Below are 144,179 nucleotides of genomic sequence, written 5' to 3'. Positions count from 1 at the left end.
ATATTCCCAGCCCCTAGTGTAGCTGTTAAATAATTTCTGCATCCTTCCCCTTCTGTCCACACATCAATTGCAGTCTCCACGCAGGTGCCATGCTGACATTCTTCCGTGTGACCTTGAGAAAACAAGTTCTGTGACTGTCACTTGGGAAACACGGGTGTTTACATAAGGCTTTCTACAGTATTCACAACCAGCATGCACAAACTACTTTCTTCATCTAGAAATAGAGTGTGTTTGGTTCAAAGAAAATGGACTGACTAGAGACCCTTTCCACCATGACAGCGGTGTTTTTCATTCTGGTGGCCTGGCCTCTGTTATCCTCTATTCCCAGTTCTTTATAGATTCTTTGAACAAAGTATCTCAAGTATCTTAGCCTATGTCATGTGCCTGCCCCCGAAGTCAGCCAGACTTGCTTAGAATCTCTTTGAGGAAACTAATCTCTAAAATTTTGACTACAGTGAATGAGGGAGGTTGGGAGCATAACTGGGCAGCTTTTGTTAAGATGTCCTCAGTCTCTGCAAAGGAGGGGAAGAAGAGCAGGAGGATGGAAGGAAGGAGGGAGGGAGGAAGCAAGGAAAGCCATGCTCAGACCAAAAGCACTGGTGAGCTCCTTAAAGATCCAAAGTCTTACAACCTAGCTTTCCCAAACCATGGCAACTATAAAGGGAATATAATTATTCTTAACAGAAGCCACCTTCATTTTGAAGTCGCCCTAAATTTAAAGTTTCTGGGAGACTTAATTAAATTTAATGAAAATCATGGCTGCTGAACAAAGATACATTGCAGCTCCCCCTTAGTCCTGAAGAAATTAAGTAGTATTCATGAAGATAGACTCACCTTAAAATTTGCATTAAAAGCTCTGGATGCTAATGCTCAAAATCTATAAATAAGACAATGCTCTCTTCTCTTCATTACCTATTAGTAGTATCAAAGTGCTCATCTATTCTTGCAGGAAGAAAAACACAGCTACAAGGAAAGAAAAGTGGGGGTAGTTATATTATCTTAACCAACCTAACCCCGAGCCTTCAACCCATCCATCCCATCTCCACTGGCATTTATTTTGTTTGTGAGAGAATTACACGTCATTTGCCATGAAGCTTAAGTGCCTAGTCAATTCAGATCCGATTCTGTGTGTAAATTCCAGTATCTGAATATGAGGCTCCTTCACCTAGATCTTGGCCTAGATCACATGTAGTTACAAGGACAGTCTTCTTGATTGATTTTAACAAGCAGACCAGGAAACAGTGAGAGCTGCCAGAAATTCTTCTCTCTGACTCACAATGGGGGAAGGGGAAATGCAGCCTGACCTTCCTGCTCAGGGGACAAAGGAGCAGTCAAGACCCTGTGCTCCATCACTGGCCATCGCCACAGGGCCCCAGAGAGCTTATTAAAACGAGGCTGGCCAGTCCTTGCCGGCCCAGCTTCTGAGTTAGTAGTTAGTTCTTGAGTGGGGGCACATACCTGGCCTTTCTAACAAGATCCCAGGAGAGCTGATATTGAGGTGCTGGAACCTGAATTTGAGAACCGGAGGGCTAATAAGACACAGTGTCTCTAAAGTGTACAAACTGATGTATATTCTTTAGAACATTATTTGGTACTAGGTGAATCCCATACACAAAGCAGAAGACAGCGCCGAGCAAACTAAGCCACTAGTGATAGGAAATTGGTGCGTAATGGTTCAGTGGCAGACATCTGTCCTGCGAGGTTTTTCAAGGAAGTTTCACCTGTGGGCATACTTCTTGAGCGTGGGGCAGTCACGTGGCCAGGTCACCTGGCAGCTGCTAACCTAGACAGTGGGTCCCTGTGGGTACCCCTGGCAAGCCCTACCCAAAACACAAGTAACCTTCAGGACTTTCTTTTGCCAGATAGGTCTTCTCGTCCTTTCTGTCTTGATCCATTCATAAAGAGTTCCAAGAGTTTTCCATTTCAAACAAAGCAGAAAGAGCAGATAGATAGCTTCTAAGTCCGAAGCTTGTCACCCAACTTTAAAAGGAGACGTGTTGGGAGAGGAGCTTGTCTTCTTTTCCAGTTTACTTCCTGGTTTTAACTTCTGAGTCTGGAATAATGTCATTTCCCTGGTCTTCTCAGCTATTCTGCTTCATTTTCCTCCTAAACCATTTGGGTCTCTTTTCATCTTAAAAAAGTTCAGAGGGTCAACAGCCCATCTTCTACAGCTGTTTTATGCTGAAAGTGAATTGTTGGGCCTGCCTAGAAAAAGGAGCCCAAAAGTCATTTCTTTATCTAATTTAAGAAGGGACTCAAGAAATACAGTCATCAAGATGCAATCATCAGGAGCAGAAGATGACCCGGGTCTTAACAATTCTTATGTGATGAGGTGTCTAGATGACTTGGCTCTACATTCACCTCCTATGTGGAGAGCACTGTCTGCACTCGTACTAGGAAACTGTAAGGTGTTACTGAGATATCTCCATATCCAGTCTCATCGGACTCAAAACCCCATGAGAAGGGCCAAAAGAACAACCAGGAGGAGAGATCCGTAGGTACCACCACGGTAGCGTATTTGCCCTCTGTAAAATAATCTTTAACCAACTCTACAAAGCTTTCTTCTCTCCTGCCTCATTAAGCAAAAATCAAAGTGAACAGATCATTCCAGGACACACATTCCAGCCCTGCCCTGAATTTCCTACTATGGCGCTGCTGCTTTCCAAAGACAGCCCCTCCCTGCCCGGGAGAGCCAGCTTGAGAGAGGCAGCAGACCCTGCGGGCCTCGTGAAGAACGGAGTCCAGGTGCTCACTGGGTAGACCCAACTCACCCTATTCAATGTAAATTCTCTCCATTATGTCTGGTAGGCTTCTTATTAAAAAGTCAGGCTCTAAATTTCTGATCAACCTTTCCTGCAGTTTCTGAGTTTCTATGGACACCATAATTTTAAAAAAACAAACAAAAAATGGAGACTTGGTATTCTAGTTGCAGCAATTAACAATGCATTTTTTTCATATTTGCCAGTTCCTTTCCCATTAGTCAGTTTGTGGTTTCTTATCATGGGTTTGGAATCACAAAATTAGAATAATACTAATACCTCATAACCTAAAATATATTTCTTGTCCATTTAATACCTTTACTATAGAAAAATGTTTCTTTAAGCCAATCCTTCTTTTCTGTTTTCCTAATCTTCAAAATGTAAGTCCATTAGCCATCAATTGCCTGGTGTTAATCATAAAAGCTTAAAAATTTTAATGGAACCATTATAAATGCTGCACATTAAACTAACTAAAAAGTCTAGCTACATTAATCTTTTCAGTGCAGAGCCTACCCAACAGGCATGCCTTTATTGTTCCTTGGGTGAGCTGGAGTTACCTCCTCCACCTCTGCATCCCAACATCCTCCACTCTGGGAAAAGCTTTGTATCTACAATTGCACATGCTTCACAGGAATGAAATGTTATAATATACACAGGGCAGCGGCAGGATGGACCCAACAGTAACCAGGCACAAAGACGACCTATTGTTCCCAAACCTGCCACTCGACAGCAACGTGGTCTTGAGCAAGTCATTTAACCTCTTGAACCTGATAATGATCATTACAATAGGAGTCTTTGGGTAATAATCCTTGGTGTCGTGATAACTAATCTGTCACACCTGTCATCCCAGCTGCTCAGGAGGCTGAGATCTAAGGATCAAGGTTCAAAGCCAGCCTGGGCAGGAAAGGCTGTGAGAGTCTCATCTCCAATTAACTACCTAAAAGCTGGAAGTAGAGCAGTGGTTCAAGTGGTAGAGCACTAGCCTTGAGCAAAAAAGCTCTGGGACAGTGCTCAGGCCCCGAGTTCAAGCCCCAGGACCTGCACCAAAAAAAAAAAAAAAAGTCCTTCACACAGAGAAATGCCTCTGGTAGACAACTTAGGAACATTTTCCTTTTCTGGCTACCTCCCCATCTTTTCTCTAACTTATCTCTATTACTTTGTCCTGAATATACTCAGAAAAAGAAATCCTTGTTTAGGCATACACATTGAAACTCTTGTTAACTTTGAAGACACTCTGGTGTCCATCTGAGAAACAGAGCTCTTCAGTAAAATGAAGTGGGAGGCACAGGGGCGTGGCCAAGGCCATGGTGAGCCAGGAGTCCTTCTCAGTGTAACACGAAAATAAAGGTTTGCTCATGTCCTGGCGTTGAATGCGTGTGAGATTCAAGGGACCACAGCAATGCAAATGTTTCACATTCAGACTCAAGGCAATGACCAAAGAATGAAGCAGAATGAAGTGAGGCCTTGGAATTCAACGAGATCAGAAGATCATACAAAAAATGACTGGAAAGTCATTGAACATTTTCCTCCTCCCAGGAACACTTGAACTGTTGTAGAACAGTGGTTTCCTCCTTGTGAGCAGGAAAGGGTGCTCTGGGCATGTGGCTACCCTAGGTGCCTGCCTGTGTTTAGTTGAAACTTTCTCATCCATTTCATCAATGGACAGTGCCTTATTTCAGCTGTTAATAATCTATATAGTTTCATTATTACATACATTTACAATGAAAAACTCCCCTTATGATAAAATATCATGGTGAAATTCATTCTTTGAAACCTAAGTGAAGTTAGGATGGTCATTATCAGAACTTGTAAAAAATGTGGTTACTTTGTGTCTAGCTGAACCACATTTCCACTCCTGATTTTTTGAGGGTTCATTGGAGATGAGAGTCCCATGGACTTTTCTGCCTAGGCTGGCTTTGAACTGCAATCCTCAGAGCTCAGCCTCCTGATTAGTTTAGGATGACAGGTGTGAGCCACCAGTGCCTGGAATTGGGGGATTATTTGGTAGCTGGAAATGCTATTGATTTCTTTCACATATTAGCCATTATTGATCTCATGTGCACATTTTATATATATATATATATATATATATATATATATATTCAAGCATATATACATGTTATATGTGTGTGTAGATATATAAACAATTTTTATATTGACTGTATCCTACTACTTTTTATCATTTCTAAGTATGGAATGATACCATCTACAATCTGGGAAACCTCTGACTTTGTATGCTTCTTTCTTGCCTAATTGCCCTGGCTAAAACTTCTAGTAGTATGTCAAATAAGAACAGTCAAGAACGCACACCTTTATGTTGTTCCACTTTTAGAGGAAATGCTTTCTGATTTTCTCCAGCATGATGTCATAATGATCGCATTGCTCTCTTTGTCCTTTCTTGCATTGTATGATGAGTTTCCCAAGTCTAATTTGTTCTGGAATTTTATCATGTAGTGATCCTGAATTTTATCAGTTGCCTTTCTCTATTCAAATACTGTACAACTTTTTATCCTTCATTCTGTTTATGAGGTATATTTGTTTTCCTGTATTGAGCAGCTTGCCATCCATGTGATAACTTAACCAGGGTGGGTGACCTATTTGTTGAATTCTGTTGCTAGTAATTTTTTCTTCTTTTTTTTTTTTGCCCATGGGTTTGTGTGCTCTTTTTGTTATTGTTAGTTGTACCGAGAGGCTTCAGTTATTTTGTGAGACTTTTTCCATTTACTTCTATCAGGGGTGTTACTGCACAGTTGTCTTCTTTGTGGAGTCCTTGTCAGGTTTTAATAATGACACGGCTGGCCTTGTAAAATGAGCTTGGAAATGTTCTTATCCTTTGAATCCTATAGAATAGTCACGACGCTTCATTAAAAGTCTAGTAAAATTCAGCAGTGAAGCCATGATGGTCCTGGGATTTTCTTTGGTAGCTTATTATTAATCTTGTTATACATCTGTGTGGGTTTTTTTTAATGTCATCACAGTTAATTTTGGAAGGTTATATGTGCCTAGAAATCTGAAAATGTTAAGTCATTTCTCCTGTATTTTAGTTTCGATCGCTTCTGCAAAGCAACCCAGTGCGAACAGTGCGTAATAGCTACAGAGAAATTCATGCTGAAACCAATGTCAGTGAGTTAAAGAAACAGCAAAGGTATCAAAGCAGCTTTTATTGACTTTTCCTTTTAATTTACAATTGCTAGTACAGGTTCTAAAGAAACTGGACTTGGAAGAATTTCTTATTATGAAGATACAGATCTAATAGCAGAATTATGTGCTAGATTGCAGTTTCTTGTAAAAATAATATCTGAAAAATTAGTAGAAAATGAAAACCTGGAAAGTCATCTGAAATTTGAAAACCTTAAGCAATTTCCCCTGTAGTTGAGTTTCCACCACTTCTGCAAGGATAACGAGGCCAGACCGCTCTGTCCTGCCATGGTGCTCGTTGTGCGGGCCCGAGTCTCACAGCTTAGCGTAGTCTTTGAGAATCATCTGAAGCTTCTGGCTCAGCATGATGTTCCCCTTGGCCTTCAGCCGGCCACTGAAGAAGGCCTGCGAAGGAGATCAGAAAGAGAGCCAGCAGTGAGCACAGCACACTGTATTTCTTGTTAAAGACAGTGATACAGAGTGAATGCAACTGAGGGACAACAGGGCAACTCTTAAACAATGACAGTTTCATGATAATAGTCACATTTTTAGATGCCTGAGAAAAATAAGACTCCTGCGTGTGTATTAGAAAAGCAGAGAATCATTTATCTGCACTGACATGTCTGGGAGTTCTGTTTCCACCTGTGCTCTCTTTACTCTGTTAGACACATGAGTTTAGGACTAGGTAGATAAAAAGCCATATTGTATTCCTAATGACAAATTCAGAACTGTAAAAACAGATACACCATGTTAACTGCACCTTCTTCCCACAGAACACTGGGAAATGACGAAGTATAAAGTGTAGCTCTATGGTAAACAACAGTGGCAGTTGTTCCAGAATACAATCTGGCACCAGTCTAACTAAGGATAGCATCAGTCTTTCTTTGTGTGACTTGTTTCACGTCTGAAGTTCTCTAGTTCCATTCCGCTGCAAATGATAGGATCAAATCCTTGATGGCTGAATGCTCCTAGTTTATACAGGTCACATTTTCTTTGTCCACTCTCGGCTGACATGCATCTAGGCTTATTCTGTATCTTAGCTTCTATAAACAGTGCCGTGATAAACATACATAACTCCTTTCTATGCCGGCACCATTTACTTTGGAGCTACAGGGGCGTAGTGTTAACTGGGTCATGTAGAGGTTCTGTTTTAGTCTGAGGAACCTGTATGCCGACTTCCAAAGTGATTGCACATTCTCACCAGTGGTATACAAGGGTTTCTTTTTCTCTACTAGTATGTTATTTTTGCTTGATTTGTAATAGTCAGTCTAACTAGGCTGAGATGCTATTTCATTGTAGTTTTGGTTTTGTGTCCATGGTGGGGCTTGAACTTAGGGCTAGAGCTCATGGCTGACACTACCACTTAAGCCACCTCTCCACTCGTTGCCTGCTAGGTGTTTGCTGGTTCACTGGAGATAAATGTGGAAGTTTTGTCTGCCTAAGGTGGCTCCAGGCCTCAGATCCAGCTCTCCTGGGTGGCTAGGATTATGGGTGTGAACCACTCAGCTTCATTTTTAGTTTGACTTGCATTTCCCTGTTGGCTAATTTATTAAGCTCTTCATATATTATTGGCCATCTGTATTTCTTCTAAGAGGCGTCTTTTCATATAGTTGGCCTGTTTGTAAACGGATTACTTTTTTGTACTAAGTTTTTAGAGATCTGTTCACACCCTGACTGTAAACTCAGGGTCACATGATTAGCTGAGCAAAATCCTCTCCCATTCAGTGGGCTGTTTCTTCACACTGTGAACTATATCCTTTGTTGTGCATAAGCTTTTCCATTGAGGATACTCTGTTATTTAACTTCAGCTTTTGTTTCCTGTGTTTTTGGAGGCCTATCTAGAGAATCGTCCCTGCACCAACACCAGAGTGGGTGATTTCCCTCTGCTTTCCTCTAGAGTCCTCTAGGATCCTCTAGGATGTCCCCTAGGTGAGTCAGCCCATTTTGAGTTGGCTTTTGTAAAATCGAGAGATGGAGTCAGGTTGAAGTCTTCACATGTGGACAGCCACTTCTTCTAGCATGACTGTTGGAAGAGGCTGTCCTTTCTCCAATGTATGCTTTAAGCGCCTCTGCTGGACTCGCGTGGCTGGAGATGTGGGAGTTTGAGTCCTTTATTCCTTTGGCTCTAATGACTTGCAACCAGGAACTTGGAAGCTTCCAGCTGTACTGTCTGTTTAGGACTACTTTGGCTATTCAGATTCCATTGTGGCTCCACATGTGTCTCATTCACTGAAGAATTTCTTGGTATTTTAATGGGGATTTAATTGTGTCGAATGGATATTTTAACAATTTCTTCCAATCCAAGAACATAGGAGCGCTTTCAGCTTTTCCTCTCACATGTTGGCTGCAGGTGTGTCACAGTCTTTCTGCTCTGCAGTAGGAGTCCTCTGTGCCTCATTTCTCAAGTGCAGTTTATATGTCACCTGTGTTCAGAAATCTGTCCATTGCCTTCCTCTAAGATTTCTAATTTGTTAGCATAGGTTTTGAAAATAACACTAAAATGAACATTTTAAGTCTCCCTTTCCATCTCTAGTGTTTTATTTTGGTTCTATATACAGCCAACTGTTTGACCTTTATTTCTTCAAAGATCTTGCTTGGCTGACGTTCTCTTAGCCTCTATTTCACTTAGTTCTGCACTGACCTCTGTGCAGGGACGCAACAGCAGTGCTTCAAATTCAGACGCCAGGTGCCTTCGCAAGGTAGGGCCTGGCTAGAGTAAAGCAGGAGCCTCTCCCAAACCAGGCTGCCGTGCCGAGCTCAAGTTATTATCTACGCAAGCTGCAGTCCTGCGATGGCAGCCAGAACTGCCAGAATCTACACCGACTGCATTTGCTAGGACTCCTTCCTTCACGTTTCCCATATGGGAGAGAGAGCTGGGGCAACAGGTGCTGGGAAATGGTGTTTCTCTAGCTGTTGGCACAGGACTATGCCTTTTCCAAGGTTTCTGTTTTTCTGGTGTTGAACTCCAGTGTCTTCCTGTGATCACCAGTTACTTCAGCTCTTTGTGAAGGAGCCACAAGTGCTCGTAAGCAGTGCTGCTCTCCTCGCACCACCATTTCCTTTAATCCTCAGGTTTATAGAAATCTTTTAAGCAGTCTGCCAAACAAGAGTTCTAATTTCTACTCACCTGCACTTCTGCTATGGAGTTTATGTTCAGTCTACTTAAGTATTACCTTGGTGTCTGCAGTGTACTGGACAGTATTCTGTGCTAAGGCTAGACATCGATCCCTCTTATCACGCAGTTAATCAAGTTGAGGAGTACAGAAGGGTAATCAAATGGTTAAAACCTTTATAGATGCTATGAGGGAATAAACAGGACACCATTTGAGTACAGTGGGAAGGAACTCCTTTTGTTGAAATGAGCCCAGCCATGAAGACAGCTAGGGAAGGATTCCAGAAGAGAGGCATGCGCCAACAGTGAAGCAGCGAAGGTTATGGTGAAGAACTGAGAGGAAGGGCAAAGTGGTGTCATTAGCATGATGGGTGAGTGGTGTGGGAGAAGGCTGGAAAGGCAAGCCAGGGCACACAGGACATCTTATAAGACGGCGTTTGTGAAAGCGTTCATCAGGAGGAATGGCCTTGCCGGGCCACCTCCGTAAAGGCACCCGTGACTCATGTGGGGCAGCAGGCTGGACAGCGAAGGCAACACGAAGAAGGCAGGTGAGTCGAGGGCCACACCACTCTGACCTCCCCCGAAAGCATTCCATGCACTTGGCACAGAGGTTATGATAACAGGACTTGACCACACATAAACCACTGTGACTTGCATGGAGCTCTGTCAGTGAAGTGAGGGCTGCAGAAGCGGACGAGGGATAAAGAGCACGGCAGAGGCGCTCGGCCGCACGGCCATGGAGCACATTCTCGGTATAACATATGCAGCGGGTTGTACAGCTCATCAGCATTTTTATACTGATTACATATTGAAATTATAGTATTTGTAGGAGTTAGGGCAGATCTTTTTTGAAATGCACCTTTGTAGCACCTTTGTAACACCTTTGTAACATTCTTTACTATGGCTACTAAAACTTTTAATTTGTTATGTCTGTTGGGTACTGTTGGTGTAAAAAGAAGCTGACATATGCGTATCCGCCATGCTGGATGAGGGTGGTAGAGGGGAGAGAGGGCTTGAAATCGGGGCGTCACATTGCCTGAAGCCGCTGGGAGCTATGCAGTAGAAGGGGTACTGATATTTCTGATCCCAAGCTTTTGGAATGAGTGCTAAATGTGCACATTAAGAATAAGTGTCTCGCTCTCTTTTTTTGTGCCCTCGTCTCCTCTTCAGCCCTCACTTTCTCTCTGCTCTCTACCCCTCTCCTCTTTCTGCACTCGCTTTCGCCTCACCTCTGTGTTTAGATCCTCTTCTCTCTCTCCTTGTTCTCCCTCTCCTCTCATCTCTCACTCTTCCCTCTCCTTTCCATCTCTCCTGTTACTCTCCTCTGCACTTAGCTCTCCTTCCTCCTCCTCTTCTCTGTGCTCTAGCGTTGTCCTCACTCTTCTCCTCGGCTCCTCTCTCTAATCTCTTCTCTCCCCCTCCCTCCTCTCTGGTCTATTCTCCAGATCCTGTCAATGCTGTGTTCTACTGTTCTCTAATCTCTTGCTCTCGCCTCTCTCTAGATCCTCTCCTCTCTGTTCTACCCTCAGTCTTCCCTCTACCCTCTCTATCCTCTCCCTAATCTCTTCTTGATCACCCCCCCACTTTCTCTCTAGATCTTGTTCTCTCTGTCCTGGAGCGCTCCTCTGCTATCTCCTCCTCTCCCCACTCCTAGCCCTGTCCTTTCTCCATTCCTCTCTCCCTACTCACCCTCTAGACTTTCTCCTCTCATTTCCCTCTCATCTACACTCTGCCCTCTCCTCCCTTCTTTAATCACCTGTCTCACTCTGCTCTGTCTACTCCTCCCTCATCTCCTCTCACTCTCTCCTTTCCCCTCATCTTTCCTCTCCTTCCTCCTCTGCACTTGCCTCTCTCTCCTCTGTTCCACTCTAATCTCCTCTCTCCTTCCGCTCCTCTTTCTACTCTCTAGATCCTGTCCTGTCTTCCTGCTCTCCACTCTACTGAGCTCTCTTGCCCCTCCCCATGCTCAGATCCTCTCCTCTCTCCTGGCTCTGTCCTCCCTGCTTTATTCCTCGCCCTCTTTTCCACTCCCTCTCTTTTGTACTGCATCCTCACTCAGAACTTCTCCTCTCCCCTTCCCTCTCCTTCCTCTTCTCTTCTTTCTTATCCTACTCCCCTGGCTCGGCTCCTCTCCGATCCCCTTCTCCCTCTTCTCCAGGTCCTCTCTTTCCCCTCCCTCTCTCCATTTCCCCCTCCACTCTCTCTTTCCTCCCCTAATCTCCCCTTGCTCTCCTTTCACCTCTCTCTCTCTCCTCTCCCCTCCTTTGCTCTCTGTCCCACTCTGCTCTCCTCTGTCTCTCCAGATCCCCTCCTCTCTTATTTTCTCTGCTCCTCCCTCGTGTCCTCTCACTCCTCTCTCCTTTACCTCTATCTTTCCTCCGTCCCTCTCTCCCTCCTTGCCTCTCTGTCCTCTAGATCCCCTCCTCTACCCCTCCTCTTTCTGCTGTTTTCTCTTTCTCCTCACTTTCTAGGATCCTCTTCTTTCCTCTCACCTTGCTCTGCCTCTCTTCTCTAGCCCTCCCTGCTCTCTAATCTCTTCTAGCTCTTTCCTTTCTGCAGTAGATTCTGTCCTCCTGCTCTCCTCTCTGATCCCTCTCCTCCCACAGGGCTCTCTAGAGCCTCTTCCCTCTCCTCATCCTCTCAGATCCTTTCCTATTCTCACCTCTCTACTCTAGATCCTCTTCTCTCTCCTAGCCCTGTCCTCCTTGCTCACTCCATGCCACACCCTCTCTCCTCTCCTGTTAATATCCTCTGCTCTCTCCCTCCAGGTTCCTCTAATCTCCTCCCCTTACTCTCCAGCTCCTGTCCTCTCTACGGTCTAGATCCTCTCCTCCCTCTGCTATCTCTCACTCACTCCTTCTCATCTCTGTTCTCTCATTTATTTCTTGCTCTCTCCTTCCTTCCACCCATATCCTGCCTCCTTTGTTTCCCTGTCTCTTCACTTTCTTGCTTTCTCCCTTCTCTTTCATCTAGCTCTATTGTTTCTCCTCCTTCCCTCTCCCCCTCCCATCTGTCCTCTCTCCACTCTCTTCTTTCTCTCCTTTCTCATCTCTTCTGTGGATGAGCAGAGCTCTCTCCCCTTTATTCTCTCCTCTCTCCATGTCTCTCTCTAGCTTCTCACTCTCTTCCTGCCTCTCTCCACCATCTTTTCCATTCTACTACCTTCTTCCTAGTCTATCTTCTCTGCTTTCCTCTTAAAACCTCCTAAATCATGCGCCCAAATCCACCTTTCTTCTTTATTTACACATATTTTCTCATAGCAATGAAGAGCTGTCACATGACAAACCTCTGCCTCAAAGGAAAAAGAAAATACCAGTCATTAATTGGCACATGAGAGCACTTACCGACTCATCTTTGATGGAACAGTGATGCTTCAGAGATTTTTATTCTCTTGTAGGGATCTATGCAGTTTTTACAATTTTTCTATGACTTAAATTCAAATAAAAGCATCAATTTAAAAAAAAAGAGTGTTTTGGTATCTTGGTGGGCACTAGTGGCTCGTGCCACTACTCAGAAGGCTGAGATCTAAGGACTACAGTTCCAAAGCAGCCCAGGACAGGAAGGAAAGTCCTTAAGGTTTTTTTTGTTGTTGTTGTTGTTTGACCAGTCCTGGGCCTAGAACTCAGGGCCTGAGCACTGTCTCTGGCTTCTTTTTGCTCAGGGCTAGCACTCTGCCACTTGAGCCACAGTGCCACTTCTGGCCATTTTCTATATATGTGGTGCTGAGGAATAGAACCCAGGGCTTCATGTGTACAAGGCAAGCACTCTACCACTAGGCCATATTCCCAGCCCTCCTTAAGATTCTTATCTCCAAGTAGCTACCAAAATAAGCCAGGACTGAAGCTATGGCTCAGGTGGTAGAGCACGATCATTGAGCAGCAAAGCTCAGGAACAATGCCCAGGCCCTGAGTTCAAGCCCCAGGATTGGCACCAAAAAAAGCCTTATTATATGTAGTATCCACTAATTCATATAGGGTTTTTGAACTAATGACAAGAAGTCCTTAAGACATTAAGAAGCCTTTGTATTGTTGCTAACATACGGTGAAGAAGAACTTCACCCAAAAATCAATGTTAGCTGAAAATAAGAATCGGTATGTTAATCAGAGCCAGCTGTGTCTCCTTCAGGGTTTTAGAGAATCATATTAACCCAAAGTTGGAAGTCAGATCAACATCTGCCATTATCAAGCAGGCAGAGTGGTAGCAGAATGGAATTTAAGGGAGCATTACCTTCTGAGGGTCAAGCCTGCCTAAGACCACCTCCATGAAGTCTTCATCTGAAATGATGATGGTGACATCAGCAGAGCCTTTTGCAGGGCCTGGATACACGTTTCCAGCCTCGCTCTTCAAGTCGATGGCTGGAAAAGCAGGAAGAGACCAGCATGAGTCACCTTCCCCCACAGCCTGAGAGTACCTCAGACTAACCAGCAGAGAGTTAACTGGGTGCTTGTTCTACATTATTTCTACCTATGTAGGTTACACATTATCTGTCATTTACAAAAATCTGCTAGATGCCTTTTTTAATGTAAAAAGAAAATTCTTCAAAACAGAGAAATCAGCAACTTTTCCTAAATGAAGTTGATATAACAGGTGCTATGAATACTATAAGGAAGTGAAGTTCTGGAATGTGTAATTAAAGCCATTAAGTTCAAAGACCACGGTCAACACAGAAGGAAAGTGGAGATCAATAATTCCATGTTCAAACACCTGAATGCATCCAACATTCTACCATATGAACAGCAAGATAATAAAAACAGACTGAAAATGCTCTACTATATGTGATGCATACTCCAAACATTTAATGCTACAAACACCGTGAATAATTTTTATTAGCTCTAAGTGTTTCTCCAAAAAGCTTTGTTAGCAGAAGGATTAATTTCCAGAACCACACAAAATTTATAAAGCTTTAGCTGAAGCTACACTTTCTAAAGTCTGAGTTTGGCTAGAGGTAAGGGATAGAATACTTGCTTGGGGTGTTGTTGGGTTTGAGTTTTTTTTTTGTCTGTTGTGGGGCTTGAACTTGGTTTGAGAGCTGTCCCTGAGCCTCTTGGTGCTCAAGGCTAGCACTCTATCACTTGAGCCACAGCGCTACTTCCTAGAATTCTTGCATAGCAAGTGTGAGGTAGTAAGTTCAAAACCCATTACTGACAAAATTTTTTAAAAAGTTTGAGCTGTCCATGCATGAAAACCCAGGACCAGCTAGCTCTATATGTGGCTCAAGTGCGGGAGTACTCTACGGAAAAAACCATTCAGGATTGCTATACTCGGTTCACACCAGACGGCAGTTAAATAAAGATGAACCTCACACAAGTTCAGCTCAGGTTTTGCTAGCACTGAAAAAAAACCCAACAACTTCATTTTCAGAGCTTTGGGAATTTGTTTCAGGTCAGAGCGAATGTTTTAATTTTCAGAAGCAAATGATTCTGCAGTCCATGCAAAGCCTCAGTTTCCATTCTCCTTGCTTTCTGTTGTTTTTTTTCATTTCCTTCAGATTTTTACTGTTGCAGAGAACAACTTCTGACTGGTTTTAGAAATCAGTAATACATACTATAACAGCTGTTGGTAAAACTGTTTTATCTGAATGGTATATAACATTATCATACATTGTACCCAGATATATGAGTGTTCACTGACATTTATCTTAATAGAGGGTAAAAAGCCATCTAGTTCATCTGAACTAAGCTTTCTACATTGCTTTTAGCACCTATTCCCCACATACAGGGTCAGGCAAATAAATAGCACAGTAGAGCTGGGAAAGGACAACTAAGCTGGCAGATAAGCCCCAGGAGAGATATGCCAATATAAATAACCACACTACACTAAGTGACAAGCAAACAGACTTTGCTAAAGGGAATTTAGAAGCTTATTTATCAAAGAATCCCTACAAAAGTAAACCTTTAGTCCAAAGAGTAAAAAGCAATACTTAAGGAAATAGGATATTGGGAAAAAGTATTTGAATATGTCCAGGCATTCAATTCCACTCTAGTAAGAATGCAGAGGGCAAAATAGCCATGTTCTTGCTATTGTAATAGCTATTCATCCTGACCCTAGTCACTTAGGATAGCACCATCACCACCCATGGATAAGATGGCTTTTATTAGTCTATTATAAAGCTATCCTTCTTAGAATCAGAAATAAGCTATAATTGAAGGCATGGCTTCTTTCCCAAAATGAACTTTTTGAAGCCCTCTCTGCCTTCATTTCCGTGGCTCCCTTTTGGCCCACAGGAAGGACAAAGGGCTTTGGAGTAGCTCAGCAAGGCAGAGGCCATGCTGCTACTCCTCCTATGAAACAATGTCAATGGGCGGAAGCCCAAGATAGCCACAACCACCTCCTCCAGTCAAAACCTAGAGTGTCCACGCTGACCATGCCATGCCCATGGGATCTGGTTGAAAAGCTGCTCCCTCCACACACATCCTGCCAGGAAACTGTTGTTCCTACAGGCAGAATGGGGGACGAAAGGAAAAAACAAAACAAAACAGAAGGATGGGGAGAAATGGGATGAATAAGCAAGAATGGGAAAGAGCTGAGGGAAGAGTAGAGGAGGAGAGATGGAGAAGAATGCTCAGAAATGGGGAGGAATGGAACAAACGGGGAAAGGACAAAGAAGGTTAGAGGGGAGGAATGAGGAGGAATGCGGGAGGATGGGAGACAGGGAAGGATGCGAAGGAATTGGAAAGGAATCGAGGATAATCTGGAGTAATCTTGCAAGAGAGGGGGAGGAGTGGGGAGGATGAGGAGAAATGAAAAAGGAATAGGAAAGAATAGGGGGAGCTGGAAGGAACGGTGAAGGATGAAGGGCAAAACAGAAGGAATAGTGAAGAATGGGGGAGGAGGGGGAGGGAAATGGAGGAATACAAGAGGGGTAGGGACGAATGGAGAATAAGGGGGAAGCGGGTCAAATGGAAAACAAAGGCAATGGAGAGGAGAAAAAGGAGGAATTGAGGAGAATGGATAGAATGGGGAAATCAAAGAGGAATAGGGGAAAATAGAGGAGAAACAGACAAATAGGAGAAAATGGTGAAGAATGGAAAAGAGGGAAGGATGAACAAATGCAGGCCATCATTATAGCCAATGTACCTTATGTAAAAAATGAGCTACAGGAAGGGAGAAATGGAGAACAATGGAACAGGTGATACTGTTCAAGGTACATGTTACTCACAGCTCAACTTATGGGATTGTAACCCCTTTGTACAATGTAATAGAAGAATTGGGGAGGAAGTGGGGGAGAATTGAAAAGGAATGGGCAAGACTGAGAATCAGGAAGGAATGGAATAAGAATAGGAAAGAAGTAGAGGAAATGGTGAGGAAAGAGGAACAAGGAAAGGAGAGGGATGGTCAGGAAAGAAGGGGAATGGGGGGAAATCTGAAGAATTGGGGGAATTTGGGGGAGGCGTGGAGAGGAATGAAGAAGCATGATGGAGAGAGTAGAATGGAAAAGAATGGAGAAATGTGGAATGGGACGGAGTCTGGGAAGGATAGTGGGGAATTGGGAAGGATGAAGTGGTTAGAGGGGATGGGGGAAATGGGGAGTTATAGGGAAGAATGAGGGGAGTGGGACAGGAATGGGGTAGAATGAAGAATAGGAAATAATTGGGGAGGAGCAGCGAATGGTCAAGAATAACAGGGAGGCATGGGATGAATGAGGGAGGAAAATGGGGAAGTTGGGGGAGAATGGTGAAGATCTGAAAAGAATTAGGGAGGAATAGAGAAGAATGGCTCAAGCCAGCTGAGTGAACATGGGCCCTGAGTTCAAACTCCAGCACCCCCGGGTATTATACATTGCTTTTCCCATTTATGAGAAAACTGACTAACAGTGAACAAATTCTGTTCCTGGGGACTTCCAGGTTTTAAAAAAATGAGAAGTCAAAAGATTTCAGTGGAGAAGTATTTTTTCCCTGTATCTTCTAATTATAATGCTCTTCCTTCGTACCATGGTAGACTTTGGAATTTTTACATCAGTGAAAAGAACATGACCACTGTCTTTCATCAGCAGGTTGGGCTATGACTAGATGCCTAGCCAGCTTTTTACACAACACCAGGACAGATAACGTCCCTGGATAGATATGTATGTCAATAAGATATTTATGAACCCATAGTGATAATAACTGAGACAGTTCAAACTATTGCTTTGGGACACAAAATACAATCTTAGAATTGTCAAATATGATCCACAACTATTCTTTTTTCGGCCAGAGTTAAAGCAGCCAAGCTAAGCTGTTTCAAAGTACAGCAGTCTCCATTCCAGTGATATCCGCATAGATATCACTCTGAGAGCACTCATGTTCCTTATGCGATGTGCATGGAACCCACACACAAGCCACCGGATAGCTTGTAACGCCCAGTGCAATGTAAACACCGAGTTGTTTAGAGAACAGTGGCAAGAAAAACATAGAACCAACTGCGCTTTCCATCTGTGGCTGACTAAATCCACAGGTGTGAAACCCATGCATACGGAGTGCCAGCTGTATTAACTTTACAATGAAATCTTTAAACACCATTTTCATTGTGTTTCCCCTATATATTTAAGAAAAACTACATGGGTTTGAGGGCTCCAAAAACCTAGAAGAAGCGTACCTAAGAAGGTCAAGGACAGTGTCCTTAATTCTCTGCCCACTGAGTTTTATTACAACATTATTGTTTTATTATAACAGAGTCCACTTACTCCACTTGGCCGCGGTATTTCCACCTTGAGTGATGTGCCACTCAAACACAGCACCGACTTTCTTCACCACTTCACGCCCAACAGCCTTCATGCGCCGGCCTATCTCTTCAAAAACAAGGGCACTCTGGAGCTCGCCCTTCTGCCAGGAAGAGAAAGTGTTCATTTTAATACTACTATAATAATCCAAGGGGAAAGATGATTGTGAGCATATGCTATTAAAGTGGGACTTTCCTAGAATTCTAGGCTCTTTAATCACTGAATTTCAGGTTTCACAAATAGTCTTAGGACAGGCAATTTGGGTGACAAACGTTTTGTAGAAGGCACTTCTTGTACATAAGAAACAATTACATGTCCCCTTTTTTCTGTAAATAACTGTTGGCTGGGGTAACAAACATTGTCACAGATACCAAAACTTAAAGCTGCAGATCACAACATTTATATTTACTAAAAGCCATAAAAAAATGCATCTCTTCTTTACTGGATATCTTTAAAAAGTTTAAACATTAAGGCTGTGATGATCCTAAAACATGAAACATGAAAACCTAAATTGAGGCTTTATGCTTGCTCTGAAACCTACATTCATAGGCAACTATGACCAAAGCCAGTTTCTCCCCTGGGTACCGTTTGTCAGGCAGGACAAGGCCATGTTATCCAGCCATTCTCAAGTCCTGTGCACTAGGTGGACGGGTAGGCTAACAGCAACAGCATCTACTTGCTTTAACAAATCATTGGTTTCTTCTTACACTTTGTTTTGGATCAGAGCGTTTCCTTACTCAAGGTGAGCAGTAGATGGGAGGAAAGGCCTCTGCAAAACAGTGCTCTGCTCTCCTCTGCTCTCTTGCCTGGTCAAGCTTAGGGGTGCCAAGTGTTGAGACTGGGCTGGGGCCAAGGATGTCCTTTTCTCTTCCTACTTAGTCCTTTTCAACAGCAAGAGGGACAAACTTGTGTGCAGCCTGTGGGACACACCATAGAAGCTTCCCCAGGGCTGCATGTGAACATCTGGGAGCATCTTGGAAGCTTTCCCGGGCCTCAGCTGAACATCTGGGGAGCAGAGAGGAGGAACTCAGGCCCAAGGCCCTGGTTAACTGGAGATAGTCTTGTCATGTTCCTGTCCTGGCTTTGAATCATGTACCTCAGATCTCAGCCTCCCGAGTAGCTAGGGTTACAGGCGTGAGCCACCAGTGCTTTCTTAATAAGAGGATTCTTCTTTCATCACAATTGAAAAATATTTTCACAGGAAACTTGGAATGGGTAACCAATGTCCTAAACTGACCTTAGAACAAGTTACTCATGTTCTAAGGTCTGAAAAACTTAGGACTAAGTTACATGAAGCCTGAATTTCTCTGTAGCAGTAAAATTTCATAGGTCTTCAATCTCAGATAATTTTTAAGAGATTTCAATTTCAGTGATTTTGTGATAACATAGTTTATGACAGAAAAAGATCACCCAGTGTGAAAATCACAATGACGAGTTATTTTAGAGACAGAATGTATATATATCAAGAGCCTCAGCATGTTAATAGAGAATGCAAATATTTCAATAAATATACCACTGTTTTCATATCTGCACAAAGATCTTTATATGTGTATCTTTAACTCAAGCAAAAGATTACTTAGCTTTTTTACCTATTTTTATCCAAAATATTGTTCAATATGTCTCATTAAATAACTGATTTACTCAAACACTAGAGAATGTTTTCTCTTCAAGGATCCCAGATCACGTAAGTTTGTTAAAACTTTTTACACTGTCAAATATGCCTTTTCTCCCAATTGGTTTTGAATCAGTGTCCACATGAAGAATTGTCAGTTTTTTCACAGGTCTTGATCGAAAAAAGTGTAGTTTGGGCCTTCTTTCTTAAAATGCTGTCAGGTTCAATTCATAAATAATAAAGAACTTGGAGCAGTTTTGAACCTACCACAGAGGATGTCTCAACAGAAGCAGCCAAGGTTGGCACAAGATCCACATACGCATTTGAAATGACAATGGTGCCTGTTTCCTGAACCTAAGAGTAGAAGAGGGCAGGGGATAAAAACAGTTCACTCTGATGGTTTCAGTGCAAACACATGTTCACTGTAGATAACCACAGTCATATAAAAGATGTTTTTATGAAAGAGGAAACAAAATGTTAATAATGTAGATAAGAGGATAAACATGAAGTCTTTATGATATAATACAAATAACGTTAACTATGGCTACAGAATCAACTAAAGCCCTTTAAGTCTTAGACCAGGTCTCATCCCCTAAAATAATACCAAATGGATATGGAATAAGCTTTGGGCAGTGGTGTTCAGGGAATTTTTCTTTCCCAAACTTAAGTGGATTAATGAGGGGCCAAGATTTGAGAAGTGCTGAATTGTTAGGAATAAACAGTACCACATCATGTGGTGCTATTTGTTCTTCTTATTACAGAAGGAAAGTGGTAAGAACAGACCACAGTTCAGTTTTCAGAGTAATTCTAGTTTCATATTCTATAGTGAAAAGCATAGAAAGACTTCCCAAATGCATGTCAGCAAATTCCTTTCTTGTAATCAATTCAACATACTGTTTTGAAACATGTTTAATTATTTCTTAAAACACAGCGGAAGGAAGATAGGAGTGAAGAAAGGACTCTTCTGCATCACTAAAAGAAATGTGCACTTCCAATTATGGGGAAAACAACAAATGCACTGAAAGATAAGAGAGCTCTCTCTTAAATGGTCTGTCTTTAAATGGTAGAAATGCATTCTATTTAGGCATTATTCCCTAGGCCTCCAAGTTTGTTTTCATATAGATGATTTGTAGAATTCTGTGAAAATAAAAACCTAAAATACAGTCATGGTCCTCAAAACTTCTCAGTGCTTTGCCACATACCCAGTCCCATTTGCACATACTTTATTTTTCAAATAAGATATGAATTCTAGGTGGGAAGCTCAGTGGCAGAGTACTTGCCTTGCATGGACAGCACCGTGGACTCCACTGCCTCAGCACTGGGCCCTCTCCTTTCCCCAACAAACCATTCGTAACCATTGCAACAAGGTTCAGAGAAAGCATACATTCATACCTTGGTTTGAAAATGAATTCTGTTTCCTTCCTTCCACATTTCAGTTTGCAGAGTTTGTCCTGGATACACTGGTTTTGCAAAACGAGCCTTTAAAAAAAATTAGGGGTTAAAAGGTTTTAAAATGCAATTTCTACTTGTGAGGGAAATTTGGGGAGGCCAATGAGTATATCAAAGGAAAACAGACAATGTATTTAGATTCAAAAATATCTAAAACCGCGAAAGCATTAACAGAGAGAACTGCATGGTACATTGTCTTTCAAAGTACAAAGTCAGCAAGCACTGTTTTATCAAGGGACAAAACCGTTATCATATTTAAGTACAGTCACACATGAAGTGTTGGAAGTGGTACTAAGTCAGTTTGGGAAGAGGCCTGCAGAAGAACACAAGGCAAAACTGTAATTCCGTTTTGGCTCATGCTTTTCTGTTAAAGCACACGTGATTGGATAATAAAAATAGTTGAGATAAAATAAAAAACATAAGACTAATGAGTTCTATCAAAGGCTAAAAACCAGTACAACTTTTTGGAGCCATTTGATGGTATGTAAACAACATACATATTTTTTTTATCTTGTAAACTGTACATATATACACTTTTTTTTCTCTCTTGGGTTTTTTTGAAGCAGGGTCTTACTATGAGACCAGGCTGTGTTTGAAAATGCACCTCAGCTTGTCCTGTGCCAAGATTAATGGTATGTATCTCATGCTCGGATAATTGTATATCTCTCACTTATGCAGAAATACTGTAGGTACAGATTAAAACCTAGGAATAATCTTGAATCTACTTCAGTACTAAACTAAAACTAATGTAGCCATCAGAATGCTACAGATGCATGTTTTATTTACTAGAGTCCAAATGCAGCCCCTTCACATTTTCAGTTAAATTGGGGCAGATTATGAAACAGAAAAAAGCAGATCTTATGTTTTTAAAGCTTATTTGCCAACATATGTATGTATGTATATTCACATACATACATATATATAAGATCGATTCATAAAAGATCCAACTAGACTGTTACAACTGCACCTATAATACAGTGCATGAGAAACAGAGCTATTTACAACTACTTAAAACAAAAGGAGCTAAATGCCAATTCAATAACAGGAATGTTTACTGCTTCAGTGCAGTACTATTTTAAATTAAGTGACAAACTGTTTCCTTAATGAGAGATAGAGACCATTCAAATTATGTAACATATATACCTTAATTGCCTTGAATCTCAGCACATCATTATCTGCAAATTGCCGTAAAACATGCCTTGCAGAAAATCCAAAGGTACATAATCCATGTAATATGGGCTTCTCAAAACCTAGGAACAGAAAACTGAGATGGACATAGGTACCTCAAATGTCTTTGAATGAATTATACCATTCATTTTAATATACATGTAAAGTATTTTGCAAATAATACTTCCTAGAAGAAAATGATGGAAGAAAGAAACAGGAAGTAAATGTGAGAGATCAGGGAACACAAGGAATTATTTCATTTCACTCCTTGTGACAGTGAACTTGCCCACAGTGATTTCCTTCAGTGTCTATGAGGGAGATGATTCCTGTCCTTTCAGTTCTGGCTCTCTTCCAATGACCACGCCCTCCTGAGTCACATGACATCCCTCCCCACAGTCCTAGGCCTTGTGATAATGGTCTACCCCTAGACCTTGCACTGGAAGCTTTGCTCTGCCATAATCTGAACTTCAAGCACAAAATTTCCTGAAAACCACTTCCTGTCTTTCTACGCCTCTGTATAAATGGAGTGAGCGAACTATTCTTTAAAGGTTAGTCAGCCGGCCAGACATAAGCAGCACTGTCTTCAAGTACATGATTTAGATAACAGAGCCCTATTATTCCCAATTGTTAACTCACCTGCAATGCTAGCAAAGTTAGGATCAATGTGTAAAGGATTCCAGTCTCCACTGAGGCGGTACAAAGCAGCCTGTGGAGAAACAATTATAAATATCACTAGGACTTGGTGTTTTGTGAAAATACATTAGATGAGGAACAGGAAATATGACTGGCTATCCTTGTATGAATCTGCCATAATTTACCTAATCCATGTTCCAATTTAAAAACAAAAACAAATTCTAACTAGAAAAGAATACCTGAAAATTAAATGATTTTCTCTTAACACCTAACACCACAATCAGTGGTAAAAAAAAACAAAAAAAAAAAAAAACAGCTGTCCAACAATGAGAGGAAGCCAAAGAAGGATTAACTACATATTACACATCACCACCTAAGGAGAAATTCACAGAAGAGAATCCATTTTCCATTTGTCTTCTCATTAAAACACAGTGAAGACAAGGAAAGTGTTCATAGTGTTTTTTTCTATGCCAGTCCTGGGGCTTGAACTCACAGCCTGGCACTAATCCTGAGTGACTTTGCCCAAGGCTGATGCTCTACCACTAGAGCTACAACTCCACTTCTGGCTTGTTTGCTGGTTAAAAGGAGATAAAGGTCTCATGAACCTTCCTGCCCAGGCTGGCTTCAAACCATGATCCTCAGATCTCAGGCCCCTGAATAACTAGGATTAGAGGCATGAGCCACAAATGCCTGGCTACAGTCTCTTCTAACCAAGCAAAATTCATGCCAACTTTCTTAATGGGATGTTCTAAACTAAAACCTTTAACAAAATTCTAGCCATAACAAAGGCCAAAGGCATCTCTCAAACTTGTTAGCACACTAAACCCAGGATATCAGCTCTCCTGCAAGAATAACATCCTGACAGCTTACTATAAGGTTAAAGTTCTACCTAGTCCAAACTTTCATATTACTAATTAAGTAGGATTAAGGTGTAAGAAACTGGTAAAGTCACATTACTCCTAGCATTCACATTGTCCATTTTCAAGTAACAGAAATTACGTAACAGAATTGAAGGTGAGAAATTCAAAAAGCAGCCAATAGGAGGTATTTAATGACTACATAATGAGTCAACCCTTCAGTGTCTGCCTCCAAACTTCCTCCCTTGCCAAATGCACTATTAAGATGTTATAGAATGTTGAGCCATGTCAGCACAGCTGGCTTTTTAAATTTCTGATGGCTTTTCCTTCCTTCCTTCCTTTTTTTTTTTTTTGGCCAGTTCTAGGGCTTGAACTCAGGGCCTGGGCATTGTCCCTGAGCTTCTTTTGCTCAAGGCTAGTGCTTTACCACTCGAGCCACAGCACCATTTTTGGCTTTTTTCTGTTTATATGGTACTGAGGAATTGAACCCAGAATGTCATGCATGGTAGGCAAGAACTCTACCACTAAGCCACATTCCCAGCCCTTGTTTGGCAAGTTTGACTTGCCGCAAATGTTTTCTATAATTCATAAGAAAACTGTATTTGCTTTTTTTATTCACCAAGAGCAGCACTTGGGGACTATAAGAGCTAAGAGCCCTGACAAGAAGGTTGAGATACTCAAGACTAAGATGGAAGACAAAAATGGGCCATGGTGGAAATCACAAAAAGTAAAATGGGGACCTTGCAAGTAAGAGTTAAAAATAAGCTTTGTGCCACAGAAGACAAGCATGAGACAAAGGACAGCAGAAAAATTTAAAGCCACACAGAATGTAGAAGAATGAGGAAATGGAGCACCACGCACACAGTGACAAAGTGCCTGGAATGGTCTTAAGTCTTCTATTGTAGACAACTGTAAGATGGGAGAGAGGGAGTGCGGGAGGGAAAAGAGGAAAGGAGAAAGGAAAAGAAAGGCAAAGGTAAGGGGGAAGGAAGGCCGTGTGGCAATCAGCTAATGGGAGGCATAGGCGAGTCTCAGGCATACTAAGCCTATCTAAAAATAAAAAAATTTAAAAAAAGGAAAAGCCTAGGGGTGTTTCAAGTGCAGAGCCCCTCACTATCAAGTTCAAGACACTGAGTTCAAATGCCAGTACAGTATTGTCAAAACAGTAAAAAAAAAAAAAAAAAAAAAAAAAACCACTAATAAAAACTAATCAAAAGATAGAAGTGTCCTTTCCATCATTTGATTACTTGAAAAAAGACCATTTCTGAAATTCAAACTTCAGCTAGGAAGCCTAAGTCCTCTGATCAAACACATCACAAATGACACTAATAAATGAGTGAATAATTGTTTCATGCTGGCTAACTGCAATGGCCTAAGAACTCTGTCCGTACAATAGCCTTCCAGATACCCTCAAGCAGAAGCCTGAGGTCTCCACCTGTCCTTGTGGCTACCTGCTATTTCCCACGGACAAGGCATTTTATCTCCTCTATCAGAAAACAAATGCATGAGCCACCTCCTCACTGTGCCTGAGATGCTCTGTGTTGGCCTGAACTCACTGGGGCACAGGTCTTCTTTCTGAAGTGTGAGGATGATCAACACCCTTGCTTGATTACCCTGTTACCTAGAATTTTTCACTAGTAAAGTAGCTGCCAGTCTCTTTAAGGCAAGCACACCACTGCCAACAAAGTTCAATGCTTTTGAATCGACTAATGGAAAAACCATTCAGTGAAGAAAAAAATAACAAGCAAAAATTGAGAAAGAAGGAACGTCATCCACAAGAAACATGTCTTTATTATGTTGAAGACACCTAGGTGGACAACAAAAGAAGTCCCATCAACCAGAGATACAATCTTACCTGATTTAGTGAGGTGGTATCTGTAAGTACAGCATCAGGGGGCCTGTTAGGTATGGCCACAGGTGCCTGAAATTAAAAAAAAAAAATTACATGTCATCTCTTACTATAAATGCTGGATTCTCTTCACCTACATGGACAGTCATGTTTCAGTAGAATAAAACTGGGAGAAAAGGGGTTGTGTTTTAAATGCCTTATTATGCGAGGCAAGCATTCTACCACTAGGTCATATTCCCAGCCCCCAAATGCCTTATTAGGTTGAGGATAATGAAATTTTAAACAAAATTCCTAGTTTCAAGTGAATTACAATTTTCCTAGTTCTCGCTAATGGAAGGAATTATATATAATCAGATCCAGTCTTCAGATCACAAAGGAGAGAAAGCATACTTTTTTCCTGTGAGTAGAATGATGATAACACTAAGAATTAGATATACAATCCAAATTGAGTCAGTCTTTAAAACTGGTCTTTTACCATCCTTATGTGTTAATTACCATCTAAAGAAAATGAAATATTTCAATTCAGTCACCAAAAAATCCTGAATTATCATGATCTCTTAATACCAATAAGTAAAAAGACTAATGAAAACAGGAACATGTCAAAAAGTAGCAATCTGAGTAAATTTGCAATTGATTTATGCCAAAGTTTACTAATGAAAATATCCTTACTGGTTGAATTATACTCAAATAGCTAATATCTACTTTGCAGCATTTTATAATAGAAACCAAATTGTTTTGTCTATATTTCATAAATTTTCTTCTATAAAGCCAGCTTTTTTTACTGCAAGCATTAAAGAATTAAACAGTAATTTTTTACTATTAATGCCAAGCTTAGATATTTTACCAAATTTATACTTGACAACTCCTCCCTCCAAAAACAAAAACATGGTAATAAAAGATCTTGGGGAAGACGCTCCTTCTAAAGCAGACACAAGGCTTCCATTTTTCAAGTTTCACAGGAAAAGCACTCCTGTGTTTCAGCTACATGCAGTACCATCTGCAGGGCTTGTTTTTTGCTCTGTAACTACAGATTCTCCAAGGCCTGGAGCAGTGATAGTTGGGAACTAGATGTCACTCTACTCTTACAGGTGAGTGGTCTTGAAGAATGTTGTGTTTATAGTACCCTTTACTGCACAAGGCCAATTAGTCACAGCCACAGAGATATGTCGCAGTAAGTTTCACTGACAACAGCACATGGCATCACTATCAAATGCAATCCACATGCACAATAGAATATTCTATTTTTTTAAATGAAATCTTGTCATTTGTAGTGATGTGGATCAAACAGAAGGCCATTATGTTAACTGAAATAAGACAAACACTAATTATTACTTTCCAGAAAGTACTAAGTCCATCTTTGTGTCAGAATGAAGTGGAACAAAGTTCATTAGAAATGGGAAAGGGCAGGGGGAAGCGCAGATGGAAGTTCAGTAAGAGCCACCAAAACAGCTGGAGAGGACTTCTGGTTCTTTAGCACAGTAGAATAGTAGGTTAAGACCACTTATGATAGTAACAAATGAGTAGAAAAACACCACAGATTCCACACATAAAAATGACAAATGTTTGAACAGATAATAACATGATTGCGTACATAGTATTGAATCACTATAAAGATGTACAAATAGTAGGTACATTAAAAGCCAAGCTTTACCTTGGCTTTTTCTGATGTCTGTTTACCACCAAAGCCTCCAGAGCCAACAACGAAGACAGTGAACTGATTATAGCAGATAAGTTCCTTCTCCACATAGGAATAGACTACAAATAGAGAGGGGAAAAGAAATGATTAAAACCCAAACTAACCATACCTTTACAAGTTTAAAAAACAAATCACTTACTGAAAGTGTCTACAAATTACAAAGAACCCAACACACTCATCTCAATGCACTAATCATTGGTATCCACATGGCAGAAAGAATTTCACAAATCCTTTCTTCACGAGGAAACTGCAGTTTCTCTCATTTCTTAAACCACCCCAACTGTCATATATTTATAAATTTTTTTCTGCCATAAACACCTCAGAACTTTGCACTAGAAGATGCAATGGATCACACTCAAAACTTCCTAATACTGTGCACCAAAGCACTGAATGAGAGCAAAGAAGGTAGAAGAAAGCGGGATGGAATAAAGGAGAGGCCACCTAGGGGATCATCACCAATCCAGTCTCAGAAACTAGAATGTTGTACAAACAAGCACCTGAATTAACTAATAAGTCAGTAATAAATGAGCAAGCAAGTCAGCCAATGAGCAGAGGATAAGATGACCAAGCTGTCCCTCTAATCTACTAGTGTTTAAGTACTGTCTGCTTTATATCTAGTTCAAAACACTTCAAATGTGATTCTGAATTGCACACTGGAGACTAAAGAGACTAAAAGGCAATCGTTATTAAAATAAGGATTTTACCATCGAGACAGAGAAAAGTGCAGTGACTGCCAATGGTAGTAGGCCTTGAGGGGAAGTTCAGCAGGCAGAACTGAGGACTTCTCATGGTGCACTGAAATTATTCTGAGTCATAATCTACTGATGGATCTATTTCAAGTACTCTTCAAGAATCAAGAGTGAGCCCCTGATAGGCTAACCATGAGTGCTAATTCTGTGTCAGCCAAGCCACTTTTCCAGGATATTAAGGCAGAGAAGTTACCTGTGCTAAGGGCAAGAGAGAACTCCCTGTATTTTCTGTTCAATATTGTGGTTAATCTAAAACTACCCTTTTAAAAAAATTGGTTAATTAAAAAGAAAAACTAATTGGAAACCAGCATTGTTTTGTTGAAAGTCAATAAAAATAAAGTAAGGTTCTATCTAAAGATAATATTCCTGTTTTCATCTCAACTGTAATTCCTATTTGATGTCCTTGGCTGCCGGTGACCAGGTTATAACTGAGTGAAGTCAAGTAGCTCAAAGAGAAGGAAGGGTGCAGCCAGTTGTCATTTGGTAAAAAGGGAGTGACTAAGAGACAAATGGAGAATTTTGGCCAAACGTCAGCCAATCTCTAGAATGACAAGTAGGAAAACAAACTCTAAGAGGGAGAAAAAGAGAAAAAAGAAAATAAATAAAGGGAGGAGAGGAGAAAAAGGAAATCATACCTAAAATTTAAGCACTGAGAAGGATTTTTAATACATTCTTAGGTTAAAATAAGACAAATTCCTTACAGTACACCATGCTTCATGTTTACACACTCTGAAACAACTGCACTTGAAACTGCACTTTGATTTTTCCTGAGCTGCAGCATGCACTGACAGTGTTGTGTAAGGCTGGGCAGGCAGGCGCACCCACAATCCCCAGGGCAAACTACTGACACTATGGCATAGCTAAGTCGAGACATTCCGCAGGTTTTCACTTAAATATTTTCAAATTATGTATCGACATATAGCCCCAGTCAACCCAAGTCAAGTCAGGTGGTCTGTAAGATCTGCATTTACAACAGAAATTACTGGTCTATACGCCACATATTGAGCAATGTCAAACTTCCTGCTGTTCTTCCAAGCTTTCACTATTTCTTTTTCTCTTAAACTTTAAAAGAAATAAATTATTAGCAAAGTATCTGTAACTTATGTTTAACTACTAAAGTTACTAGCTTAGTTAAACTTACTAGCTAAACTGCTAGTAAAACTTACATTTAACTATATATTGACTAAAATATCTTATTTTCCTACTGCAGATAAAGTGTGGACATGGTATACAAACTATAACTCTAAGTTTAAATGTACAAGTTTAAAAACTGAACTAGCATTAAGAATAATGTTCAGTGGTCAAATGTTTTCCAGTTTTACAACAGCTAACACAGAAAAGAAGATCAATGATACAGCCTACCAACTGATAGCTATTCAATATTCCTTCTGCTGAGAAAACATACTCCAGCAAACATAATTCTCTGATTTGTATTCAAGCCACCTGGGGCTGGAAATGTGGTTTAGCACTACTGTACTTGCTCTGCATGCATGAAGCCCTGGGTTCAAATACTCATCACCACACAAACAGCAAAGGCTGGAGGTGGTGCTGTGGCTCAAGAGGTAGAGTGCTAGCCTTGAGCAAAAAGAAGCCAGTGACAGTGCTCAGGCCCTGAGTTCAAACCCCAGGACTGGCAAAAAAAAAAAAAATTGTATTCAAGCCACCTTCCTCAGCTTGGTTCTTTCATTGTGTTGTTTTAATCCACTGAAATGCTACACCTTCTCCAGCCCATCTACTTTATTCTCCCTCTCCCTCCCTCCTTCCTGAAGAACAGACGAGGCCAGCTGACACTGGCAGCTCACACCAATAATCCTAACTTTTCAGGGGGCTCAGATTTGGGAATGGTGGTTCAAAGCCAGGTCAGGCAGAAAAGTCCCAGAGGCTCTTATCTCCAATAAACTACTGAAAAAAGCTGCAAGTGGAGCTGTGGCTCAAGTGGTAGAGTGCTAGCCTTAAGCAGAAAAGCTCAGGAATGAAGCCCACATGGAGTCAAGTTCCAGGAATACACACACACACACACAAATAAATAAATAAAAGTGTATAGCCCAGGCACCAGTGGCTAACAGCTGTAATCCTAGCTATTCAGAAGGTGGCTGAGATCTGAGGGTCAGTTTGAAGTCAGCTCTGTTCGACAAATCCCAGAGACTCTTATCTCCAACAGTCAAAAAAAGGCAGACTGTGGATGCACTGGTAGAATACCAGCTTTGAGGTGAAAGGCCAACCAAGCAAGAGCACAGAGGCCTCAAGTCAAGCCCTAATACTCTGCAAAAAGAAAAAAAAAAAAAGCATCAAGTTTTCAAATGCTTCCTTTATTACAAATTAGAACATAAAAATGAATGTACTGATTTCTGTGAAGTACTACATTACATATAAAACCTATTAGTCTAATAACTCTAGTTTAAGAACTGTAGTTACCATCCAAAAGAATCACAAGGCCGGATCCTTTATCTAGGATATCAGCAATAACCGCTTCACATCTTAATTTCCCTAAAATGAAAAATAACACAAATTACTGCATTAAGACACAAAAGAATTCTTAGTTATTTTCACTGTCATTTCAACAAATTAGTTTGAAATAATTTTCTTGAACCCACTAGACAAAACTTAGTTCAGAATACTGAATCCTGTAATTTGAAGTATTAGAGCTTTTGATAAGTAGGATTTTTAAGCATAACCATTTTTAATGTCAGTGATTCCCCTGAGTATCTCTGAACTGTCATCAATTCAACCAGTCACTAAGCACCAGTTCCTCATCAAATCTCCACTGGCTTCTTTCTAATGTTTCTGTCTTTTTAGGGACTTGGTCTCCTCTTTTAACTGAGATATCACAACAGATAAGCTTTATTCAAGGGTACGTTCACCATCTTCCTCTGGAAACATGCTTTTCCTTGTTTGTTCTATCTATGAATGAATGCTAACCACCTATCTGCCCCGTCACAGACTGGAGCATCATGCTTCAGAGAATATAAGAGTGTGGCAACACTGAGTATTGCACAGATTGGTAAAAGGTCGTACGACCACTTAACTTTACCCTGAAGACTATGGAAGGCCATTTGAGGCTTTACAATGACAAATGCAAACACAACTGCATGTCATAAGAAACGAGTAGGCCTGGGAAAACAAGAATTGAGGAAGAGAGAACAGTGAAAGAAAGAAGTGAAGGGGACATACTCAGAAAAACTCTAGATGTAAATAATTTAGTAAGTATCCAGAGATAAGAGAGAGCAAGGCAAGCCTTACGTAGATGGGCTGGCGTGCTGCTTCCCCAAATCTTGATCTGTTCCCAAAGCTCTCTCCCTGTTTAGACTTGTGGCTATTTATTTCTTAATCTGTCTTTTAAGGACTTTCAAGACTCTTCTTCATTCTCCCTACTCTATCTTGTTGTCCAACCCAACTAAGCTGTAAGGAAGCCTGAACTTCTTTCTTTCCCCAACAGCCATATTTCATGCTCACTTCTAAACTTTTCAGGAAGGTTTCAACACATTTCCAGTCTCCTCTCTACAGAGGTACATCCTGGATAGCCTTCAGATCTCAGCAGTGGCAAGTCTGGCTCCAGGCTGGAGGCCGCCCTGTGTGTGCCTGTGCTCAGCCATACTTCTCCCATCTCTTGTACTACACAATGCTGACCACTGCCTCCATCTCCTACACAGACTCTATGCCCTGACTAAGCAAGAATAATGTCTGTTTCATGATTAGATTACCAACCCTTATGATGCAGTCCTGGCATACAGCACATTAACATATGAATGATTACAAGCATTTATTTTTCATCTATTTTTATTTTCTGCATTTTCTGTAATGAGCATGTTATGATTTTGGAAAACTAGCTACATGAGTACTTAGGGGAAAAAGGTTAAATCCACATTAGCAATAAAATTAGAGTTCAATGATAGTCTATGTTGGAAATTTGGCATAATAATATTTGCAAAATGTTCAAAATCACTGCTACATATATTAATATTTGGTGATCACATATTCTCCGTAAGAAACTCAAAGTTGGTAACTTTATACTACCTTACTTCCCAGATGAAATAATATGTTCTTCTACACTGATACTTTGTCCAAAAAGTCTACAGAGAATGACATCATAGAGAAACATTACAAAGAATAAACTCAAACTCAGAAAATCCAGAGACTGGTGTATTCTAGAATAGAATGTGTTCTGGTTCGTGGATGGGAAATACAGTACTGCTGTCAGGTTTCTTTCTCTCCAGCTTGTTCTATTCCATGGTGCCCTGTGGCTGCCAAGGAGCCATCAAGACATGCTAGCATCAGTCCCATCAATGATGTATGTGTATGCTTTGTACACAGAAGATAATCGGCAGTCATTTGGTTTTGTGTTTTTTTTCTACAATCTAAAAAAAGGTTCCAAACCATAGGGTTCTCAGATTTTGAACATTCATATTTACTAGAGATTAAACTTTAAAACTACATAATGAAAATGTACAGACACTGTTAGAGCAAAATAAGTCATAAGAAGCTAACGTGTGGCTGAGAAGGAAGAAGAAATTAGGAGTATCCTGGCCTTCCTATTCCTGTCACTGTGGTTATCACCTCTCTCTTCATATTTTAAGATTCCTCAGAGCATAAGCCAGTGCACTCTTCCTTTCCTTACAGCAGTGTTTCCCAGAGCACCCAGGGGCCAGCTGCACTGAGACAGTGAGCCCCTGACCTGAGGACATAGACAAGCACAGCCACGCAGCACCCAGGGCCCAAGTCCAGAATCCACACTTCATTAATGAGTCAGCTGACTATGATACGTAGCCAAGGTAAAAAACAACAACAACAAAAAAAAACTGTCTGATACTCAATACTATGCTTTGCAAATAGTATCTAGAACACAGGTGATGCATGCACAATCTCCACTGTGTCAGAGAAAACAGTTTGAAAATGTGTGCTTGAATATACTGAAATAGTAAAATAAATCCCATAATATTATTAGTTAAATATAAAGGCTTAAGAACAAATTAGATTCGAGCTACTTGCTGACCTCAACATAACATGAAATGGTAACTGAATACTCCTTTCTGTATGTGACCACTTTACATGGCCAAAGAAAGAAACAAGTCAAAAATATCAAATTACAGTGAAAGAATAAGAAGAAAAAAGTTTTTAAGGGGGCTGGGGATATGGCCTAGTGGCAAGAGTGCCTGCCTCATATACATGAGGCCCTGGGTTCGATTCCCCAGCACCACATATACAGAAAATGGCCAGAAGTGGCGCTGTGGCTCAAGTGGCAGAGTGCTAGCCTTGAGCAAAAAGAAGCCAGGGACAGTGCTCAGGCCCTGAGTCCAAGCCCCAGGACTGGCAAAAAGAAAAGTTTTTAAGGAAGGCTGGGTCTTAATGTCTCCAAAAGAAAAAAATGGAGAAAACGTAATTAAAGGTGGCTTCAACACTGCCTGCTTTATGAAATCCATATCAAGACTAAAGAACGAAGGACACATAGAAACGGATCTATCCCACTGTTAATAACACATATCAACACAGATGTCATCTTACAGGATGACATCCTGTTACTTTATTGTAAGATTACTAGTGGGTAAAACTTATAGAACCAAAACAAGTACTTACTAGCTAACATCAATCTCTAGAGTAACCAAAGTAGCTAATCTCAATTTTGACTCGTTTCTCTGATACGTCATGCTAGGTTACTCTGTACCAGTTTAATAAAATGGCATTTTGAAAGATTATCAGAAAATAAAATTATGGTATATGGAATACTGTGTAATAACTCACCTTCTCTAGGAAGTGGTTTATATAACTCCAAGTACTGCTCTCCATGAAGAACCTGTGTTAGTAAAAGAAAAATTTAATTCCGTGAGGATATTCCTCATCCCCAATGGCATGTTACTGTGGGCTCACATATACACGCCTTCAGATTGGCTTCCACTATTGTGTGATACAAATTATCAGTCCTCCTTCTAAAGACAACCAGCTCTTTTAGACTGAAGATGTCTCTGTGGTCTTTGCTGGCATTCAGATCCCTTGCTGGCCAGTAATGATGGTCTGCACTGGAGACTAACCCTATCTGTATTCCAAGTGCTTCCAGCAAGGCCTACAATGTGGCAGACCTCCAGTAAGTTCATTGTGAACAGAAAGAAATAAACAGGCCAGTTGTGACAATTTCAGGTAATACCTGCCAAGCTGAAATGACTCAACAAAGACAAGCCTTAAAATCACATTCAAAGCACACACTGCCCACAGTCCTTTATATATCAAAATTTATCTACAAAGGGTAGTAAAATTGAGGTTCAAACTTCAAGTTGGCTGTCACTCATGGCCACAAAATATGGGCACCATTTATGATTTCCAACTCTGATGGAGTTTTTGAATATTTGCTTACCTGTTTTGCTCTTATATTATCCAAACAGAAGAACAGGAGTGTCATAAGGGAGAGTAAACAGTGAACTGTCCAGCATATAATTATGGCCTTCCTCCCAATCGTTAGATATCCTACTAAGTTCCTGTCTTCTCAAATGGGACAAACATTATTGCTGGTCTTGAAAACTGAAGTAAAATATACCCTATCTTACAATTATGCCTTCCTTTCAGGTGCTTCTGGCTTACACCTGTAATCCTGGATACTCGGGAAGCTGAGATCTGAGGATTAAGGTTAAAAAATATATATCCATGAAACTCTTCCTCCAATTAACCAGCAAAAAGCTGGGAGTGGAGGCCTGGCTCAAGTGGAAGAACACATCCTGTGAGCAAAAAGGGTGAACCAGAGTACATGCCCTAAGTTCAAGGCCCAGTACCAGAACAAATCAATAAATAAACTCATTGCTTCCGAATTGAAGTATTTTATTCATTTGGCTTGTCAAACTCCACACTCCTGGGACATCTTTCACATTTCTTGGGCCATACTTCTAAATCTCTTGGTAACTCTTGTCCAACTCTTCAACCTTAGAACATGGCAGAACCCCTGAATTCAGGCCTCCGCTCTCCTAGTGTGTGTGTGTGGTCAGCTCTCTTTCTCCTTGTCCTCGAAGATTAGATGAGGACACACAACAAAGGTGTGTGTATGTGTGTGACTAGATCCACGTAATCTCAGTGGTCCTCCCTAACTTTTCACATCTAGCAGTTATACTTGGGTCATCGTAAAAGACTCCAGAGTGGCTTCTCAGCTTCTAGGCTTGGCTCCCACAACACAGAGGCCAGACTGGACCTGCAGGTGGACATGGTTGATTCACGCCAAGGCTGAACTACAGTGACAGTGGCTGGTTGACCACTCCTTGACTAAAAAGGGTTAGAGGTGGCTTCCCATGTTATTCATTGCTTAAGATGGAACTCTCTTCTGTCACCCAGGAACAGTCACCCTTCCCTTCTCTACAACTCTACTTGGCCTCTTGCTATTTCAGAAGAAGGCCAGGAAGCTCTGCCCCAGGGGCATTTATACCCTTCTTCTCTCCTCCCCCACTCTCACCAGTACCACATGGTAAAGGTGTCACATGCTTCTTACAGATAAGGAGACGGAAGCCTAGAGAAGTTACTGACCTTGGCAAAATAGCAGTAAACAGCAGAGAAAGGGTTAGCAATGTTTTGTCTGGCTTGTGGAACTACTCGTAATTATTGGGTTTTGGCTGGCATCTTAAAAGTAAAAATCACATGATAGGCTTGATCTCTATTCCAGAACCAGCCACTGCAAACTATAATTGTATACATGTAGAAGTATACACACATATGAGGTGTGACATTTATCAACATCTAAAGAAATAGAAGAAAGTCAAATAACCGTTGTTGACTAGGCATACCTTCGTAAGATTGACTGAAAGCCCAGGAACCTCTGCCAATGCTCCATCCATCAAAGTCTTTTGTGCTAAAATAACTCCAAAGGTAGGCAGGCAGGAGAAGTCGGAGTTTCCCTCATAAACAAATCTCAAATCTTTTGGGTCTTTGACTGATGCTCCTACTCCAAGAGCATACATAATGGTGTCCAGTTGGGTATAAGCAGTGGAAAAGGAAGGAAGTTTATAGCCAATAGCGCTATCCTGTAAGAAGTCATAAATTATTTTCTCATTGATATTTTTGTCAAATCTTTGAAATCTTTTCAAAAATATTAACTGTTTTACATAGCTTTGCTATTAATTATATGTTGGCAGAGAGACAATAGGGGAAAAGCAAAGGAAGAGGTGACACTGTCCAAAAAAAACAAAAAAAGAGAGAAAGAAATGTACACATTACCTATATTATGAAGTGGTAACCCTTCTGTGCAACTCCTTAATAGTAACAATAAAACTGTATGTTTTTTAAAAAAATGTGATTAGAAAGTCAGTGATAGAACATAATTTTTGGTGTTTTTTTTAAACAGAAACCAATTAGATGGTAGAAAGTCCTGTTAACACAGCAACTACTAGCTACCCAAAATTCAAAATATAGCTAAGCTTTAGAAACAGTACATTGCTATACAAAACTCACTAACAACAGATTAGCAAACCAGTGCTCTCAAATGCTTGTCAACTAGATTCTCCTGACCTGAGCTTCCTTCCTCGGAGAGGCCTTTGTGTAACTAGATAATAGATTTCTTTCAATTGAGTCATGATATGCCTAGTTATTGTAATAAAGCCCACCTTAGGTTCCTCAAGAATGATAACCAATGTTTTAATCACTTTTATCACAAAGCCCTGGTCAGAAAAGAAGGGGGTAGAAGAAGGCATTTTACATTTTTTAAAGATGGTTTAAAAAAGAGAAATAGTAGGAGAGTATGAGTTTGTGCTTAGCATTTAAAGGTTCACTTCCCAGCACCAAAAAGAAACCAGCAAGATGACATAACAACACAGTGATAGCCCCGAAAGTGTTTCCTACACAACCCCTCACCAAACAGTCACTGACCCCAATTATAAAGTAAAATCCCAATCAAACTGAGATAAAATATTAGATTCCCAATTTTCTTTCTCATTGATTCCCTTGGGTCACAAAATACCAGAACCTAAGTTAAGCAAATGATTCACTTCTTGGTATTTATCTGTGTATTTTTCATTAGACACAGGTGAGAAACAATAAGCCAATACATTTCACATAGCTGGAACTATAATTCTATTAGTATTTCTGACATAACAGAAGCTTCTTATTTGCAATCATGTTGGGAATTTCTAAAATATAGTAAGTTGAAGCTTTCCAATGAAAGAAGTCAAAGAAAAGAGAATAAAACATCTCTAAAATCAATGTCCTTTTCTAAAAAGTTAGAAAAAAAAGTGATCAATACATGCTGAAGGAAAGAAAACAAGTTATATTCAGTATCTGCATAAGGATCATTCATTCTATATTCAAAAATATACAATGTTTATGTTCATTTATTTATCAATAAACAGCTTAAGATAATTTTTACAAAAAAAGGGTTTTCAAATGTGTGGATTTCTAACTTTTTACTGACACAAAAAGGTGGGTGAAGGAGTAAATGTAATAGAAGGATTTTGTAAAAGTAGGAAAGGGTAAAGTGGGTCAAGAGGAAAAAGAGGTGAGGAGGTAAAGCTAGATGAAGAGAAAACAACCACCACAGTAATAGGAAGTACGACCTCCTTGAGCAGAATTACATCGTCGTCCTTCCACAAGTCCACAAAACTCAAATCTGCTCAGAGCCAAGTTAAAGGTATCCTTGAAGAGACAGAGAGGTATTTATGGACAGAATAACTGCATAAGGATGGGACAAATAAGCATGCATAGATACCAAGAACAGATAAGAGTTTTGCCTCAAGTCTTTTTTTATGAACCTCTTCTCTTCCATTCAGTATATTCCTGAGTTGATATCCAAGCACTCATAGGGGAGGCGAGGTGATAGCTAAAGCAACTAACTGGATCCACCATTCCCCAAAGAGAGACTATCGAGTAAAGAGTATCCTTCAGAAAAGTACAGAGAAGCTTACAGTCACCTCCTTCCAATCACCCAGAAAACCAAAGGCAATATCTGAGGACACGTTCCATTTTCTTACCCCTACTCAGATACCAGGAGGAACCTCGGAACCTCCTACCCAATTGTCCTCATCTCCTTTCTAGATAGCCCTTCATCATTCTAAAGAAAGCCTAGTAGAATCAGGAGAAATCTAAGGACAGAAAAAAGAATAAAGTCTAGATATCTTCAGAATTCACTCACGTTACCTACCTCCTCATGTGCCTCCACTGTTTTAAACCTCAGAATCAGCTCATTCTAAAGTCAGTTATAACTGATTTCTGAATAAACCATCTATTTAAATTTCTGTGCCACTACTTCCTTCATAGACAAATCAGGGAATGATAGAGTGATTGTATCCAAAAGTGAAGAGAGGAAGGAGGGAGGGAGGCTAAGTCTCCAGAGAAGACAAAAGCATTCTGTTTCTTCACACTTACAATTCCAGATGTGGCTGCAGATGGTGCTGCATGACTGGTATGATTTGTTGAAACTCCTCCTCCCGAGTCTACTTTATGTAAAACTTCAATAATGCCGCTTGTTGATTCTACAGTTAAGGGAAATTTAAAAAACAACAACAACAAAAACCAGAGCTTTAAGATGTGATTAAAGGAAGCTACCATATGCTACACAATAGCTGCTATACACATCCAACATGGCTCCTAAACTGAATGTGAAATACTTGAGAGCAGATTAAAAAAAAAAAACTAGATCTCTTCTATGGAAAATGAGATACTGTCTAACACTCTTCCCCAAAAATCTGGTTCCAAAAGGACTCAGCTTTTCAAGACCTCTGAGCTATTTTACACCTCTATAAAGTGGGACACTTTTGTAAGAATATGCAATTTCTGTCTGGTAGAGAGGCTACTTCTTTCCTTTCTCCAATATCACCCTTACCCTGGGATGGAAGAATGCCAACACCACCCCATGGCAGTAAGAAGTAATAATTGTGAAGACAATATTACAATGCTTCCAGAGACCAAAAGGATGTTCAAGAACATTGGAAGCTTCATTCTACATTCTAAAAAGAGGCTTGTAGACTGCACACGTGTTGTAAGATACTCTGCAGGCTCTGGAACTCACTACCAACCTCAGAGATAGGGGCCCACTTCTGATCACACCGAAGACTATATAACCAGTCACAGAGTCCGAAATGACCAAACATCTGCCACTCCAGGTAACAAGGGTGCCCACAACCCCCACCCCCAACTCCTATCAGGCTACTGAAAAGTAAGTACCTTCTGACAAGCCAAAAGCTTAAACTCAGGGATACACAGATAAGTTAATGATTGGCTCAAAAGCTGGCTAGTTTTGATTTTCTGGGATTTAGTTCCATCATCAGTAAAATGGAAACATTAGAATAAGTGCTCCGGAAAGTCAAAACTATAGAAAATAGGATTTTTTTTTAACTATGCTTCAAATACTAGATGTATCTGTTACTCTGTAAGCCACCAATGTCTGGCTTCTACAATGTTTTAAATGTTAAATTACTTTGTATAAAATGACCCTGATTCCTGGTCTCTCTCAAAAAATTTAAATTTTGCAAACTGAGTGATATTAGGAAAACATACTCTGAATTTTATTTGGTATCTACTCCCGTAGGTATGTCTGAGGCAGTTACATAATCCTCCAGCACCACGCAGATACCAACACACAAGAATTATACAAGGCCGGACATGCCTCATTGGGAGAGCACTTGCCTAGCATACCTAAGACCATGGGTTCCCATCCCCCACAAGAAAAGAAACAAAACATACAAGGCAGGCAGTGTCTGTGGGAGAATATATTCATTTAGCACCCAGGAATAGTCACTATGTGCCACCACCACCACCACCACCCCCCCGTCCCCCTCCCCCCGCAACACATAACCAAAAACAAAAGACTATCAAAAACCAGAAAAAAAAACTGGCAGTGGGCATACTATAAATGCCTTGAGTATGGCAAGTTCTAAAACCAACTACATTTGACTGCAGAGTCTGAGTCACCACCACTAAGATGGGGGCTAAGGGAGGTGGGAGGGCTGTGGGGGGATGATGACCTTGTATGTTCTGAGGCTTGCTGGCATCACTGAAGTCACAGATCTTCTTCCAGTTGGCCTTCACTGCCTCAGGGGTCATGGGCTGGTTCTTCTGTCTTACGATGGCTCCAAGGGTCCGCTCCCAGCGCACTAATTATAGAAACAGAGCCGGGACACTAAGCAGCAGGCTAAGAGGGAGAACGAAGACACACGAAGATACAGAAGAGCCCATTAACTGTTCAACCACAAGAAAAAGGAAATGCAGAAAAGGATTCCAACCTAGAAGGGGTTTTACCACAAACTTTAAAAGACATTTTTCCTAAAATAAAAATTATGAGGAGAGTATCCATTTTTTCTTTATTTTTGTTGATCATGGGGCTTGATCTCAGGTCCTGGGCTGTCCTGAACTTTTTCATTCAAGGCTAGCACTTTACCACATTGAGCCACAGCGCCACTTCCAGTTTTCTGGTAATCAACTGGAAATAAGTATTAGACTTTCCTGCCCAGGCTAGCTTCAAACCACGATCCTCAGATCTCAGCCTCCTGAGTAAATAGGATAACAGGCTTGAGCCACTGGCATATGGCTGAATGCTCATTTTTTTTAAAGAAAACTGTTTGAAGCTAACAGGAAATCTTCTCTTCTGACTATGCTAGGTGATACTAAAGGCAGAACATTATGCTGAGTCTGAAAGGTTGAATTGGTTTAATAATCATCAAAAGGCTTAATCTCATGACCGCAGGTCACTGAGGCAAAGGTTCAAACTGAGGAAAGATTCTAGTCAACAAGACATGAGTGTATTAAGTAACACAGTAGTGCCACCTTCCCCTTCCTTTGTTCTTCTGCCTGTTCAGAAGATGACCACACTGCAGAGTCACAAAAAAAAAAAAATCACTACTGATTCTTAGTTTCATTAAGAAAGTTTTTAATATTTTCTTTTCTTAAACCCATAGCAGTAAGTAATCTCTAGTAACCTTATTTTAAACGTTATGGCCAGATGGGAGTTGGACAATAATGCCTCCTTCTACATCTTTCCTACAATAGGACCAGATACAGCTTTTACTGCAACACCTACATTTTTTAAACAACTGATGGTGTGATTAACTTTGATGACCAACAGCCGACTGAAAACAAGCTGGAATACTGGAACCTTTCATAAGCTTTTAAATGCTTCAAAGCAGCTATGTGTGGGGCTGGCAGGGTTTGGGAGATGGCAACAGTCTTGCAGTTGAGTGTATGGCTATGGAGAGAAGGGTGAATCTCCCTTCATTAACTGCATGTCTGTCCCAGCAAGCTGTCCAGCCTGCTTCCTCACTCTCTGCTGCTGGCTTGTGAGCTACAAAGTGGACACCTGGCCTGCTCTGCTGTCTAGAGTTAGGTCCTTTCTTCTTTTCAAAAACAGCTCTTGCTCTTACTCACTTCTCCAGGCAAATGGCAAAAAAAATGCACGTGGCACCCCAGAGACATTGGAAGGTAAATATCAACATAAAGAGAAGCTCTAGAAGGCCTGTTCGGAATAGGAATAGGTACTGGACAGAAACTTCCTGCAGGAGGAAGAGAGGTTATTAAAAAGCAATGGCCATGTGTTAGAAAACCTGTTGCTCTAACAGTGTTCAAGGGTGTGTGTACGTGTGCGTGTGCATGTGTGCATGTGTGTGTGTGTGTGCTCTGCATCCAGTGACCAGGCATTGACAGGACCACTATTATCCAGTAATAAACACAGAAATAACCTATGGCAAACCAAAACCCCAATGGAGACTTACATTTTCCGATCCATCCTGCTCCAACCTAGTGAAAAGAGGAGAGAAAATGTATTACCTAGTAAGTCACCAAGAGAATTTCTAAAGTTTAAGAACTAGACAGCCATAACAGCCATCCTGCTGGGATTGTGAGAATGTAGAGAACAGGTAGGAAGAAGCCCATGGGCTGAGCCCAAGACTCTGCATGCCCCGCAGTCAGAGCAGAGGCCTGGGCCTGCACAACACAGTAGGGAAGAGCAACACCTAGGCCAAGTTCTACAGAGCAGGTGTACAACACCAGGAGTCACATGAGCTCCCTAAATCCACACTTCCACATGTATAAAGTAATAAACATACATATATGCATGCTGCATATGGACAATGTGAAGGTAACCCATAACAACAGTATATATTATAGGCTTGATAGAAAACAGTAGCTATCCCAGTGGCTCTAGGCCCAAAAGTGTTGACTTCTCATTTCTTTTTGCCTTTATATTAATGTATCCAAACCTTTTAAAGTACACACAATCAATCTCAACACAAGTATGTAGAAATCCACACAGTGGCTGTAAAAGTCTTAAAAAGACTTTGTACAGTGAACAATGGATCTCACTGGATGATGTGAGTATTTGTGGATCTTGGTGTTTTTTTTTGGGGGGGGGGTGTTTTTGTGGGTCATGGGGCTTAGGCGCTGTCCCTGAGCTCTTCAGCTCAAGGCTAGCACTCTACCACACTTGAGCCACAGTGCCACTTCTGGTTTTCTGGTTGTTAATTGGAGATAAAAGTCTCATGGATTTTCCTGCCCGGGCTGGCTATGAACCTTGATCCTCAGATCTCAGTCTCCTGGGTACGGCCTTGGATCTTGTTTTTATAACAAAACTTTAAGGCTTCATAAATGATAAAACAGTAATGTGTATTTTTTTAAAGTTTAATGTTAAAACAAATATAAATAGTAAGTGTTATCTACTAATCTGCCACACCCAGACTGAATCCCTGCTACACTGGGAACTGCAATGGGGAGGAGCAGACTACTGTGTACCGGGCTCTATGCTCAGGACTGACATGGGGAGGCTGCTGTGTACCAGGCTCTATGCTCAGGGTTTGACGGGATTAGTACCTCTTACAACAAACCCCAGGAAAACCAAAGCTCAGAAAGCTTAGTTCATGCCAACAATTAGCAGAATAAGAACTCAAAGTCTGACCTAGTTTACTCTAAATCTCAAGTTCTGTGCTTCTGCTTTATCAGTCAGTTTCTTAAATCAATGAGACTTTCTGTCTTGTTTAAATATATTAAATCAGATATATTTTTACTTGGGAAGATTAAGATTGGACAACTAAGGAAAAAACATAATTTATAAAGCTGCTATTTTCTCAAAAAGCACAGTAATCCATATGGTTACTTTTAATCCATTTATTTTTATCCTTTTTTGGTACCAATATTGGATCTTGAACTCAGAGCCTAGGCACTGTCCCTGAGGTTTTTCACTCATGGGTAGTGCTCTACCACTTGAGCCATACCTCTACTTCCAGCCTTTTGCTGGTTAGCTGGAGTCTCACAGACATTCCTGCCTGGGCTGGCCTCAAACATAATCCTCAGATCTCAGCCTCCTGAATAGCTAGGATTATAGGAGTGAGCCACTAGTGCCCACCTTGCTTGCTAACTTGCTTATTTATTTTGAGAAAGGGTCTTGTTATGTAACAGCCTGGCCTCAAACTCCTGATCCTCCTACCTCATCTCATAAGAGCTGGGGTTATAGACAGGTGCCAACTTGATACTTGTTCCTTAGTGATACAATAAACATAGCATTTAAGAATATTCAAGACAGCTGGGAATATGGCCTAGTGGCAAGATATACAGAAAATGGCCAGAAGTGGCACTGTGGTTTAAGTGGCAGAGTGCTAGCCTTGAGCAAAAAGAAGCCAGGGACAGTGCTCAGGCCCTGAGTCCAAGGCCCAGGACTGGCAAAAAAAAAAAAAAAAAAAAAAAGAATATACAAGACAAGTGTAGTGGTACATGCCTGTAATTCCAGCACTAAGGAGTCTGAGTCAGTAGAGTTCAAGGCCAGCTGAGCTATATCTATAGTAAAATCCTGTCTCAAAAACAAATACACACACACACACACACACACACACACACACCAAATTATGCTAAGGGATACAGATTTTTATAAATGTAAGTATTTGGAAAACACTCATTTTAAATCATATTTTTACATTTAATTATATGTATTTTTTAGGAGGAAACAGGACATTTCAAAATACCTCAAATAATCCACCATTTTCCTCACAACTCTCATGGCAAAGCCATAGGACCAGGGGTGCCACATAATCTGGCTTTAGGGCTTCAACAATATCTGAAATAAAGGCAAGAAAGTTTAAAATAAGAAACTGTACAAGTTTCAGCAACATTTTACTGTCTGAAAGTAATTCAAAGATTTTTTAAAAAATAAGTATGAACAAAATTATATACGACTAATAGTTAAGGTGTTTAGAACGTTGTTGTGCCAACAGAAAGACATCAAAGTGCACTCAAGCCTCTACAGTAATAGGCACTGGAATTCAGTTTTCACGGTGGACTATATACTAACTACCCAGGACAAAAAAGCTATAGCTTCAAGGCCAGGGTTAGTGAGAAAAATCATGTACATGAGAATGTTAGGTGCCATTCACTCTCAAAACTATTGTACTCTCTGAGCTGTTTAGTAGGAATGGAGAACTCTTTTCCTACTGCCTTTTGGGAGAAGCTTACAGAAAAGAAAAGTACTACATAGAAATACCTCCATTTTAGGGTTGGCCCTGCCATGTAAGTGACCTTGGTAACATGAGTAGTCACTGTACCCATGGAATCCAGCTTCATCAGTAAGCTGGTAACCAAAATGTCTTAGTGTCTATCTCCCCAGGCTGTTTAAGGCCCAAAGGAATTCAACTGTTCTTCTAATGCCTCCCAAGTCTTACAGTGTTATACCATCCTAGCCAAAGGATCACACAAATACGAAATGCTCTGATAGGATGAAAATCCAATTGTGAGTTGGCAAATATAACTGTGCACATCACTTCATAAACAGATCTGCTCACTGATCTTAGCACAGGAAGCACTGTCTATTCTCTCAAGAAACACTGTACATTTTTGCTATTGTAACAAAGTTGCACTTATAGTCCTGAAAGTTAGTGTAACTATTTATATACAAGGTTTCAGATACTCCAGTTACTGACTTCAAACTGAATGCAAAATTAATACATCTATAAAGTCTAAGAATCTATTATCTTAGTTAGGTAAGGAAAAAGAAGGAACATAAGCCGCAAAGGAAAATACCTCTGCTTTGCATGCCACTTCAAATGCTAACACTAATGTTATATGCAAACATTCCTTTATTTTCCTCTCTGCTTTTGTTTGTATGTTCCCTCCTATTCTGGGTTTCTGTAGAGATTCCTGGTTAAGTATAGTTTGTGTCTTGGAACACTCTCCACTGTGGGCAACACTTAAGAACAGATGGGTTCGAAACGCTTTACTGCCTGTGCTGGGGGAGGTGGGGCGTATGAAAGCACTCACCTAGCCTGCAGCACCTCAGCACCTGGGATGAGCACAGAATTTGCTTTACTCCAAACAAGTTTAGGACAGTCTAAATGAGCAAGATCCAGAAGCACATATTGCATCTTTTTTTCTCATGTGAAGAACAAAAATGTTAAGGAAAAACAAACATGAAAACACAGGAGTACTATTTGGGAAGGGGACGGGCCCAGTTAGGAGGGGTTAGGGAACAAGTAATGGTAATGAGTGAACAATCAAGCCTGTTATAGACATTTATTGAATATGTCATAATGAATCCATTATCTGGTACAATTAATAATATGCACTGATAAAAAGGGAGGGAAGGAACTGATAGAAATTAAAACCAAATCTGAGTATGTACAATGAAAATCAAGAATCATAGATTGGTATGCCAATATAAACTCCCTAAACTGAAAGGAAATGAGAAAAACAGGATATATACGAACTGTGGCAAGGTGCTGGTGACTCACACCTGTACTCCTAGATACTCTGGAGGCTGAGATCTAAGGATGGTAGTTCAAAGCCATTCCAGGAAAGCATGTGAGACTCATCTCCAATTAACTACTACCAAAAACACTGGAAGTGGAGCTGTGGTTCAAAGTGGTAGAGTGCCAGCCTTGAGCATAAAAGCTCAGGGACAAGTGCCCAAGCCTTGAGGTCGCCCCACAACCTACAAAACCAAATTAAATTTTGTACAAAAGGGACTGTGGACATTTAGAAAGATATAATATACATACAATGGGAATGCTAGAAGGAAAAGAAAGAGAGATAATGAAGTCCAAGAAATTCCTACATTAGTGAAAGGCACTGTATTGGTCAGTTTTCCATTCCTAGGACAAAACTCCTGAGCAGAACAACTAAATGGAGGAAAGACTTATTTTGCTCTGGGTTCATGATTTAGTCCTCAGGGCAGGGATGGTACAGGAATGCTCAGAGTTCAAGTTCATTTTGTCATGGCAGGGAAGGTATGGAAGAGCAGAACTGTCCAACTGTTAGAAGGGCTCTATGCACTGAGTCATACCTATGACCTACCTTCCCCCCAGGCCCTGCCTCCCCACCAGGCCCCACCAGCCAGTTTCCACCCCTCCCAAGTCCACTCTGACCCAGCATCCATCAGGTGACAATAACACAGATTAAGTCTGGGCACTAAGGATCTAATCTTTTCTGGAGTCTTCTCACAGAAGTACACAAAAGGCTGTTTTACGTTTTACAAGCATTTCCAATCCAATCAAGTAGCCAAGATTACCCATCACGGAAAGCTGTACTCACTAACTTTCCTGGCTTTGAACCATGATCCTCAGATTTCAGCCTCCTGAGCCACTGGTGTCCAGACAATCTACCTATCTATCTCTTAAATGGGTAAAAGATTTGGATACCTCCCCAAAGAAAATAAATACATGAGCAAACAAACTTATAACACTCAGCACATTACAAATTACCCTGAGGTACTGTTACTAACCTATTAGAAAAACCACACGTCAAAAAACTAGTTTCCCAAATGCCGATGAAGCATGGCACAGAACTCTCATTCACGGATAGTAGGATTCCAAAATAACCCAAAAGTAACCATTTTGCTATAACCAACCAGCATTCACTGAACAAACTGAAATTTATATCCACACAAAAAACATTGTGTGGCTAGGCACCAGTGGCTCAAGCTGTACTTCTAGCTACTTAGGAAGCTGATCTCTGAGGATCAAGGTTAGAAGCCAGCCTAGGCAGGAAACTCTATGAGACTTGTGTTTTCCACTAACCACCAAGAAGCCAGAAGTGGAGTAGGAGCTCAATTGGCAGAGTGCCAGCCTTAAGTGAAGACTAAGGAACATTGCCCAGGTCCTGAATTCAAGTCCTAGTACACAATTTAAGTCCTAGGAACACAAACATGCATGTGTGTACACGCACACACATGCACACACATGCACACACATCACACACGCAAACACACAAAAGCTTCATGTGAAGGTTTATAGCTGCTTTGTTCCCAATTGCAAAAAATCAGAAGCTACCAAGATGTCACTCAGCAGATAAGAGAATAAACAACTGTTCTGCACTATAGCACAATCATTCTTGAATGAAAACAGAAATGACCTTCCACCCCAGAGGCGTTCAAGAAAAGGAAAGAATAAGTGAAGCTCAAGGCACTTCAAAGGACACTGAACTATTCCGTATGATGCAGCAATGCTAGATAACACATTTGTGAAAGGTCAGACAGCTGTAGAACCCTAGCGTAAGCTATTAACTTCAGCCAACAGTAACTATCAATACTGGTTCACTGTTCAGATACACGATTTTTTAAACAAGAAACAGTGAGTAAGAGAGAAGTAGTACAAGAAAATTGTCTTTCCAATATTTCCATAAAGCAAAAACTGCTCTAAAATATATTACTTTCTATAATACATATTTTATTTCACACATCATATATTTTATAATTATATACGCAATCATTGTATAATTATTATAAAAGACTAAGAATTTGATTACCACATTCTATGAAAAATATGGATTGGGGCAGGGGGCATGGCTCAAGTGAAGCCTGCCTTGCCTCATGTTTGTGAGACCCTAAATTCAATCCCTGGTAGCAAAAATAGAGAATAAGAAAGGAAGGAGAAAAGGAAGGAAGGAAAAAGGAGAGGGAAGTAAGGAGGGAGGGAGGGAACCATGAATGTAACTATGCAGATAAAAAGAATAAAAGTTTACTGTGATCCAATTACTTTTCAGCTTTCTACTGTGGCTTTTACAATAGCACAACTTGCATAAAATACTTTGGAACTGAAAATAAAAACAACAACATACTTTTGCAGAGGTCAGTGCGCACACACTGTAGCACTGAGAAATCAAAGCTTCCTACCTTCTGGCATGACAGTCTGAGTCATGCGGGACCCAGCATTAGGGGCAATGGTGTTACAGTAGATGTTGCTCTTCTTGCCTTCAATCGCAAGCGTGTTTGCCAGGCCTAGGATGCCCAGTTTAGCAGCACTGTAATTTGCCTGGCCAAAGTTGCCGTATATTCCTGAAGCCGATGAAGTCATAATGATCCTGAAAGAAAAATATCATGTTCTTCCATGTTCTGAGAATGTCACAGCATAAGCCCTATATTTCAGTCCTGTAGCACTTGCCAAAGCAATTGCAGATTCTGTCCTTAACGCCTCACAGACATTTGTACATCCAGAGCAAGGCTGGTTGGTATGAAAATAATCTCTAAAGCTCAACTACAACAATAGAACTATTTAAAAAGACAGAGCCAAATAAATGTAAAGATCATAATGCATATTCAATACTTATGAAGAACATAACTAGCAACATATAAATTAAAATTTTAGCACAAATTATTAGAACAAGCAGTTCTGCCACTGCCCTTTCTTGTTACACTAAACATTAAGGCATTGCCACCTTACACACACATTTCTGAAGCCTACACATACATAAGGTGCTTCCCCTACACCAAGCATTCACTTCCTATCACTTTGCACGGAGCGAGCACACAGAACAGCTGTCATCTCCCACCTTCCATATCTCTGCTTCTTCATATGTTCCCATGCTGCCCGGGTCACCTGGAAAGAGCCCCGCAAATGGACTCTCTGGATCATATCTGAAACAAGAAATTCATTTTTATTACGTTTATCAAAAATTAGGCATATCCTATAATCAACATGACAAATGCTTTATTTACCCATTTTATTTATTGTTCATATTATACCCAGCATTCAAACCACCTGCTCACCCTTCTCTGAGTATATCTGCTTTCATTAGTCAGTAGTCCATACCTGTACCTCAAAGACACTATCTTATACTTGGTGAGACTATCATCAACCCTGCACACGTCAAAATATAATACATACATGCTTTATGTAAAAGTTTGTTAATATAAACACCCAAGAGCTTTACATATATACGAGCCCTCAGTGCTAACAATTAAAACACAGCTCATCATTAAGACCATATTTTTCACAATACTTGCCAGTTAATTCCTGAACTGTGGTTGTCAGGAGAGAGGGGAATTAAGACAAGAATGAGGAGTGGTAGACAGGAGGGAAGCAGAGAAGGGCACATTGCAGTCAGATCGCAACTATACCATCACTCCTAACCTAAGCTCCTGGTCAGCAAGTCTTATCTTTCTTATCTTATCTTTCCAGCTTCTTTTCTACTCAGGTAGAACAAAGAAGAAACAAAAACCTCTTTCTTGGCTTAATCCTAATACACAGGACTTTTTGTTCTTCCAAAAGACTTCTGGGGACAGCCTCAGCACTACCACAGCATTGCCATCACCTCACTCGGCTCCTACACCTGCCGCTCGCTGTCTTGGCCGTGACAGTGTTAAGGTTCTGGTGGCCAATGAAAGTAATGACAAAGAAGGGCCAAGATGAATCGTTGTCCAGACTCAGTGCTTTCCAAAAGGGGAAGAAAAATGGACGTTTCCTATTATTAAAAGCTTCACATTTGCATTTTAGATTTTGTTCTGCTTTGCCCCAGACCTCCACTGCTTTTAATTGTCAGTTGCTTGGACTCTTTCAACATCCTACTCTAGTCTTGAAAAAAGAATTATGTGGCTAGGTGACAGCATTTTGATAACGACTTCAAAGAGGAGTTAGTACTGCTAGAAAATGGTGGCAGCCTCAAGCAGAAAAGAGGAAAGAGAGTTTAAAAAAAGTTATTGTAGATCATTTCTTCCAAGCAATTTAACATTTTTAAATGTATTAAAGGTTTAAAGAAATAGGTATGTCCAAGTACACATCATTTCCAGTGCAACATTTGTCCAACATTTATATCTGCAGCAGTAAAAGCAGAAAGAAGCAGATTTTTCCTTAAGTATAAAAAACTCATTTAAATATTAAAAAGATGAACAGATAGCTATGTTCACAGAGACATTAAGCAACTCACCCCAGTCTTCATCACTAATCCTTGAGAAGGAGCGATCCCTCAGAATCCTAAAACATTGATGTTATAAACAATGAGGGGGATACACACTTACAAAGAGCTGCAAGCAGTACACTATCCGTGAAAAAGAAATACTCACCCTGCATTGTTGACCACAACATCTACAATATAAAAAGATCCAAGTCACATATTTAAAAGTAAGCACATTAATTACAGCTCACATTTCCTTCAAAAACTGGCTAAGTATCACAGGTACAGAATATATCATGGCACCAGTGGCTCACTCCTACAATCCTAGCTACTCAGGAGGCTGAGATCCTCAGATCTCAGTTCAAAGGCAGCCCATGCACAAAAAGTCCATGAGACTTTTGGTAGTTTATCTCCAATAAACTACCAGAAAGTTGGAAGTGGTGCTGTGGCACAAGTGGTAGAACACTAGCTTTCAGTACAAAAGCTCAGGGACAGTGCCTAGGCCCTGAGTTCAAGCTTCAGGACCAGCACCAAAAAGTTTTTTGTTTTATTAAATAATATTAACAATAATAATAAGGGAGGGAGCTTAGAAATACATTTTAAGGCACTTACAGTGTAAAAAAACAAAAAACATGTTACACATATGTAACTATAAAACTGCCACCTCAAGTTCTTTATGGAAATAAAGGTTAATTAAACCATAAAACAAATCCAAACTGTGATTATCAACAAAGAGTGATGTGTTTAGTAAATAAAAGTCAGTGTAAGGCTAGGAATATGGCCTAGTGGCAAGAGTGCTTGCCTCGTATACATGAAGCCCTGGGTTTTATTCCCCCGCACCACATATATATAGAACACGGCCAGAAGTGGTGCTGTGGCTCAAGTGGCAGAGTGCTAACCTTGAGCAAAGAGAAGCCAGGGACAGTGCTCACAGGCCCTGAGTCCAAGCCCAGGATTGGCCAAAAAAAAAAAAAAAAAAAAAAGTAAGTCGATGTAAAATAGTGTATTAGGAAGGTAGCAGGTAATCAGTGGGGGCTATAAATGAAAAGGACCCTCACCTATTCTTCCAAACGCATCCAGGGCTGTCTTCACTATCTTCTCTCCTGCTTCCACTGAGTCTGGAGGGAAAAGAAATCAGTGCACAAGTTCATTACTCTCCCTCACAAATCAGTTCTAAGATCCCTGGGTCAGAGCATAAGACTGATAAGTGTTCACCCAACAGAATACATTTCTGAGAAAAAATACATTTGTGCTACAGGTACATAGCAAATCAAACCATATAGTCTAATGTTGCCAAGCAAATAAGGGGAGAGGAAAAGAGAGAATGTCATCCAGAGAAGCACCATCCGATGCAGCTTTCTATGGGAATGGACAGGGCCCATTTCTGTACTGTTCAGTAAATGCTTTTGGTTATTAAGTGTTCAAAATAGTTTGAGAGGCAAACATTTAATTTACATTTAATCTCAAATAACTACACGGGCACATCTCTTTGTACAAATGAGAATTTAAGGGGAATGTACAGGTCTAATTTGAAAAACACACGCTCAGTATTATATAACATGGAAAACAAACCCACTGATTACAACACTGATTACAAGTTTGTGGTTCTGTGATATTGTGCTCATCATCCCCTGGCATGGCTTACATCTCGAACTGTATTTCAGCTGCTCTAATGGCAACTCAGCATCATCACTATCTACTCTTCTCTTCTTTGTTCACAGGGGTGACCCTTTCACAGCACTCATACAATTACTATGATTCTACCGAGCAGGGCACATATGTAATGCCTTGTACTTATTTGTGTTGTTCTGAGGGCCTGATGTTTGCATATTTTAAAAAACTGCTTCCCAGTGAAGCATGGTATATTATAGAGGACTCCAGGCATTCACACACAAACAGTTAAACTAAAGGAGTATGCTTTAGAGCAGGAACCTAAAGACGTAATCTCTCTGAGCATTTAAAATGCCATTTATCTAAATGAATTCCAGAATATGGATAGTTTTTTGGTGGTGGTGGTGGTATTTTGGATTTTCTGTCTGCTGTTGTTCTGTTTCTCTTTTCTTTTGAGGAGGGGCAAGTGGGGGGCACAGAAATGAAGGGAGGAAGTTGAACAAATATAGTCATGGAATTTAGTATGCACTATGTGGGAAATGAACTATGCAACTTGTGGGCACAGTCAGGAGGGAAGACTGTGAAAGTGAAGGAAGAGCCGACAGTGTCGAAGAAGAATTGTAATCATTACCTGTCTCTGGTTTAAAAAAAAAAAAAGACTACAGATTAATCCACATGAGATAATTTACATTGCAAGTACTCTCAGATACCATACCATAGTTGGCTACCGCCTTTCCACCCTTCCTTCGTATCTCTTCAACAACCTTGTCAGCAGCCAAAGAGCCTTTACCAACTCCCTTGAAGTCTCCTCCTAAGTCATTCACTGCAAAGGGAAAACAAACAATTTATTTCTAGGCCTTCCAAATATGTCAGAAATTAATTTTCAGAAGTGTATTTCTTCAATCCTCTGCCCAATTCCCTTTCCTCCTATCCCCACCCTTCAAATCACACATGCATTTTGAAAATATACCTATTTTTCATCACTGTATAAATAGCAAAAATATTTAAACATGGGTTCCTCTTAAGAAAATTTTAACTTTGCAACACTTTTCCTCCTTTGAAAGAAAAAAAGACATGATTCAAGTAACTTTTTGGCAAAGAAAAAAAAGTGAAAACCATTTAAAGACACACATCAAAAAAACAGAGACATTTCTTGGTCTAGAAACTAAGTGTAGAACTTGAAGATAGAATAGTGATCCTTTGAGAGAGGGTTGCAGGGGGAGGGGAGGTGCAGTAAACTAGTTGTGACTGTACACATGATATGCATGGATGGGAACAGCACACAGAAACCCCTTAATTTGTACAACTAATACATATTATAAATTAAACCTATGATCCAGCAATTCTATTTCAGGATGCTTATTCAAAAGAACTGAAATTAGAAAAAAATGAAGTTTTCAAATATGGAAGAGGTATTAGCAATCCCACCCCCTGCAGAACTTATTCACCATATACAGTAAATATATTTCTGCACTCTACAATGCAGAAACAAACAGCCCAAATGTCCACCACTGGAAGGAAGAATGAGTAAAGATAACCTTGAAGTTGCTGGGCACTGGTGGCATACACATGTAATCTTACATACTCAGGAAGCTGAGATCTAAGGATCTCACTCAGTTCAAAGCAGCCTGGGCAGAAAAGTCCATAAGACTCTCATCTCTAACCAACAAAAAGCAAATGGAGGTATGGCTCAAGTGGTAAAGCAACAGCTTTGATTGCAAAAGCCAAAGGAGAGCTTGAGGTCTTGAGTTCAAGCCTCAGTACTGGCATATATAAACATAAACACACACACACACACACACACACACACACATACCACAAAGATAACCTCAAAAACATTATGCTAAGTGAAATAAAATAATCACAAAGGAATGCAGAATTCCACCCTACAGAGTATCCAAAACAGTTAAATTCTTAGATCCAAAACAGAATGTGAGGCTGGGAATGTGGCTTAGTGGTAGAGTACTTGCTAGCATCCATGAAGCCCTGGGTTCGATTCCTCAATACCACATAAACAGAAAAGGCCAGAAGTGGCACTGTGGTTCAAGTGGAGTGCTAGCCTTGAGCAAGAGAGAAGCTCAGGGACAGTGCCCAGGCCCTGAGTTCAAGCCCCAGGACTGGCAAAAAACAAAAACAGAATGTGCTTGCTGGAAACTAGGGAGAGATTTGGAATGATAATAATGGTTATAAGTTCCAATCACTTAAGAAGAGTAGGTTATAGATCCATTACATTGAGAAGTGAAGGTCCTATATGAGCATCAATATTCTGTATGAGCATTATGTGCATCCCTTTCCAGTGTTTTGTTATATGAACCAGATTGATAATTCCCCTTGTGTAGGTCATTCCTATGAGCCAATCTGCTTGTTCTTTCTAACCTTAAGGTACGGTAGCAATCTCTGACTACTGCTCCAAAGACTATGAACAATGGTTTGGGCCAGATATGGTAGAATACTCCTGAAATCCCAGCTACTGGGGAGGCAGAAATGGGAAGATCAAGGTTCAAGACTGGCCCAGGGAAAAGTTAGTGAAGTTCAAAGCAAGCCATGTCTGGTAGTACATACCTGAAGTCCCAGCTACGAGGGACATGTAGTAGGAAGATCATACTCGGGTACAAGGCCAGCCCTAACAAAGTTAGTGTAAGACCCTATGTGAAATACAAACTAAAAGCAGAAGTACTGGTGGCATAGCTAAAATGATAAAGAACCTGCCTAGCAAGTGTAAAAGCCCTGAGGTCAATTCTCAGTATAGAGAAAAAAATAAATAAAACATATATACAGGCATATACACATGCATATACATGCATACATATATACACAAAAAGACAAATCTCTTCTAGTTAGACCACACAAGCATCACCCTCCACCCACCCTCCCGCAGCCCCCTTGCTGTCCCTTCTCCTGGGCACAAACCCTACTGTGTCATCACATTCACTGGGACCTTTCAAATGTCTTCTGTGTTCTCCCTTGGGAATCATGGTTACAGAGGCTACTGGCTCTTACATAGCAAGGGGGCTGCCAGTCCCTTTGGTGGGCTCTGGCTCCATCTCCTTCCTGTTCTACTGTGCCAGGCCAAGGTGGCTGCAGCTGCCTCCCCAGGCTACACCCAGACTGTGGTTGGTGTAATGTTCTGAAGGCAACCTTTAGAGGACTTCAGTGGATTTCCCTATTACTCTCTGGCCACCTGTAAAGATCTTGTAGTTTGGGCCCACCTCAATGCATTAAATTAATTTGGGAGGATACCATACCCAAGCCTCAAAGGCACATCCTAAAACAAGAGATATACAACTCCAGTCTTTGGACCTCTTTTCCTGTCTCTACTCACTACCCAGACAACAGAACCTGGTCTCTCAGCTTTAAACTCCACCTACAAACAGAATAACATGTATGTATGGAGCAGGGAGTGACAGGAGGACTGCATGACTGATGTACACATTAAATGTGCTACTCCAGTGGTGGGTGTGTCAGGACTGGATTGTCAAGAACCAAGAGTAGAAACGGGGAAGGGGAGACAAAGACAGACAGAGTTCTGTATCTTACTGCCTACTTCATGTCTCTAACTGAAAGTCTAGTAGAAATGTCTATTCTCTGCCAATCTGTTCCTCATTCACTCTTTCCTTATCTTACAAAATGTCACTCTCAAATTTTTCAAATGCTCTGCACAAAAACTTTGGAATGCTCCTTCATTTTTCTTCCCCTTACAACCCACATACAAAGTATCAAAAAGTCTCCCTTCAAAAATACATCCAGAATTTAACCTCTCTACTCTTGTCCATCTCTATCACCCTGCCCAAACCACTACCACCTAGAATGTGGATTTACAGCCCATTTTTCATTACCAAGAAATTACCTGAGGCAGGAAACTTTACAAAGTGTATTCAGGTCACAGTTCAAGAGGTCCAATGGTTGAGACATAGCATGCACTTTACCAGTACAGCATGATGTTACACACCAATGACAAAGAACAGGTGTGTCTCTATTGTCCTCTCTCCTTAGGAAGCCACTAGGATTCAATGGGGGGGGAGGGGTGTCTGTTCTAATAATTTCACAGAAGGCTCCAGAGTCAAATTAAGTTTCCACTTAAGTTACCTCACATAGGATTAAACCTCACACCTGAAGCCTTGGAGGACAAACCACACCCAACTATACTGCGAATGCTGCAATAACCTCTAAAGGCCTCTTCGCTTCTCCTTTTTTTAAAGTAAAAAGTTATACAATATACACAAAAATGAATCAGTAATACGGTAAGCCCCAGTGTGTCCAACCCTCGCCCACATTTCCACTCCTTATTCCCTACAAAGCAAGCAGAATATTCCATGAAATATTTAGGTCAGGTCATGCTGCCTCTGTCCTCTGAGAGCTGCCCACCCATGTCAGGTGACAAGCCATGCTTTACTGCACACTCACTGGGGTCCATAACTGGCCTATAACCTCCTCACTCCTCCCTGTCCCTGCTCCAGTGACTTCACACAGTCTAGTCACACCGGCCCTACCACCACCCTGAAACACACCTGCTCCTGCCTCAGGAACTGCAGACCTGCACAGGGTGCCGGGGCCTCTGGGCATCACAGCCCTGCAGGCACTTTCTGTGCTCCTCCATGCACCACCGGTCTGTCCTCAAAGACTGTCCCCCAGCACTACTCTCTACATTCACACAACACACACACACACACACCTCACTTTCTGCTGGTGTGTCCTCACAGGTCATCTTCCAGCAACATATACACACACATACACACACATACATATATATTCTCATCTCTCTCTCTCTCTCTCTCTCTCTCTCTCTCTCTCTCTCTCTCTCATCAGTCTTGGGACCTGAACTGTGGGTCTGGGCGCTGGGCATGGGTGTCTCACACCTGTAATCCTAGCTACTCAGGAGGCTGAGATCTAAGGATCACAGTTCAAATCCAGCCCAGGCAGGAAAGTCCATGAGTCTCTTATCTTCAATTAACAATCAAAAATTGGAAGTGGCGCTGTGGCTCAGGTCGTAGAGCACTAACTAGCTTTGAGCTGAAGAGCTCGGGGACAATGCCCAGGCCCAGAGTTCAAGCCCAACGACTGGGGAAAAAAAAAAAAGAAAAAAATTTATTCAAACAATCTCAGATATGCCATACCCATCCCCCCAAAAGAAATATGTCTACAATAAAAGAATGAACAAAAGATATTTTCCTTGCATAAAGCAATATTCTGAGTCCTTTGGGAGACAGGAAAAAAAAACAGCTTTTTGCTGGTTAACTGGAGACTAGTCTCATGGATTTGTCTTCCTGGGCTGCATTCAACCCATAATGCTCAGATCTCAGCCTCCTGAATAGCTGATATAGGCATGAGCCACCAATGCCCAGCTAAAATTTTCCATTTGTTATGAAAAAAACAAACTTTCAATCAAAAAATTTTAATTCAGACAACCCATATTTGATTCCCTGATTCAAAACCTCAGTTCCCAAAATTCAGTCATCTCTTACCTTTACCTACATGTTCACAGGATTTCTCTTGATTCTGCATGAGCATGTAAGTCTCCAACTTCAGACACTTATGACCACAACACAAAAGCAAGTTCCTTCCACACAGTGCTGCACTTCATTACCAGTGCCATTAGTGAGAAATTTTGGGAAACTACCATACTTTAAATAGTAGATTTAAAAATCAACTTAAATTTCAGCATTTGAGAAAAAAAATTAAACTCTGACATATTAGAAAGACAAAAGTAGCTTCCCAAACTGTACTTTCCTTATCAGCTAATTAAAAAGATACAACAGCTTACCAACAACTGATGCTCCTCTTTCTGCAAAAGCCAGGGCGTAGGCACGGCCCAATCCTAATAAAAAAGCAAGATGAGAAAGTTCAGGAAATGTGAGCAGTTATTTCAGTTCCCCCAGCTGAATCCCTGTTTTAAAGTAGCAATAATTCCACTACAATAACAATCTTCATTAGAGATCGTTACTGCTTCAACCTGACTCCATCCTCTCTCTAGCAAAGGTTCCCCCGCCCACACTAGGTGCTGGAATGCCAAGGTAAACAGAGTTCCACTATTAGATGTATTTATATGAACTTTAAAAGGGGACAGTCAAGCAAGCAGAGGCCTCCCAACTGAGTTCTGGCTGTTACTACTAAGAATCTGATTTTCTGGAAAATTCCTACGTGTTAAAAAGTAGCACCCCCAAACAGGTGCTGGTGGCTCATGCCTGTTTTCCTGGCTACTCAGAAGGCTGAGATCTGATTGTGGTTCAAAGTCAGCCCCAACAGGAAAAGTCCATCCGTCGCTTCATCTCCAATTTAAAAAAAAAAAAAAAGCAGCACCTGTAGAGGTAACTTCTCAATCAGGCTTCCTACTCCCTAAATGGCAGCTTCACCGCAGTCTGGAAGGTGCTGACTCTTTGAATCACAAATTTTACCCAAGTACCTGAGGTTAATCCTTTCTGCTTAAAGTTTCTAATTATTTCTGTATCCTGCACCGAACATGAAATCATAAAACACAAAAGAAGTCTTCGACTCACAGCTATGAAATATAAATTTATAGTCTCAAGGGAGATATATACAAAGACACATCTATGTATATCATCTATAGATTATATTTCATTTTATGTCCATTTTTGTGTGGAATAACCCAAGAAAAAAGGTGAGACTGGAAATCAGGATCTGCTTTGCAGAACTGACCAGTGTGGCTACGAGACGGTATTTACTTTGGAATTGTTCTTTTTTTTTTTTTTTTAGGAATTTAACATAACTCATAAAATTTACTGACAAACTGGGCAGCTTATATTAAAGACAAAATAATTGGTGAGTATACAAACAAGATGAGGTGGGAACGTATTCTTCTCCAAAAAGAACCTAAATTATAAAGTTTTCCAACACCAGGAGATACCCCCCAAATACTTAATTAGAACTGAATCCACTGCTAATGAGTAAGAGGGCCCCGACAATTTGTGGACGAGAGGCCCTACCTAACCTTATCATTACCCATCACAGCTAATTAAGGTTTCGCAAAATTAAGCAGAGTGTTGCAATCAACACTTGGCAAGCAGAATAAAGTTCAGAGCGCACTGCAGGGACTGTAACTGTGTCAAGGGTGAGTGGGGGGCGGGTCCCAGGGAACACAAGGCGCTCGGTCCCAGGCGACTCCCCCTGGAAGTCCCGAGCGCCTGCGCGGTGCCTGGGAAAATCGCCCGTGCGCGCGGAGGTGACCGCGGTCGCCCACGGGTGGTTTTCAGCGCGTGTGCTGCACAAGCCAGGGGCTCCTGGCGCGGCCTTCCGCCCACGGGCCGCCCTGCTCCGGGGACGTGGGGCGCTGCCTCGTGCGCCTCCTCCCACCCGCGCCGGACAGCGCAGCTCGGGCCCGGCCGCGGGCACGGCGGACGGGTGCCCGCACAGCCCTCCACGGCCCGCCAGCAGAGGGCCCTGCAGAGCGGCGCGGAGCCGAGGCCCGGCCAGCTCTGAGGGCCGCGCGGAACCGGGCCCCCGCAAGCTCTGAGGGCCGCGCCGGGTCGGGTATGGGCTCTCCCGGCCCCGCAAGCTCTGAGGGCCGCGCCGGGCAGGGGCACCGCCTCTCTGGGCACGGCCTCCCCGGTTGTCACAGCGACGGAGACGCACGCCCGCGTCCTGAGGCTCACCTCCGCCCGCCCCGGTGACCACCACCACGCGCCCGTCGAACCGCAGCGACGAAGCCATGAGTGCAGCCTGCAGCGAGCGCCGCTCTCGCCAAGAGTCACCGGGCACCGTCGGTGCCAGCTGTGCTCAGGGGCGAGGCGGGGTGGGCGATACGCCCACTTCCGGTAGGCGGTGCCGTCGCAAGCGCCGAGCGAGCGCTTGGACTCCTGGGAATTGTAGTCCAGCGAGATTCCGCTCTTGGGGGGTGTGGGGGTGGGATAGAGAGGCCTGGCTGCCTGGACGGTGTGGCACCTGGTTGCTTTGGCACCCAGGGCTCCTCCACAGCCCTGGCCTTGCGTCATTCACTCACTCCACTGGTTTACGTGCAAGCAGCCCTATCCTTGACATGCTTCCAGATGTGTCCTAGCTGCCTGGAGCCGGTGGCTCGCTCCTGTGGAGGCTGAGATCTGAGGGTCTTGGTTAGCGGCAGCCAGGCTGGGGCAGGAAAGTCTGTGTGTCTCCAACTGACCACCAACTAATCACCAAAAAGCCAGAGGTGGGGCTTAGCCCTGAGCAAAAAGAAAAGGAAAACAAGGCTCAGGGGCAGCGCCTAGGCCGAGGCCAAGCTGCAGTTCAGGCGCATGCGCACACGAAAGGAAAGCCAACCTTGGCCAGGTAAACACTTAGCAGAATGCCAGTCAGTGCGCTTCAGCACTGATCAGTGGCCTGATGTGCCTTAGACACCCAGTTCTCCATAGTGTAGTGAAAAAAAAAAAAACGAGAAAAAGAGAGAGAATTTGAGAACACATCCAAGTATGGACAGAAAAAGCTTAATTAGTAAAGCGAAGTAAAGGAAAAATGGCACCCAGCCCAGAAATGTTGCAGGCACACCTGATAACAGGTGCAATATGTGTACCTATGATGAAAGAGAAAGTTGAGTTTAGCTCGGGTCTACCTTGAGGATAAATTTTCCCTTTTGATCTGACACCTGGTACATTTCGTTGTTGTTGTTTTTTCCTTTTCTTTTTGTGTTGTTTCTAGGGCTTGAACTCAAGGCCTGGGCACTGTCACTGGGGTTTTTTGTTGTTGTTGTTGTTGCTATTGTTCTTGTGGGTGTTTTTTTTTTTTTCTCTCTCTCTCTCTCCTGCTCAAGGCTAGTGCTGTACCACTTGAGTCACAGTTCCACTTCTGGCTTTTTTTTTTGGGGGGGGGGTCGGTAATTGGAGAAAGAGTCTCATGAACTTTCCTACCTGGGCTGGCTTTGAACTATGATCCTCAGATCTCTGCTTCCTGAGTAGCTGTGATTACAGGTGGGAGCCACCAGCACATGGCCCTGTTGTTATTCCGGATGTTACACTTTTATCAGCGGGGCCAGAGATTTTGAGATTGGCATGCTTAGCCCCTCTGAGTCTTTGATGTATGGACAACACTTCAAACAAAGGATAGGCTCTGCCACACATTCCTTGCAAGAGGGCATCCCTTCTCCAGGTGAATATTTTAAACATGTTTTGTTCCAGAAGGAGTCATTTCCTTGAGTGTTTGTTTTTCCCAGGTGTTTTTTCTTTAAGCTATTCGTGCTCAGTTAAAAAAAAAACAGTGCTAGCCAGATGCCAGTGGCTCACACTTGTAATCCTAGCTACTCAGGAGGCTGAGATCTGAGGATTGTGGTCCAAAGCCAGCCTGCACAGAAAAGTCTCTGATAATCTTCTCTCCACTACCCAAAAGCCAGAAGTGAAGCTGTGACTCAAGTAGTAGAACTTGCCTTGAGCACACTAGCCTTGAGCACAAAGAAGCCCAGGGACAGTGCCAAGGCCCTGAGTTCAAGCTCCATGACTAGCACAGAAAAACAAACAAAAGAAAAACAGTGCTTATCATGCTTAGAGATTTCATGTTCCAAGTACAGTCTTGAACATGTATCTTGTTGGATTTCACTGAACTCTTCATTAGCTAGAACTCTCTTGTCCTAGATTCTCCAGCCATTCCTCAGAGCCTGGAGTTGGAGAATCCGCTGGGATCTCATCTACGGAATGTTCCTTCTTAGTCTATCCTTTAGAACAAATTTACTTAGTGAAGTCTTACAGAAAAAGACCTGACAAAGAATATATGCTCAAGCAATACCTACCTTACCCAGGTGTGTATTTATAGAGTAAGTTCAGGCTGATATTCAAGCTAATCTTTTTGCTTCCAAATAAAACATCATAAGAAAATTAGTGGAAAGATATTGGCAATCTTGCTTTGCTTAAATTTCTAAAGCATTTACACTAGACTATAAACCAAAATTTCTTTTCTATAAAAATATATGTAGTTAGAGAGACACATGTACAAAAAAGAAAGACAAACATGTACAAAAGCAATACTTACAAACTGTTTGGTGAAAATGAACTGAACAACTGAACAACTCGGGGGGGGGGAAGGGAAAGGGATAAGGGGGAGGGGGGAATGAGGGAGGAGGTAACAAACAGTACAAGAAATGTATCCAATGCCTAATGTATGAAACTGTAACCTCTCTGTAATTCAGTTTGATAATAAAAAATATATATAAATAAAATAAAATAAAAAAAGAAAAACAGTGCTTATGTGTTTCTAATAGAACTACTCATTAGTACGGTGACTTTTAATTCCTGGCTGCTCTTTCCTATGCCTCATTTTTCCTGATTAACTCTCCTGTGTAGAAGTCACCCCAGAACTGTCAGAGGACAGTTCTACACCTCTACTACTGACTTGCTCAAGTAGTATCACACAGGGACCCCCAAAATGCTAAGCACTCCTAAGTGAGTTTTCAACTTGTTTATCAAGAACAATCATATGGTGTTATTCATTTATTTGATATTCATTGAGTATCTATCTACAAAGGGCATTGTCTATCCTGCCTGTATTCCCACTCGTCAGCTCCACCCTGAGTCAGTATCTTGCTTGCTTAGCCTTTGGTCCACTTCTGCCTTATCACATTGAACCTTTGAGTTATGGTGCTCACTGGAAGCCAGGGAGGCAAGGTCCAGGACACTCACCCCAAAGACAAGAAGCAGGGTAGATGTACTTCAGACCACAGCACTTGCCTGGATGCTGGAGACCCTGGGTTCAGTCTCTAGCACCAGGGAGACTAAAGGGTCTCTCGCAGAACAGCTAACTTTCCCGAACGTGGTAACAATGTTCTCTACACTTGAGTCCTGACAAAAAGAAACAGCCTGAAATACCTGTGAAGGCTACAAATCACTCCCATTATGTGAACTTTAAATACAAAATCCATTCTGTTGTCATCTAAGAGGAAGTGTATTCAGCCCCCAACCTGAGTCAGAATTTAGGGTCTATCAGACATTACCAGACTGGGGAGCCAGTCTCAAGATCAGTTTCAGCTGGTGATGGACCACACCCGATAGAGGACTAAGTGATAGGATAAGCAAGATCAAGAACAGTGAGTACCAAAATAAATATGACTTGACTGTGAACATAAGGCCATGAATAGTGTACTATAGAAACATATATTGTCATGGACCCTGGAAGGAGTATGAGTAGAGGAAGGATTAGGCACAGCACTAGTTTAAAATTAGCTCCCAAACCAGCTTCAACTGTGACCGGTTTGACTAGGATGTGCCTTTGTAGATGACTATATCACACAAGGTTCTGATGGACAACTCCCACTTACAAGGTATTGAAGTGTGGACTTCAGCTGCAATGTGTTCCTTTAAGATAATAAGAAGCCATGGCCTGGTTCGGTCAGTTTGCCTCCCAACACAAGATGCTAATCAGTAAATATTAACTTGCCTGGAGCCAGAGATGATTGCAAAGTGACTACAGTGGAGAATAGCTTAACCAAGGGGCTCAGATACAAAGAATTTCATAGGGCCCAGAAAAGGCATTTTTTTTTGTTTGTTTTTTTTTTGGCCAGTCCTGGGGACTGGACTCAGGGCCTGAGCACTGTCCCTGGCTTCTTCTTGCTCAAGGCTAGCACTCTGCCACTTGAGCCACAGCGCCCCTTCTGGCCATTTTCTGTATATGTGGTGCTGGGGAATCGAACCCAGGGCCTCATGTATATGAGGCAGGCACTCTTGCCACTAGGCCATATCCCCAGCCCCAGAAAAGGCATTTTTTAATGTTGCTTCTTACAAACACTCTCAGCTCTACCTACACATTGAGAATGGCCAAAAGGCAATGCATAGCATACTTTGAAATTCCTTGCCTATTCTTTTTTCTTGAATAAAAAAACAATTTGTGGTTCACTTTCTTTCTTTGTGATAAAACAATTTAATTAGAAATATTTCACACTCATAATATATACACAATTATCACCCCCCCCACTCTCCCAATATATTTCTTAACACTATTGCACTGAAAATGGTCACAATTTTATTGCCTTTATTACACGATGGCTTGTAGTTCCTTAAGTGAGGCATATAGTTTCTCAGCCACATGTTCTGTTCAAACTGATACAAACATCAGCATGCAACCTTCAGGGGGGAAACCCCCTGAAAAACCAATCCATCTCCTGCTTCCTTTTATACTCTAGATCTAACCAAGACAGATCGCTGTCCAGTATCTTTTAATATAACCAGAGTAGCTTCTAATTAATTAACTATAGAAAAATATGCAGTATTGTGGTACATTTTCTTATAGCTCTCATCCTACCCAGGACTCCTAAAGGAGTCTCTGGAGCTGGAGCACTTATCCCACCCCTCTTTCTTCCACAGAATAGAACACAGACACAATAGAGAATATGATCTCCAACATAATTCAGGAAATAATACACACACCATATGACACTGGAATGTATATATGAATTCCGATCCTACCTTTGCAAGTAGAACTTATGTCATTTATATAATCACTTACAATATCATTTACATAAAATTCATATCATTTATCCCCTCTTGGAAGAGGGAACTCTTGTGCTTGATTTCTGGCCCCTAATAGCCCAACATCTGGCAAACATCATCTGCAAAAGTCAGAACACAGTGACACCACCTTACCACAAGAGGGAGTAAAGAGCCACAGAAACATCTCACTGCATTCGTTCTACACAGACCTGTGTTCTGGAACTTTGTCCTTTGATTCTCCCCCAGCCTCTTCTCCATTTTGCTTTTCTGGAGCTAGGGATTAAACCCAGAACCTTCCACATAATAGCCAAGGGTTTTACCACTGAGCTATGTGCCCAGCCCCTTTTCTCTTTCTAATAATCCAGAGAGAAAGGCAGACTGACACCTGGACATCCTACTGTAAAAGTAAGTGGCAACAGCTTAGAAAAGCTTATTTCTTCTGCTGCAGGCCTAGGCTGACTTCCCCCAGTAACTCCCCCACTGGAGTGCTCCCAGTAACTATTTACGTGGCAGATGGGTCCTGTCTCAAGGTTCAAAGGAACCCTCAATACTGATTTGCCATCAGAGCCCAGGACCCTGGTTTATGGGAATACTTGCTATGTCCAACCCTTCAAGTGCTCCTTGAATTGTTATCATCAAAGCAACCAGATGGTGTCAAGACCCAAGTATAATTTTGAATGGCCTCCAGTGAGCACTCAGGAAGTAGAGAAAGATCAGATGTAGAGCCTGAAAAATATGTTTCTTGAGTGACATGAATAGAAATCCCCAACGACAATCCCCATTCCTGTGTCCTTTGTACCTAGGGAAGTACTGAAGGCCAGCTCAACACAGGCAGTACATTGTATCTCATTACCTCTGAGGGTGTTAGGGATTTTATATTTTGCATATTAGTTACCCAGAATGATTAACAGTGCTGAGTACAATGTTTTCCCCCAAGCAAAGTTAGTCAGATGCTACAAGCAGAAATTTCAGCCACACATTTAAGGTGGGTAAATGGAATGGTGACAGGTTACAATGGTGAAAACTGAAATACAATTTCTTGTATCCCAGAAAGTGCTTTGATACACATAGAATCATCAGGACAGTTCCAGATTAGGATGGGAAAAAGTAGAAAATAAATGACTCAAAGTCTGGAAGTGTGTGTAAAAATGCAGCATGTGGAAATACAACATGTAGGAATACAGCATGTGGAATATAGCATGTGGAATACAGCATGTAGGAGTAGAGCATGTATGAATATAACATGTGGAATACAGCATACAGCAATACAGCATGTAGGAATACAGCATATAGGACTACTGCATGTAGGAATACTGAATGTGGAATACAGTATGCCTCCCAGCTCTGGACCCAGGAGTGTCAATACAGACACGGGATGTTGAGGCCACATGCCCAGTTCCTAAATCTCCGTATGTCAGGTCTGTCAACTCTTCCCAACCCTCCAAATGAGGATACTAGTGAGGGCAAAGGACAGAGAAGAGAGATTGTTTACACCACAAGCGCAAGAGGGGAGAGGCACAGCAAGAGCATCAGCCTATCTTTGGGATACAAACATAGCTATAGGTTTAAGGAAATGAGGACCTGGGGTAGGGGGTGAGAATGTGCAGAAGGAAGCAAAAGGTGGTTTGGTGGACCATGACTGAAGGTTCCAGAGAAGTCATTGCTGACACCAAGGAGGAGAGCAACCTGACTCCCAGGAGAGACCACGCCTGTTCCAGAGAGCTGCCTTGTCACCACAGGTAAGTGTCCTCCCTAGAGAGGTGGCCTGCCTGTGAGGCCCTGCTGCTTTGTTCCTCAGGGTATTTCCTGTTCTGATACAGATGTCATCCATCAGTTCCTGTCTCTCCAGGATTCCAGCATGGCTGCCAAGCGGCTTCAGGCAGAGTTGCTGGGGGGAAAAATGGAGGCTAGATGCTAACTTTGTCTCCCACTTCCAGTTAAGTCATGGGCCAAGTAAGGAGTCAGTGCTTTTCAGCCAAAACAGCTTCTCAATGCCTGTTAACAAGTGATTTTACAATTGGACTCCATATCTCAGGGATTTCTGAGAAGCAAGAAGGCTTTGTACCTCGGCTAAGAAGTCATTCCATCAAGACCTATCTTAGAAACCTCAACAAAAGAGGATGGAGTTCTCTGAGCAACTCACGAGCAAGACAAACCACCACAACTGCTTCTCAGCCCAGCTCTGTCAACAGACACTGTATTTGTCAGCTTCACAGACTATCACAGTATTCCAGACACAGGTGACTTATGAAGTGGAGGAAGATCTGTTTTGGCTCACCGTTCTGGAGGCTAAAGTCCAAGATTGGGTAACTGGTTGGTTGGGGCCTTTGATGCAAGTGGAACTTCACAAGAGGAGCACATGTTGGAGTGAATGCCCACATCTCAAGCCAGGAAGGAAAGGGAGAGGGAGAGAGAGGAAAAGCCCAGAGTCCCATAATCCTAGATATGTCTCAATGTCTTAAGGACTTCTGAACTCCCACAAGGACTCCTTCAGAGGTATGGCACTCCCAGGACTGCCACATTAGGGGCTGAGTCTTTAACACACAGAGCTTTAGGAGACACAGTGGCCATTTGACACAACCAGTTTCAAACTTTGGGTGACTACACTGAAAATGAGGCTCTGGATGTCTGGATGAAGATGCAGGATGTTGGCCTGGCTGTATCCCTGAGTGCTACTCATGACCACAGGCTGGGAATATGGCCTAGGGGTAGAGTGATTGCCTCATATACATGAAGCCCTAGCTAGGTTCGATTCCTCAGCACCACATATATAGAAAAAGCCAGAAGTGGCACTGTGGCTCAAGAGGTAGAGTAGCTAACCTTGAGCAAAAAGAAGCCAGGGACAGTGTTGGTCCCTGAGTTCAAGCCCCAGGACTGGGTGGAAAAAAAGTCTCAAGGAGACAAGATAATGACAGTATTTTATTTAAAAAAAGAAAAAGAAAAATAAGAATACAGTATGGATCTCAGATAATTGCCATGCAGGTAACAGAGAAAACTTTAAAGTCCCAAGGAACAGTGGAAAGTGTGTATTACGTCTGTTTTTAATTTGCTGTGGAACGAGGCATGTTATTAAGAACTCACATATGATAAGTCGTTTCAAGTAAACATTTCTTCCTTTGAGCAATATAATTAAACAAATAAACATAATTAGCTTTCACTCCCATCTGGTTCTCATATTAATTGCATGTAATTAAATCAATTACCAAGTGATTCATTAGGAGGAAGTGACTGTCCTCCCACAATGAGCTATCTTCTCCAACCATAGAGAGCAATGCACAGAATACAGCAATTCTTCCCAAGACAGACATCTTTTTCCTCAGTGATTCAGTCCTACCCATCACCTGTAGATGACCCCTGGGAACTCCTACTGTCAGTCATGTGCAGTCAGGCCTCCAGGAACAAGGGCTCCCAATGGGGTGGGACCTACCAAGGGTAAAGGGCAGCCCAGGAACTGAAAGACAGAAGCCAAGGAAGTAGCTCTTGCTGGACTTGAGGTGCACAGATGAGGAGGATAGCAAGGTGATCAATAAAAGAGCAACATCCTAGGCCATAACCTACCTCTATAATATGCAAGCCACGTACCTTTTGAGTTCTTTCTTTTTGTGCCCCAGCTTCATGTGTAAAATGAATTTTGTTCTGTTTCTTCTTTTTTCTTTTCCTTGTCAGTCATGGGGCTTGAACTCAGGGCCTGGGCCCTGTCCCTGAGCAATTTTGCTCAAGGATAGCACTTTACCACTTTGAGCCACAGCTCCACTTCCGGTTTTCTGGTGATTCATTGGAGGTAAGAATCTCACAGACTTTCTTGCCTGGGCTGGCTTTGAACCTGGATCCTCACATGTCAGCTCCCTGAGTAGCCAGGATTACAGGTGTGAGCCATGTAATCAGCTATGAATTTTCTACCTGATGGAAACAGGGCACTCCACAAGAGGATATGGCTTATTGCTTGAGTTAGGTTTTCTGATTTGGATTGGGTTGGTTTCTTCCTTTTTATTTTTTCAAATGCATAGAAGGTAAAATTTGGCTGAACTTTACTTCCATCAAGAGAAAGACTATCACTGACAACTTATCACAGCTTTTTTTTTTTTTTTTGCCAGTCCTGGGCCTTGAACTCAGGGCCTGAGCACTGTTCCTAGCTTCTTTTTGCTCAAGGCTAGCACTCTACCACTTGAGCCACAGTGCCACTTCTGGCCATTTTTTATATATATGGTGCTGAGGAATTGAACCCAGGGCTTCATGTATATGAGGCAAGCATACTTGCCACTAAGCCATATTCCCAGCCCCTTATCATAGCCTCAAACTGAGCAAAAGAGAAACACCACTAGATAGCTCAACCTTCCATTGAAACTAGGAAACTCCAGCAAGTATTTAGGTTTCCTGTTGCCTATAAACCTAGACAAACTCGTAAACAAACGTGAGGTGGGCTTGGGAAATTTTAACATACTCAGTGGCTTCTTCCTAGACTTCTGCTTATTTTGACTCTTTTTGACTCAAGGTTTCAAGACTTCCCTTCATCATGCAGTCCAAAGGGAAAACTTCAAAGCACTACTAATATGATACCTTCTTTTTATTGAGGATGTACTACAGATCTTGTTCTGGGTATTTTATACTAAATTATATCCTTTAATGAGGCTTTGAGATAAGAACTGAGTCTATGACCATCTGGCCCATGAAGAAATGAAGGATCAAAGAAATGAAGTCACTTCCCCCAACTCAAACCTCAGCTTCAGTCCTGTGTTTGCACTCTCAGTGGGGAAGACTGATGTGATGGGAAGAACAGGAGGCCCGTTCTGTGGCCCTTCCACTAGCACAGTTCTTACCCAGTGTGTGAACTCCCTCTTCTCCTGGTGTGGAACACTATTTTAAATCAAGGTAATACAGGATGTAATCTGAGCGTTTTAGCTCAGTGTGGAGCCTTGATGTTCTATGACATCTGGAACAATGAAGATTCACTATCTGAAAAGTCAGCAGATCCAATGACTTCCCGCCCTGTGCTAAGGATGGAATGAGGTCTCGTGCTATATCACTGTGCTCCATCCCCACCCAGCCCCTACACAATCTTTATCTCATGGCTTCATTATCTGTCTCTGGAATGAAGCTGATGAAATGCTCTGATTGGTCAGAGCTAGGTGCCCAACTCTTATCACTCTGGTGACATCAGCACACAGGTAGAGAGCAGGGAATGGGTTGAACTTAGGGAGGTTTATGGTACACACATAAATGAATAGATTTTAGCCACAAATGTCAACTACCACAAACAAATGACTGTAAGTTCTGATGTCTTATAAGTCTTAAGACTTAGTCATTTATATTCCTCACTGACCTCCAGGTATCATGATTAACATTAAGATACTACATTAGAAACCCAGGCCAAACTAGCACTGCCAACGTATGGGCACCAGTCTTCTGTGGTGGCCAATAATGGATGTAATCGATGAACCTACACCAGATCTCCACCCAGGAACAGCTAAGCCAGGGTTGATACTTGTGAATCCACAGTTATGTAATGAGCATCCATCATCCACATTCACCACATTCACTCGGTATGAACCTGGATATTCCAGGGTTTAAAGCAGAAGAACCATTGCAGAAAGAGAGGGAAGCTAAGCTGGCAGAGACAGCGGTGTTCAGGTAGAGAGCACACAGGTCAGCTCTGTCAGATGGTGTCCGTATGGATCGTATGTAGAGTTTGAGGGATTGGTGTGGGAGCTAAGCTCGAGGTGAGGGTGAAGCAGAGGGAACCGGCCAATCACCTTTCTTAAACCCAGAATGCACAGGAATGTGATCTCAGCTGGGCTCTAGGAATGAGAGGGGCTCTTGTTGGTGGGAACCAGCAGCTGCTGAGACGGAATTTGGTTTTGGTTGGATGAAAATGTTAGCACTGCCTTGGTACCTTTGGTTGAATATGGTATTGTATTCTAGAAGTAAAAAGAAAGAAAATAGCAATTGGAAGGGTTTTAAATGAAGGTGAATACTCCATTCCCAGTTTGAGCCTTCCTTACCTATAAACCGCAACATATTCAAAGGTTGGGATTTTTGGACCCCTCAGACTTTGGGTTTTCATGTTTAAGAATGTTCAACCAGCAAAGTCTATACAGATATTCCCCAAATCCAAACATCTCTAAAAGAAAGTTCACTTTTTCCAGTTCCTAGCATTTTTACATCACGGATATTCAGCCTGGAGTTTCAAATGCTCTAGGGAATAAGCAAAGCTCGTAAATGAAGGCTTGACATCAGGTTCCTTCTCATAAAGTAGCCTGGAAGATGGCTGACATGCATTTGAAACCTCAAGTTCAAGTAGGACTTTCTTGGGAAAGGCTATCAACAAAGGGGTCTGGCTCCAGCCCACATTCTGCTTCATCCCCTTCACACCCACACCGCCTCCTCCCCCCACCTCCCTGCCAGGTGGCAGTTTGGGCCGTGGCTGTCAGAACTGAGTGATTGCCACATGCAAGGCAATCTCCTTCATGCTCAGGTACTTCACTGGGATTGCATACAACGCTACAACCGTGTTTACATATTGAAATAAGCAGCAAGGGAACCAAGCAACCTAAACAAGGTCACAGACACTCAGTGACAAGCGCAGCGCCTACCCACGCACGCCATGACCATCTGGTCTGTGCACACACAGGAAGAATCCCAACCCTCATGCTCTTAGCAACAAGCTGGTTATGCTGTAGTGACCATCGGCTTCTAATTTGGCAAAATTCACATAGGTGAATCCAGAACTAAGATGAGGGAAGTGGGTTTTTGACAGCAAGTTTCTTTGACCTGTAGGAAATTCTGCAAGCCGAGTAGGAAAGCATAGGCTCACAGAAGCACCAGGGTTCTGTGAAGAGGGAGGCTCCCAGTGCTAGTCCTAGGTGCAAGCTTGGCGCCACCCCCTGCCGGCCCCATGGCTGTGGGCTCAGGACCAGCTTCTCTTCGCAGATGGGATGACACCTTGAAACTCCTGGCAAGCAAAGGCATGGAGGGCTGCGTGGAAACTGCTTCATGCTCCTCCGACTCCCAAGAAAGCCACCCCAAAGTGTCTGCCGAATAGAGACCCAAAGAAAACAGGAATGAGTCAAACTCGGAGATCCCCATTTTATCTCTGCAAGAACTTGGTCTTAACTGATCAAGAGGTGCCACTTCCTCTTTTCTTTGACAAAGAATAATTCTGTGACCAGTAAGAACACACACCAAAGTCCCCCTCGATTCATTCTCACATGAACAGGAGAGTTTCCAAGTTGTAAGGAGCAGCAGGTATGTCAGTTGATCCGATGGTGGCTCATTGCCCCCTTAGAAATAAGATGCAACCATCCCTGTGCTGACTCAGCTTACTCTTCTTCATAACTAGCCTTCCTTGACACCAAAGCTATCCCAAACTAAGCTGCCATTCCCTTGATAAGACAGGAAGGGGTTAGCGCTGCAGTTTCTATTTCAGAACACGCGTGGCCACACCATTCTCAGTGTCACCCCCACATTAGTAGGATGATTTGTGACATTCAGCAGGGTCTTGAGGACCCCAGAAAGCCCTGGAAAAGCCAGGGCCTTTGCAGGAAAAAGAGAAAGCCCTGGTCTGCCCACCCAAGGCTAAGAACTCCCCTACCCCGTTTGTGAGAGGAAGCCAATGATGAATCACTCCCTCTTGGGAAGTTAATGACACATAGCTCATCTTCCAGGAAGACCAGCTCCAAGCCCACACACCCCAGTGAAAGCCTGAAAAGGGGAGGGGGGCGGGGGGAGAAGGGCGCAAGAAGTACTTGCTTAACCCTCCTGCTCTCCCTCATGGAAAGCATACTTGCACTTTGCTTTGCTTTAATAAATCTGCTCCTGCTCAAGTTTTCTCTGTGTTCACTGATGGAATCAAGAGCTTTCTGGCCTCAATTCATAACCCAGATCCAGTAACCCCCAGAAGGGGCGGGTTCCAGTCAAACCTCCAGAAAACTCCAGTCCAGCCACTGCTCAAGATCATAGGAGACCCCCAAAAGATAATCTCACAGGGCCTGCCTTTGGCATGCATGTGGTTCAGTGAGAGAGAGGAGAAGGAGGAAAGAATGGGAGACACAGAGACCCCAATCAACCCAAGAAATTGTGTGAGGGATGAAAAACTAGTGTTTGTTTTTAAATCACTAAATTTTGGCCTGACTTTTTAATGCAGTGGTAACTAAAGCCAGCAGAAACGATTCAAATATTGTGAAGAAATTCAGAATTTAATTGTTTAAGATACACAAATAACCAAAAGTCATTACTTTGAACCACGGAACCCAAAACAATTGTCCTAAATTGAAAGCAAAGGTCAATTTTTATGGGGGCTAAGATTTAATTAAAATTTCCAGGATGGCTTAATTTCATCTAGACTCAAGCTTATTCTCACTGCCTATGTGGAAATAGTGAAAGGTCACATAAACAATGCTATGCACAGAAATAGCCTTCGTGAGGTGTCAAAGCCTTCTCTGCTTTATCCTCAAAATGAAAACATGAAGTTGTTTGTTTTATGCAAGTTCTAGAGGCAGGATGAGAAAGTCCTCTAGCAGGCCAGCAATGTTCTGACCAGGTGTCCTAGAAGAAAGCAAGGAATGACGGATGGCCAGACACTGAGACCGGCTAGGTGTGGCTCCATCTGGGCCTCAGGAAAATGAAGCTTCTTAGGAAACATCCCTCATCCCAGAGAAGGGTGGCCATCAAATTTTAATTTCGATGGTTTGTGTGGGTTTTTTGTTGTTGTTGTTTTGCTTATTTTGGCAATACTGGGTTTAAATTCCGGACCTCACACTTGGTCTGCACTTGAGCCACACCCAGCCCTTCAAGCCTGTGTTTATACTTCACATTAAAGCAGTTTTAAACAACTGCTTTAGTCCATCTGTAAGCTTTTAGATGGAAATGGCAAAGTACAGACAAGTGCATTGTCCTAGATCAGCCTTCAAATCAAAACACATGCTTTAAAAAAAAAAAGTCACATATTCTTTCCTCATGTTAAGAGTAAACGCCAAGAGCCTGAATGGCCACAACTTCCAAGGGACAGAAATACAGGCCTGGAGCTGCTGTCAGTGGGAAGGCATCGAATCCCCTCAGATACCTTGGAAGAAAGAAAAAGGGCTCTGGGCCACACAGACCCCTGGGTAAGAGAAGGATTTCAGTATCTTGTGGCTATGGTGATACAGGAGTTTAAGCATCTTTGGATTTCCTGATGTATCATTTTGAAAACAAAACCTGACTCATTTTTCTGTTCATTATCTCAGTGTTTTAATTAGGGGGTTTCTACTGTCATTATCAGAACCACAGACAGTAAGATTGCTTCAGAGTTAAGATAATTACGTCATAACCAGCTCTGAGTTCTAAAACCTGCTATCAGTTTAACAAATTAGAAGACTCATGTCCAAAATTTGGTTAATTGTGCTACTACAAATGTGGAAATGCAAGATTGGATAGATATTAAGTATTAAAATCCCTACTACCAAGTAAGTTCAGTTTATTCCATTAGAGTATCTTAATTTTCTGCAGTCAAGTAGCAGTTTTAACTTTCTATGGGAAGCGTTCAGCCTATGGACAAACTCAGCCATCTTTTATGGATTGTCTGTCAGGACTGCTGTAAAATAAATTAGCACATGTCTTTTCAAGAATCTCAAGGATACATTAACAAGCTAGGATTGTTTTCTCACAACTGGGGCTCTATCACTTGAGTCATGTCTCCAAGCCTGGCTTTTTGTAGTTATTTTGGAGCTGGCATCTCTTTACCTTTCTGACTAGACCTTCTCCAATCTGTAATCGTCTGATGCTCAGACTCCTGAGTAGGTAGTATTTCAGGCATGAGTCACTGGTGCCTTTTATTTTAATATGTACTTTACTGTGGGAGAAAAAGAGCTTTCCAGATAATTGTGAGTGAGATACTGTTACATGAAACAAAAAGGGTCATATTTCTATCGTTAGTTTCTAACACATGCATTCCTGTGAGTCAACTTTGAGTTGTATATGACAAGTATAATAATGAGAAAAATACCAAGACTATTTCTTACCTTATTTACTGAAATTGTCCCTGTCTTCAAAGCTGGGATGAAAGTCGAAGCTCTCAATCAACGCCATACCACCTCCCCTAACACGGTGCAGGCCGCAGTGGGGGAGGGACCCACCATACCTCACCAGGCAAGGTTCAAAGTCATTGTAATTGTAAGCACCTTGAACTGAAGTTCCACAAGAGACAGAAATCTGAGCCACAATATGCCTCCAACTTAGAAGCTACATTGAAAACTTTGAGGGGGGAAAAAAGGTCTTTGTATAAAATAAGACCCAGATCTTTAGAGAACAGTCAGACCTATTATGATTTAAATTCTGTCTAAAGTGTCAATATTTGAAAAAAAATCACCTCTAAGTCGCTTTTAGTTACGCTTCATTTAAATTAAAAATATTTTGTGGCTGTGACACGTAAGAGCTATGTGGCTATAGCAAACTCCTGATTCCTCCCACCTCAGTGCCCTTATCTGTAAAATGAGGATGTCTCTGACTCAATGTCCACTTCATAAGTGCAAGCCCTCAACACTGACCTGACCATCCACTTATGATATTAGCTCATACTTTTCTTTTTTATATTTTTTCTTTTATTTATTTATTTATTGTCTGTGTGGGACTTGAACTCAGGGCCTTGGTACTGTCCCTGAGCTTTTGTGCTCAAGGCTAGCACTCTCCCACTTTGAGCCACAGCACTACTTCTGGATTTCTGGTGGTTCCTTGGAGATGAGTCTCACAGACTTTCCTGCCCAGACTGGCTTTGAACTGTGATCCTCACATGTCAGCTTCCTGAGTAGCTAGAATTACAGGCATGAGCCACTAGTGCCCAGCACTTTGTTATAAAAGAAGGGGATTTCATACTTTTTGCAGAAAAGCTATCTGCACAAAATTAACAGCCAATTACAACACAATTATTTTTGTAAATCACACTGTAAATGCCAGGACTTGAGAGTCTGAAGCAGGAGAATCAAGCATTTTGAGGCCAACCTGGGCTAAATAATGAGACTGTATCTCAAAAACAAAACAAATCAAATGTTCCCAACGCCTCAAGTTTTTAATGTGGCTCAAAATTAGCTACCCAAATCCTTTCCAGTTCTCCACCTCACCCAATCTGCCCACCACAGGAAATTCATGCAAAAAAACAAGTGCAGGGTCTTAGAAATGACCTCCATGCTTTCTAGACTGGAGCAGTCATGCAGAGAATCCCCTCCGTAAGATTCTGAGGAGTGTTAATAACCAGAATCTCCCTCTTTCCATACAGGCTGGCCCTCCCCATCTGTGGATTCATCTTAGGCAGACTCAACCAACTGCAGATTGCCATTTGTGTTACCAAGTGTGTACTAAGCATGCAGTGCTTTTCTTGTTGCTATCCTTACATAATCCAGTGTAATGATTATTTACATAGTATTTACATTGTGTCATGAAGGACGATACCCAAAAATAAGAGGAGTCTACAGATTGTTATACCTGCAATGGCTCCTGGTGGCAATCTGGTGCAGCTTTGGAAGAACAAATGCCTTCCTCAGCTTCCCTCTGTGTGAGATGAAGGGTCTGTCCATTATCCTCATGTACATTGGTTGCTAGCCACTGGGCACAGGAATGGGAATATGGATAGACAGATCCATAGCTAGGCCATCTGAGTGTGGTTGGTCCTGCTCACAGCTAGAAATGAGGATCCCATCATTCACACTTCTGCCAGGCACGATCTGGTGGAGAGCAGAATGGTACAACAATGACTCAGGACTGACTGGGCTTTCAACTCTTCTGTAGGATGAAAGAGTGAAGCAAAGAAGGGTGCTGATCCATTTACAGGGGACAGATTCTGAGTCCTTCCCACAACGCCTGGTTGATCACCTTCCAGCTCTCAAAAGCAAGGTTGCTGTCCATTCAAAACGGAGGGTCAATATCAAACAGGGAGGGACTCTTTGTCTCGGCTGCTGGTCTCAGCCAAGCAAAGTAAAGTCCCAGAGAAAGTAACCAGCTCCTCTGGGATATGATGAGCTTTTCATTTGTGGGGTAGTTTCTGGTGTACTATGATTTCAATGTCAGTGTTCTGGGAGGTAGGCAAATTTACGGCCAAAGAACACACTATACATACACACAAGGCAAATATCTAGTGTTGGGGGTTGGGCCTATTTTTTCCTGGCAGGAAATAAAAATTCAAAAAAATATAAGCAAATGTTTACCTTGGTATCATTCACACATCTAAAGTTATATAGAAACAATATAGCAACTGCCTGAGATACAAATACCCTTTCTGGTTTGTTCATTAGCAAATAAGAAAACACCAAAGCCTTATTAGTTAAATAAAAAATGACATCCTTTATTTATAGAACTGTGTTCTGCACTGAAGCGCATCCACCGTCATCTCATGTTCTTTATTAGCGTCCCAAGTTATTTTGATGTATTTGTCTCTAAAATGGAGGGCTTTTAAAAAAGTCTTTCACAAGGCTCATTACTTTTTATTGTTCCAATATCCAGATCAATCTAGGTTTCCTTTTTCTCTTATACGTGAAATGGACATCAATAATACAGATTTTATCAGCACATTTTCAAGAGTACATCAAAGTTAAGGCCTAGGAAAGCATTTCAAAGAAATGACACGCCATTACATTTGTGAGAATTTAAACATCACATTTGGTACTAAAAATCAGTACTCCATTTCAGAGGTATATTCTTACATTGGACATTATCTGTAATGAATGATCTAGTTCATTGCCATAGCACTGGTTTCAGATACGTAGGGTTCTGTTTTCTGATAATCCAATGTGACTGCCTCATGTTGAATTCTTCAAGGGCAATGACATAACGTTCATTAAAAGGGTAGACTTGAAAACAAAATTGGTTCAAAAGAAGCAATGGCAGCAGGAGGAAGTCTTTGTCTAAAAGAGATACATATGTACAACACAGAATATAAGCGAGTCAAAGAACACAACTTTGTACATATTAGAAACATCCACTGTGCCACCAAGACATGAACTGCCCTCAGCAAGTCTTGGGGTTCACACACATACTCCTATTTCTTTGTGTAACTACCTTTGTATTATTAACCATACCTCTTTTTCTTGACCTGCCACCACTAGGTGAATTGTGAACAGAGTCTTTTGGCAATATGCTTTGCTCCCAATAACACAAATGCTGGAAAAGCATTATCCTTAATGTCCGACAGCTGAATTGGGCCAACTCTTCCTGAAACGTGTAATCTTAAAATAATTTCTCCTTCTTTCCTTCATGAATCAGCAGTGCTCCATCCTCAAAGAAATCACAGTCAGGTTTTAACTCACACACTCATATGTTCTCTTCATCCAACATTTTGTTGATGCCATCACAGAGTTTTTGTAAGTGAGGTTTAAATTTCCCAAAGGGGTTATACAAGGCAGCCAAAAAATCACAATCTGAAAAATGATCAAAAACGTTATTAACTCGTCCGTGTGACTTGGTGGTGAGGTGACGCTGAATGATCTGGTGTAGCAGCTCTCGGCATTCGTTCAACAGCCGGGACAACACGTTGCGGTCAAAGGTGTAATCTACCTGGTGGAAACTGACCACGGTCATGGCAAGCTGATGAACTTTCTTCTTGAATTTCTCCATCAGCGCCAGCTCATCTTGATTAAACTGATTATTCCTGTAAAGAATGGCCAGCTTGATGACGGTCTTGATGAGGTTCTTGATAACCCTCTCTGCCTCCTTCTTGTTCTGGGTATATTCCTTGGTCACTCGGTAGAGCTCATCCAACACCTCACTGCTGGTGTCATCGATCAAGGTGGTAGCGATAGATTTGGATACCATTTTACCCAGGATCTTCTTCTGAGCCTGAACGGCCAGGTTTTTGGAATTAAATACATCTGTGGCCACTAAAAATAATATAAAGTAGGAAGAGGAAGAATAAATGATCAGTAAATATTACCAAGAGAATAAAATAAAAAAGCCAAATATTAGGAATAGTTTTCTCTCACTTTTCCATTATTTGTGGTTTGTCTTTCATCCTGCAATACAAATCTCTAATTCAGGAAAAAAAAGTCAAATTATTTTCCTACACTGCCAGACATTAGGCTCTCACTTGTGGAATTAACAGGCTGAAGTATATAACTCAAATTTTTATTTTTATTTTGCCAGTCCTAGGGCTTGAACTCAGGGCTTGGGCACTGTCCCTGAGCTTCTTTTGCTCAAGGCTAGCTTGAGCCACAGTTCCACTTGAGCCACAGCACCACTTCCAGCTTCTTCTGTTTATGTGATACTGAGAATTGAGCCTAGGGCTTCACACTTGCTAGGCAAACACTCTACCACTGAGCCACCTTCCCAGCCCTCAAATGTTTTATATACTGTGCTAGATGGTCAAAACTCTCTTTAGAAGTTCAAGTTGATACTGTTACCTTTCTTCTTCCTTAGAGAATGGCAGTTCCTAGAGCACCCACCCCATCACTAGGCCTAGAACCCTGGTTCTGAATGTCCATCCCACCAGTAGGTCCAGGAGCTGCTGTTCTCTCTGTGTATGCCAGTGAATTTATTAGTGTAATCATCTGGTAATAAAGATACAAACATGAAAGACATGGACACTAGGAACAGCCAGGCATCAATGACATAGAAGTGTCTCTAGTTTGGGCAAGTCAGCAGCATAAAGGGGCAAAAGGACACATGAGAAGAGAGACTTCCTCAAGGGACAGCTCGACATGAAACTGGAGCAAAGAGAAGCCCCCTCAGATCTGACATCTGTACTCACAGGAGTCACCCAGCACCTATGTCAGTCCTCAGGTTGCAATGTCAGACATCTTTGAAAAGGGTATCTTTTTTTTTCTTTCTGTGTCAAAATAATGTTTATTCCAAGAAACATCTGGATACTTTTATACTTGGTTGTTGTTTTTTGTTCTTTTGAGACAGTCTCTCTGTGTAGCCTAGGCTGGCCTGGAACTCCTAGTAGTCCTAAATTAGCCTTTAAAATTTTTTTCATTTATTAATTACATTTTGTTGACAAGGTGTTATGCAAAAGGGGTAGAAGTTACATAATAGGGCAGTGAGTACATTTCTTGTGATATCTTACACACTCATTTTTCTTTCCCTTCCCTAGATCAGGTAGGCATATATACAATACCCAGTGTACCAAAAACATATACAGTAGCCACATGGCATAGGCCAAAGGAAACTCATCTAGAACTTTAAATATAACGTCAACAATAGTTTGCTTATTGAAAAGGGTGTCTTAATTGAACTGGAAATGGCACCTGGAAAATATCGATGTTTAAAGCTCTGAAACAGGAACTGAATTGCAAAAGAAGAACTGAAATATATTTCTGAGAAAGATAAGTGAAAACCCATGAGAAATGGCCAACTTTGTGTAGGTTTCCAAGCTTTGGAACATTTTTGTAAGTTAAGCAGTAGTCCATTCCTGTTCCTGTTTCCACAGTGATTTATAAGAAGCATCCATTCACACAAATGAACTAATGTGCAACAGAATGGCACCCACACTGATATTATTCCTGTATTTAGACCAAGAGGTACCTTTCATCTTAGAACTCATGACACATGCCTCCACAAACAAACCTGATTTATACAAGAAGGAAGTCAGTCATTTCCACAGCAAGTAGGAGGATTTCAAGTTTGTCTTATGTAAAGTTGAAAAGTTCTTGTTTTTAGCCTTTCAGAACTTGGCAGAGCTACAAACATCCATGCGGGATTTATTGCACTGTCTCTTGGATGACCATTGTTATGTTGTAAAATATACTCCTCTGCGTCTTTTTATCTAAAACTAGACCTGTGAGTTTGTAGCTCTTCATTGCTACTTTTCATATGAAACTTCAAAGTCCTGTTTAATTTCAAGCATAAGGCGAAGCAAAAAAATCGGTGGTGCAACACTTTAACTTCCCCCAAGAGGGGTGCAAAGGCAACTCTACTGCCACTAGGCAGGTAATTCTCACTCCCTGGACGCCCCACCTGAGCAGGGATGGCAGAGGGGTTCACCTTCCCCCCTCCCAGGATGGGGCTTCAAATCCCATGTGCCTACACCCCATTTCCTGTATCTACTGGGTTGAGGCAGTTAAGTTTGTTCTCTTCTTTTAAGTGTACTTTCTCCCCCTCTCCCCACCGGGAAGACATGCAGTCAGTGGATTTATTTTCCAGCATCAGAAAATGCATTTTCTGAGCCAAGTAGGGTCTGTGGCTGAGAGTTGCTGGCTGCATATGTGTGGTTTGTGCTCATAAAACAGGACTCTTTCTCTTTCTCTCTCATCAATTAGCTGCTGAAGGCACTCCTCAGGCTCCCCTGTCAGCTGCGCATGCTCCATCAGCTCTCTGCCAGACTTGGCAGGTCTCAGACTCAGTCCTGGACACGCCATCCCCCGTGCACCTACCCTGTGGGATCTCACCCACCCAGGCTTTCAGATAGCACCCATGCACCAGTGACTCCCACAGCCAGAGCCCCAGCCTTGACTTCTTTCCAGACTCATTTTACAAAAGCTTTCAAGATTCCTCTCTTCTTTTGAGATTCTGCAGGCATCCACACACATACCCCATGTCCAAACCTGAGCTCTAAATCTCTGTTGTCTAGACAACACTCCTCCTCCATTCTTCACTACCTCAGCCAGAAGCATCCTTCCCAGCCCTTTGCTCAAGACAGAGACCTGAGAATCACCCTCCTTGTCCTCTCTACCCACTCTACACCTCCTGGATTTACTAAATTCTGTCCACTTCTACCCACTGTCTGTCACAGACACATCTAGTCCAAGCCCCTGCCAGTCTCTTCCCCACAGTGACCCGGCCAGTGTACATTAGAAAATGACGCCCCACTGGGTTCTTCCTTAACCACAGCACCTCCTGGCTCCTGAATCCTCTAACTATGTGGTTTTCTTCTCTACCAACGTGCTTTAGAGTATGGCCTCATTCACCATCACCATCATCATCACTTCTCTTAAAAGGATTTGTATTGGACAAAGGACAACAATGAAAAGACTCTGAGTAAAAGCAAGGTAGCTGCTTCTGACATGGGGCGTAGCGTCTGAGCATGTGTGAGAGCGAGCTCGGTGGACCAAAGGCATGCCATAGGTGGCTGCTCATATATGCACAGGTTACCCCCAGGGAGAAGGTGTTGAAAGCACCCATCCAATCTGCTACCAAAGAAGATTAATTTCATTTGCCTTAGGCAATAAACATGTAAACTTTTGACTAATGGAAACATGATGCTGTATAACCAAAGGCATACAAAAGTTTACCACTACCCTAAAACTACTTAAGATAGTTTTATAGAAATGAGAATGCATGATATATTCTACCTCCTCAACACTCTCTCCCCCACTCTACATTAGTCTATTTCAAAAATGTTTTTAAACATCAACATTTATAAAGTTGAAGATAAATATTGATGGGAAAAATATTGATCCATGCACACAAGGAAAAAAAATCTGCTTGGCAAGAAATGAGAGTAAAAGCCTCTTAATAATATCAACCAATGAAGAGCTGCACCTCTCTGAAAGTCCACAAAAGTCCCATAATTACTCCAGGAACCTACTAAACACAGAGAAAGACTGAACTCACTTTCTCTACAGCCTTGCCAGCCAGTACATAATTTTTTTACCCAACCAATTTGTTTTACTTGGAACTTTTTAGCCATGACTATTGATGTACACGGCATTACAAATTTGTTCCTAGTTGAAACTTGATCCAAGGGGCCCAGTCTTAGAAAGGATGGAAAAGAAAACAATCCGGAAGGAAGGGTGTACCTCTGTGGTAGAGCCCTTGCCTCAAATGCATTAGTACCACAACGGGAGGGAGAAAAGGAGGGAAAAAGTGAAGAGGGGAAGGGAAGGAGGGAGACAGACAGGGAGGGAGAGAGGGAGTATGGCTCAAGTGGTAGGTGCTGGAGGCATTGACTTCAAACTGCAATAACAAGTTCTTCAAACAAACATGTAAAACCTTAGTTCTCTGTCATCTGACTACTTGCAAATCTAAACAGGTCTAGGGAGGAAGGCAGCCTTGGTGAAAAGACAGTGTCTGTGGCACAGGTATCAGAGGCTGAGCAGACATCCCTGCATCGAGACTGGTAACGCTCTGGGAGAAAAGCAAGCAGCACTGCGGAAAGCAGTGATGTGCTGGGAACATCAGTCTATACCCACAAGACCCCAAGTAGGAAAATGGATATAGAGAAGAAACATCAAACCAAAGATAAAGGGAAAGGGAGGGGCCGGAGGAAAGGGAAGGGGCAGGGGAAGGGGAAGAGGAAAGGGAAAAAGAGGACAGTGGGGACGGTTAGCATTAGTGGAGGGAGGGGGAGAAGGAAGAGTGGGTGTGGGAGGTGGAGTAGTCACCGCCAGGTCTTCTATCCCACAGATGGGGGCTGTCGCACAAGAGAATGTAGTCTCAGAATAATCCACATGTCTGAAACCCTTAATCCAACACAGACTAAGCACATTTACATCTCTGAACTTTCCTATCCCAAGTACCATGTTATAGTTCATTATCATCACAGCCACAAGCCCACCCAGCGTCTGATACCAGACTAACATTTGAAGAGGTGATACAGTAAAGATTATGCCACAGAAAACGCGGGTCTTTGAAATCCCTCTGCTCACCAGCTCTCTTCCCAGTGGAAGACTAAAGATTCCTTCTGTTGTTCTTCACTTTGCTATTTTACCATCCGGATAGCATAGCACAGCAGATGGCTTTTGTCTGTAGGTAAGCAAATAACATCTGTCCAGTGGAACTGCCATTGGTTTCTGATATTTTTATATGCCTATGTGTTGCTCTTTTGATTCTCCTTTGAATGAACTGTAAGAGTTTATAAATTCCCTCGTTAAAAACAGTCTTGGAGACATGGAATTTGTTATCACATAAGAATCATAAATTTATCTGTGAATATCTGTGTGTGTACGTGTGTGTATGTGTATGTGTGTGTGTGAGAGAGAGAGAGAGAGAAAAGAGAAACTGAACTGGGATTTGAACGTAGGGCCTTGCACTTGCTAGGCAGGGGCTCTACCATTTGAACCAAGCTCCCAGACTCTAAATGTTTTAGTTATTCTTTTTATAGGGTTTCATGTCTTAGCAGGGGCTGGCCCTGGACTTCAGGTGCCCTACATATACCTCCTGTGAAGCTGGGATTACAAGTAGGTGCCAAAAACATTTGTCTTCTTTAAAAAAACTAACTCGTTGGCTCTTTTTTTCCATACAAAAAACAACAGGACTGTAATATACACCTTTAGTGTTCCTTCCCATAGCAGGCACCTAGAAAAGTAGAGAGTTCTGGCAAAATGCCTGTGCCTGATGGTCCCAAGAACCACCTCATTGCTCAGGGGCAGGGCTGAGGCTTGGCCTCCCAACTGAAGGCTATGGACAGTGATTCCCATCATCTCCTGCAGGGGTCCCCAAAACAAATGATCAGGAACTACACAGAAGTGTCTCCAAGAATACCTATGACAGGAGAGCCTTCTCCACAGGCTTGCTAAAATACACAAGAAATCAAGCTTCAGTACCGAATCACATTTGGTCAAAGTTAATCAACTCCTTCCGGGAAGTATTACAGAACTGAGAAATGCAAGTGCCAGATGTTCGGCTAAGGCAGGGTTCTAGTTCCTCTTCTGTGATGGTATTTAAAAAAATTAACATTTAAGTTCTTCAGAAGGAATTCTCTCTCTTTTATTAACGTCTTGTTTGCAATAGCTTTAACTGCAAAGATTCTGAAACAGTGTGAGTGTATTTTACCTAGAGTTACGAGCTCCATTGAAAAGCGAGTGGAAGCGTACCACAGACAGACAAGAGGAGAAACATACCTGCCTCCACACAAGACTGTGCAGCAGGACAAGATGCAGGAAATGAAGGCAAAGTCTAGCCACAGCAAAAGCCACCGCACCGCAGCTGACAGGACCACACTCAGTATGCTTTCGGTTCCCAAGCCCTGCTCTGCATTCCTGAGAACCAGAGACCCAAGGAAGGGCTCACGAAGCCAGTTGCAGTTTGCTTGTAGAGATGCAAAGGCTGAAGTCAGGAGTCCTGAGTCGTAAAACTCAGGGGTCATTTCAAGCTGGTGTGTGGCTTAAAGTATATTTGTGCATATAAATATAAACAAATCCAATAGTGCTTGAGGCTCATGATAGACTGCAACTGAACTGTGAGTTGGTTGTTTTTTTTAATTTCTAGTTTGTTTGTATGTTTATTTATTTATTTGCCAATCCTGAGGCTTGAACTCAGGGCCTAAGCACTGTCCCTGGCTTCATTTTGCTCAAGGGTAGTAGTACTCTGCCACTTGAACCACAGCACCACTTATAGCCTTTTCTATATATGTCGTGCTGAGGAATGGAACCCAGGGCTTCATATATACGAGGCAAGCACTCTACCACTAGGCCATGTTCCCAGCCCCCTCCTTGAGACTTTTTATGTGGGTGATGTAGTGACAGGGGCAGTTAAGAAAGATATGGGCAGAGACAGAACAGTATGCAAATCGACAGCTTTGGTCCACAAAAGTATGCTGCAAGTAGGCACTGAGAAGATTTGGTTTCCTTTCAAGTTGTTTTCACAAAAATACAGACATCATATTGTGCATGGAACCCACAGAAAAATGTTTATTCTTTGTAGTAGTGGGGATTGAACCCAGGACCTCATTCTTGCTACGTAAGTGCTTTACCACTCAAGCTACACACCTCAACTCCATCAAAAATACTTTCGGAATGGAACTTGACATAGTAAGATCTCAAAAAGATTGAAAATATATTCATAAATGATACCAACACAGCAAAATTTGAACAAAGCCTAACTCTAATGCTAGGCTTCAAGTGGTTTTGAAATGAAAGATCCTATAATGATTATGCAAAACTGACTAGTCAACCAATCTTTTTCTGTTCAAATGAAGTACATCCTTCCTTATTTACTGCATTTAATTAAGATGTTTTGAATAAGATGACTGTATCTGCATATTTTCTTAAGGATTTGGAACTTTCCAATGCGGGCACTTCCTGGTCAGCCTTCAACCATGATGTGTACCTCAAACCTACCTGACCAGCTCTGTGATTTCCTGCACTCTTTGGCCCCAAGCTTCCCACTCTGCAAGAGGAAGCAGGAAGCCAGTGGCAGATCTTAAAACCCAGAGCACCAAAGGGAAGATTGGCTACTGAATCAGCCCCCAACCTATGACCAACTGGTGCTCAGCATGTTGTGTTCTGGTCCCACCAGGTTGCTTCTAGCCACATCACAAACAATCACAACCCAACAATGAAATTAACATGTATCTTGCACTCTCTAGTTGACATGTATAGTGACATGGACTGCACTTTCTAGTTGTAAATTGTTTCCTTTATACCACTTTGACTTGCATTTCTGGTTTGGTCCCTAGCCCTAAGGGAGCCAGATAAAAGGACCACAGCACAGAAGTCAGAGGACTTATCCTAGGGATGATAATTAGAGGCAAAATGCAGCACACAGATGCTCTGAGACGGTGCTCATTGTGAAATCAACTTTCTACCAAATGTCACATACTCCTGGGCCAGCTACAGAATCCCACCGCTTAACGCTCATTGCTCTCCCTGATGAAACAACTCCTTGAGTCCAAAATAAGAAGCACAGGTTTCATACATCAGAGAGCAGAAGTAAAAGAAGATATCTCCCCCTCACTCTCCCCTACCCTGCCTGACAGGGACATAGCTCGTGGCCAGAGTGAGCCTCTTCCTTAACCTACTTTTCTGCCTGGTAAGAAGGGCAATGCCTTCTTTCCCTGCACTGCTCATGGTTGAGGGTGTGTGCTGGGTCTAGTTAACTTGATGTCTCTCATCTGGTGTGGGATGAGGCAATCTGCTCCCCCAAGGCCCATCAATATCTTTTACAGTAATTCCTCAAGGAATGTCAGGAAATCAACTCCTTGTATCTGGAGCTTATCAAAATTATTTGTACGCACAGCTAAGAATGTAGCTGTGCATATGGAACATAAATGCATTATGTTGGGGGCGGGGAGGAGTGCTGGGTATTGAACACAGGGCCTCTCTCATCCCAGGCAGTGTTTTATGCTTTAAAGGCAAGGGACATACACACACACACACACACACACACACACACACACACACACACACACACATCAAGGACACATCAAGGAGATGCATTTAGAAACAAAATCTACTGTATTTCTCCTCTGTTCTTGGACAAAATAGACTGAGTAGCTATTTTGTTTGGAGAAGTAATTATATTTAGTTAATTTAATCTTCACAGCACATGTTCTAGAATCTTCTCTGCAAATATCCCTAGCCCATCTGTTGGAGTATTTTAGGAGCAGCAACCTCTTGGCCTCAGCTTGGGCATTTCCCAAATATGCATCTTGGCACAACCTCCCAACATTCCTGTCACAACCCTCCCCAGTACTAAAACATTATGGGAGCCAGGTACGTTACAGCTCAGCCATGTCAAGGTTCTGAGGCAGTCTCCAGATGAAGGTAAGTCGGAGGTAAATAGGATTTGCTAGGCCTAAAAGTAAACTCAGTCCAAACATCAAGACACCTCAAGCACTGAAATTCCACCTACAGCTATAACACCCCCCTCCCCCGCCAACGCTTCGCAAAAACAGTGCAATTCATCATGGGGTCCTACCAGGTTGGACCCACTCTGTTCCATTCTTCTGATGCCCACCCAGACCTCTTCCCCTCCCCCGTCCCCTGATGCCCAGGCCTCTCCCTCATTGCACTCCACTTTATTTGGGTTGCAACAAGCAGACACGTGGGTGGAGAAGTGGAAAAGCACAGCAGCTGCCTTAATCTGGTGAATCCCAGAGGTCCTTCCTAAGTACTAGGCAGCGCTTGTCACTCTCCACGTGGCCGCGACGCCCTCAAGGACCCCCCCCATTCAGAACCTCTCTCACCTGCCCGGCTCTTTACTGGAAACTGCTTTGTATCATGTTTATTTGCTCCTATTTTCCCCAAAAGTGAAATCCTTGTGGTCAGTTGCAATTTATTACTCTATCCCTTACTATAATGAATGTTTAATGCTTTCATGTTTAACACGTATCAGTTGGATCAAAAAATTTCCCAGGCCATTCGGGGCAAACCTAAAATGAGAGACTACACATTACCATTAATTATACACCACATTTCAAGTAATCATACATAAGAAATGAGCACCCTAATGTAATTTTTGGGGGAAAAATCAAATAAAAATTGTTCTAAAATAGTCATCTGATAACTAAAGAGAAGCATTCAAGAAATTACTCACTAGCAGGGCACTAGTGGCTCACACCTTTAATCCTAGCTACTCGGGAGGCTGAGATTTGAGGGTCATGGTTCAAACAGGAAAGTCTATGAGACCTGTACCTCCAGTTAACCAACAGAAAACCAGGAGTGTGGCTCAAACTGTTAGAGCACTAGCCTGAGCAAAAGAGCTCAGGGACAGCACCCAAGCCCTGAGTTCAAGCCCCATGACCACCCCCCCAAAAAAAAACCAGAGATAATTGACTGATAACATTTGGAACTGGTAAAAATTACTAAATAATCCATACACTGGGCTTAGTATAAATGTGGACTCCCCCCACCCCCCAGATATAAAGACATATTCTCTGGATTAATGCATGATACTAGAAAACTAAAAAGGAATAGACTCTTTGTTTTGGCTTGTTAAAAGAAATTGAAGATTAAGTTAGAATATTTTGTATTGTGCCTTCCTGAAATTGGACAACTTAAAATTATACTTAGAATTTAAAATAAGAGAGCCATCAAAAGCCAGAAGACAGAGTTTTGTTCAGGAAAATAAATACATAAACCATTATAGTCATTCTCACTTCAGAGCTAGAAACATCTCCTTAATAACACTGACTCATCATGGGGATGGGTTCCTTCCCTTAGTAGTAGATGTTTAGGGAATATAAACTTTCCCAAATAACCAGACAGTCTGTGCACCTTCTGACTAATTGCCAAATCACAACAAAATAAGTAGCTTCAGTAACTGGAGAGAGGAGAAAGCCCATCTCTACTCACCCCCCTCACTGAGTCTATGAGATACTGCAGAGCAGTCCATGACAAGAGCCAGCCCCTTGCCTGCATGCAGTGCAGAAGGTAAGCTGCTGTCAGGAGGGACAAAGGTCAAGGTCACGTAGCCTCCTCCAGGAATGGCCCAGGGAATTCCCAGGAAAATGGGAAATGGTGGTGGTGGGTGGGGGTTTGGAACTCAAGACCTGAACACTGTCCCTCAGCTCTTTTGTTCAAGGCTAGCTAGCACTGTCACCTTGAGCCCTGGAGGCACTTCCTGTTTTCTGGTGGTTCACTGGAGATAAGAGTCTCTTGGGGGTCTTTCCTGCTTTGAACCACGTTCCACAGATATCAGCCTCCTGAGTAGCTAGGATTACAGATGTGAGCCACCGCACCCAGCTGGAAGAGATAATCTTGAGATGCACTGTCTTTCTCATGGGACTCCTTCACTGCATCTTCAGCAGCACACACACCAAGTGTTACAAACCCGCCCCATAGCACTCCAAAGCACCAGCCATCCTTCTGGATATTTGCCCCAAGCATCTCAGACACACAGAACTCTTCTGAACTCTCATCACATGGGCGTGTTCCTTCCCCCCTGCCCCCCCCCCTGCGGCGCCCCCCCCCACCTTGTGCTCGAAATGACTTAAAGACTGTGCACCAGTGCCTGGGGATATATAGTCCAGTGGGAAAGCACTTGCCTAGTATGCCAAGGGCCTGGGTTCAATCCCCAGAACCACCAGCTTCTGAATACAAGGAGCATGCCCCAGTTGCACAACACGGTGAGAGGCTCAGGTAGATTCCTGATTCTCTCTGCTCTTGCTGCCATTCTGGGGTATTACAGAGCACTAAGCACAACTACCACTGGGGACCTTACTCCGGGACCTTACTCCGGGACCTTACTCCGCTCTGTAGACAGCTTTCCTCATCCCAGCAGGCTTTTTTTTTTTTTTTTTTTTTTTTTTTTTTAAAGAGAGGGGAGTGTGACCAGAGCCTGAAGGGCAGGAGCAGGGCGGAGGTATGACTTCCAGGCTCTGGACAAAGGGCCTGAGCACCTTCTGAACCAGGGCCTCTCTAATGCTGAGCAACACTTCATATCTTAAAAGTAAAGAATATATATTGAAGAAGTGCTGTTGGAACGAAACCTACTGTTTGTCTTCACTGCTTTTGGCCAAAACAGACAGAATAACTAGCTACTGTGATCACTCATAATTTCAGCACCGTTCACACTCTTGGGTGACCATGGGATGAAGGAAGGAGGGGTTGTGCTGGGTGTGAGATGTGGCCTCTCACCCTATTTTTACCTCTCAACTACACAGGTGGTCTGCTCCTAGGGATGCACATGGGTATCAATACATATGCAAATGCCACAACCTCACCCACATGCCAGCACAGGGCATGTTCTGCAGCAGACGCACAAGGTGAATTCTGCCACACTGACCTTCTTCTGTCCACTACAGAACAAAATGGCCACCCACACTTAGAAACCATGTTTCCCATTAATGTTCAGATAACTCAATGCCTGAAGAAGTGTTTGACTCTTCTAAGTCAGTAAAAGAATTAAATAAACATTTTCCCACTTAATGTGTATTAGGGTTGTGTGGGGGCAGGTAGGGGTAGTAGCTCAGGGCTTGCCTGCCGTGTGCAAGGCCAAGTTTGATCCTTAGCAGTATACCTTGTATACATACAAAAATCTATCACTATTAAAACTGAATAATAAGACAGAGAAATCTTAGGTACAGGCAAAAAAATGAAGCCAATCAATCCTTACATTGCAAATCTACCTCCAAATTCAGGCCTTAATAATCTGTCCCCTCTAAGATTTACGTGCCATCTTAGCAGGGTATGGTAGATCAAACTTGTAACCCCAGATACTCAGAAGGTGAAAATAGGAAGTTCACAGTTCAAGGCTAGCTTGCGATAAAAGTTAGCAAGACCCCATCTTGACAAATAAGCCGGTATGCTGGTGCACATCTGTCATCCCAACTAGGAGCTGGGATAGATAGGAGGGCAGAGGTCCCAAACTGGCCTTGGGCAAAAATTCAAACCTCTCTCTAAAATAAAAGCCAACAAGGCTGGCGGGCCATGGCTCCAGTGGGAGAGCTCTTGCCTAGCAAGCATGAGACCCTAAATTCAAACTCCAACAGCACCAAAACCAAAACAAACCTGTAAGGGTTTAGTGACCCCTAATAAAGCATTGGTAGGTTAGGAAATGAGTCAGCCTGTCTTGAGTTGTGGCTTACTACATTCTGAAACACATATACACATTTATATATATGCACACACACACACAGAGGCATAGCACTTGGGCTGGAAGCTGGGCTGTTGGGGTTGGCAGAGGTATTGGTGACAGCACTTTCTCTGCCTCAGGCCCAAGCCAAGGAAGGGCCAGTGCTTTTGTAAATGCAATTAACAGCACGTGAACTAGCAGCCTGCCGATCACTCTAATACAATTTCAAGGCAGGCATGTGTGTGGAAGAAGAGGGTTGAGGCCTTTGCTTTACAATCAAAGTCTTCGACATGTACAGCCCAGGAGAAATTTGGAATTCTGAATTCTGAAGAAATCAGTTCTGAGAAGGGTTGTAGAAATTCCAGGCTCAGAGTTTTGGGCCTGGTTTCAAGCATTGTCCTTTACCCTTCCCCCAATCAAATAACCTCTCCTCCATTTCTTCTCCTAAAAATTGCTTTTAAGTTAGACCTAACTAACAATAAGTTTCTCTAGGTTGATTTGCATTCTAATGGCTGAAACACAGGACACACTCCAATAATACACAATGTTGATAAACTGTAACAGAGATGCTGGGGGCAAACAAAACTGAAAGGAAAATTAAAAAAAAAAAAGGTAGGCACTTCAGGTATAGGGCTACTGAAGACACACACTACAGCTATGCTCCAAGTTTTTCAATGAACAAGTGTACCTGGCCCAAACTCAAGAGATGAATCCTCAGTTTCCAGCATTTTCCCAGGAACTACTCGGGTTAAGAATCACTAGGGTGATTGGAAATAACTTTTAGAGGGGGGGGAAAATGTGATCCTGAGCATCAGAAAGAGCAGCTGCAGCTGTGTGCTGCCCAGCACCTCCTATGGCAATCACGTAAACACTTTCTAGATAGGTGACGATGGTTTCTTTATTGCCGTCCTACAAGCTGACAGCTTAAAACAGGCTAGAAATAAACTGGGAAACCAAGAGAAGAGAACACTAACTAGTTGATTCTCATGACTATTCAAATATGCCCCCTTTTCATTTCTAAAATCTTAACAGAACACCAGCACCATAACGAAGGTTTCAGTCTGTATAATACATAAAGCCTGGAAAAAATGAGAAGGCAAAGTGGTTGGTTTTGAACTTCAACATTCGTCAGGCACATGGAAGTGAGTGACAAAGACCTATTCTATCCAAAATCCCCCACTTTATTTTTAAGTCTGGAAATGGGTTGGTCATGGCTATACTGAACACTTCCTGTCCAAGGGCATGCTGGTGGCAACCGCGGCTGTCCCGCAAACAATTTCTTTTCATTTGCTCAATGGCGGCCCATAAATCAAACAAAATAAGCCAACTGCCAAACTCCCCATGGTTTCTGCCTAGTGATATTCAGCTACCTTTTCTATCTCAGGTATTTCTTTACCTCTCCTTTCCTCTCATCCTATAGTCAGCTTCCTGCAGTATCAGCCTGCATCACATCCATTCCTACTCCCACCAACATTTCCTCCTCATTCTCCTGAAATTCGGCCATCTGCCAATGGCCATTTCCTTGGCTTCCTTCCCTGTTCTAGTTTCCCAGTGGCTCTCTCCCTGCCCTTCAGCAGGTGCTACTTGCCCCTAATTCCTCTTCCTTGAATACAGCAGTGCCATTTTAATTATCACCTTTCTCTGAAGAATTTGAGCCCAACATTTAGACTTGTGATATTGAGGAGAGATGGTGTTTTCACTCTAGCTACTTAATAACGGGCTGATTCAATTCTCCTTTTAACCCATGAAAGGTGAAATGGCTTTATAAGTGCTTTGTGATAAGGACAACCACCAGGGAATTAATATTTTATTTTAATCAAATAACTTTGTGGAAAAAGGTCCCCAGAGGTGTGTCCATCCTTCCTAGTTTTTTGTAGACTGGGGAGGACTGGAGTGACCATGTCAGTGGATCTGGGAAGGGTTCTAAACCTCCTGGGTCGCATAGCACCTCCCAAGTAAAGCAGTGTGAGCAGAGCTTTCCTTCTATCATCAAGTTATCTCTCTGGTTCTCATGGGGGACTAGACATGTGGCACATTTCTCCTGTCATGACAACCGTTTCTACCTTAGCTACAGGTGAAATGCAAACTCTCCCACAATGTCTCAGTTTGCTAGGGTGTGTCAAATCCTCCTTAATAAGATATGGACCAGATTCCAGACTGTTTGCCAAGATGAGGGGACCTTGGTTTTCCAAGACACGTGCTTACATCACAGGAAGAAAAAAATCATGGAGACAAAGGAAGTTGAGGTGAAAGGGGAAGAGAGGGCTTTGCTACCTCTCAACATGTAAAGAGCTGGGGAGTAATATGATACAGGAGGAAATAATTATTTGGGCTTTATCCCTGGCTCCAGGCCAGAGTTCCTTAAACCCTGGGAATTTCCTGAGTGATAAGGGTAGCAGAGCATCTTTTGCTACAGTGTTTGCTCTTGGACCATTCCTGGCACAGAGCTTCCTAAGCTGACAGGGGGAAGGGGCATCTTCTATACTGAGTACAGATACTCTGAACTCAGCCTCATTTGAGTCCACACCAGGGAAGCAACTCAGGGTGTGGGAACCAGAGAGATCCTCAAGTGATGAGTGGAGAGGCCCTAGGAAGAGGAGATGGAGAATGAGCTTGCTCACCAAGGGCCAATGGTATCCTGCATGGAAAAACTGGGAGCTGGGACAAGGAAAACACCAGCTCCTCCACACAGCTTGTTCTTGGAATCTCTTCTATGAGGATCTGCTGAGTTTATTCCTTTACAACAAGCCAGTATATGTTCTCATGAGTTGCTCTGGCAAATGATTGAACCCCAAAAGGTGATCTGGGGGACCCACCAATTTATAGACTGTTGACTACAAGTACCAGAGGCCTGGATTTGCTTCTGGACTCTCTTGTCTTGTGAGACTGAGCCCAAGCCTTACCTCTGTGTAGTCAGTGTCAGAACCGAGTTCAGCCACAGGATTTTCTGTCACTGTTGTGGGGAATTAGAAAACTGTCTGGTATGGGAAACTCCTACTCTTGGTGTCAGAAGGGTAGTGAGTGTCCAAGAAAACAGCTGTTTTCCTTTTTGAGCCCAGTGAACTTCCTCCTCATGTCCACTCGCAGGCCCTGCTCCAGAGCTTATTTTATGTGCTAGCTCCATGGCCTGGAGGAATGCACCTTCCCAACACTAGTGAAGGAGAAGGAATGGAGATGTGGAAAGGAGCCAGTGGCCATCATGGGCAGTAAATGGAGACGATGTCCAGCCAGGGAGACTGAGGCACTTGCCCACAGCACTGACAGTCAAAAGTAGAGGTATCATCTTCATTCTTTCATTCACCCCCTACATACACACTGGACAGCCATAATAAATTCCCACCTTCAGGAGATGAGCTCTTCAAACCTGGGCTCCCAGCTTTATCTAAGCCCAACCCCAACAGGACCCTCAACGAGAACAAAGCTGTCTCCCCAGCACCCCACAGGTGAGTCCAGATACTTCCTCCACTGGTCGCTCCTTCTCCTGCTTCTAAAGCCTGATTTTCTCCTGGATTTCCTACTATACCTTATGAGCTACCCCAATTCTACTTCCTTTATTGGTTCTATCTTTTGATTTCCCCTATAAAAGTGGCTTTCTCAGAAGCTAAGCTCATGGCCCTACAAGTAGATATATTACTCATCAGGAAGCAATGATAGGCCAAATACATGGCCATCTCTACACAGAAACCACCACGCACTGGGTATGAGCTACATCCTCTTTTCAATATGTCCTGCTTTCTTCCTGTATTTCCTTGGCCTCCATATATTCACTGTATATCCCAGTATCTTAAACTCATCTTGCTTTTAATAAAACAAAGCTTAGATTATTTTCCTCAGTTTGGTACTTAACTACAATCACCTATTCATTTCTACGCAAGCAAAATTAAGTCATTTCTCTGAAAATGAGGATGGGGCTGAGAGCAAAGGCTGTGTATACTTTCAGTCAAGTGTATCCTGAGCTGCAATGGCTTAACAATACCCCCAGTCATTTGCTCCTGAATTCATGCACATGCATAAACCTGTGGCCCTCCAAGAACTTGGGAATATGCCTTGGGTTTGTTTTTTTTTTTTCAGATTTAACCTGGAAGAAAGCAAACTCTCACTGCCATTCAGAATAATGACTTGGAAGTATCTCCCACTGCAGCAAATCAGGTGTGAAGCGTGGAAGGGCAATCTTCTTGTATTGCCGACACTGTGAAGAGCTGGATGGTGATTCCAAGCTAAATGTTATACACAAGTCAACCGTTAGGGGAAAAGAAACCCCAGGTACTGTACCAGAAGAGACTGGGATTAGGAAAGTCAGGGAGGTGAGAATAGCAATTCACACAGCACGGCTCCTTCAGTACACATCTGGGTGCAGCAAAGAGGGCTCTAGATCATAGACAGAAACCAACCTGGCAGAAACTTGGGTAGGGGATAGAGATGAAGAGAGAAAAATGCAAGAATGAAGACACGGATTGGATAACACAGGCCATCATTCAATTCATTATTTCCTGGCAGAAACTACAAGGGCTCTTTCTGGTTAGCAGAATACTGGATCAACTTCTCTCAAGACCTACTTTAAAAAAAGAAAACCCTTTTTGCCCCAACCATAGACTTTCCAATTATTTTCCAAGAAACGCCAGGCTCTCTAAAACCCGGAGTGGGTAGCAGATTTACAGTGTGCAGCACTGCCAGTGAACCCCGGTGAGGAGCTATAGACATGGCCTGCCCTGGGTGAGCAGGCTGCCTCCCCACTTACAGCCACAGAGCTGAGAGGAGAAGGGGGGGGGGGCCGTTGGGCACTCGGCTAGAGGAATGTACAGTGCATTCCTCGCGATACTGTTTTTCTACTGTCTCCCCACTTTCTCCCCAAGAGAGAATACCAGCCTTTAAAAGGGTGGGGGGGGGGGATACCGATTGAAGTGTTATGCGATCCATATGAAGTTCAACCTCCTATTTGCCTTGAACTGCCTCTGACTTTGCATTCGCGGCTGTGATGACAGCAGACACAATGGAGGGAAGTTTCTGATGGGCACGCAGCTCCAGTACTGAGGTCCCAGCTCACAGCCCCATCAGCTGTCATGCACATGCACGCCAGCCCCATTTTTCTGTTAAGCAATCCTTTTTTTTTTTTTTTTAAGGACTTTCCCTCAAGCCCCAGGGGCTACAGGAATGTGAGTCGTAGAGCTGCACTCTGGGCACGGGTCAGCTGAGAGGCGGAGGGCACCGGTTCCAGGGCGCTGTCACCGGGAGAAGCCAAGGGCCCCTTCAGCTCCTTGGGCTGCCTGGCTGTCTGCGATGGACTCAAACTTAAAGGGTACCCAAGACTCTGCCTGAAAAGAAAGGGCCTTCACTTTACAACCTTGAAGTCTCCCCTCTCACTCTAATTTTCCTAACCACCCCCACTGCACCCCCTTCGTACAGGAGGGAGTTTTATAGTCACAAGGTTTGGGGAAAAACAAAGCCTACAAACACACACACAAGCAATCTCCCCAAACCAGCTAGTAATTGTTGTTGTTGGCGCCTTTCCAGCGCTGTCACCCGTTCTGTTAGGCACTCAAGAGGAAACTCTTGTTTCTGCAGACTTAGAAACAAACTCCGCTCCGTTTCCAGCAGCATCCGACCCCTCCTATCCCTCACCCTAACAAGCTTCACCGGCTTTCTCCCCCTCAAATAAAGCGTCCCTTCCCGCTGGAAACCCGGCTCTGGGGATTCCTGAAGCCCCTCCGCAGGGACCCTGGCCTCGGGCTCCTGGCTCTGGGGGACCTTACCGAGCAGTTTGCATCCTCCGTCAAACAGGGCCTTTCAGCTTAGCAGAACACCCACCAGGACCCACCCTCGGCGGCTGGGGGAGACCTATGCCTGGGCTGCCCGGGGAGAAGGGAGCCCAGGCGCTGGAAGAGCCAGCACGGGGACGGAGGGGTGGAGAGGCACACACAGAGTCCCCGGGAAGGGACGGGCATGGAGGGGTGGAGAGGCACACACATAGTGCCCGGGACGAGGCCAGGAGGGGCGCACACACAGTGCCCGGGACGGGACGGGGATGGGGGCGGAGGGGCGCACACAACAGTGCCGGGACGGGGTTGGGGGGCGAAGGGGCGCGCACAGAGTGCCTGGCGCTCACTAGGCCGTCCCGCCCCTTCCTCGGGACCCCGGAGCTGGCCTCACCTTCCCGGGGCTCCTCGGCCTCGCTCTGCATGGCCGGCGGGCGCCGCTCCTCACCGGGAATGCTGTCGGAGCGCTGCACGAGCGCGGGAGCTCCGAGCGGCCGGATAGTGTTGGGGCGGGGCGCAGGGATTTTCGGGGAAAGTTCTGCCTGAGCCCGAGCGAATCACAGCCCCCACCCTGGGCGGCGGGGTCCGCCCCTGCGGGGGCCGGCCGGTGCTGGGGCGGGGGGAAGGCAGGAGCGGGGTGCAGGGGGCGGCGCCAGGGTGAAGGTTGGGAGACGGGTGAGTGGTGGGGGCACGGGGTGAAGGGGTCGGGGCCTGGGTGAGGGTTGGGGCCAGGGTGTCTGTGAGGGAGTGGGGTGCATGGGGGGGGGGCAGGAGGGTGTACGGGGGGGTGGAGAGGGCAGGGTGAAGGGAAGCATGGCTGGGGGGGCGATCGGGGTGCACAGGGTGCAGGAGTCGGGGTGGAGGGGCTCAGGGGCAGAGGTGACTTGGTCCTAGGTGGGGCGGGGCGGGCCGGACAGCAGGGCAGGGCAGGGCGGGGTTGGTGTGGGGGGGCGGCTCGCAAAGACACCCGGAGGAAGATAGAAAGCCTGGTTCACCTAAACAGCAGCAACCGAGGCCTTTGGGACCTGGGACCTTCCTGGGTCCCAAAGGCCTCGGTGGTGTTTTCTGTTGGAAGTCACAGCCAGGCCCTGGCGGCGGGAAGGCCCCTTCCCTCCCCTGCCAGGCACCACCAGCCCCGCCAGGGCCAGAGCTGAGCCTCTGCAGGGAACCCCAAGAAGGGCTAAGGGAATGGTCCAGCGATGCTGGCCATTCTGGCGGGCCTCCACCGTGGCCTGCGCCACTGACCAGGCCCTGTGGAGGATTTCACCAAGCACTTATTTTATCACCCATCTTTGGCAAAAGGTCCTCAAAGGACACACCTGAAGGAAATTTCCACTGCAGAGGAATACCCTGCCGGGGATGGAGAAAAGGTTCTATTCTTTAATCCATTAATTTTCCATCAACCTTCCTACCCTAGCTCCCATTTATATGTAATATATATACCAGGATTTAGAAGTCTGGAATTCAGGTTAGCCCTGCAATTTATGTGAATGACCTCATGCTGAATTATTTTACCTCTCTGAGCCTCCATTCCCTCACCTGAAAAATTAGGGTTAAAAATAGTGTTATTCACACGGCAGAAGGAATATGAGCAAAAGTAATTTGAAAACCTGTAAGTACTGCATAGATGATCACCAACCTACTGTCTTTTATTTGTATGCTTTTGTAAAGGACACTACTGGGGTTCACTTCAGTATAGGGTTTGAACAGAGAAGTGTTTAGCTATTCACAAACAGGGGGAAATCTTAACTATTAAGCAAAGCCTAGGTACTAACCACTTCCCATTGCTGAGTGGATCAGACATACCAGAATTCTACAATTTCTTCTTCACTGAAGATAAAGAGAGATAGATGTGCTAACCAGCTGGAAGCGAAGAAACATCCCAGAAATATCAGTCTTGTGGGGTCTGGGAGAAACTGACCTCCTCCCTGAAAGGGTAACCGGCTACCCCCTTCTGCAAGTCACACACAGTGAACCTCCTGGTCCCTGCACAACTCTTAGCCAGGAGCTGCTCAGATTTGCACCTTCTACTCAGCAACCTCAGACTCAGGAGGCTCATTTTGAATCCAGAGATATTCCCTCTCAGTCACAAGTGTCTTGCTGTTCTACCCCACCATCCCAAAGTTTTCTTCTTCTCCCTCTCCCCGTGGTGGGCAAGATGTCCACAGACATCTGCCTACCAGGGGCTCGAGGGATCTCACTCAGACAGGCTGCCTGCTAGCTTGCACTGATCCATAATTGGGTTAAAGCAACACCTTTTCAAGGCCCTGATTAAGCAATCCACACAAACTCCACACCCAGGCTGCCCCAAGCAATTTTTCACCCTCTTCTTTTTAAAAAAAAAAAGTGCTCCTATTAAAAAAAAACTTACTACATGTCCTTTTGTGCATCCAAGTATGTACAAAGCACATAAGATGTGTTGATGGCTGTCCTTAATGTCTTGCGTGTTTTCATGCAGGTTTACAGACAGGCCCCCAGCCCCCTCGGGTTAGCCAAGGAGAACAACTGTTTAGTGCACAGCTCAGCCACAAGGGCCACTTTGTAATTCAATTTCACTCATGTTAATAGCGGGTTGATGTTTGAAGACTCACCAAGATCTTCACAAAACCTTCGAGAAATGCCCTTTGTAATGAAATGCAACCGGCAGTCACCTTGGGAATGTCCTGATCAAGACTTTAAGAGCAACGAGTGCTCAGCTTATTTTAAGTACTGCCTGAAATTGATCAAGATGCATTGTACTCATAAACAGGCACATGGAAATGAATCCTCTTTGGACTACTACTTGTAAACAAGTAAAAAAAAAAGAATACTGTCCGCGGAGCCCATCAGTCACCTGTATTACCTCAGAGCCATCTGCCCTGGGCAAACCACACTGCTCAAGCACCTGGCCCTGCAAAAGGGCTGCAAAGGGCAGCTGACTCTTCAGGATCACAGGCTTCTGCTGCTTCCACAAATATTCCAGGAAGTGTTGCTATGTCTGGGCTTTTATTCAATTGGTTACATGGCAATGATTTGTTGCCACCTGCGGGTGGGACCTATTTACTCTTACATGTTTAAGCAATACTTCAGAACAATATGCTCAGAATTCATAGTAACAATCTACTTGTAGGACACTGATATAAAATGACCACTGGGTGAGTAACACTGCTTTTTTAGTAAGCCACATTTAAGTATTATGTTGTATTCCTACACATCCAGTAATGGCTCTCATGTTCTGTTTCCAGATAGGGGAATTAAAATGCTTGCTAAGGCTCTGATGGATCATTTGTTCATTCTTTCATTCATTCATTCACATTAACTGTATTTAAAGCACTCATATGGAAGAGGTTCTGCTTATCTGCAATGTCCTGGTGTTATTTTGGTAATTTTAGATCACAGATCAGGTGATTCAACCACACAAGTCACCTACCTCATTCTAAGAAAGGTTTATTAATACCAACTCTCAACTAAACTATCACGAAGCAGTAACATGTCCACCTAACTTATACCTGAATAAAACTGCTTGGATGTCCGTAGAGGAGGGAGATAAGTGACTTTTTAGTCATGCAAATAGCAGGGCTGCACAAGGGTCTCTGTCTTCTGTGCAATAAAAATACCAGGCATGGGGCTGGGAATATGACCTAGTGGGAGAGTGCTTGCCTCGTATACATGAAGCCCTGGGTTTGATTCCTCAGCACAACATACATAGAAAAAGCCAGAAGGGACACAATGGCTCAAGAGGTGGAGTGCTAACCCTGAGCAAAAAGAAACCAGGGACAGTGCTCAGGCCCTGAGTTCAAACCCCAAGACTAGCAAAACAACAACAAAAACAGGCATCTGTGCATGCCTAGAGCTCCAAATTCATCAATGTTTTTATTTCTGCACTGCAGACACGAGGCTAAATATTAACACACAAAATGTCAAGTCACAAAAGAGTTGTAATAAACAAAAAAGTTATCTTCTGTTTTGAGACTTTCTTCAAGTTTTCTTCTACGATTTAAGTCTCTCCACCTCTCATTTTTATATTAGCATCAATGAGTTGTACAGAGGGTTTCCTCCTGACATGTCCATGTATGGAGACATTGATCAGACTCACCTCTTCCAAGTAACTCCCATCTCCCTCCCTGACCTTCACAAACCAATCTCAACAAACTTCAATGCTGCTTTTATTATTATTATTATTGTATGTCTTCATACAACTGGGATCCACTTGCTCAAAGTCACTAAAGTGACTGGAATGAATACAGGCTCAGCCTCTTGTCTCCTACTATTCATGTGAAGTGCTCCTCCAATGTGGAAAGGGTGTGCTTTCGGTCCTCCCAGGCTGGGGCTGTAGGATTTGCATCTTTGCCACCACCCCCCAGACAATTTTCACATTTACCCCTCTGGAGCAGAGCTATCTCCCCACAGCCCTCCTGGCCCAGGTGATCTGACTCTCCTTGCTGTAAAACAATCTTACGTTACATAGGGCTGGGGCTCAAGTGGCAGCGCCCATCCAAGCAAGCGAAGCCAAGTGAGCTTGAAGCCCTGAGTTCAAATCCCAGTACTGGAAGAAAAAAAGAAGAGTATGCTTTGTGTGTTTGGATTAGAGACATGTTTGAAAAACATTTCAGAACCCTTAGTTTGGCAGTATGCTCAGAATTCACAATTAACAAGCTGAGCAAGTGGAGACCCTGAGTTCAAATTCCAGTGCCCCCTCAATAATAATAATAATAATAATAATAATAATAATAGAAAATACTATGCTCCAGAAATGGAGAAGGGATAGTCAGATGACAGAAGAAGCTTTTCGCACTCCTTCTGAGGAGGTTTAGCTCTGTACTTGATCTTAGGTTTTGGCCTTGGGTTTTGCATTGCTGAATGAGAGTTTAGAGTGATTCAGACAGAACTTCTGAAATGAAGGAAGACAACTGGGTGTGGAGTATGGATACAAGGACAGAGCATACTACTGGCAGTTCCCGGAATACTCTCCTCAAAGGTCCCAAGACATTTCCAGCATGTTCTATACACTCATGAATGCCATGGGTGTGGGTGAGTGGTTCTGAGATGGAAAGAGGCGCTGATTTCTGAAGGAGGCACACACCGGCAGATGGCAATCCATCTGAGATACATTGGTTGCCTCCCATTTTATGTTTGTTTTTATTTCTTCCCTAAGAAGTCTTCCTTGCTAAAATATTTTTAGCAGATGATTAAACACACATGTGTCCACACTCACTCAAAATCAGGCTGGAAAATAGTCTGAAGGATTTATGATTCCTGGCCCTCCCCTTATAATACTTAGCAGCAATGCCTTGCATTTGTATACATTTTCCTTAGATTCTCAACTTAGCCCCCTTGAGTAGTCCTACCCACTTTAAAGATAAGTAACTAAAGAACCGAAGGCCACAATCACAAAACTAAGTGAACAATGCTCTATAGATCAAATGACTGCAGAACAGGCCTCTCTCTCTCTTTCTCTCTCTCTCTCTCTTCCTCTTTTATTCTCTCTCACCCACTGTATGCACATCTTTTACTCTGTTAACCACTCCTGTAACTCACGTTCTTCACTCTGCAGAGGAAGAACTCAAGACTGACATACTGGGGTATTACCAAAGAACATAAGGCTGGCCATGGTTCTAACACAGACTGCTCAAATCTGTCCAAACTCTTAGATAAAGAGCTTCAAACTAAACTCATTCCATTCTTGATACTTAATGCTTTAAGGAAACTATGAATTTAATAACTTCTATTTATTCATCTACGTGAGACCATAAATCTTTTTTTTTAATTAAAAGTTCAGGAAGGCCCTAAATTAAGCCTGTCTGGATATAAGGCTACCATGGGAACAGAGGAAAACCACCATTCTTGAGGTACAGGCCTTATGGCCAACGTGACACCACGAACAGAACCAGGGAGGTTGTGGTCACTTGATTTTCATTTCTCAGTGCTCCCATCTGCACATTTGGAAAATGGAGACAATGGCATCCCTTGCTTAACCAAGTGGCTAGAATATACAAACGGGTCAAGAGCTTGATGGGCACCAGATGCCATGAAGGGCCCCTCCTTCCACGTGTTTTGGTGAATAAGGACAGATGACAGGTTGTTGGAGTATCTGGAGGTTCTGAATTCTGATTCTGAAGATTCTTCAGGTGAGAGAGGAAAAGGTGCATAAAGTAAAAAGGGTCATAATCTCTCACTGTGTCCAGGCTGCAGGGTCAACACAGGGATGACTGGAGGAGGACCCCAGAAAGGGTTCCGTAGAGAGATACATCCCTGGGTTTCCTTCACAAGATGATCAGCAATCAACTCAGATCACAGAAACCAAGGCCAGGAAGCAAAGTCAAGGCCATGGACTCCACATCTCTGACTGGCTGGTGATAGGGCTGTGCGCACACACACACACACTCCCTAGGTCACCTGTCAGCAGCCCCACTTCTTCACTACCACAAGCAAGTCCCTCCGTATGGTAAACTGAGAGGCAAGGCCAGGGCAGGGAAGGGTTAGATCACTTCCAATCTCAACACTCTCTCCTATGGCAAGGAAGCGAGTCCATGACAGGGTAAGCATAGAATGTTAGCTGAACTTTCTTTTACAACAACCTGGTGGAGACTCCCTCTCACACAGGCTGGCCGAGGCTGATCATAGCTGCAATATGAGACCATCATGCAATTTTCCTTTGCCAGCTACACATCTGCTCTGAATTACTGTGAAGCACTGGAGGCCAGCGGCGCTGGTGGAGTCGGCCAGCGACAATCTCCTCTCTTCAGTGAGCTCCCTCCAAATGGGAGAAGCAGGCCAAGACAGGCTGAGTACGGGCCCCACAAGGAAGACCATAAGCAGGTTTCGTGGGTTGAAAAGGTCAATGTCCTCCAAGGCTGACATGAAGTAATTCATGCCTGTCGCTAGAACTGGCCATGACGGGCACTGTACCCATAAGCAATGCAGACAGAAGGTTGTGGGAGAGATGGAGACCCCACGGTGCTCTCTCATATGCTCATCTCTCATCCAGAAAAAGCAGCCACAGAGCAATCGAGACCAATGCATGAATGCGTGCCCACGTGCCATAAAAGGTAAACAATCATTCAGAAACTTTTAGTGCTTGTTTTCATTCACTAGAAATTTCTTAAAAGAAACCTGAGGGTGAATTATGACAGTTGTGCAGCCAACCTGTGGGCAGCTGCTGGCAGACCAATCTTCCTGCTGGGCTCCATCCTCACTCTGTCCCTCCCACAGTCCTACTCAGCTCCCAATGCCTCCTGAAGCCCACGGTGACCTTTTCTTTCTATGGCGAACCTCTGCTGTCCTTCAGGCTGACAACCTTGATGCCTGTTGTCTTGTGAGGCAGATAGCTATGTGATTTAAACTATTCATAAATCTAATAACCATCTAATAACTGGCCATCCATAAATCTAATAACATCCCAACAATTCTGACAGAAAAAGAGCCAAGAACAACATATTTCTGACAGCTGTGAGCCTCTGTTTCCCAGCATGCATGAGGTGGGTGCTCTTCCTTGATGTCCCCATAACGGGGTGATCCTTCCCTGAGGCCTGCCTGGGTTCCAGGAGACGTTACTGTCACAGAAGCAACCCATTGTTCATGCGCACTTGCCATAGAGACCATGAATAAGATGGATGGAACACGATTCCACTTCTGTGGATGGAATTTCCAGGGCCAATGTCTCCCCATTTAAAAAGAGCAGCCACTTCACTGTCCTTAGACAATATACTGTTCCCTTTAAGTAAAAAACTAACATCCGGCCCTTGGGCCACCTGAATAATATAGACTAATAAATCCTAGCTGGGAATTACAGATACCTTTCCACTCAAGGCAGGGCAATATTTTCTTAAGAGCTCTCCCAGGAGCTGGTTACAGTGGGCTGGGAATCCAAAGGCCGACATGGAACCTGTCATTGTGCAGTGTGTCGTTAACTTTGTCATCTGTCTCTTAATGGATTGAATCTGTGAATGTAAAATGGCAGTACCTTAGGAAGGTAGTTGAGGCTAGAATATTGGTTACTGAAGGCCAGGAAGTAGAGATGAGAAGGGTTGGATAGGGAGAATCAAAATATGATAGAATAGTAGGAGTTCTAATGCTTTATAGCACAAATGATCATACTTCACAGAATTTACTACACAATTTAGCTAAAACTAGGAGAGAGCAGTTCAAAGATTCTGATTATAAAGGAAAGAAAAATCCTGGCCAGGAGTGGTAGTGTATGCCTATAACTCTAGTTACTCAGAAGATAGAGACAGGAGAATTGTCTAAGCTACTCAGCACTGTGGCCAATTCAATACTCTTTCCCTCCCTCTTTCTCTGTAAGAGCTCAGACACTTTGGCCTGCCTTGTAGTAATCTCAGACTCCTTTGCCAGAGAGTGCCTGGTCTCAGAAACCCAGGAATAAGGCCATCACCAGGACAGATGCCGGTCATAAAAACAGTCATGGTCATGAAAAGGCTTCCTTCTCTCTCCTCCACCCACCCCCAGAAGCCACAGCTCCCCTTTCTGCAGCAGCAGTGTGCTATGGGAACAAAGTCGAGAACTACAAATCTTACCACTGTGAGAGAAGCCAGCTCAGGCCTGGGCTCCGCCAGGCCACTGAAGAGGGCTGACTGGGAAGGAAATGGGCTCCTGACATCACTAAACTGCTAGATCAAAGCTCGTCCTACTTAGGGAGCAATAAAAATTCTCTTTTGAATGAAGCAGTCCAAACAGGGTTATTTATCTCTTTCTTACACAGCTGGAGCCAGAACTGATGTGGCTTCCTGGGTAGCTAAGCCTAAGAGTCGATCCTGTATTCCCAACCCAGTGGGAGAAGGAGCCCAAGGCCACAACTGACCCCACTCTGCCCCACTCCCTCCAGCTTGCCTCCTCACCAAGCCCCACATGTAGTCCAGAAAGCTTCCTGTCCAGCAGGCCCAACCTCATTTGCCTGATGGCAGGGCTTGTGGGGGAGGAGAGCCCCAGGCTAGGTCAGTGGGGAGGCAAGGATGAGGCAGGGATGAAGTAGAGAAGCTGAGTGTAAGACCTGGGTCTGGCTCTTCCTCCTCCACTCATAGCCCACCCTGTCCCACCACCCCCAGGGCTTCCCAGAGACCCCATGGCTGGGAGTGATAGCAGGACAAGGGGTCAATCAACATCAGACAGCATTGAGATGTCCAGCGTGAACTGAGTTTTTGTGTTCAAGTGTTCAAAGTCAGTCAGATGTGGTCCATGTTTGTAATGCCCTTCTCAGGGGTCTAAGGCTATAGAATCTGGAGTTCAAGGCCAGCCATCCTGGGCTAGGCAGTAAGACCTTATCACTAAATAAATAAATCCAGAATGGGCTTGAGTCCACTGGGACTGCTTTGAATGAGGCCCAGTTATATGACACCTTTGCACTTCCACACCGGCTTATAGCTGAAACTCTTCATCCCAGCAGAATGACTTCCCAGAAGTGGGACTGGATTAATCTAGTTAACTAAGCCGCCTTCTCCTTCTCCCACATGCAGCACATGATTGCAGTGCTCTGGCATGGGTGGTGAGGGCTGCTACAGAGTGGCTCCTGCTCCAGGCCTCAGGCCTGCAGAGCTTCCCACCCATACACACACACACACACACACACACACACTCAGATACACACATACATACTCACACACAGATACACAAACATACACACATATACATACAGAGATATACACTCGCACACACTCACAGATACATACTTACACACAAATACATGCACACATACACACATATACACAAACATACATACATATACATACTCAGATACAAACATACATACTCACACACACTCAAAGATACACACTCACATGCACATACACACATGCACAGTTACACATAGGATCACAAGCACACATACATACTCACACAGAGATACTTACATATACACATACACACGCATGTGTGCTCTCACATGTACACATTCACATATACACATGCTCTAACACACAGGTGCACATATACATGCTCTAACATACAGGTGCACACATACACACACGTAAATACACACAGGGACACACACATACACACAGGTACGCACACGCACCAGGATTTGTCTCACTTGGACTTCATACTGGCCCTGACTTTTGATCATGGAATTCCCAGCAAGCAGTCACTCCCAAGTTCTCACCAAATCCAGCTCAGGGAGCTCCCACTCTCCTAAACTGTATAAAACAGAAGACCACAGAAGCAGTGACCGTGGGCTCCTGTGAAGACAGAATGTTACAGAAAGAACTGATTGCATAAGGTGAAAAGCAATGTTCACCCTACCATTTCAAACTAGTAGGATTTCAGAGGTCATTTAAAGACAACAAATTCAACCAAGCATGGTGGTGCATGCCTGTAATCCAGCTAAGGCAGGAGGATTATGAGCTAAAGGCCATACTATGCTACACATTGAGTTTCGGGCCACCCTGGCTCAAAAAACAAAACAAAAAACCCAGATAACATATACAAAATGAACACATAATATTACCTTGGCTAGCAAAAAGGGAAGGTCCACAAATGAACAGGGCCAAAATGTGATGACGCTGTTAGGCTCACATTATCCCTAGGACCAGTCCACAAGGACTGTGGGGGGGATACTCAAGATGACCCTCCCCACAGGCAGACACCTCACGTCATTGTCTACCAGCTACAGGACACAGGATGATTAAATAAGAGGGGACAATGCAGGTGACAGCTCAAAGTCCTTCTCTTCTATACTTAGCTCTGGTCCGACCTTCACTGGAGTAATATTAGAGTATCTGGCCTGTCTCCAGGGGACAGCAGTCACCAGATGTACAGATGACAGGGCAAAAACGGGGCAAATAAAGGCTTGAGCTCGTTCAAAATGCTGCCAGAAGACAAAGCATCTAGGAAAAAGTCACCTGGGCTAAGCTGTATTTGTAGGCTAGGCTGTAACAAGATCAGACTTCTTTCTCAAACACTCCTTCTGTTCGCAAAGTTAATTTTTAAATAAAGTTAATTTTAAATAGACATAGGTCAATCTCGCTTTCTTGGTGAGGGTGTCCCACAAGGAGCTGTGGATGACATCTCAGGACTGTGGAACTTTTGTCCCAGGCTGAAAGCAAAGGCAGACAACAGTTCAGGGAAGCCTCGATTCCTTGGCTTCCTGGGCAGAACAGCTCACCAGTGAAGAATGGCTGGGGAAACTCAGGGATTTACCTCCTTACCAGCAAAGGAAGACAAGGAGCAGTCAAGCATCCTTTGGGATAGAAGGAATATGTGGTCACTAATTGTGGGCTGGGAATCTATCCGTAGGCGAGGGACATAAGGGAACAACGGGGATGAGACAACTTATACACAACAGTTGCCCAGGCCACAGCACTTGCTTTCTCTTCCCCACTGCCCTGGGAAGTGGGAGCCCACACCTGCTCGCCACCACTGCCCTGGGAAGCTCACCACCACTGAAGGGCCTGCATGGGCTGGATGACTGAGAACACCAGACTTGACACTTCTGGGTTCAGCCTCTTGTAAAATAGGAAGACTGGACCACAGGGCTTCTTTCTCCCCACATGCCAGGTACAGTAGAGTTCATTACAACTGCCCACCAGGTCCCATCTATTCTGGTCCCAGCCCATCCTCCCGAGCACTGCTTCTGGAACAACAGCAGGCCATTCTGACCCCAGAGCCTTCACCGTTCTTGCCTTCCGCCTGAAACATTCTGCCCAGGACATCCTTGGCTGGCTTCCTTATACCTCTTAGGTGAATCTAATGTAACATTCTCTGTGAGGATTGACTCACAACTGCAACCATCCCCACCCCTGACACACACACACACACACACACACACACACACACACACAACCAACCACAGCAATCCCTAATCCCCCCCCCCCCTGCTTTTTTTTTCTTTCTGTTGGTCATGGGGTTTGAATTCAGCCCCTGGGCACTGTCCCAAAGCTCATTTGCTCTCTTGCTCAAGGCTAGCACTCTACCCCTTTGAGACACAGCCCCACCTCTGGCTTTCTGGTGGTTCATTGGAGATAAGAGTCTCACAGACTTTCCTGCCTGGGCTGGCTTTGAGCTTCCCAAGTAGGTAGGATTAAAGGGGTAAGCCACAGCTGCCTGGTCTAATTCTCTTTTATGCTTTCATTCTTTTCTTCTTCTTCTGAACACACCCCACTTCCCACCCATTTATTTGTTGGTAGGATGTCTCCTCTTCAAGAGCAGGGTTTCCCCCTACTGTTCACTCTGGCAGTGAAGTGTGTGGGCTCTGGCGCCTACAGCTAGAATACTCTGCCCATGGGATGGGCTCTGTAACCATGCGAGTAAACAAGGCAACCCAAGTGAAAACAGCAAGGGCTCAGGGCCAGGCTGAGCTTGCTTTTGCCTTGCTTTGGAATGGCTCATGTGCAAGCCTGAGCTCATGGGCCATGCACACCTTGCCTAGTAAACAGCAACATGCTGTCTCTAAGGAAGGCCTGGTGTTGGCATCAGCTCCATACTTGGCGAGTCTAAGTTAATGTCATTTGGAGGAAGCGCCGCCGCATCCATCTTCTCTAATTCTTCTTTTACTATCCTGTGGGAAAGCAAAGCGAGTCTCCTGCTGTCAAGCAACCACAGCATAATCTATCCTGAAGAAGGAAAGGCAGTGGAACCCCGCCTGGCATTTCAGAGGCTCCACTAGAGGGCACTGAGGGAGTCACACACAGCACAGGGAGCAGGGAAGCTCCTCTCGCCACCCGCTGCAGGCTCCCTCCTTACTTGTAGCTGACACATTCTCAACCATTAATTTACCATCTGTTTCAAATGGCACAATCTTACCCACAAGTGCACATGACTTAATCACGCCGGCCTGGAAGCTTTCATGCATGATTCTTCTTGCCAAAGTTCCCTACTTTCCCTCTTTCTGGAATTCAATCCCATGTTCACTTCTTTCACAAAACCTCCCCAAGAAAACTTGTCTCCAACTGCAACTCCATATAGGTTATAATGTGCGGTCATGGCCATTTCTATCCATAGGAGAAGAAGCAGACAGGATCACGCGTACAGCTCTGGGCATCCATAGACAACTATGTACTTAATCCAAATGATGTTGCAGGTGACATTTCACCTAAGATAAGTTAGGACTGTATGAAACAGTACTGGCTGCACAGGGTTCAGTTACAGTGAGCCAACCCCCACCTATGCATTCTAATTTTTAGTTTTTCCTAGTATTTGATCTGCGCTCTAGAACGCACTTAAAATTTTTTTAGATGAGGATGTCTCACTGTATAGCCCAGATTGCCACTGCATAACCCAGATTCTTCTGCCTCAGTCTCCTGAGTGCTAAGGTTATAAATGTGCACCACTATACCTGGTTTCCAGAAGGTCTTTTGAGCAGAGAAATTTCTGACAAACTTAACAAATACTATGCACACAATTGAACAAAAGTGTATAAACACCAATAAAACTTTAAGAGTTCTTTCCAATGTTCTTTGTAGGGCTCGAAGTATAGCTCAGTGTGCATAAGACCCTGGGTTGCCCCCCAGGAGTGTGTGAAGGGGGAACTCTTTTTATTTCAATACTTCGTAAGGATAATGTCTTCCAGTTATCTTAAAAAATAATTAGGTTTACATGTAGACTTGAGCACACAACATTAAGAAGGGCTGAAAAAGAGCTCAAGGTACTATTTAAAACTACAAAAAGGAGCTGGGCATCAGTGGGTCATGCCTGTAATCCTAGCTACCCAGGAGACTGAGATCTGAGGATTGTGGTTTGAAGCAGGAAAGGCCACGAGACTCTCATCTACAATTAACCACCAAATGGCTAGAAATGGAGTTGTGGCTGAAGTGGTAGAGCATAAGCCTTGAGAGAAAAGGGGGAAGGACAGCGTAGGCTCTGCGTTCAAGCCCCAGTACTGACACCAAAACAAACAAACAAAAAACTACAAAAAGCTTTAAACATAGGTAAATATTGTTGTCTGGCTGTTAAAGAAAGGCCACAGTAATATTCTGGCAAACAATTACTCAATAAGAGAACAGAAATAAACTCCAGTGTATCTAGGTCACTGTGTGCTGTCACCACAATGAACACACCACTGAGAACAAGAGATGTGTTAGTTAATACACAGATAACACATGTGCAAATTTTTTTCAGAGCCACACGTGAGACATTTCAGGGCTTCAATTGTTCACAAATTCAAGCTTCTTCTCTGCAAGTTTTCCTACCCACAGAACTCTTCTTTCCACAGCCAGAGCTACAGTGAAGCAGAAGCAGAGATTTGCTGAACAAGGCCCCTGTGAACCGTAACCAAATATGACTCCCCGGTACACAGCAAGCACCATGCTACTAGTCATCAACACTCCGCCACACTCAACGGCGACATCTGGGGAATTTTGACTCACCTAGCTTCCACATGTTCTCCCAGCCCGCAATCAGTACAACTTCACGGTGCCATGAAAGATTCACAGAGGCTTGAAAATGCACAGCCCCTTTCGTTGTCTGTGCCCGGATATCTGCTTCTCCTTCAGGAATAATTCGATATAATCTCTACTGTCCTTTCAAAAACTCCACCACCAGCCCACCAACCAATGCAAAGGAGCCTGGTCAACAAGAGTCACTTTAAAAGTCGTCTTGCTTGTTAGTCAGGCACCAGATTGCATCACTTATAGTGGAATGCATTTTGTAGCCTACAATTATGGGTCCAGAGAGGTGGGCTGGGCCGGTGTCTGCCCGTACTCACTACCTATACACTATAACCACAGAAACACTGGGTTACCTGTGATAGGCTGACAAGGGGGAACTTCAAACACAACAGGAAGTTTAATGATTCAACACTCTAGGAAAAAGCATGTACTCAAAGGGGAAAAAAAGGAGTGGCTCCATTCACAGATGCCTGGGGAAAAAAGAAAAAGAAAAAACCACCTCATTCCTACCTGGCCGGTATAAACATGCATTCCTATTAATAGCAAGAGCAGCTTAGGGGTGTTCTTGTTCTCAAGAGGAGCAGGGCACACTGAATAACACCGCTACTCACATCATGAGTCCTTTGCTTTTGAAGATAATTTAAGGATTTATAAACAATGTTAAGTTTGAGTGTATTCAAACACACACAATTATACATGCACATTGTGAGTGTCTTAGGTATTTTGGCAGCCGTAAGGACCTACAAATCTTTCCCAGATAAGATTCTGGGCATACTGCAACATCCAGTTCAGGCATCTGTCTATGAAGCCTGTAACTGACATCTCAGTGAAGTATATGTGATCTGGGTCTCCGTCTTCAGCCTCTATGGGACCTCACTTGAACTTTCTCGGCCACATTTCTTGGCCTTTATCACAGCTGCGCTATACTATCTGGCTGGCTGTCCCACTCCCCACAACGTAGCATGTATGCTTTGTGAGTCTATTTTTAACCCCTGCATTGGTAACACTACCTTAAGCCTACCACGCACACCAAGATTCCAAGTGAGTTACAGTAGACGAACTCTCCAAATTCTGTAAGTCTGGTGCAAATTCCGTCTATACCAGCTTCTGGTTTTGTAGATTGGTCAGTTATAAAACCGCTGGTACATTCCACACTCCTATGGAGAATAACAACTCCTCTGTCAGGGAATTAAATGGGATCATGCAACAGAAGGGGACAATACTGCCTAAGGCACAGTGAGCTCTCCACTAGTAACAAGCCTGAACAAAACCAAAACCAAAATCAACTCACACACTATATATTTTTTATCTTTCAACCTACATTTTCATGTGATTAACTCATGGAAATGTGAAGACATATGAAGTTTATACCTCGGAAATGAGTAGTCACAAAAGTAGTATCCTCCCCAAATCCTGACTGGCCAGTAATTTCATGAAAATATCCTCAGGGTCCAAGAAGATATCAAGAGGAAGGGATCTTGACTTCCTGGAAGTTCAGAATCCACTGTAAATTTCAGGGATGATTTATGAAAAGCAAAACCGCCATGTCTGAGTGGAGGACTGGGTCTGGTGCGTCCCTGTCATGAATGTGGTCTTGGTAGGAGAAAGGATCTGCTCTGAGCTGATGCTGACGAGGTTGAGCAGCGGTGAACCAGGGGGAAGGGGAACCTAAAGGGAGAATCCTGCCCCAGGGAGGAGAACCATGTTGCTGGGACTTCTGGGCCTCGTGGCAAAAGTGTGGGTACAGACCAGGCTTAGTGAAGGCGGTTTGTGCTCCAAACACCAACGCAGGTTGACTCTGGGTCCTCTCCTTGTCCCAGGCCAGCTCTGCAGCAACAGCACAGGACAGAGCAGCTCCCCAGCCCAGTAGGAAAGGTGCTGGGGAGCTTCCCAGTGAGACCAGGAAGGCCCTCATTATCGTCCCAGGTGCTCCTCTGTCTCTGTGCAGTCCCGTGACAGTGTGCGTGCCTACTGCGTGACCCAGCATCGCCAAGCAAGGCCTGGGCTTTTCAATTACTGCCTCTCCCATGCCCTAGGAAAGGTGGGTGGAAATCCCAATTTCCAAAGAGAGTGGCAGGGCAAGAGGCTAAATAGTTTGAACCAGGCCTTTTGGGGTGGGGTGGGGGGAGGAGGCAGAAATGAGAAAAGCTTCCCTCTGTACCTCTAGAACAATCCTCACACATTCTTCCGCTGGCCTCGTTTCATCGCCTGCTGTTACACACCCCAAGAAAAACATTTCCTTTGCAGCCACCCACATCCTTATCAACAGTACATTCAACAAAATCACCCCAAGAATGATGAAATGTGGGCCTGCATGAAAAAGATAGCTTCGTTTATTTCATCAGGTTCTGCCTCAGACAGAACTGGAAATGTCCACAAAACACCTTGACCTTCATGGTTCGGCTTTCCCAAGACTCTCCCTAATCTCTACCACACAATACCGAGCCTGCCAGCATCAATTTTGTGTTCTGTCCTCTTGTTCAGCCCTCTTCTGGTCCCAGCGCCCTGCAGTCCTCAGAACCTGGAATGCCTTTCCTCTTCACATCACACTATGATCCTTCCTTGCCTCACCATATAGAAAGCACAAAGGGAATCTCGTGAAAAACAAAACAAAACAAAACAAAAAACGAACTGGACACCTAGAACCCCACCTGGCAAGGCCAAGAAGAGCAATGAGCCAAAGCATGGCCAGGTGGATCTGGGACAGGGCTGGCTCAGAGTTTTCCCAGGTCTGCCATTGTGGCAGCTGCCACCGAGGGTCCCCTACACCCAAACAGTTCCGGGAGAAACACACATGTCGTACACACTGCTTTGTGTCAAGTACAAACTGTAGGAAAATGTTATTCTAGAAGACTGTCTTCTAGCTTCTCTTAGCCTCACGTCATTTCAATGTTGGCAAGACCTCAAGTATCATCTAACCTTATTTCACAAGGAGGCCAAGAGCTACATGGAAGCCCTGAACCCCACTGCTGGAAGAGAAGCAGCTAGCGGTGCTGAGCTAAGTCTCAGGACTCCAGGCAGTACCGTGGCATCCCTTGAGGTTCACACTCAAACCTCTCCACACTTGCAACCACCAACAAAAACACAAGCTCAGCATCTAGAAAGCAGAAAAAAAACCCAAAAAACCCAAACCAGCAAGAGCTGGCTGCAATAAATACGCTGGCCCCTGAATGTGGTGGATTCTCTGCAGATGAAAATATAAACAGAGCCCTGACATTTTATAGCATTCCCCACTGTAACCTTCACGTAAAACTGAACATGAGCTCCAGGAATGAAAACACTAATTAAACTCTCAACTGGCCAAGAAAAACTATCCAGTTATACAGTATATTTCTCTATAAATTTCTAGGATTTCTAGTTAATAAAGCAACACATTTCCCAACTGAAATCTTTCCACTTCCTAAGCTCCACTCACCGCCAACCTCTGTTCCTCTTGTTCTAACCTTGCTGGCCATGTCACCGAGTCTCCCCTCAGTCCCTCTGGGCTCATCTACTGGATTCTGCTATCTCTTCCACATCTGCTCCCACCTGGGTACTGCCAAATCCTCAACTTCCAGGCAGGAAGGCAGCTTCTTTTTTTTTTTGGCCAATCCTGGGGCTTGGACTCAGGGCCTGAGCACTGTCCCTGGCTTCTTTTTGCTCAAGGCTAGCACTCTGCCACTTGAGCCACAGCGCCACTTCTGGCCGTTTTCTGTATATGTGGTGCTGGGGAATTGAACCCAGGGCCTCATGTATACGAGGCAAGCACTCTTGCCACTAGGAAGGCAGCTTCTTGAAAACACAGATTCCAGAGAAGGTCCACAAAGCCGTCTCTATCCTTTCTCTAGAGGCTGGAGACTTTTTATCATCATGCCACTTTACCCATGGGCCTACACTCAAGGCTAAACTTTACAGAAGTCTAATTTTCGGAAATGAAGCAAAACGTACATCATTTCTGGAAGTTTCTGGTTCTGGGCCTCAGAGACCAAAGCAGGCACACTATGCAGTTCACACACCTTGTGGCCGCCTCCCCTCAGATTGACAGGAAGAGATTCATCCGCGGCAAGACTGACATCACCACCCTCAGCCCTGTGGGGCCTAGGAGCAGATGCTCCCAACAAACCACGTACCTCCCATTTTCCCTTCTAGGATGGCAGTCCTGCCCTTCTTGATGAGGAAAGAGTGGGGGGGGGGGGGCCCAGGAGTTGAGTAGAAGGAAACTCTGTTCGGATTGTGATAATGGTGAGAACTGAAGAGAGTCGTTCAATCTGGGAACTAGGCACAGTCACACCGTGGGCAGGTCTTTAAAAAAGGTCCTGTGATTGTGATTACAAAGCATAGGAATTCATCACAAAGGCTACAAAGCACAATACGAAAGCAAACAAATTATATTAAAAACACATCAGTTTTATACAGACAAAAAACTATAGGCATTAAGAAAAAAAGCCTGGGCTGATGGTGTATGCGGTAAGTCTTTGCTTGTAGGTGTTGGGGATTGAACTTATGGCTGCATGCTTGTGGCAAGTGGTTGTACCAATCAGGCCACACTCCTAGCCCTTTTTGCTCTGGTTATTTATTTTATTTTATTATTTTATTTTTTTGGCCAGTCCTGGGCCTTGGACTCAGGGCCTGAGCACTGTCCCTGGCTTCTTCCCGCTCAAGGCTAGTACTCTGCCACTTGAGCCACAGCGCCGCTTCTGGCCATTTTCTGTATATGTGGTGCTGGGGAATCGAACCTAGGGCCTCGGGTATACCGAGGCAGGCACTTTTTGCCACTAGGCTATATCCCCAGCCCCCTCTGGTTATTTTTTGAGACAGGATCTTACTTTTTTGTCTGAGTGGACTGGACTGTGACCGTTTGGTCACACTTCCCATTGTAGCTGGAATGGCAAGTGAATGTACCATGGCTAGCTGTTTCTGTTGAGATGAGGTCTACAGACTTCTGGACAGGTCTGGTCTCAAACTGTGATCCATCCAATCTTGGCCTCCTGAGTATCTAGACAACAGGTGTGAGTCACTGGCGACTAGCTACAATATTTTTCTCTAGATAGTAAAAACAAGGAGGGTTTTTATTTGTTTGGTCAAACTGTAATCAATAATACACAATGCAAATGTGTTTTTTTTTTTAATAAGGAAAGATAGGATTTGAAAAAAAAATCCTGTGAATTGCAAGAAAGATATCCCAGGATATAAAATTATAGGATGCTGTCGAGGAGACAGCTGGGCAATCTAATATCTTTTCAGAGAATCTTCAAAGCAAACAGAAGAATAAGCCATAAACCCTGGGCACTGGGGCAGGAAGCATGTCATCACGTTGCTGACCTCTGACTCAATGCTGACTCCAGCCCCTCTGTCTAGAGGGGAGCTGCAGACAGGCAGACAGACAGGAGCGGAGTGGAGCTTGGAAACTTCACAGACCTCCCAAGCCCTCAGAAGAAGCTTGAAATGCCCCACCAAGGCAGGTTTTCTTTTGTAGAGTCATTGCCAACTGAGAACCACTCTGACCTTTACTGTTGAAGGTCAACCTGGTGAAGTTCTTGTCTGTTTCTTAGAAACGAGCTCACTGCGCAAGACCCAAAACACTTCCCAAACAGGTTTGTGAGTTTAACAAACAGTCTGGACAAGTCCCAGCAAGTCTCGGGAATTCAGAGCCTGGCTTTCTTTCACAGCCGGCTGAAAAAGCTTCCCTGAAAAGTCCATTCAACCTCCAGTGAGGGGATTTGGTTCCTAGGAGGAACCGCTCTGTTTGGCAGCTCGTACAGAGCAACACCAGGCAGCATTGGAAGAGCAAACAGAAAATAATTTGCCATCTCCATGCACTTATTTAGTCCCTGATTCATAACTCAAGAAACTGAAGGGCAGAGGTCTGTTATAGAGACTAAGAAAGAAAGCAAAACTCAGGCACTGGAAGTCTTTACATTTTTAAGGCGAACTAAATTAGGATGTAGAGGCACTAAAGATTTGAATCCAGGGCCAATGCCTTCCCACATCTATTCAATATTTATTAAGGCCTTGGTGTGCCCTATGCTAAGCTGTAGGACAGACGGAGCTAGTGAGCAAGGAGCTAGAAGAGGCAGAGGCATGTATGGGGTTGGGGATGTTGCTTGTGGGTTGGAGGGCAGACATTTCTAAGAAACCCTGAGAAGTTGAGCCAGCTTGGGAACAATAAGTACTGTTTTAAAAAAACAATGGGACTTTGCCAGGCTCTGGTGGTTCATGACTATAATCCTGGCTACTCAGGAGGCTGAGATCTTGAGGACTCAAAGCCAGCCAGGCAGGAAAGTCTGTGAGACTCTTACCTCCATTTAACCATCAGAAAACCAGAAGTGGAGCTGTGGCTCAAAATGGTAGACTGCTAGCTTTGAGCACTAAAGCTCAGGGATAGCACCCAGGCCTTGAGTTCAAGCCCCACAACCAACCTCTTCCCCTCAAAAAATGTGAGGATTTAATTAAAAGTTCAATGAAGTATTAATCAGACAGACATGAATAACAACCAAGGGCAACACAGGAAGCCAGGTTAGAGGGCAGGCCATGATGGGGGCGGTGGGGGGGGGTGCGGGTCAGCCAATTGCCCTGGAAGTACTTGGGAAGAGATAAAATATACCCAGGTCTTTGTTGGTGTCCATAGGCTGTCACAAGCTGTGTGGACTCTTGAGCTATTTAGAAGTGACAGTTTTGGCAGTTGGTTAAGAACAGGGAAAGAGGGGAGAAAGATACCTCCCAGGGTTCTGAGTAGCCTCCTGGCTTGTTTTCTGAGTCTAAGACTAAAGGAGATGGGAGGCTCAGCTTCATTAACATAATTTAGCTTGAGTGGCTTTGTGGAACACTGGGACATAGTATTCAGAAGCTTGGGCTTGAAACACAAATGTGGAAGTCCATGGCAAAATTGAGAAGTCAGTGGCAGAACACTAGCGACAGAGACACACTGGGAGAGATGGGAGTAAGAACCAGGCAGGTGCTTAAGGAACAGACAGAACAGAGGAAGGAACCCAGAGAAATGATGGGAGATGAATGAATGAGGGACAAGTCTGCATACACAAATCAGTGTGGACATACACATGGCTGGGCGAGAGCCGCCTGTGTGAGGCTTTCTGACATCCTGGATACAGGTACACCTCACCACATCCAGGCCATTGCTTCTCTTAAGGAGTTTCTTTCATGAACTTTGCATGAAAATCTAGATTTTCTTATTCTCAGCCTCCCAAATAGCTAAGATTATAGGATTAAGCCACTAATGCTTACCTGAAATCTCTTTTTAAAGTGACAACTTGACAAAAGAATTGCCCATCTACTTAAGAGCAATGAATTCCAAGCAACTTCAAAAGCTGTGGTTACTTACTTTTATTGTTTGTAGGGATCAAACCGTTTTTTAGTTGATTTAATATATGCTCCCAACTAAATTCACCACCTGGGCTAAAGACTCTGATTGACAATGAGCACACACAACAACTTATTTATAATAAATAAAGATCGTTGTTATAGCATACATCTTTCATGTGCCACACATAGGAAAGCACCATGTTCAGAAGAGGTAAAGTCACTTACATACAATGTAGAACAGACACTAATTATAAAACATGACAGAGGATCAAATCAACTGGATGTAGCTCTGGGTAGGCACTTGTCTAGCATGTACAAAGCCTTAGGTTCTAGCACCACAGAAAGAAATTAACGCGACATAAAAGCATTCTGGAATGTCTCACAATTAAAGAAAACTGATTGTGAGAAATTAAAAATGCATTTTCAGTCTCCTCTTATCCAATCCAAAGGAAGCAGGAAGAGAATGAGTCCTCTTTGTGTGGCACTTAAAGTCAGATTTGTTATAGGTCATGTATAGTTGCTTTCAATTGGTTCACTTTTTCATTAAAAAAAATTCTATATTGGGTCAGGCAACTCAAAAGCTTATTTTAAAGTTATTTATCTTGGCTAACTATGCGGGTTTACCTTTTTTTAACTTTGGTCCTCTTCCAAGTCATTCAAATACAACACGTTCAGAGAACCACAGGAAGAGTTCCTTCCCAGGAACCCAGGAACCCATGGCACACCAGCCTAAAGGACTGGGCACCATTAGGAGGACCCTCTCTGAAGGGAGTCAGAGGTAGAGGCAGGCCACTTCCCTTTCATTATTTGTTGGGAAGTCAAAAACACTTAATTTCCATATGAGATGCTTTTCTTATGACAGGTATGTGCACTGCTTTGGCATTTCCTGAGCCTGTTTTTCTACAGCACTGCTTCCTATCACTGGCTGTTTAGCTACTTGGAACCAACTATGCAAGGGAGCTGTCCTGTGTATTACAGGAACTATCCCATATATCTCTGCTTTCACTCACTAGAGGCCAAAGGCACAAGAGACATCCACAGAAATCTCAGATGTTGTTAAACGTCCCCTTGGGCAAAACCATCCCCAGGTAACAGCCATGTTCTGGGGCACTGGCTTTTAAACTTGGTGTAAGACACTTGAAGAGTTTCCATCCTCATTTTCAGAGATCTCGACTGCACCTGATTAAGGCAGGCCCAAGCTTCTGGATCTTTCAGAATCAAAGATTCCAATATGCAACCAGGCATGAGAACTTCTGGAGGTAAAGCATGGCAACCTCTGTAGTCAAGTGTATCAAATAAGGCACACAACCAACTCAACATAACACAAAATGTGTCACAGCCCCAGGTTAGGACTTCTTTTTCCCCCGGCATTAGAATCAACATGATTAGAAGAAATTGAAAAGGTAGAAGGGATGGGAAAAATTGTAAACTACATCTCTGATCTGAAAATTGCCTTTCTCTTTTTCTCAAATAAGTAAAGATGTATTTGAAGCCAGATAAGGGTGGATCAGCCCTGGTCAGCCCTTTAGGAGCCTGAGATTCAGAAGCTTGAGGTTCAAAACCAGCCCAATCAGAAAAATCCATGAGACTCATCCCCCCAAACAACCAGCCAAGCAAAGCTAGGCTGGAGGCATAGCTCAAATGGTAGAGTATCAGTCCAGCAGGCAAGAAAGTACTAGGCCCTAAGTTCAACTGCTTGGTACTGTTGGTGAACTGAAACAGGTTCCTCCCCCACCCCCCGTAAAAACATTGTCATGACAATGAAGACAACTTAGGAGCTACCATGTCTTTAATGGATGCACTCACCAAGTTTGAAGAAATGGCAAGTTCACTAAAAACAGTACCCAAACTGGGGGCTGGGAAGATACCCAGGCACCTCCACCTCCACAGGAAGTGCTTCTCTGGGTCTCCAGGCTCCAGTGGGTGACAGTACCGGGGACCTGCCTGGAGCTGATAGCAGAGTCTCCTTCCTCCTATAACGAGCTGCCTACTGCAAGACCAGCCACACACATCCCCCTGCTGTTCCCTCCTCTTCCTGGGCACTGCCAACAGCACAGGGCCTGGTTCTGGTGTTTGCAGAGAATGGCATAGCACCAGCCCCAACAGCTACTCTGGCTGTCAGATTGCTTTTTCTTTAAAAAGGCGCGCGCGCACACACGCACTCAAGACTCCTCTCAGAAGAATAATTGGCAATGTGTAAGTTGTATCGCAGGCTTGTGATACACACTGTGCCTAAGCACCAGCCTGCATGTTTATCTCACCTACTCCAAACATCATTACCATTAACTCTCCACTTAGAGATATCAAGTAATTGAGGCTTAGGCAGTTGAGAGATAGGGATCAGCCAAGGCAGGGCCAAGACTCACACCAATTTCCCTCCTTCACTTCAGTGCCATTTCCTCCGTCTTCACAGAGATCCTTCAATAGAATTTAGTCCCTCTTAATGCCAAAACCAAAGCCAAGGGTTCCAAATCCCAACAAGCATCTGCCCTGGCTGCCTCTGACATTCTCACTGACCGTCTTGTCACTTTTGGGAGGTATGGGGTGGGGCTGAGGTATGCAGGGCCACGTGCTGGCTAGACAGGCCACTCCACAACTTGGGCCACGCCCACTTCCCCTGTGGCATCCCTGAGGATGTCATCAAGCTTCTTAACCTGAACCACAATTTCCCACTGGAAACAGCTTGACTGTTGGCTTTTTTTCCCCCTAATATTGAACATAAGACATGTTCTACATAAGAACAAAAGCATGCTGATCCCTTACTGCTTATTATGCCTCCGGGACTGAATTAAGCATTATATCTGGGCTGGGAATATGGCCTAGTGGCAAGAGTGCTTGCCTCCTGTACATGAAGCCCTGGGTTTGATTCCCCAGCACCACATATGTAGAAAACGGCCAGAAGTGGCGCTATGGCTCAAATGGCAGAGTGCTAGCCTTGAGCAAAAAGAAGCCAGGGACAGTGCTCAGGCCCTGAGTCCAAGGCCCAGGACTGGCCAAAAAAAACACACACAAAAAAAAACAACAAAGCATTATATCTACTTTATTGCATTTGAATCCTCAGGACACAAGGCTGGTGGCCAGATGATTGGGGGGGTCCCTGTGGTGGCTCCACATCCCCTCTTCTGTCCTCCCATGGCAGAACCCAATGCCGAGGTGCTGTGTTCTTCCCTTTGCTCTTAGCCCCTTATAGTTCTAGGAACCCCTGGGTGACTGTGTTATTTGAACTGTTGGGAGGGAATCGCTTTCAGAGAACTAAATGAGTGAGCTGTGGTGTCCCTGGCTACCAAGCCTCGCCCCCTCAAGTTCCCATCAGATTTCTTAAGAGTCTATCCAAAAAATGCTAAGAGTCAGTGAGGGGCACCGCTAGAATCCCTCCGAAAGCCCACTAGTGCTGATAGGGCCATCCAGAAGTATGGATGCCCCAGAGAGCCCTCGAGGCCACACTTCATCAGGACTGTGTAGGAGGCTTCCCTGCACTGGGGTGGAAAGGAGAATGCTGACACATGCCACATGTCAGCAGGGTCTGGGAGGAGGCTTCCCTGCACTGGGGTGGGATAGGTTAATGCTGACATGTGCCACGTGTCTTCAGGGGCTGGGAGGAGGCTTCCGTGCACTGGGGTGGAAAGAAGAATGCTGATACATGCCACGGAGCATTTGGCTTAGAGGAAGGAAGCTGTGGTTCCAGCAGAGGAGGAAACTGCAGAAAAGGTGTGTGATCTTTGTATTTCTCAGAAGCAGCAACAAGAAATGCAAATAACGGTCTCCTTCAGTACGTGTGGACAGTTAGCAAGAACAGTTAAACAAGTGTGTCACATATGGTGGCCTTTCAGTAGGCCTGTGATTGAAATCTGGAGAGACAAAGTTAGAGGGGACAGTGAGTGGCACCGGACAGGAAACCCCTAACCGTGTAGTACCCACAGCACCAAGAAGCTGAGAAGGCAGTAGAGCAGAGGACAAGTGCCTTCTCTAAAGCTAGTCCCAGTGCAGTAGAGGCCTTTCCATGCCAAGAGGCAGAAAGGTAGAACCTGCCCGCCACCACCACTCCCCTCCACTGCTGGGAAATCCAAGACACAGCTCGGGGCGGGGGGGGGGGGGGAATGCAGATTTCAGACCTAATCAGACAGCAAGGCAAAGGCCGAGGGGGTGCCAAGTCTGCCAGTGCCACACCCCTGGGAAACAACATTCACAGAGGGAGACAGTGGGCACCAGCAAGTGGGATGCTGTCACGGCACCAAAGCTATCATTTCATGAGACATGACTCATGTACTAGTTAACAGCATTAACAGTGCTAATCATCATCTGGGTGAGGTGCTTGAATTGCCACCCTGGAGCCTGCACCTCAGTGAATGAAGGGCTTAGGGCTGACCCCTGGAGAATTTCTCAAGGGCTGATTTGACTGTTCCCTGAAGTGTGGTTATTTTCAACAGTGCTGGGGACCAAACCCAGGCTCTGCACATACTAGGCATACATTCTATACTGTGCCACACCCTATCCCTAAAGTCTGCTTCTGAATCACATATGCAGGCTCCAAAGCAAAGTGGGGTTGCTGATAAGCCTGGGGTATCTGCAACATTCTGGCTTGTCTCTAAGATTACCTCATTGGGAAAACACTAAACTTCCACCATCAAATTAGAGAAATATCTGAATCAGTCTTGAAGGGCACACAGGCACATTTTCCTTGATCCCAAAATGCCACTGATTATAACAACAATTTCATAGCAAGTGTTTTGGGGAAGGGCATAATCTGTACATATCTATCCTATAACAAACTCCTGAGAATTGTTTAAAAGAGAGAAAGAAAGAAAGAGAGAAAGAAAGAAAGAAAGGAAGGAAGGAAGGAAGGAAGGAAGGAAGGAAGGAAGGAAGGAAGGAAAGAAAAATGAGCATCTTAGAACTGAAAAGGCATGGATGAGTACAGTGGCTCATGCGTGTAAACCGAACTATTTGGGGAAAGCAGAATATGAGGAACTGCAGTTCATGGCTACCCCTAGCAAGCTGTATCTCAAAGAACAAGTAAGGTATGATTCCTGTCCTGCCAGCTATGCAGGAAGTGTAGGAAGGAGGATTAAGGCCCACAGTTAGGTTACACCAGAGAAGGAAGTGAAAGGCCCTATGTAAAAAATAGCTAAAAGTAAAAATGTCTGGGGCATGGGTCAAATAGTACAGCCCCCTTCCCCCCAAAAACTTCAAGAACTATAGTGTGAGCAGATGATTATGATAATACTGATAGTTATGTGTGTATTTGCCATTTCAAAAACTTTTCCACGAGGATCCTATCTATTATGTGTTTTAGGAAAACCATAGAAACTAGTAAAAAAATTATTATAAACTCTGTACCCCCAAATGGTTTGTGTGTCCACCTTTCCACTCACAAATTCTACCTCCATAAACTTACTGAATAATGATTCATGTGCAAAGGTAGGACTCTTGGTGCTTACTGCTGCACTGTTTGTTGAATAAAACCCTGCAAGCAACAGGAATGCCACAGTTAGGGAGTTCTTGAGTTAATACCCCCCAGTCATGGGCCTGGAACACAAGGTACATATTTCATGTGGATGTAGTACACGGAGCATCACAAAGCAAATTAAACAAAGCAGATGCTCCTTTGCTAATAACGGACTGATATTCAAGAGACTTAATGTGGGAAAGTGAATCCTAGAGAGTAACTCTTCTTTTCTTTTTAAAATTTTATTGTCAAGGAGATGTACAGAGGGATTACAGTTACATAATAAGGTAGTGAGTACATTTCTTGTCATATTTGTTACACCCTCCCTTGAGAGTAACTTTTCTGTATGTCATTTTCTGTGCGTGCACGAGTATATGTGTGTTGTTGTTGTCTTGGGTTTTTTGTTTTGGTTTGGTTTTTGCAGGTTCTAGGGCGTAAACTCTGGGCCTAGGTGTTATCCCTGAGTACCTTTTGCTCAAGGCTAATACTCTTACCACTTGAGCCACAGTGCCACTTTCGGCTTTGTCTGTGATTACTTGGAGAAGAGTCTCACAAACGCTGCTGTCCAGGCTGGCTTTGAACTGTGATCCCCAGACCTCAACCTCCTGAGTTGCTAGGATTACAGGCTTGAGCCAACTAGCACCCAACTTCTTAAGTGTGTGTGTGTGTGTGTGTGTGTGTGTGTGTGTGTGTGTGTGTGTATGTTTATACATATTTGTTTTGGGTTGTAATATCTTGCTATGTAGTCAAGACTGGCCTGGAAACTCACAATCCTCCTACCACAGCCTTCCAAGTTCTGGTATTGCAGGTGTGTACCACATGCCCAACTCTTCTAAGGGTTGAGATATTTCCCTCAAAAATTACTTCCCAAACTAAACAAATATTAGTCATTTCGGCTCTTGGGATGGTTTGAGCAGTCATTAGAACAGACTATTCTTTGAGGGAAAACCACTCCCAGATCTTTAGTCATAAAAGGTTATTTCTCTGCAAATAAAAAGTAAAGATCAAAGAAGTGGGGACTTTCTATGAGATCCTGACCACCAAGCCGTTTGTTTCCTGATCACCCCCGGCAAGTATTGTCAAAGATGAGATTCTTCTGGTTTCCTTGCTGGAGGTGGGGGTGCTGGGAAGTCAGAGTCAATCTGAGGCCTGGGAGGGCAGAGCAGCAAAAGAAAACGGGCATGCTCCTCCTCTAAGAGTGAAAGCCTCAGGATGGTGGGAGCCCGTGTCATGCTAAGGTGCCCAGCCCAAAAGACATGGACGTGCATGTTCAAGTACAAGTGAGCCGAGGCCCTGAAAGGGTGGGGGCTATGGGACAGCACCTCACCCATCTCAGGACCCCCATCAGCGATCTTATCAGGGATCCTTCCAGCTTCGCTGGGTCAAAGGCAAAATGACTTCTGCAAACATTGCCTAAGCTATCAGGACCTGAGCATTCATCATGTCAGTGAGGCCTAGAAACTTAGGTCACCTTCATAATACATTATTTTTAAAAGTTGACTTGAAGCAACAGATTAATTCCATCATCCAGACAGGGAGGATTTAGCTCTTCTTTCATATTTCAAGGCAGTTAAACACTAAGAAATTAACACTGGAAATTCTGTCTCCTCCTTGAGAGTCAAATAGCTTCCCAATATCCCCAAGAATAATCAGTCATTGGGAAAACCAGTGCAGTTTGAGAAGAATGATTACCAGAGATTTTTCTAGAGGTACTTTGTTTTCTGAACTCCTTTCTCGCTTGTCCATCATGGCATTAGGCTTTGCTCATGTCATTCTGAAATAACTCACACAGGAGAACCTAGGCAGCCAGCTATTCTTCCTTTGTTGACAGTGGAGTTCACAGACCTGAGTTTGCCTTGTTCCTTCTACCAGGCAGTGTGGTGGGTTGGCTTTTGTTTTGTTTTGTTTTGCTGTTGTTTCTCCCCCCGCCCACCCTTTACATCATGGCAGTAAGCAGATTAAATTGACTCATGTATAATGATTAAATGACACAGTGTTTTATGCTGTGTCTTGCAAAGATAATTTCACCTTGTCATCACTTTGGGGAATTTTCTGTTTGGGTACACTGTATCTTGAAGCCCAGGCTTGACACGTAGGGTGTTTTATGAGTTAAAAATCAATCTATCGTAAAGGGATATGTTGATGTGTGCGTCTGCTTTCTGAGGTACCCAAAGTGGATTATACAGCACAGAAAGTAACTGAAGACAATTATAAAAGGAAGCTTTCAAGTTCATTGGCAGGAAATAATCCTCCAGAGGGACAGTTATGATACTTTTACCTAACAGACATAAGTTGGTGGAGTCACAAAATCCTCAACAGAGCAGGCAGGCACTGCAAGGTCTGCTTATCTGTCAGCTCTGGGTTCACTTCTGTTTCAGGACACAGCTGAGCAAAGGCTCAGATTTCCCTGTGGTTCATTGAGGCGCCATGGAGCACTGGGGGGTGGTGGTGAGGGGGGTCCTTACTTCCTCATGAGGTCTCTCCCTAGGCCATTCAGGTAGTATTTGAACAAGATAATAAGGCTTGTTCTTACTAATCAAGGAGAGATTAATTGAGATTGCACCAAAGCTTAAAGGCAGCAAAGAGAAACCAAAAGCCAAACAAGTATGGGTCTGGGGCAGCCCTTCTTGGACCAATCTGGTTGGTCCAAAATCCTCATGGTAGATCGCTGGACTCAACTTTCATCCCCCTAAACCCAGCGCACCCACTAGTGCCAAACCAGGGATTTAGTCCTCATTAACAAGGTAGTATGCTAGGTTATCAGCATGGAGCCAACGTACCTGGGATCAAATCCCACCAAGGTCTGTGCCATATGCCACAACTCAGCTCTAAAATGGAGACAATGACAGCACCTAGTGTCGACCTCTGCTTGTACAGATTAAATGAGTTGATCCTTTTTTTTTTTGGCCAGTCCTGGGGCTTGGACTCAGGGCCTGAGCACTGTCCCTGGCTTCTTTTTGCTCAGGGCTAGCATAGCACTCTGCCACTTGAGCCACAGTGCCACTTCTGGCTGTTTTCTAGATATGTGGTGCTGGAGAATCGAACCCAGGGCTTCATGTATACGAGGCGAGCTCTCTTGCCACTAGGCCATATTCCCAGCCCAGAGTTGATCCTTTTTTAAAAAAGAAGTACCTCAACTGTAGTAGGTGCTAAGTATGGGCTAGCTGTGACTGCTGTTAGTAGGGAAACAGGAGAAGAGACTCACAATTGCAAACAGACCCACAACTGTAGTGCAGTACAGTCATTCCTGTAGTAAGAGGCCTGGGAGGATGGAGAACAGTATTCTCATTTGTATAGGGTGCAGAGATTTACAGGAGGAAGACAAGATAGGGGCATCTAAGAGCAGGACTCAAGGAATGAACCGGATGATTGGGAAAGGAGCAGGAAATGCTCAGATCAGCTAGAGCTCACAGCCAGTGCCTTCAGGAAAGGGGGGAGGGAATGAGTTGGGAAGTTGACAAGAAACAACTTTAATGTGTCAAGTGATGTCAAGTAGAGGAGCTTGAACTTGAAAGCAGGAGCGCCCTTTGGAGAATACAAGCTGGGGTGGGGGTGGGGGTTAACAAATAGGGGCTGTCTGTCAGAAGGATGCCCCAGATCCTAGGAAGGAAGCCAAGAGGAAGAGCAGTCTCTCGGTTCTCAGAAGACAGCGCAAAGGTGGGGACATGTCTACCCAAAATGATTGAAATGCTCCCCTTTGGATGCCTACTTACATAGGGAAATCCATCTAACTGAAATACTTCACATCTAACAGTAATGGGATGTCTCGGGCAAGGTTCTAGAAACTAAGGTGGCCACTTTATCCAGTGCCACAGATGCATGTGAACAGGTGGCGGGCAAGACGGCTGGTGACTGTTCTGGGAGACTTAGTGGGAGACTTAGTGGTTTGGGTGGAAAACATCTTTCTCCTGTTGTTACTCAAAATTAGCCTTCACTTGAACTCACCATGTGTTTCCTTTCTGTTGTACTGCCCAAAGCGCGTTCAACTCCTATTTATCACATCTCCCAGGATTTGCCCTCTTCTTTCCAGGTAACAGAGTAGTAGAAGCCTACCCTCCAACCCCTGAGGGCAGGCACTGAGATGCACAGAAATGTGTGTAACTGTATTGGCCCACAGAGGCGAGTCCACCTGAGCCCATCTCAGGGCACATGGTGTACCACAAGCAAGAGCCTCTGCTCTGCATAACATGGTGTCCATGGCAAGCCTTCACTGACTTGCACTTGAAAACAAAAGCAATGCTCATAGCCAGGTGCCTATGGCTCACACCTGTCATCCTAGCCACTCAAGAGGCTGAGATCTGAGAATCCTGGTTCAAGGCCAACCCAGGCAGAAAAATTCCCATGAAACTCTAGTCTCCAACTAACCATTCAAAATCTGGAAGTGGCCCTATGGCTCAAAATGGTACAGTGCTAGCCTTAAGCAAAAGAGCTCAGGGTCAGCGCCTAGGCCCTGAGTTCAATCCCCATAACTGACCCCCCTCCTAAAAAAAAAAAAACCCACAATGCTTAGTTAATGTAAAATGAGCATGTTCTTCATGACCTCACTGGCATGGGCAATGGAAAACTGAGCAGCTATCTCTAACTGAACTGGAATGTTTACAGTGGCTGCAGAGTAGCTCCCCTGAGGATTCTGCTGGGAAAGCAGGCTTCAGTTCCCTGACTTCCTAGGGTGCACTTTGTCTCTCAGGGTACTAGGACCCAGCATGGGAGTCTTTCTAAGAGAGAAGAGCCAAGGACAGTACAACACACAGGTTAGGTGGCACTTTCTACAGCTCTAAAACCCAGTAAAAGAAAATGAAGGATAATGTTGCATTTTTAATGGCTCAAAGTAGAACAATTCAAAATGCCTCCTGTCTACCCAGGAGTTGGAAAACCCCAATGGGAAGCACCATCTTCAATACTGTTTGTATGTAAGTAAAGATACAAGGCCTGCATATAAAACAGTAGCTTCTTTTGTTGATGATCCTCTTGTATCCCCTTCCTGTGGTTGTCCCGCGCTATCACTGTATTTCATCTGAGTACCCTGGATACTGTATATACTGGTATTAGAACTAGGGAAGGGAAAGGAAATATCAAAATCGAGAGACAAAGGATAAAAAGACAAAGACTCCAAAAGCAATACTTGTAAAACCATTTGGTTTAAATCAACTGAACAACTCATGGGGGGGGGGGGAGGAAAAAGTGGAGGGGAGAGGGAGGAATGAGGGAGGAGGTAACAAATAGTACAAGATATGTACTCATGGCCTTACATATGAAACTGTAACCCCTCTGTACATCACTTTGACAATAAATAATTATTAAAAAAAAAAAAAAGACACAAGGCCTGCTTGTCAGATCATGTGATAGGCTCTGAGAGATGATGGCTGGACTAACCCAACCCACTGATGACCTCATAGCTGAATGGACTTCTAGAGGTGGGCTAGTGGAGGAAACATGCCTCTTGTCCCCAGAGCTTTCTTCTCAGTCTGCATCCTGGCCACCATGAGCTCTGAGCTTCTACATGTTGCAGGCCATGATGCCCCATCTCACGGTGGTCCCAGAAATAGCAGAGCCACAAGGCCATGAGCTGAAACCTAAGAAACCATGGGCCAGTTGCAAAAAGTGACTAACACAAATGTTCATGCAGAGATAGGCCAGGAAAAGCTAGGAGTACAGAAGGCCTCTCCTTCCTCCTCAGCACATAGCAAGTCAAGCTGCCTTCAGGAAGCTGCATGCTTTGCAGGTTTTTTGTGTTTTTTTGGAGGGGGGAGTCGTTGGCTTTCACAAGTGAGTCATCTTAGATCACAAGCTTTATGTGTTAATTAAAAATGGAAATGAATGCACTAATATAGCTAACCCTGATGAAAAGATGATGGTCCAGTGACCAACACCCTCCAAATGAGCTCATAAAATGCTCATTAAGAGATGATGGCGCGAGGAACAGAGACTACAGAAGACCACAAGATGTCCCACATGACGTAGGGGAATACCTAGATGGTTTACCAGGACCAAATCTCAAGGGAAAACTATGTCATACTCAACCTTCTCCTCCCAGTGGACAGTTCATTTCAGTCTATTAAGGGTCATCTCTCTTTGAATGCAAGCTTTTTGAGGCTATCTCCTGAAAGCATAGGGATTCTCCTTCTTATAAAATGCAGTGAGCAGCTGCTACCTTAGAACCAGAAGACAAGAGTACATCAGGTCACATGTCAACCCTGTCTGTCCAGTCTAATGCACTTGCCAACTTGACTCTAAATAAGTTAGCTATTTGGGGGCAGGGGATGCTACCCGAGAGCCTGTGGGGGTAAGGATGCTGGCCAAATGGCACAAAGTTTCAGCCCCACAGGAGTAAGTTCGAGAGTAGGTTCTACTGTGTGTCACAGTGACAGCGGTTATAGTGTGTTTGAGCCAGCTAAGAGTAGACCATGTGTTCGTCTTACATGCATGCACATACATGCACGCACATACATGCACATGCCTATGCATGCATGCACATACACGCATGTGCACACACATACACATGCACACAAAGGTAAGTTTGCAGGGCAAGGGTTACGTTAAATAGCTAGGTTTGGCCATTTCACAACATACACACATATCAAAACATCATGTTTCACCTCATAAATACATACAATGTTTAAACTTTAAAGATTAAAAAAGGAAATCCTACCATTTGTGACAGGGATGAACCTAGAGAACATTATGCTAAGTGAAACAAGTCAGAAAACAGCACACACGGGGCTGAGGATATGGCCTAGTGGCAAGAGTGCTTGCATCGTATACATGAGGCCCTGGGTTCAATTCCCCAGCACCACATATACAGAAAATGGCCAGAAGTGTTGCTGTGGCTCAAGTGGCAGAGTGCTAGCCTTGAGCAAAAAGAAGCCAGGGACAGTGCTCAGGCCCTGAGTCCAAGCCCAGGACTGGCCAAAAAAAAAAAAAAAAAAAAAGAAAAAGAAAACAGCACACACTGTCAGAGAAAAAAACATTCTTAAAGTACCCAGTGGCTTTCAGCCTCAGGCAGCCAATAACCTCCTTCCTGTCTTCTTGGATTAAGACTTGCCATTTGGGTCAGAAATCAAGACAGTGCGCAGTCTTCTGTTCAGTTTATGTCCAGTTTGCGTCTCATATGCAGAGCATCTAAGTATTTGTGTGTGGATATACGCATTCTCTTAGTTACCTAGAAGGAGAAATACTGACCTTTGATTGCTTTTGCCCAAGGGAACCACAAAGTATCAAAATTTGAGCAGATCTTAGATGTCATAACAGGCAACCTTTCATCTAGTAAATAAGGAAACTGGGATGGAGATGTGGCCCAAGCAGCAGAAACTGCCTAGAGTCTCTTCATGGCTCTTTCTCCTGGGGAGTCTTCCCTCCCTAGGAGACCTACTGCCCTGACCCCAGCAGGCTATGGAAGCCAGTGACCTTCATCTCCCTCCGGCAGATGTTCTTCCCTCCTTCCCTCCCTGCCCTCCACCCCCCTGACATTCTTCAATCTGAGCCTAACAGGGATTCTGTAACCAAAGCCACAGTTTCCTCTCCTCTCGGCCTTGGGCAAAGGTTTTATTCTCAACCCTGAGCCTTCTCTGCCAAGGATTATGAAGACATAGTCCATATTCTTGATTCTTTAGTTTCAAGGAGAGTATCTGGAGAAGAAAGCAAAAAGCGTCTTTGCTAATTAGAAAAAAAAAATCAGAAGTCTCTGGCTTTCTTGTGCTAGCTCTAGGGTGGAATACTTCCAGTGCTTTATGTAAATAAGGGACAATGATCATTTCCTTCAAAGCAAGAGGAAGGAGGGTGTCATCCTGCCCAATTTGGACAGGAGTTTCTCCACCAGTTTGGACACAGAAACTTCCCATCAGACCTTCGATGTCACACCAAGGCAGGACACCATTCCACTAGCCTGGTTTAAGTGGAATAAAAAGTCTCTAAAGCCAAAAATAACCCTCGGTGTATTTTTAACAAGAAAAATAAATCCAACTTTTCTCTAAATATTTTGCTTTAATGCCAACCAAGAAAAATTTGACCAAAATACTTTTTCCACTTACAGAAATCAAACCTACAGTAAATGGCTTTGCTTTTGAAAGTGTTTACCTGAATTACACACCACAAGCTACACACATTATCCAGCCAGATAGTGATATTTACCCAACACCCAGTGAGCCTAGCACAGGAGGGGAAATAGAGGGAGATAAAGATTCCACCTTCTGGCCCTGGAATCTACCCATGATAATGAAACAAACACAAAAAGTTGAAGAGCACAAGGAAGCTGGTGACCAGGGCTGAGGCTGGGGTGTTAGAATTTTAGAAATCAGGGAGCACTGAGAGAAGCGAGTAAGGATGCAGACAGAGTGCCTTAGAACTCACACACACTGGGGCTGAGTAAGCAACGAACAATCACTGGCAGGCTCAGCTTGGTCCAACCTCCAGTGGAGCCACAGGACCTCCTAGGTTCCCATGACTCTGTGCTCCTTACCTTGCCAGACTTTGTGCAAGCCAATTGCAGCACTGATGGCCAACAACACATCGTTCCTGACACCACCACTACCCCCAGCCCATTCCTAATGCCATATCCTACCCAGCCACCCTACTGCAAACATACCCCTTCACACCCATCCCTTCCTTTCAGCAATGTTTTCTTCATTACTGTGCAAATCTGGGCCTCTGAGGACAGCCAGTCTTTTAGCCATTCCCACGGTGTCACCTCCAGGCACTAGCTTCCGGGTTGCCCCTCCTCCCAGGTCTCCAGTGGTAATTGTGGTGACATGTGGCTTCACTGTGGAAGGCATTTGGGTCTACCCCTGTGCTTCTTGAACTGTGGGACCATCCATCGACAATGGAAACCTGAGCAGAGGGTGAGGAACTGAGACAGCCTGCTACAGAGTGAAACGCTCAGGAAGCCCTTGATGAGTTCAACCCCAGGAGGAATCTCAAGTCAGAGCCTCACAGTTGGCTCGAGCCATAGAACCGGTGTGCAGTAAGAGACACTTGTTATTATGTTCAGCTACATTTTAGAAGCCATCTATTACATAGCAATAGGTCACCACACACATATCCCCATGTGTTTTGAACAATAAGTATTTATTTCCATCTTAACTTTTCCCTAGAACCAGGATGCTATCTCCCAGAGGACAGGGATTTTAAAGCACACTCTCTAGGATATTTGGTAGTCAGTTGAGTGCCTGAAGTAAAAGAACTGGAAATGAAAGGTGAAGTGGTGGTTTAGACGGAAGGACTGGATGATATGCATTTAGATCTTCACCCTGGATTTTCAGAAAACACTTCAAGGAATGCAGAGGCCTAGCCTCACCACCACTCCAGGACTTGCCTCCCATCCTGACATACCCATGGTCCCCCAAAGCAAGCATAGCTCCAAGTGTCTCCACAGCAGATGAGTGAACAGAGGTCAGTCAAGAGTGAGGGACAGGCTGGAGGGAATGGTCGGGAATATACTGTGGCCACTGAGGGCGCAGTGTCAGATCCATTTCCCCAGGAAAAGGAGGCTAGAAATGGATTCTTCCATGTAAATTGTCTCATCCTTATCAGAGACTTGAAATTTACTACCAAACAGTTTGGGGCCCCTACACAAACCCGCCCAGAAGGAAAGGCTGCTAGCCAGCTGGTCTTCATGATGCCTTTGCAAATAAAGAGTAAAACTCTGGCTAACCTCTTAAAGATGTGCCTTGTTAAAGGAAAATTCATAAAGTGCCTCAAGATGTTAATCTCCCTGGCCAGAATGTTAACCTCAAATTTTTTGTTAATGTCTGCTCCAGTACAGCTCATCAATATGGAATGAGAGCTTTAGAAAACGAGACCTGGACCTTCCTACCTTCAGTGCAGTCTCTTTTCTAAGGGCAACTATCAACTGAGCCTTAGGAGTTCACCTTAGAAACACAGTAAATGGCATAGAAGGACAATGTCCAGAGAGTATCAGCCAAATATTCTCCTAGTACAGCTCTATAAAAACCACCGATATAGGCGGAAAGGAATGCAAGATAACAAACAAGATGTTTGCACATCTGTCCATAATCTTACTGTTGTTTCTTTACACATGTCCTTTACTTTTGCTGAGGGTTGTCTTAATAATGGGTGTATCGTATTTGCTTTCTTAAATTGTCAGGATATGATATCCCCTCCTCAGAGGACTTACAAACTATTCAGGGAAGGGCAGAGGCAGTTCATGGAGGACCCTGGATTTTAGCTTGGTTCCCTAAAAGTTCTTCAAAGTCAGCAATCCCCATGATGCAGTTAACTCTTTCAGGAGGAAAGAAACTGAAACCTGGGAGCCAGGGCACCCTACACTGAGTCCTGGGAGCCAGGGGACCCAATGTTGAATACTGGGAGCCAGGAGGACCCTATGCTAAGTCGTAAAGATGCAATGACATAAGAACATGGCTGGGCAACCTTGCACTCTGAGTTCCCGGGTCTTGTAGGAACACTGAGTGCTGTGCCCACATCTGCTCGGGGAAGGCCCACCTACCTCCATGAGCACAGCCTTGCCTGTGGCAAAGCCTTGCTTGATGGGAGGGAAAGTGTTAAAAGAGGTGAGGTAACTCCTGACAGGCTAATAAGGAAAGAAAAAAAAGCTCTTATCCTTCCACATCATTTCATAAACACACACTTATTTGGTGCTAACTATGTATACTTTACAAGGTTCAACTGAGGTTACAAAGATTTAAAAAAAAAAAAAAAGCTAGGGTTACTGAGCGCATGGCTCATTCTAGGTTGAACAGGAAGAAGAGATTATTTAGCACCAAGATCGACCAAAACCATAAACTCATATCTGGAAAAACAATAGTACACAAATCCCTGTGCTGGAATGTTAGAGATGAAGTAGGTGAAAGAACAGACCCAGAGCTGATGTTCTCCAAAGCGCCACCAGAGCAGATCATCAGGGGAGAGAAACTGAGGGCATCATTCAATTTTGAGCAAACTTGTCAGAGTAGCATGCTTAAGGGTCTCAAGGGAAGAAAAAGTAAGATTGTGTGTGTGTGTGTGTGAGTGTGTGTGTGTGTGTGTGTGCGCGCGCGCGCACCAGTTTTTGGAAGAAAAGCATCTCACAGATTTGTCTGCCAGGTCTGGCTTTGAACCACAACCCTCCAATCTCAGAGTCTCTTGAGTAGCTATGATTACAGGCATGAGCTACTGGTGCCTGGCTTTGTTCTAGCCATTGAGGCCCACAGAGGCTTCAGGAAAGAGCTGAACACTGGTGAGGGGACAGACACTACAAGAGAACTAAGTTATCAGTGTCACCTGTGCAAGTGTGCACACATGCTTCCTGGCTCTGGACTAGGTTGGTGAGGAAACCATTGCTGAAGAAGCCATTCTCTGCAATGAGCTGATGAGTCTGCTGATAAGCAGTACCACACTATTGAGTGGAGAGCAGAGGGTGGAGAGGACTTGATCCCCAGGAGAGAGCCGATACCTCAGACGCACCCCAAAGCACTCCACAGAGGCCTCTGACCATGCACACTCTGGACTGGGCACCCTCTCCTAGGGTGTTCAGACTATTCTGGACTGAGCTGGGTCCCCACAAAAATTCAATTGTTGGAACCTGAACCCCAGGGAGATGAGGAAGAGGAAGAAAGTCGTGAATACTCTGCCTTGTGGGTTGGTGCCTTGTCAAAAGACACAAAAAGCATCTTGGAAGCAAAGAATAGCCCTAGTCAGTCACAGAACCTCCTGGAATCTTGATCTTAGTCTCCCTAGCCTCCAGACTGTGAGAAACTAACTTATTTTATAAAGTATCCAATACTGAGCATTCTGTTATAGCAGAGTGAACAGACGAAGATGCTCCCAAAATTCCTACTTTCATTTTATTTGTTTTATTGGTGACAGTCCTGGGGCTTGAACATAGGGCCTGGGCACTGTCTCTGGGCTTCTTTTTGCTCAAGGATAGAGCTCTACCACTGAGCCACAACTCCACTTGTAGTTTTTTGGGTAGTTTAGTGGAGAAAAGAGTTTCATAGACTTACCTTTCTGGGATGGCCTTGAACTGTGACCCTCAGATCTCAGTAGCTAGGTCTCAGTTCTTAGTAGCCTCAGTAGCTAGCATTACTGGTGCGAGCCACTGGCAGCTGGCTCCAAAATTCCTATTTTAAAATCTGCTCCCAGTATCATAGAAGGTGACTGTATGTAAAGGCAGAACTCTGCAGAGGTGATTCAGTTGAAATGAGGCTGTTGCAGTGGATCCTGTTCTGATCTAACTACTATTCTTACAGGAACAGGAAATGAAGACACAGAGAAAGCAGATGTGCACACACAGAGAGTCTGTCCAGCAGACTACAGGAACTATTGAAGGAAGTTCTTCAAGGCTAAAGGACAAAAAATATCACATGCAAATTTGGGTCTACCCTAAAAGTGAACAGGCCCTAAATTCAGTTTTAAAAAAGTATTTAAAAACCTTTTTCTCCTATTTTAATTTCTTCAAAGGACAATTATTTAAAGCAAAAAAATTAATTTGTGGCGGTAATGCATGTACACAAAATTACTCACACATCGACCATGTTCATATATTCTGATTGATATCTGTGTCTGACATGACCAGGTATTATGACCATGAGGTCATGAGTCCTTTGCCAAAGTGATTGTTACAAACAGAACTGTGTCTCGAATCTGCAATGTAACTCTTCAGGTAGCCCTTTGGTAAAGAGATAGTGGAGCCTAAATGAATTACTCAGATGGAGCTCTGATCCATACAGTTGGTGCCTAAGAGAGAGAGAGAGACAGCACGGATTCTACATGGACATGTCCCATAGGAAGACGCAGAGGGAAGGGGACCATCTCTGAGGTATGAACAGAAGACCTGGGAGAGACAGACACTGACATCTGTCTTGGACTTGATGATACATTTCACCATTTATCATCATGACCATACTAATGTTCACAACGATCATGAAGGTAACAGAATTGTGAGTACTCAGAAGAACTGAAGGGTACATCAAGAATGACCAGATAATTATCACCCCTGCCATCTGTCTCCACCGTGATTCCTGGCCACCCTTTGGCTTCATTATTCACCCTTGGTGAGGCTGAAAGGCCTGGTGAGTGGACCTTGGAAGATGGTGGCTAGAGAGAGGGCTGAGACAGACCAGCTTTCATCCTCCTCACACCTGTTTCCCTGACCACACATCTAAGCCTACAGGGAAAGGCAGTGGCTCTGCTAGCATTGCACAGTGGACCATCAGTGGCAGGCCTGTCCTACTTGGAACATCCCCTTAGCATGAGAAACTGAACAGAACTCAGTAACAAGGAGGGGCATCTTGAAGAAGAGGAAGTTATAGCAAGATGGCTTCAAAGGAAAAAGAAAAACAGTCTGCTTTGACCTTCCTGTTGCCTACCATCATGAAATGAGAGGCACCCTCTGAGACACGCACACACACGCGCATGTGCACACACACACACACTGCAAAGGGAGAACTCCAACCTGAGAGACCCACTTCAGGTCTTGTTTAGCATACATGTCTAGAATTTTTTTTCCCCAGCAGAAGGAGCAAACCTCTTAAAAGTACAGAGTAGCTTTAATACATACACATGAACACCACATGATTGCTGGAGTCACCAGGATCTTGGGGACCCTGCAACAGACTGAGGGTAGGACACACAGGCACCTGGCCATGGGTACCATCCCACTCAGAAATCTACAAAGCCACCTGGGGCACCTTCATGCCAGCTGGCACACCAGATTCGGGATGTCACATCAGGAACTGAAGTCTAGATTCCAAACAAATGAAACACAGATTCTCCAACAACTATTTCATGGTCATCAGCTCCCCCAGGTCCATTGTGGTAAATCTACTTGTCAACTACTGTTAACCTGGTAGCTTATCAAAATTGTCCAACCCGGTGAGAACCTTCATGAAAAACCAAGTTGTTGTTATTTCTTTTTTCTTTTTTTTTTTTTTTTTTGGCCAGTCCTGGGCCTTGGACTCAGGGCCTGAGCACTGTCCCTGGCTTCTTCCCGCTCAAGGCTAGCACTCTGCCACTTGAGCCACAGCGCCGCTTCTGGCCGTTTTCTGTATATGTGGTGCTGGGGAATCGAACCTAGGGCCTCGTGTATCCGAGGCAGGCACTCTTGCCGCTAGGCTATATCCCCAGCCCTTGTTGTTATTTCTTAAGAAATATAATTTTTTGCAGCTATATATTTTGTGTGTGTTCATTTGTATGTATTAAAGCTACTCTGTACTTTTAAGAGATTTGCTCCATGGGCTGGGAATATGGCCTAGTGGCAAGAGTGCTTGCCTCCTACACATGAAGCTCTTGGTTCGATTCCCCAGCACCACATATAAGGAAAACGGCCAGAAGGGACGTTGTGGCTCAGGTGGCAGAGTGCTAGCCTTGAGCAGGAAGAAGCCAGGGATGGTGCTCAGGCCCTGAGTCCAAAGCCCAGGACTGGCCAAAAAAAAAAAAAAAAAAAAAAATGATTTGCTCCTTCTGCTGGGAAAAAAAATTCTAGACATGTATGCTACCCAAACAAGACCTGAAGTGGGTCTCTCAGGTTGGAGTTCTCCCTTTGCAGTGTGTGTGTGTGTGCACATGCACGTGTGCGTGCGTGTCTGAGGAGGGTGGGGTGGTGGAAATGCATGTTGTAGTGTTGGGAGTCAAGAACCTGCACTATTCCTCTAAGCTTCTCAGTAGACTGACTGGCAGTCAGTCTGGAGGCTACAGTCCCAGATGAGCCCTAAAAGACTGCACACTGAACACACTGACCTGTAACACCTCTGTGGCTGCCCAGGGAGCCATGTTCCCAAATCACCTCTCCTGGGCACAGCTTCCCTGGGGATGGGAATTCCCTGCTTCTACACGAGTCCCTATGCACACACAGGGTCTCCTACTTTGGCAAACAACAGTAGTCACTCCAGGCTGTAAAGGCAGACAAGGGGTGAGTGTGGAGGGCATAGAGACAGCAGACCCCGGACAGCTGGGGAGCCTTCAGGTCACTCACCTCTCCCCCAAAAGATCCAAACACTGGCCATTTTCCAGAAGTCTAGCCTAGCTCCTTTTCTTAAAGAGAGAAGATGGAAAAATAAAGGAGTCGTTTCCTGATGGAACAATGGTGGAATCAAGTTCTAAACTGGCCTCTCACAGGTCTGAGTCACTCAAGTGTGTCCTGAACTTTGAAATCTGTTGTCACCCGTATCTGCACTTTTTCCCACTAGGCCGTGGCATTTCTGAGGGTCTGAGTGTGAGGCTGACCCAGTCGAGCGAAGAACCTGGGACAGGAAACATGCAGTGTGGTTTGGTCTCCACAGCATGCTACAATATCAGCAGCTCCCATTTCTGTATGAATCTCATTTAAAAAAATAATAAATTGGAACAAGAATTTTGTGTAGGAACTAAATGAAGATTGTCTGAAGGAGTAAGGGCCATAGTTGGCTGGCTAGGCTGTCTCCTACTCTGGCTCCTCTCTCAAAATGCCAAGAGGGTGCTGTGTACTTCGCCTAGAACTGTGTCCCCAGAAGAGCTGGCCCCTGGGACAACCCTGAGCATGCTTGCCCACATGATTTCATTTCTGCTCAGGATATGCCAGCCTGAGTACCTCTGCCCTACCAAGGGGCACTGCTGGTCTTGGCTGCAACTATTACCTGTTTTAAGCACAGAAGTTGGAAAATGCCAACCACAGCTCACCAGCTCAGTGTAACAGGTTGTTAAAGTCCCCCTTGTGCTTAGGGAGGCTGAATGGGTACCATGGCTCTTTGTGCTCCAAGACTGACTTTCAGTCTACTGGGGATCTCGTAGACATAAAATCCAACAGTCCTGCTCTGGCTCTTCAGACTGCAGCAGTGATTTTCCTTACATAACCACATGGTCCTGCATCTGGGAATCATCAACGTCATGCTACTTTCATCCTATTCTCTGGGTTTGCCATCAGCAAGTGTGCTACAACTTACCACCTTCCGGCTGTCCACTATGGCCCAGGACTAACACCAAAGATACTAATTTAGCCAGTCCAACAAAGCCCACTACCCATCGAGTGCCAGCCAATGAAGAACACACAGGCTCAGAGAGCTGACACAGCACACAGTGATATGTGATGGCTGACCCATGAGCAGCTGATTCCAGTAAAATCATTTCAACCACCCTCTTCCTGACCCAAGTCATCCTATTCCCAATGACAAGGAAACCAGAAGTGGAAAATCTTAACTTAATGCCTTTCTCTGTTGTTAAAGAAGCTGGCCTAGAAGTGTTCACAGGCTGGCGAGGGGAGCGAGTGTTCCCAGGGGGCCCATTCCTGTAACATCCTTACCCAGCATTCTTCTTGCTACCTGGGGCTGGGAATATGGCCTAGGGGCAAGAGTGCTTGCCTCGTATACCTGAAGCCCTGGGTTCCATTCCTCAGCACCACATATATAGAAAATGGCCAGAAGTGGTGCTGTGGCTCAAGTGGCAGAGTGCTAGCCTTGAGCAAAAAAAGAAGCCAGAGACAGTGCTCAGGCTCTGAGTTCAAGGCCCAGAACTGGCAAAAAAAAAAAAAAAAAAAGAGCTACCTGTCTACCAGTCCTCAGAACCCTGGACAGAAGTGCCATCAGGATGCTCTACATCCCCTCTTTGGGGGGAGAAAGGGCAGCGTTAGGACTACTTGTGGGCATTCATCCCGTTTTACAATTGATCAGGAACCATATGTACTTGTTTCTGGACAAAAGGCAACTGTTCCCTAAGTGAAGGGGCGGAGTAAGGAGTATATTATGTGATTATTGCCGAGCCAGCGATATTGCTAGACAAGTTTCTTGGGAAACTTCCAAGCTTGACAGGAAAACCCAAGAAAATGAAGTCCTGTGGAATTAGGGTTACTGTTACTGTGCCACATCAGAAGAATTGTGCTCACTGCAGTTTCTAATTAGGGAGAAATAAAAGTATTGTGAAAATGGTTCAGTCCTAAACAAGTCACCTCTCCTGTAATGAAATGCCAGAGAATTGTAGACTATTTCTTTTTCTTTTTCTTTTGCCAGTAAACACCCTCAGGGACCTCTTCTTACCATGTGCCTTGAGCAAGTAAGCTGTTCTCTGACTCCAAGTCTTCCTGAAACATGGGAGGACCGTGCACCGCCCCCCCCCCACCCGCCCCGCGCATAGCCCAGGCGTTCACTAAGTGCTGCCCTAAGAATGAATGGTCCTCACCTCCAGCATGCTGGGTGTGTGGAGGGAATGGCTCCTTCAAACTTGAAACCCCCAAACACTGCCCTCTAAGACTGCGGGTCAGTCAGCTACTGACTGGTGCACCAGTCTCTGACTTTCTAGAATTGGATAATTCTCCTTTTCTCTTCTCCAGGCCAAAATGTAGAATAAAAACAAACTGACCCGCACTGGTTACTGGATGCTATTTGTCCTCATTTACATGTTGTAACACAGTTCCAGAATATTGTCTTTGTTGCTTTTTTTGTCCCCTCCCTTCTTTCATTTACCTCCAGCCATTGCACCAGTAAAAGACTGCAGTGTAGAAACTCTGGTCATTCTAGACCCCCAGGGCTATAGTCCCCGAAACCAGAGGTGGAGAGCAGGAAGTGAATGCTTAGCTTCAGGAAGCAAAAAGGTTAGCTCTTTAAAATGCCTTTTGCAGGTTTGTTGAGTGCTCTGTGTAGGATGTAGGCAGTGTGAGGAGGGTGAGGTGAAACAAGTTAATCTCCACTGCACAGTGCCTTCCCTTGATTTCTGTATCATTCTGAAATCCCAAGAACAGTAAGTCCACTGTATCATCGGGGTTGGCCTGTGTGGATCCTCACCAACCAAGGAAGTGCCCCTGGTTACTGGGGTTTTCCTAATGTTCCCTGGGCTTCCTCCTAGTCCTTTCTATGAGAAAAAAAAAAAGTGGTAATTATTTGTCACTACTGGGTGTATTCCACACACCAACAGAGAAGAATCCATAGGCTCAGAGGGCTGAAATAGAATGTTCAAAGTCACACAGCCGGTGTTGGCTGACACATGAGCACTGGCTATTTCTTCTCCCTTTCTAGAAGGTGCCAAATACTCAACCCTTCAACCCCTTCAACGTGTAGAGGCAAAGATGGAGAGTATGGGAGGGACTGCCACACTGTGAGTGCCACACTGTGAGTGAATGAGGCCTCCCAGAAAGTGGCGTGCTACTTCCCAGTCTGGTTATTCTAGCAGATGAGGATTGATCAGAACAATTAACTGGGGCCTATGCAGTGCTGCACTGGGGCAGAGGACTTCAAGGATTAACTATTTTGAGCCATAAACCACTTTGAAATCTGCTCCTCCCCCCTCCCTCCGCCCCCACTGGGCATTTATTTCCTCATGCGCCCTGTTTCAACGCAGTCATTTCTCTCCACACACCCTTTCCTCTAATTTCGAAAGAACAAAAACTTCCCAAAAGCAGTCTTCATAAGACTCTGGGCCCAACCCCTTCGTTTCTGCTCTGGTGTTCAGGAGCTCACAATAGTTGGATATCCAGAGACTACTTGTAGCAATACTGTGGACAAGAAGACCAAGATGAACTTGCAACTCACACAAACCCCTTTATCACTAAATTTAAACTTATAGGAAGGAAAGGCAGAACAGAGTAAATACTACCTAGAAGATAATGTCTAGCAGGCACCTTTGTGCCAGATCAGGACACTGTCACTGGAACCTGACTGTATCCAATGATTTATCAATGATTCTTAAGTCAAACAGGTCATCCACCTGAACATAATGGCTTACAAGGTCTACATTTATCAGTGCAAAGAGCTTAGCCTCAAACATTCATTCACACCACACAGGGAGGAAGAGAGTTAGGTAGGTAGTCTGCTTCTCTAACTTTTATTTACTCACATTAAGACATAAAAACTCAAAAGGTGGGCTGTGGGGAACTGCCTGTGGGAAATGAGCTTCAAAAATCTACAAAACAAAAAGATAACTGTTGCTTAGAATATTAACAATAAATTGCTGAGTTAACTCCAATGACAGATTTAATTAGAAGGTGGCAATGCATGCTTCCAGGTGTTTAATTAAGTCTGATAATTATTTCTTTTCTTAAAGAGAGATGGAATCATATGTTTACACTGCAAAGTATAATGTTTCCTTAGTTAAAACAGTGTGGAAACACTTTTGTGTAGCAGGGGATTCAAGCCAGGATAAAAATACCTGCTGTGATAAAGCAGCACTTAAAGTGATTTATCTGCACAATGGCTCCCAGAAGCCTGCCCAGTTCAGGAGCTTTCCTCAGGCCACACAGCTGTATCCGTACCAGTATCTTCACTCAGTGTTATTTCCAAACCAGCATCACTTGAGCTCTAAAGCTGGGGAAATTTTGAGTATTCTGTTTTCATAGTAAGAACACAGCAAACATACACTGAGAGGTGGACCTCTGAGGCCATTAGAAGTAAGCAGAACCTCAGTGCCCACATAATCACGAGGCAGGCCAAGAAACCACCCAACAGATGGACTCAATACAAAGTAGCTATGAAGATACAGCAAAACTATCTTTTGCGTGTGTGCGTGTGAGTGTGCAAGTCCTTGGGCTTGAATTCCAGGCCTGGATGCTGTCCTTGAGGTTTTGAATTGTTTTCCTTCTCCTCAAGGCTAACACTCTACCACTTGAGCCACAGTTTCACTTTTTGGTGGCTAATTGAAAAGAAGAGCCTCACTGGACTTTCCTACTTCAAACCGGGATGCACAGATCTCAGCCTCCCGAGTAACTAGGATTACAGGCATGAGCTGCTGAGGGATCCCAGCTCAATTTGTTCTTTTAAAATGTCCTAACAGTACTGATGTCCTCTCTCATAAGAATAACTTACGGTGGGGTGCCTGTTTCAACTCTGGGCCCTCGGCTAGTGTTCCTGGTGACGGGTGTGAGGAAGTAACCTGGCCTGACTGAATCCAAGAGAGCAACGTGGAGGAGCCCAATTCTGGTGGGTTCAACGGGCTGTGAGTTTGCCTACAAGCGGCCAGTCCGAGGGTTCTGGGCCTCATCCCAAGTCCTCCCATAGGTGCTGAGGGTGGGGGCGGGGGGGGCGACGCACACATCAGGAACGTGCTCCTAGGCGCACCACGGTACTCTCCAGTGACGTCTCCACGGAAATATCTTAAGGCAAAACCCCGGCCCCCCTGCCCGCAGTCCAGCACAGGACCGGGCTGCAGCCTCAGGCGAGCATCTCTGGCTGCAATCTGGGGCGGCCTGGGAGCATGGCCCCAGGACGGAAGGAGGGAGGGCTGCGGGGCGAGGTCCCGGTCTTCCCGGGTATTCTTAGGTTTCTTAGGGGCAGCCTTCCCAGGAGAATCTCAGTCACGCGCACGAACACACCCGCACACACCCACTTGAGGGGCAAGGGAGGACTGGAGTCACTCTGAGGGAGGCAGGACTCACCGAGGGGCGCCTGGGGGACAGGACTCACTCTGACCGGCACGAGTGTGTGTGTGTGTGACAGGACTCACTCTGACGGGTGTGTGTGTGTGTGTGACAGGACTCACGCTGACTGTGTGTGTGAGACAGGACTCACTCTGACGGGCCGGGCCGGGGCGGGGGGGACAGGACGGGACTCTGAGGGGCGCGGGGGGGGTGGTGGTGGTGACAGGACTCACTCACTCTGAGGGGTGCCAGGGAGGAGGAACAGGACTCACTTTGAGGGGCGCGGGGACGGGGGGGACAGAATTCATTCTAAGGGGCGCGGGGGGTGTGTGTGACAGGACTCACTCACTCTGAGGGGTGCCGGAGAGGGGGGACAGTACTCACTCTGAGGGGCGCCGTGTGGGGGGGACAGGACGGACTCTGAGGGGCACCGTGGGGAGGGGACAGGACGGACTCTGAGGGGCGCCATGGGGGGACAGGACTCACTCTGAGGGGTGCCAGGGGGGGACAGGACTCACTCTGAGGGGCGCCAGGGGGACAGAACTCACTCCGAGGGGCACCAGCGGGGGGACAGGACTCGCTTTGAGGGGCTCCGGGGGACCAGGACTCACTCCGAGGGAGGGACTTACTCTGAGGGGGCGCGGCTGCAGCGCCGCGCGTGGGTCGAAGCTGGGCGGTCTGGTTCCCTTCGTCTCTCGATGGCTCCCGGGTGCCCGCCAACCTCAGCAACCTCACGCCGGCCCGCGCGGGCAGAAGAGGAGCCCGGGCCGGGGGCGGAACCGGGAAGGGCCCAGACCTTGGCGGGCCCGGCCGGGGAGGAGCCGGGGTGGGGGGGGCGGAACCAGGCGGGGCCAGGAACTTGGCGGGCCCGGCCGAGGAAGAGCCTGGCGGGGATTGGAGGAGCCACGTGAGAGGCGTGGCTTAGGGCGCGGCCACAATGAATGCACAGAGGCGGGAAGGGGCGGGTCTTTATGGGAAGGTGGGGCCGGGGCCGGGGGCGGAGCCGGGAGGGGCCAGGACCTTCACGGGCCCGCCGAGGAGGAGCTGGGGCGGGATTGGAGATGTCATGAGGTGCGGGGCCACAATGAATGTGCAGAGGAGGAAAGAGGTGGGGCTCTGTGGGAAGGCGGAGCCACGGGGGACATCCTGACAGATAGAAGTGAGGGTGGGGGCCTATAGGTGGGGAGGGGCCACGGGGCGGTCCCGGGACGTGAGGGGCGGG

General features: G+C 43.9%; 2 protein-coding genes and 2 long non-coding RNA genes across 5 annotated transcripts; 2 read left to right on the top strand and 2 right to left on the bottom strand.

Annotated features, from left to right (window-relative positions):
* Positions 1–5,900: 5,900 nt before the first annotated feature.
* Positions 5,901–59,107, bottom strand: Hsd17b4 (hydroxysteroid 17-beta dehydrogenase 4). Its single transcript, XM_048333908.1, has 24 exons — positions 58,967–59,107; positions 57,121–57,174; positions 52,075–52,182; positions 50,807–50,866; positions 49,918–49,939; positions 49,782–49,828; positions 48,408–48,492; positions 47,752–47,939; positions 43,616–43,707; positions 41,378–41,402; positions 39,638–39,766; positions 38,040–38,146; positions 35,471–35,707; positions 33,456–33,507; positions 30,135–30,206; positions 26,926–27,029; positions 25,281–25,346; positions 22,572–22,641; positions 21,912–22,018; positions 20,712–20,798; positions 19,587–19,673; positions 17,672–17,810; positions 13,237–13,364; positions 5,901–6,302 (listed from the first exon to the last, which is right to left on the bottom strand). The coding sequence occupies exons 1-24, from the start codon at positions 59,022–59,024 to the stop codon at positions 6,213–6,215; spliced, it is 2,214 nt and encodes a 737-aa protein (XP_048189865.1). The 5' UTR covers positions 59,025–59,107; the 3' UTR covers positions 5,901–6,212.
* Positions 8,256–29,796, top strand: LOC125341826. Its single transcript, XR_007209087.1, has 3 exons — positions 8,256–8,377; positions 12,389–12,402; positions 29,786–29,796. It is a non-coding gene; the product is annotated as an uncharacterized LOC125341826 (long non-coding RNA).
* Positions 22,100–25,628, top strand: LOC125341825. The gene is made up of 3 exons (XR_007209086.1): positions 22,100–22,643; positions 23,491–23,497; positions 25,290–25,628. It is a non-coding gene; the product is annotated as an uncharacterized LOC125341825 (long non-coding RNA).
* Positions 59,108–76,040: 16,933 nt separating the features above from the next.
* On the bottom strand, positions 76,041–143,719 carry Tnfaip8 (TNF alpha induced protein 8). Of its 2 annotated transcripts, none has more exons than XM_048333945.1 (2): positions 143,587–143,719; positions 76,041–77,592 (listed from the first exon to the last, which is right to left on the bottom strand). In XM_048333945.1, coding segments are annotated over exons 1-2 (567 nt in total). In that variant the 5' UTR covers positions 143,588–143,719; the 3' UTR covers positions 76,041–77,026. The 2 variants fall into 2 exon arrangements, with proteins under 2 accessions (XP_048189902.1, XP_048189901.1); XM_048333944.1 differs by lacking the exon at positions 143,587–143,719 and adding an exon at positions 96,032–96,237.
* Between the last annotated feature and the right edge of the window lie 460 nt (positions 143,720–144,179).

Source organism: Perognathus longimembris, chromosome 25 (genome assembly GCF_023159225.1).
Source record: "Perognathus longimembris pacificus isolate PPM17 chromosome 25, ASM2315922v1, whole genome shotgun sequence".
Taxonomy (NCBI): Eukaryota; Metazoa; Chordata; class Mammalia; order Rodentia; family Heteromyidae; genus Perognathus; species Perognathus longimembris.
The sequence above is the reverse complement of the archived record's forward strand: the minus strand, read 5'-3'. Positions and strand labels throughout refer to the sequence as shown.

What these genes read in the sequence shown, in the direction of transcription:
- Hsd17b4 (XM_048333908.1), bottom strand. Translation starts at nt 59,024, where the DNA reads ATGGCTTCGTCGCTGCGGTTCGACGGGCGCGTGGTGGTGGTCACCGGG. An exon ending in AAGAGGAGCATCAGTTGTTG is followed by an intron (nt 52,183 to 57,120) that starts GTAAGCTGTTGT and finishes TTCCCTTTGCAG; the next exon opens with TGAATGACTTAGGAGGAGAC. An exon ending in GTTGTGGTCAACAATGCAGG is followed by an intron (nt 49,829 to 49,917) that starts GTGAGTATTTCT and finishes TCAATGTTTTAG; the next exon opens with GATTCTGAGGGATCGCTCCT.
- Tnfaip8 (XM_048333944.1), bottom strand. Translation starts at nt 96,062, where the DNA reads ATGCAGAGCGAGGCCGAGGAGCCCCGGGAAG. An exon ending in GGCCGAGGAGCCCCGGGAAG is followed by an intron (nt 77,593 to 96,031) that starts GTGAGGCCAGCT and finishes TATTATTTTTAG; the next exon opens with TGGCCACAGATGTATTTAAT.